Raw genomic sequence first — 144,179 nt, forward strand, 5'->3', positions numbered from 1 at the left:
AATCACTTATTTCCCTAAAATTGTAATTTTTAAAATAAACAATATTTATTATTCTGAAAAGATTATGTTTCTCTTAGAAAACTAAGATTACTACAGTGGGCTGTGATTGCTATTTTCATAGCAGCTCTATCTTAGGTGCTTTTTATGTTTCCTGCAAAGCTTCTGGCACAATTTTAAATAAATGGGAAGACACTTGGGGAGATAGTAAATATTTGGCAAAATAAATGAAGCACATGCCTTTCAATTTTTATGTATAATTCTTAATATATCCTCTTACTGGTTCAAAAAGGAGAAAGAAGTAACAAAGTATATCAAATTCATGAGAGAATTACTGCCTAAATCTCATTAGATGAAATTTCTATTAGATCCGGAATACTCGGTTTTGTTTGTGCTAGCAAGATAACTGACTGCAATTACATGGTTTACACTTAGGCGTCTTCTCTATTACAAGCAAAAATACAAATCTCTCTGCATCATGTTCCCAGGTCCACAGCTCAAGATCACATGCTCTGGTCACACTAGCAGATATCAAGTCCTGTTTTAGTAGCAAATACACTAATGAAAGAGCTCTTATGCATCCACAGCTAAGAAACAAAAGAAGTCTAAACTGTAACAAGGGGGGGCTTCAGATTATTTGACATATATTCATGTATTACATTTATTTCTAATTTCCACATCTGGCATCGAAGTGATATGCAATGTTTCAACAGTTGTTACTTAAAACAGAGATAGTACTTTAAATACAGTAACACAAAAACAAATTAAAGGCTCCTTTTAGTATTAATCTGTTTCATCCTATTTGCCTCTTGTAGGTTGTAAAGCATATCACAGAATAAAAATGTAAACAAACCAGAGAAGAGAAGAAATGGAGTGGAACACAAATTATGTATTTAAGCCAGAAGTGAAAGAGGAAGGAAATTGGAAGGCAATCTGGCAGTATCTATCAAAATTTCAAAAGGCTATTTCCTTTCATACAGCAATCTCACCACCAGGAATTTAGGTGAAGGATATATTTGGAAAAATACCTTGAGATATCAAGTGTGTGTGAGAATAGGTAGGCTTATGCTGTGGTAACAAACAATTCCCCAAATCTTCCGGCTTATCATGTTCATTTTATTTATTATGCAAAGAGCATAGTACCGCAGGTCAGCGGGAGGCTCTACTCCACAAAGTCACTCAGGGATCCAGGCTGACCAAACTTCTATCGTCTTTGAGATGTGCCTTCTAGAGTTTGTGATATCTACAGTCACTACAGCAGGAAAGGAGGAGCACATGAAGATCCAGCACCTGTTCTTTTATGTCACCACATCATTCCAGCTACGGCCCATTGCCCTCAACCTATGTGCAAGTGAGGCTGAGAGAAATAGTGGAGTACCTCAATTATCTGATGAGCCCTCCTGTCTCTCCACAAACCAAAATATATTCATGAAGCAGTATGCAGAACAGCTTAAAAACCATATTTTGCCTGTAGATGATGGACAAAATAAACAAGCATATTATGTGGCTGTTTTTTTTTTTTTAAAGTAGATCTGAACGTGCTGATGAGGAATGGTCTCCAAGACATATTACTTACCAAAAATACATGGCATAAAACAGTATTTGTGATGTGATCTCTATACGGATCATTTAGAAACACTATTTATATGCAAGTGTGTGCATATATCATTTTTCTGAACAGATAGACAAGACTGATTATGCCAGTGCTTACTTTGAGAGGTGGAGGAGGGGATGGGAAAGGAATCATAATTTTTAATCAGATGAAGTTATAGTGTTATTTTTATCCACGTTTTTTTAAAAAGCTAAAAAGATAAATTTAATAGGTTAGATAGTAGATTATATTACGAAATGCTTGTACATTTTCTCAAGACTGATAATGGCATTGCAGTTATACAAGAGGGTTTCATCTTCCGAGATGCTGAAATGTAGGAAGAAAGTGTTGTGAGATCTGAAAATTCTTCAGCCAAAGAATGTGTGTACACAATGTGTACACATCCATATACACACATACACACATACTGATGTACATAGAAACATACAGATTGTGCACATATGTACAAAGTGCTGATTATTGACTCTACATAGAAGACAGCTGGGATTTCATTGTTCTGTCTTTCAACTTTTCTGTATATCTGAAAATTTCCAAAGTAAAATACTAGGAAAAATAAAAAGAACCAAAGGGATAAAAAGCACATCACCTGCAAACAGAAAGCACCACGGATCTTCAGTCTCCCTACCTTAGGGCTCTGCAGAGTTCATAGGTAGACATATTTGAATATCAGAAATCAGATATTGATATCCAAAATCAAGAAGCATCACAGAACACGCGGGTGTCGATGGTCTGCAGCAGAAAAGTTTTCCAAAAGGATTTCTGTTTGCTGCTATAAAAAGCTGGGGTGACCTTATAAAGCATTGCCAGACTCTTTAAACTGCCTAATCACTGTCGTAATCCTAGTACCTGCTTGGCTGGCGGTGCTGGTTAAAAAATTCTATTGCCATATTTCAAACACTTTTCTGGAATCTGTTCTTAAAATTAGCATAATTGAGACTCAAAAACAAAGCAAGGGGATGAAAAGCCATGTGGCTTTAATCCATGTTCTCGTGGTCCCTGAGGTGATGGTGACTCAGGGAGAGAGCATGTCCCACCAGGCCATCTTTAGGAGGTGAGGACTTGGTATGCCACCTTTCCAATGGACAGCTGCCTCTCCCTGTGGTTAACGTCCACAGCACACAAGGCTTTATGGGCCCCACTCATTGTGTTGCACACAAACGTTAATGCCTCCCACTTTTTCAGCAACTGTTTGCAGCAAAAAACCCAGTCCCGGCAGCGTGGCCTCAGTGGGAGCTTCAGAGACCAAACCATCAAGGTATATTTTCCATTGTTTAGCAAAGTACCCGATAGTTTTGGAAATGGAGAATAGTGCTTCCACCATGCCTAAGGAGACATTTTTTTTTTATAAGCCCACGTGTGACTGCTACACAGAATACGAACTTCTGACACAGGCACTCCTGGAAAATGTTTTTCATCTTTTCCTGACACCCAGCCAACAGTGTGGAGGAATAAACTGGTGTAAGTTGAAGTGTAATTAATGCAGTCATTATTTTTATCTGAAATATTTAAGGGAGTTGGTAGGAGACCCTTATCTTTTCCCTCCCCTTTTACAAAGAGGGAAGTTAAGAGGCAGGGACCTGGGTTTATGCAGGAGGAGCCCCGCGTCTGCTCGTCTGAAATGCTTATGCTGCACGTAGCTTGTAGGTCACTTTGGCAAACACCCCAGATACTCAGACTTCCTTTTTTTTTCCTACTGTTTTTGGGTCCAGGGCTAACTACTGTTAGCAGGCATAAAGTTCTCTGCAATTCTTTCCTCAGAACGAGCTACCAGAAAACTACCAATTATAGCCAAGAAACAGTCTTTCAAATACACATACACATTGTAATGTGGGCTGGAAACCAATTGGAAACTTTTTGATTTGCCCTTTAAGGCTGGAGGCAGGCACTTGCGGCAAACTCCTAAGAGGTTCTGAAGAACAGAACAGCGATTCTAAATTTAGCATCCTAACCAGCCAGTCGGCATATGTGTAACGAAAGATTTAAAAGGAAAGAAAATGAACTGGCAGAAACAGCAGATATAGGTGGATGAAAGACAGATACAAATAGACAAACACCTTCCTAAAACAATGCCCAAGGAATTCAGACCTAGAGCGTCTGTAAGCCTTCTTCCTTCCTTTCTCACCTGCATCCAAGATGCCTAATTGCTCTTCATGAGGTTTTAAAATTGCTAACTGGACCATGAGTTCCCTCATAGGAGGAATCCTGTCTTTCATGTTGTAATCTCTAATATTTAGCACACTGCCTGGTAGATAGTAAGTGCTAAATAAATGATGTTATACGAGTGGACAAATTAATGTGTATGTGTGTGTGCATGCATGCATGCACGTGTGTGTGTTCATTATATGAAGCTTCTAGACTTATCAATAAGCAAGAATCTGCTTAGGTTAGCTCATTTTGAGTGTCTCAGGCCCATCTAATAAAAAGGTGCCAGCTGAGGGTGACTGAAACCAGTGCGGGTTCTGCCTCTCCCCCACGGTTCCCTACTAACCTGTGTGTTGTCTGCTGGAAACAGAGGTGAGATTTTTGGATTTGTTGTGTTTTATGAGCTACACTTCAACATTAGATGCATGTAATTGAGCTAAGTCTTAGGAAGTCTCAATGAGTATCCGAGGGAGTCCACATTGCAGATGGCTGGCCTAAGTCAAGAACCTGCTATGTGGTTTGCCTTGGGTCACATGAAGAAACAGAAGTTCCAGACAGAGGTGCCCCAGATTCCACAGGTTCTATGCTTTCTTAGCATGTAAAGGAATCTAAGCTATACTAGGTTATTTATGTAAAACAAAGCAAAAGAAAGTTGGAGTTATGTGTATAGAAACCTCTCTCACATCTTTTTTGTCATCTTGAACATCACGCAGGTCACTCAATTGATGAAGAACTAAGAGATCAAATACTTCTAGACCCACTGGAAGAAAGAGCAAGCTGTGAGCTCTTCCCGGAGCATTTTTTTCCCATTTGATGAATCCTAGAGCTAGAAGTGAATTTCTACTACTTTTTTTCTTCCTTTAATGTTGTGTTAATGAAGCCACTGCACAAAAATGATATACCTGAAGAGGATTCTTGGAGTATTCAGTTTAAGATTCTAGTTAATTTTAAGCAATTTGCTTTGAGGAAATTTATCTCCCCTACTGTTCTTGGACATTTTAAGATAAGAGTCACCATGCCTTTTAAAACACCACACACACACACACACACACACACACATACACACACCCCTGCGATCTCTTTATTAAGCAGGAATGGCACTTAGTTAAGAAATAATAGCTCGATTATCAACTAAAAGATGTTTCTCAATTCTACAGTTCTCTGTCACAGACTACAGAATTAGAGGTGTAAATAATAAAGGAGGGATAAGGATGTGTTCCCGATACCAGCATGAACAATATTCAACAGGAAGTTAAATTAATCTTGAGTCTACAAGGAAGACAAAGTCAAGTTGGGCTAAGTTAACTGGTGGAAGGGGACACCGTGACCACCTGACACATTGCCTGGCTTGTGATGAGTCTTTATCAGACATTCACGTAGAAGGGTGTAGCGAATGTGCTCGGACCCCACCTGCAGTGGCCTGAAAATATTTTTAAACAGAGATAAACGATTCCACTTAACAATTAGAGGGAAGGGCTGGCAACACCAGCTCAATCAGTACGTACACATCACTGGTTCTGAAGTCTTTTTGGATTTTGATTCTAGGGAGGGGTGAAGAGCCGCAGAGTCCTGGACCCCGGGCCCCGGGCAGCGGGTTCTTGTTGGAGGCAGTGGGTGGATGGGCACGTGCAGCTAAAAGACAAGGTGGGGCCGACTGGGCACCACCTCCGCAGACTTCAGAGCTGTGTCTGCAGCACACTAGGACATGGAGAGGCTTGCATGGAGATACTTTTGTACAGCTGAAAATGGTGACGGCTTTTTGCTGCGAATCCTGCAAAAAGCCAAAAGCGACCTTCGGTATCTTAGAATCCATCCGTCTCACTTTACAGGTGAGGCTCTGAGGCACAGAACATAAAAGCATCTGCTGAAGGTCACAGCATGAGTCAGTAGCAGAAATACAGCTAGAAACCAAGTGCCCCTTTCATGATTTAACACCTTTGTTAACTGTCTACAACTGGCCAGAAACCGTGCTGCTATAATTAGTATTATTTTCCTTGTGCCGCATGCCTGTGTACCTGGTGTATACCTGGAGGCTTCTTGAGGGGGTTGGTTGTTTTTAAAAATATGGTTGACTTCATATGAACATTGTTTTAAAGAGATTCCACTAATCAAGTTATCAAAGTATAAAAATCTTAAGCTGCATATATCGTTAGCTTTTGGGACACATCTAAAAATGGATTAACCTACCTGGTTTGCTATATTTTATTACAAATAATGCAATATTTTAGTACCCCTCCCCCCCCCAAAATCACTGATGAATGACTTTCTACCTGGAATAATGAATCGGAGTAGGAAATACTCTTTTCCATGACAACACTGAAAATTTGCCTTCGAGTAAGTGTGTAGTGTAAATATCACAAACATAATTCAAAAATCCATCCAAAGCAAAAACTAAAGCAGTAGCACATCCAGCTAGTGTTCTTGGTGCTGCAGTAGCAACTGCGTCTCCTGAGCCACCTGAGACCTATTTGCTAGGTCCAAAAGTAGGGTAATCGTCCTTTTTTTTTACCTACATTAGGAAAGTGGGCTTTACTACTCTGGAGTTTTCTTTTTCTTTTGCTAATTCTTCTCTGGGTTGGGTTCAGAGACTGACAGTAAGCTGGAGAGCAGTTACCCAGGAAGGAATACTTTACTTTTTCTCATTTCCATTGCGAACCTTTATCCCAGGGTTTGAATGGCCATCTGCTTTGCCAAAAAAGGAGTTGAGGGACGCTTGCCCGTGCAGAGAAGTAATGTGCTCAGAGCAGGCTGGGCTCACCTTTCAGACAGAACAAAGGGCATCTGGTTATACGCCCTCTGCAAGGAGCTTCTGCATGTGGTTCCTTCTTCCCAGGTGAAAAGAACAAGTGGACAAATCTTGTTTCTTAGCTGAGCTTGGCTTACTCAGAAAACGTGGTTTAAAAACAAGGTCCAAGCCATGACATTGTGTATTCGGTAATTTATATTGTAATAGGGACCACAAAGTAAAGGTTGAAAATGCATGATTTCATTTTGGTTCTTTTGCCCAAACTAATCAGAGATGACCTTGGTACATACGGTCGAGGGTTCAGCTTAGTTGCTTGGCCATAAAATTGCATCCATAAACTTGGATCTGCAACTGAAGGCAGGTGGGCAGCAGGATAAAATCCTGGAATAGATGAAACTATGATTCGAGCATCAGCGAAAACCCTGGGCCTCCGGGGATTGTTGTTGTTGCTGATGAAGGGAGGCATTTATTTAACAAACATTTCTCTAGTATGAGTACTATGCTAAGCTGTGTAGATCCCTGTGTCCAAACCAGCCTTTCTTCATGACCTGGGGACTTTTGAAACATATGGTTTGTTCCACTGATTGGGGTGTGGTCTTGGGCAAGTCAGTCAGACCTGGGAACTCTTCTGGCTTGCTTCCTGACTCCAGGGGCCTTTTCCTATTCTCCCTACCTAAAATGTCTCACTCCTATGGCTGAGATTAAGCTGAGATAATGTAAAGATCTTAGCACTCAGATCTCAAGGGTGTGCAGTTCTCTGCTATGGGTGGGGACTCTTGGTTGTTTACAAAGCTACCCAGGAAGTATAATGATCAGTCTTAATACCCAGTACTACAAGAGGCCTGAGAAACAATCACACCCCTCGGGGTACATAGTTACCTTCCCCAGGAAGGTGACCACCGAAAGTGTGTTTTAAACTCACAGCTGGCCTCCGGCTTGCCTTCAACCAGTACCTCAAAATGTGCTTTCATCAATGTTAAGTTTTTACAAAGACATTTGACTTTTTCCTTCTCCCTAGGATTATTCTGTTAAGAAAAATGAAGCGATCGACAGCTGCTTTGCTTCTATGGACACTAGATCGACTTGGAATTAAGTGTAAGGTAAGAGTACATTTCCCTCCTTTTCCTGAGACAGCTAATTTTGTAGGTAACTATTCTGACTGTGCAATTCAGGTGCCACTAGAGAGATTTTCTGTTGAGGATTATTAGGATTTTACACAATTGCATATTATTTTTGAAATGTGAGCTCGTGGTTTTATGGGGAATAATGAGCTCACGGCTCTTAGCAAAATTAATATTTGTGTTACGTGCGCATCCCGATTTGAAAAGTGGGCACACAGTGTCCATGGGCAGAAGTCTCTGGATTACTGTAATTTTGGGGGAAATAGAGTAAAGGAAGGCAAATTAAAATAACAAACAAAAAAGAAAGAAAAACGAAAGAAAAGAAAAGAAGAAAAGTACGTTGAAGGCACTTTTTCCATAGGAAAAAAATATTTTATTTTTTTAAGAACAAATTCAGTTTGAAACAGATGTGGAATGTGACTTCACGGATTTCATTTTCTGGGGCTAACTGCAATGTGAAACTAAAGCAGATTTAAAACCTATGACAGGCTATTAAAATAAAACAAAGAAAGAAAAAATATTTATAACTCAGGCATAATACTGTGTTACTTACAAACTGGACAACGAAATTTTAAATAAATATTCATGGTACATAATTACGGCACAAATATGCAGCAATTTGGCAACCTTTTATACCATTTTTTCCTCATTACAGTGCAAAGGGGAATGACACTGCCGTTAAACAAGCTGTAGCTAAATACATTGCAAAATTCAGATTTTATACAAAACATCTTGCTTAGACTTTATAAAAAACCAACATTGCTCTATGTACACAATCTGGGTAAGAAAAGCCATTTCTTTCTTGTTTTCATGTGTATTTTTATTAAAAAGGTGAATAAGGCTACTGTAACACCCCAAATCCATAGACAGTAAAATCTGAACCTATTTACAGCATCTTCACTTAAACATGATGGTGCAAAAAATTCCACAGTCGGGTGGCCAGGGACGATCATACAAGCAAGGCATTTACAGTCACTTTCCAAAGCGAAACCAACTTCAAATAAAGGGACAGTTGGTGGATTGTCATATTCTGCACCAGACACAAAACAGACGCACAGAACACTTTTCAATTGGTTGCAGGGAACTCTTTTATCAATTCATCTGATTTTTCACAGTTTAGCATAGAACCAAAACATAGCCAACTGATGATACATACATTTGATTTCATTAAAATCAGACTATTTCCCATTTTTCCCCTTCTCGCCCCTCTCCCCCATCCTAAAAGTAACTTCTGATGGCTTACAAGAAACTCTTGCACGAATGCACAGAAAGGAGAGGTTGGGGTGATGGAAAGAATTACATATGTACTGTGGCTGGTTACCACGGCAACCCTCCACAGAAATATGATATAGATATATATAATATATATTGTAGATATATATTATACATATATGTACACATGTATACCACACACCCACTCACACATACACACACGCACTTTGGACCAACATCATTTCCAGGTTCAGGAAATAGGGGATCATAATTTCTGTGACAACTCATTTTTGCAGGTACTCACTGGAGGTCTGAGAACCTTAAAATGCTGTCGCTACATTTTTTTCCCTTCCAATTCAGAAAGCAAAGTGTTACCATAGTAACAGGACTATGTTAAAGATGTCTATTTTGCATAGCACATAAAAAGTAGGTTTCCTGTTTACTCTTCTTGTTTCCCAGAAGGGAGGGGGTGCGGGGGAGGACAGGAGGAGGGAGCCAGAGCTAAATCATCACCTGAAGCCCCCAGTGTGACCTGCTGGATTCTAGAGAACACTTCAGCCCATAAGGCAAGGGAAAACCCAACGCAGAAAATAAATGCCGGAACATCTTGTCATTGTTAAATATATGATGCAGTCACATCGACTTCCTGCTCTGTGGGGCTCGTACTTCCTAGTCTACGGTTCCATGAGATGCCTTCGGAGGACTTGGTTATTTTTGTATTTGCTCTCATTATTGTTCTTTTTGGAATGATGTTGTTTTTCCCAGAAGTAGCTGTCCAATTTGCTTTTTTAAGCGCTGAGCATTGGGACCACTTAATTGCCACCAATGAATTTCACATCTTCTGGTGTGTACTGTGTGCAACCTTAAAATATATATTAGTAAAAATCTTTCATTTTATATCCCTTGTGTTCTATATACCTATTATAAATATGTCCTATCTTCCTTCTCCCCCTGGACATCATAGTTTATTTCCATCTTAAGGACCCTAAGAGGTTTGCCGTATGTGCTTCACCTTGACACAGAGCACCGGGCGCTGCAGCCTCCATCAGTACCGACCCTGCAGCCCTGGCACCCGGACAGCACCGCATAAACCAAAGTGTCATAAGGCTCAATCGGGAGAGGAAGGGGGAACCTGGGGGGAGGGGGATCTGACCTACCTTTTATAGATGAGAATTCTTTAATAACAACAATGATGATGGAATTACAGCCTGTTTGACCTTTGGCTTTTCAACTTTTAGGTCAGATTTGGCTCTCTGCTATTCTCCTAAATGCTTTCCCTGTGTTTAATAAAATGTGATAAGTATAGCAGCTGAGTCTGCTTAAAAAATCATCCAAAGCAGATCGACTCTCCTACAGCTCGGAGCTGTATATCTTATTGCCAGTACCACAACAGTCCTGCCCGAATATATCATCAGCGGCCTACTTTCTCCCTTCCCTCCAAGCCTGTTCCTTTCCCAACAATACCCGTCTTTGTTCCCCGGAATGAAGAGGGGCTTTTCTTCCTGCACATCGCTAGTTGATAACAGCGAGTGCCTCCCCATGCACTGGAATCCACTGTGTGTGCTGTCGTGTCTCCTACTTGCCTCTTAAATCTCAGCAAAACCAAAGTGCTATGCTACCTAATTGCTTTTTTCTTTTTTCCTTTCCAACTTTCTGTTTCAGAGGCAGCAGCAGTGAGCTGCAATTGCAGCCAGCCCTTTCCCCAGCCCCACTCCCTTCTACGAACTCCTAGCCTTCTTCGCAGACAGCCTAGCATCTGGCTAAAGGGCACCTTGTTAGCAAACACAATTTCTATGAACGGATTACCCATGGACTGAAGCTGTTGTTGCCAACGGCTGGAGGAGGGGACTCCAGACATGAGTGTTCCATTAGTGATGCAGATGTGGAGTGGAGGTCTCAGGTGAGGTGCTGCAGAGCCCTGGGTAACAGAACAAGTGAGACAGTAAGGACTAAACTCTAGAGACCTTTGCACACCTTAACTAGCCCGAGGTCCGTGTGACAAGTCCGGTATGCACTGTGGGGGAAATGCACCCCAGGCGGAAGCCGGCCCTTCCAGGCGTGGCGTCCTGGGGCACCTGCCAGGATGCTCACAACCCTCTCGTCCACAAACCACTGTCTTCCCTTGGCTTCTGCAGAGGCCTGAGTGACCGCAGCACATGGCTTCGAGGAGGAGACGTGGGACGCGGCACAGCAGTCCGAATGGGCGTCTTCTGCACAGTCTTCCAGCTTCCAGGGAGCGTGTGTGTTCACCAAGGCCGAATGCTACAAGACTAGGTAAGCTGTCCAGCGCGACGGGCTCTTCCGAGGAGGAGTGTCCCTCTCCCCCGGTGCTGTGCTTCAGTCAGTTCTCCAGCACGCGGGCTCTCAAACCCTCAAGGGAGGCATCGGGACATTAGGTGTCCTCTGGGAAAGCACAGGTACCACCAGGGTCCCTCTCAGACCTTGTAGTAAATGTTCGCTGGGCTCTGCGGAGGCATCTCCTGGACGATGTACACCGGGTGCCCGTAGTCCCCGCTGACCTTCTCGTAGTGAGGGCAGAAGACGCTGTCCGCAGTCCTGAGCGGGATGATAATGTCACTGGGCTCCGAGCCGTTGTTGTTGCCGCTGCGCTTGGGTGTGGCCAGCGTGCTGAGCGACAGCGTGGTCGTGTGCTGCGGCGAGTGCTTCCTGTGTCTCCTCCGGTACTTCAGCAAGAGGACCACCAGCGTGATGATGATGACGATGAAGATGATGCATCCTGAAGCAATCCCTGCGAATAAGGCCACTTCGGAACCGAGGATGTTGTTCCCGGAATGTCCGGCGCTGTTGCCGTCTGTGCTCGAACCTGCAGACGCAGAGACAGAAAAGGTCAGAGATGGTTACTGCTGTCCCGGTGCTGACGGACTGCTTTTATGACCCTTAAAAATGTGAAGAATAAGCCAGGCTTATTACTAACTAGAAGCTGGACTTTGCCTCGCCAATACCTCGTCTAAGAGCTCAGCGCAAATGGAAATGAGAGGCATCTCCGGGAGGGACTTTCCTACCCTCCCAAGCCACAGGGTTTCCTTTGTATCATTATCCAGCAAGAGCACAGACTGTCGGTGACAGCCAGCCCTTGATCTGGCTTCATCTTCTAACCCGCGTTAGCCAGCCTGGGGCAGCGGCAGGGAAGAAAAAGGGAAGTGGCCAATTCTCCAGGTCAGCGGTGAGCGTTTATGTGGTATTGCTCTTCTGCCACCTTTGAGAAAGCGAGTTTCATGCGAACCTTCAAAGGGCCTGCCTTCTAAAGAAGAGCCCTGCCTCCTGGCAGAACAGAACAGCTCGGCAACGTGGAAGGAGTGAGGGGGCCTGGGAAAATGTTCAGCTCGTAACTCGTCTGTATTATTTGATTTACACTTAAAATATATTTGGAAGGCAGCAGAAACTCTCACACCGAACAGACTGCCAGCCCAAATGTTAAGCACTAAAAAATTGCCTGGCATCATTATATTATCCATTTATCAGTTTGTCACAAGAATTTGACACGTCTTGTCATTGAAAGTTAGAAATAACAACTTCCCTCCTTGACTCTTGGAAAGAGACGGAATATTGCTGCAGATGATAAATTCGCGCAACGACCAACCAAGCACACAACAGATCCCTAATACAAAACTGCTGATGTCTGCTCAACAGCTACTCTCTAAAACCTTCATTAGCATGGTGACAAATACAGAACTATTTGTTCCAAGACTGTTAAGAAAACGAAGGTCAACAACGGACAATTTTATCTGGTATTCTACACTTTTGTCAGGGACCTGTTTAATGTTTTCTTTTACATGGAAAATGTGAAACAAAATAACGATAACCACCTGAAAAAATACTATTATGCAATATTTAAAAATGTTACCATTTAAAATTTAGAAGAGGATCAATTAAACCCTCTGTGGATTAGATATAATTAGAGGAGGGATTAGCACATTAATTACATATACATTAACATCAGCTTTAAGCTGGCGTTGACAACCAGCTTGATAAAATGTCAGCCAATGAAACCTTTGGCCTGACAGAGTAGTTCTAATAACTGGCACTTACAGCTCATGAATTCTACTCCTTTGAATGTATGACTTTCATTGGAATGAGTTATTTTGTTCTTATTGAGTGTAATTAATAATGACTCTCTGACAGCAAAGATTCCTAATCACTGTAACTTCCAGCTAATCCTAACTGGTTAGAAGTCCTTAGACTCTGCCCTACCTTTTAAGATACTACTAAGAATGTGGTACCCACAGACTTCCATACACACAGATCATGCTGTTATACCTGGATTTGGTTTTACAAAGGGACTTGTTGTCGAACTTCTTCCATTTGTACCAGCTTCTAGTTCTGGACGTCTTGTTGGATCTTTATTCCTGGTTGATCCAGCAGAACTTGCATCTATATGAAAAACAAATGATTAATTACAGCACAGACATCTGACAATATCTAGCTTTAGGAGCTGCATATATATTTCAACAGGCATGAATAGCAATGAACATAAGAGTCTTTATGCAAAGTACTGTGAAATACAAGAATGTAATTTTTCTTTTAAAACAAAATGGTTATACTAGTTATTTCAGAGGTTTAGATCGTGAGGCCATCTGTGGAAACTATAGGGATTCTTGCATTTGGCAGGCAAAGCATTGCAGATGACATTTCAATTTAACTGAGCAAGTTGATTGACTACTATACCAATTTTTAATTAGAAGAATAATTATTTCTTTCTGCACAATAGGTTATCTATATTGGAAAAGTCACAATGAACAAAACTCTTCTGTAGTCAAGATTCAGAAATGAGCAAAACTGCACAAGCTTTTAGTTTTCATTCTGGATATTTTGATTTTGAACCAAAGTGTTTTGCTTTTTAAAAAGAAATATCTATCTATCTATCTATCTATCTATCTATCTATCTATCTATGGCAACAGACATTCTACCTTGCTGACCGTAACTCTTAGAGCGATCTCCAATGAAAGCTTAGTATATTGACTTGAGGAAATCTGTCAGTGGCTCAAAGTGCAGAAGGGTTTGCTTTGAAAACTAAAGAGAAGAGCGAATGAAGCTGGGCGTCGGCAACATTAGCACCACACTAGCTGGGGGCTACACCAGGTCACAGTGGCGTCATGAAGCAGCAGATGGTCTTTACCTTGTCCAACTTTCATGAGGATCTTCATGGCTCTTGTCTGGCACACCCCTCCCTCCTGGTTATCCAGGCCCTCCAAAGACCCATTTGATGTAGCTGATTAAAAATAAAATGGACAAAACAAAAAAATAAAGAAAAATCAGGAAATCAATAAGCCAAGTTTACATGAACATGAAATGTCTGAAAACAATTTGAAAAATAAGAATTCACTCTTAGTCGCAAGTTTTCTGAAAGTATGGGGATGCCGAAAGCCAAAAAGAAAAAGAAAAAGAAATAAAGAGAAATGGATATCGGAAACACTGCCGCATGTACGCTATCTGACTCCAAATTTATTTAGGCACTTTCTCCTTCCTTCACAAACGACTGATTTAATGTTAGTCTATAAATAAAAGGGATGGCATCTTTCAAAAAGTCTATGGACTCTTTTGGGGCCAAACTCAGAAGAGCAAAATAGTTAATGCAGCCATTTCCAAACGTGGTAATCATCCCCCCACACCTGCTTCCTCCACTGCAGATTTCCTGCTTCAAGAACAATTAGCTTGACGCTCTGTTTGTCAAGCATCCAAGTTCTGTAAACACTAGACCAGGAGCCTCCCACAACCCTTGTCTTCTTTTTTCAGCCTTACACATGCTTAAGAAGTATACCAGAAATCAGGTCTTCAAAATCTCCCCTTTTTCCTCCATCGTTTTGCAAATCAGAAGAACACACGTGTTATTACTGCCAATGTCAACCTTAGTCAACCTCTTCAACCAAACTACCTGTTGCGGGAAATCTCTGGCTGAATAGAGGGTTCACACACGTGCCCACCACTCATTCTGGGTCCTGTGGCAGCCCTGGAGAGAAAGTGGGGACTTTTACCAGCCACTTGCTGGTGTTCACCAATTGAATTCCCTCTCCACCTCAGCAGTGAGGAGTGGAAGGAAGGAGAGAATCGTTTTACCATTTTCAGCATCTTTTTTTTTTTTTTCAACAGCCTGTGCTCTATTTAAACACATCCTTGCTCTGTCTCTTTAGACCAGCGAGGTCTCTGAATAGCTTTGTAACTCAAGCTGTAAAGAGATAGGCTGCCAGGTACTTTAATGAGAAACAGGCTTTGAATTACAGTTCAAGCTCCAGGAGAGAAAAGAAGGTGGAGAGTGCTAGACATTTTCATTCCCCTAAAGTTCAAGGGGCAAGGAACAAAAGTGTTTCATATACATTTCTGCAATTTAAATCCATTTTCTACCTGATTATCAAAGTCTTGTCTTGTAACACTGTACTTTGCAAGGGAGTGAAAAAAGGATTGATTTTCTGGTAAAAATAAATCCCAAAGGCATTCTTCTAATGGGATTGTTTGTTTTCCAAACAGTAGGTCAGCAAACAAGTTCTATATGCATTTATAGTAGAAATATGCATTCCACTGAAATTATATTAACTACAAAAATAAGGCACTTATTTACTTGTCTTTGTGGTCTTGAATTAACTTTTACTTTCACTGTTTTCCTCAAAACAAAGGCTGCCTCTTCTGTGCATACGTATCACTGTGCTTCTCTGAGTGCTTGCTTAAACTTTGCAGTCTCACAATCACATCTCATTCTTCTGTAACTGTGGATAAATTTTTCCGGGAAACTGAGCAATAATTGCCATAATAAAAATCGTCTTGGAAGGGCAGTAAGAAGCAGACAGTATCTGTTTGTAGATACAAACATTGTAGACCATTAAGAAACTGTTCAGCAGACAGCTTAAAAAAAATACCGGAAAATTTTGTACACTTCTGTGAATCTAAAAAAAGTCTTTTTTTAAAATTATTTAATGGGGCTATTAAAAAAATTTTTTTATTATACTTTAAGTTCTAGGGTACATGTGCACAACGTGCAGGTTTGTTACATATGTATCCATGTGCCATGTTGGTGTGCTGCACCTGTTAACTCGTCATTTACATTAGGTATATCTCCTAATGCTATCCCTCCCGCCTCCCCCCACCCCACGACAGGCCCCGGTGTGTGATTTTTTTCAGTTCTTCATTCTGCTCTTTCCCTTTTCCCTCCTCCAAATATGTGCCTAAATTTTAAAGTATCCTTTCCTCCCAAAGGCTTCAAACTATGAGTTTCTGTGAGCAGACTCTATTTCTGGACCATTTCAGAGCAGTGCTATAATCTTCAATTAATTGTTGAGAATTTTCCTATTTGATTTTTCTAAAAAATTAGGATATGTCTGCATACAGAAAGAAGTGAAAAGCTGATGTCTCTATTTGGCTGATAGTTTAAAATGTTTGGTTTACTTCATTCAAGTGGAATCTCAATGTTTTTAAATTCACATGCACATAAATGAACCTACATGCAAAAGTGCACTCAAACTCAGAGTTAAATGACTTACTTTTTGTTGCTAAAAGTTTCAACACTAAGCTGAAAAATGACAAAATGAGATCTGAAGGGCAGTGCACAGAAAGAAAGGGGAGGAATATACATTTATTTATTTTAATCTTGAGGGGGAAAAGACAATCAAAGATTCAGATCCAAAAGAAAAACAATTAAATGAATATCAGCAAGAGAAAGACAGGCACAGCAGAGCAGAGTTACTTGTAAATAGAATTGAGAACTGCGTCTGCAGGGGAGAAACTACTGATGACTTCTACTTTGTCAAATTGGAAGCACAAGAGGTGCACATTATTGCACTTGTTTTCTTTTAATTTGTAGGTCAGTGCCTTTTCTGAATATCAATGCTTTTGTGCGGAGCTCCCTAGGTTTACCAAAATGGTGTCTTGACAACCACAAATGTAAAATCTCTAGAGTATTAAAATTCGATTGGAATCTATAATTTAACATCCACAGACTATAAGACAGTAAGAGGAAGGCTGTGTTGCATAAGAATGAAACTGCTTTGCACCTTTAAGAGGGAAAACTTTTTATTTCTTGGTTTAAAAAAAAAGTGTGGGGGGAAGAGGGAAACTTTCAAGTCTTAGAGTTGAATAAGGAAAAATCTACGGATGCTGCCTTTGTAGGTTCTTCTGGGGCCACAGGGTACTGCTTGTTTGGGGGAGTGTGCTTGCCGGGTGGTGAGCAAAAGTGGGCTGAACAGTCTGAGCGCAGACAGTTTTTCTGCTATATTCAGGATTTTGCTTCTTTTCCTTTTAAGTCAACCTGTGACTTGCAAAGGTTACTGGAAGATACTGAAAAATTCGCTCCTAATATTAAAATAACATCCCAAATACTTGTTTGCTTATAAAGGGGCATTTAAAATACAGTTACACGTTCCACCAGGAAAGATTTTTGCCATGAGTTAGAAATGATCTAAGGTGCCATGAATAACCCTGTTTTAACCCAGTTAGTACGCTGGTACTAACTGAAACTCCAGGAGATAAACTTTACAAGTATAACATAATTCAAAATGACTTCAGTCTATTTTATACTTGATGTAAGTATAGCTTCCCATAGTGAAAATCACCTTTCTTCTCCCCTGCTACATCCTCATCACGGAGTATAATTCTTATGCTGAGGTTCCAAACCCCCCTCCTTGAACAGTGACACAGCTAAAAAAAAAAAAAAAAAAAAAAAAAAGTCTCCTATCCCAATTATACCTCCTTCCTGGCAGCAAACTCTGAAATAAAACCACAAGATTAATATTCTGATTTTTCCTGCAAGTCACCAAGAAGCTTTGAAAGGCTTAGTGGCTGATTTTGAAAAATAACAAGAAATTGCTAATGCTTGGAAAAAAAAATCTATTTCCATTTCAGGAGACAATTTTGCAATTATTTTCATTGTTCATTTGAATGTACTGGGAATTTTTAACTTAGAGAAAGAGTGAAAATCAATTGGTAGTTCATTATACTTAGTTTTTCTTTGTATCTTTCTATCAGCGTGATCTAATGCAGCCACAATCATAGTATTGCTAAATAGATGAAATCACATTTAATCATTCAGAGATAGAAAAAATAACATTGTTATAACTAAGCTTTTAGTGCCCAGATATTTTTTTCCCTTGGCTCAGGAAAAAGATAGACTTTACAAATTTAAAAATTACCAGAAAAATTTCTCTATCCAGTTGGAAAATAGGTTTCATAAAGATACATGGGCATTTTACAGCCTGCTTTTAAAAGCTTTTGCTTCAGGGGTCTAACTGCATGTAGTAAGCATATAGAAGTCACTACATTGCTCCCCCCAGGGCCTAATTTCCAGTGGGTAGAGATTACTGCTCAGCAAAAAAGTTCCTTAAGTTCACATCGTCTAAAAGTTCTCCAGCACATCTGAAACCACACAGCTGCCATCTGCGGTTTGCCATCTATTTGCACCTATACTTATCTGCAGTTCTTAGTCACTGGGAAGAGTATACTGGTTATCTGAGTAGGAAAAAAAAGAGAACCAGTGAGTAACTGTAAAGCAGACTGGAAGGGCAAGAATATTTCTGGCTGTGCTTTTTAGCCCATCCCCGCGAAGAGGAAGTAGTACTCCATTTTCACATGTCTTCATCTGATGTTCACCGCTCTGCTCCCAGGAGGCTAAGCTCCAGCCCCACATCTTGGCTGTGTTTAGTCCACCACATTGCTAAGCGTGTGCTAATCAGATGGACAATCAAACTTCTGGATTTATACCGATATATGGGTCTCACTGGCACAGAGATTTGAAACGGGGAAGCACAAAAAAATCCTACAGAATAATGATATCACAGTCCTTATGGAAAGAATGAAGCACCAGGAAATATAAATACTATGGAGGGTATTTCAAATTATTTAAAAATGTAGCATATTTGCATGGGGCCAGGATGGAGGAGAGGGCAGATGGACACTTGAAAGCAAGTATTTGTATCAACTCTGTTGAAGAAGTCCACCAGAGAGGCATAGTAAGCATCCAGGGTCATGAAAACCAGAGTCGTCGGAATAAAAACGTTGCCCTTACATACAGCGGCACTGGACACAACTCGCTCTCACGTAACCATGAAACAAGTAGCATTTTATGAACATTCCCTGTCAATATCTATGGGAACTATTCTTTTCCAGCATATTCTCACATGCTAGCCTTGCTAATTTGGACTTCTTAGGCGAGTCTTCCTACACATCAGTTTCCTTAAGCTCGATACAGACTTCTGAATATCGGAAGACTGTTATCTTGGCAAACTGAGGAACTAAAAAAGGCATAATCCAGTAACAACATGGAAAGCAAAGCCGTGACTTTAAAATAAACACAAAGACAACAACATACCAAACTATATTACTGTTTTCTTCTACCACAGGGCTATCAAATCTGAGTGTCAAAAAAAAAAAAAAGAAGAAGAAGAAGGTAAGTTGAAAAATAAGAAGGCTGATAAAAAAATAATTAATGTGAATATACAACCTAGGAAACTAAGATTTATCTATTTAACACCCTGACATCAATTCAAACTATGTACTCTAGAAACAAGAATTCAATTTCTGAAACTCAAATTAACGTAGTTGAATGCCTTGAGTTTCACAGTTATCTTTTAAGATGCTAACTTAGAATAAAAGTTCTAAACATGGAAATGATAATGTTCACTGAATGCCAAAAATAAATGACTGTTTCTTTAAAGTTAATAAAATCTTCTGAAACAGAAACATCTATTTAATTTGCCAAAAGGTAAAAGAGAATTTCATTCATTTTTTTTTCCAGCTTCTTCCTTTTATGTGTTTTTCACTGTGGCTTTAAAATGAGAAAAATGAGAAATATAATCATGACTTTCCAAGGGCCTCATTATTCTTGTTTATCTTAATATATTTTAAAAATTCAGCATTACTTCAAATCACATAGTACTTCATCCTATAATACCAAATTTGCCTTATCTTAGAGCAAAAGTGTTATGGTATACTTCCCCTAAATGGCCTCACTTGAAGAAAGAAAAATACAGAAGAATTTATTTTCTTTTTTTTTTTTTTTTTTTGAGACAAGAGTCTCGCTCTGTCACCCAGGCTGGACTGCAGTGGTGTGATCTTGGCTCACTGCAAGCTCCACCTCCCGGGTTCACGCCATTCTCCTGCCTCAGCCTCCCGAGTAGCTGGGACTACAGGAGCCCGCCACCACGCCTGGCTCATTTTTTGTATTTTTAGTAGAGACGGGGTTTCACAGTGTTAGTCAGTTTGGTCTCGATCTCCTGACCTCGTGATCCGCCTGCCTCGGCCTCCCAAAGTGCTGGGATTACAGGCGTGCCTGGCCCAGAAGAATTTAGTTTCAAGAAGAAATTTATACTTAGCAAAGTTAATTTAAACAAAACAAGCCCTCTACTTGATGAGACGGTTCTCACTGACATTTGATTAACTCTTATTTTGCATACAGGAAGCCACAGCTAAAACACTGTATAAACTATCAGTGATGTAGGATGTGTGAGTTTTTCACCCGTGAAAATATTGTTCAATATGATAGGAAGAATCACTTGAATTAATACCACATTGCTATGGTTGTGTTTTGAAAATTTAAAGCAGTAAATCATGCATTAAGAAGTAATAACTGGCTTAGCTTCAGTGACTTTTCTATCCAACACAATTAATTAGTTTTCTGCACTAAACAGAGTAATTTGGAAAAAGTAGATTCTAAAATTGAGTCACACTTTAGACCTCCCCTCCTGTTTGCCAGCATTGAAATATGACTGAAGTTGTTATCAAGTACAAATGGATGCTTTTAAAGAAAATGGTACAGTTTTATTTCCTTAATTTCAAATATTCATGATGAACAATAATAGGACATTCTACCCAGAGCTCAGAAATAAGATTGTTAAAAATGGAACAACTTTGAAGCAGTTTGGGAAGTTGCTTTTGTTTGTATGTGCACTTAAAAGGTTTTGATGACATATATTACTTAATTACTTCTACTTGGGAAGAGAAAGGACACCAGGATACAGAACCGAGTTTACAGGTGCCATCATGCTATGTGAGGCTTGGACACTGAGGGAGAAGGTCAATCTACTGAGAGAACAGTCACAAAATAAAGCAATAAACACCACATCTAGAACAGAAGAAATTCTATCACAGCTTTCACATAAAGCCTTTTAATCATTAAAAACCGTATGAATGTCAAATAGCAATCAGTGAAGACATTCAGGGCCATAGTTATCTCTGACAATACAGACCTGGAAAGCTACTGGCTACAGACACTCAAGAGTGAAAAGACGGAAGAGCAGAAAGCAGTGATGGCAGGTGCACATGTGTGCGTGTCTACATGTGTGTGCGTGCAAGCACATGTACACATAGGGGGTAAAGATCAAGAAAACATACCATCCAGGCTCAGTGATATACACTGATGCTTTTCTGAGAAAGACCAGACAGTACTGGCAATAAACTTCACCTCCCCCAACCCCCGACTTTTTTGTTTGTTTGTTTTGCTAGAGACATGTTTAACCACGTAAGATTATTTATGGAGTTGTTTATTTTATTTCCCCTCAAAATATTGTTTGGAACACCTTGGTGTCTTGATTTTTAATAAATTCTGTTGAGGACAAACATCACTTTCTAAGTCTAAGATCTTATTGTTAAAAGTTATCACGATTTATGCAGGTGGAATCTCTCAGTTAAGAAAAAAAATTTAATTTCAAAATAAAAAACAAAACAAAAAAAAGGCCTTTCTTCTAGTATAATTTAAGGGACTGTTTCTTATTGCCACAGTAATTCAGAAAAACTTAGTCTAGTGGGAATATGAGAGTCAATGGTAACAGAATAAGTAACTTCACATAGAAGAGCCAGCCTTAGACACACCTGAATATGGGTTCTGAGCTAGGGAATCCGGGAGTGGCTAACGTGGAGAGTCATTCCTCGTCTATGAGGAACAGCTGAGCCCTCGGCCCATCCTGTGGAACATGAGCCGTACAGAGACTCGAGGTCCTAAGTTCTGGAGTAAATGAAGGTTGCCAGGTGGAAGTCATTAGCTGGATGGTGTTAGGTGAAAACGCTATAGATAAATTACATGCCGTTTGCAAGCAGTTGCAGTTTTCCTGCCCGCCTCACTGCCACAGGGCCATGCGGGTATCTTGTCCAGCCCAGTGCCACTGGACTCTCTCTCTCCTGTATATAAGCCCCCAATAAAAACCCCATGTCTTGAAAAAAAAAAAAGTCAGTCTTAATATGCTTAATATGGGCCAAAATCTACTAAGATAGAGGAATTGTGTTTTAAAAATAGGTGGCCAGATGAGCACTTCAATAGTAATGACTAAGCTCATATTTTTAAAGAAAAGAATCATGTAAGATAAGAGTTCTAAAGATAAAACATAATTCCCTATTGTCTATATTAGCTATACTTAAGCATCAGATTTTTTAAAATGAAACTTCCCAGGGAAGGGAGAGTGATAATATCTAATGAAAATATTCTGAACCATGAAGAAGCATGTGTTTGAGTGAATTATTTCCAGCACATAATCCAGTGCCTGCTCTCAAGATTTTGACAGTCTCAATCATTAAACTATCATTGCCAAGATGCGAAAAGGTCTAGCTGGGAAAGGGTCAGAGTAAAAAGTTCATGGTGGGGAGGGTGCACATCCCACAACCCTCTAGCTCTTTCTACTGTCACTAATTGCATGCAATGATATTAATGACCCAGTAATTGCAAGACGAGTGGCACTGAAGTGGAAAACATCCATCGGAGGCAGAGTTCATCTCTAGGCGGTGGGACTTCACCAGCGACCGAATTAATGTCTGCTGACAGTTTAGAATATAACACTGCAGAGGAGAAAACGCGCCCCTCTCATGGCATCACAGCTTAGATGGACGTGTTGTCTGCTTTGACCATTTAGAGACCAGTAGTAACCCCAATAAGGTGCCCCTATCTAAATTTGCCCTACACATCAACCTTATTCCATCCAGGGGACATGTTCTGTCCTCTAAGAATCCAGAGCAATTTCCCACGTTTGTGCCAATAAAAGAATAACTTCATCTCCTGTTTAACATCAGGAACAACAAAACGGGCTACTTCACCAATGCAAAAAGCCACTTGCAAAGCAGAACTGTCACCCAGCCTGGCTCCCCTGTAATGAGATCAATTACACTCCAGCTTGAGGGTCTGCCAATCCATCAGTCCGTCTATCCAGCCAGCCAGCTAACAAAACTGTTGCACTTGTACTTGGCTAAGGAAATTTGAAGTCTCATACCACCTCTACTTGTATGTTTGAGAGATTTTTATTTTTAATAACTATATTATGTAGCAACTTTCTACTGAGGGGCTCAAAGTACTTGCTAACACAAAAACACAAAATAGTATAAACTTATTGAAAAAATGGAATTAAGAGTATGTCTAAAAAGAAAAAGAAAATTCATAAGAGCTAACAAATTGCCATTATAACCACCTTTTCCCAGTGGCTTTCCTTTCGTAGTACCCTGTAGGATTTTCTTAGTTCAACTTTGGGGGCAGATGATTGCAAGCTGGTTATATGTTACACAATATATGACGAAGCGTCAGTACCAAAATGTCTGATACAAACATACAGTCCATCCTTTACAGTTCATGAGCTTCTCTGCTGTTGCTATGTATGCAACATGTGTATACGTATACGCTGCTGTCTCTACATATGTGTTATGTATGCATGCATACTATCTTTACTATTGCTACATGTGCACTTAGATGTTGGACCCAGGAGGCACTGTTGTAAACTAACAATGCCGGCCTAAGGGTCCAGCGGCCCTGGATTGAGTTTTGTTTCTGACATTTGATGGCCAACTGAATTGTACTAAGCTACTCACACTCTCTAAGTTTCAGCTTTCTCACAGTGATAAAAGTTGCTCTAAGACCTGTGTTTCTAGACTTCAAAGTGAGACAAGAGTATGTGAAGGCCACAATACTTCCCTAAGTGATCCGACACCCAGCCTGAGATTTTGAAACTTCAGGAACAAATGTGACTCTTAAGAACTATACAAATAAGTTAAAGTAATATTTGTTTATCTGGTCTGTGTGTCTTGGCTATTTTCATGTGTTTTATTTTGCTTTAAAGTTTTATCTTCTTGGTGAATGTTTGAAGGTTATTAAGAAAGAAGCCTGTCCTCTTTCATTCTTATACGAGGTCTCTAGCACTGTCCAATTATTTATAAACCCCAGTGAACCTTTACAAAGCCATAAATAAGGTGCTAAAGATACCAAGATACATTTTATGAAATAATGAAGGCAGTTTTGTTCTGAGCAATTCCTAAATAATTCTTGCTGTCATGATGGCTTAGGTGATGTCATTTAATGTGAACAGAGTCTCCGTCCACAACAGCTTTTTCTTCTTACACACTGAGCCATATGGGACAGACATCCCCATGGTCATGACTCCCATCATACCTGAGAGCCAGAAGTTTCTCAGTGCAATCTCAAGTTAAGCAGAAGCTGAGACTTTAATCCTTAAGTGTAAAGAATTTATCTGTATTCATATTAAATTCAGTAAGGAGTCTCACTGACACACACTGGGAAAACCTTTAATACAGCCAGAAAAGGAGTTCACATGATGTTAAGAAATAACAGAAACAATGCTTCTAATTATCAGACTAATGGACTGATCTACTTTCCCAGCTAGCATCAGTGATAACGCAACCCTGACACATTTTCTTCTCTGGAAGACGATTTATACCACATTAGGATGCTACTAAAATTATCAATAAAGATACACTTTTCATTGTGTAACAGGGAACTGAGAAAAAGTCCTGGCAAGGCTGGTGACATGGAAACTGGGAAAAATGATTATACGTATCTGAAGACTCCTCCCCTGTCTGTCTCTTTTGGGTCTTACAAAGGATCTGCTAACAAGCTTGGGCAATTCCATGAACAAAAAGATACATAAATGCATGTTTCTTGGTAAAGGAAGCTCAAGGACAAAAGAGCTTTTATAACACTCGAAGAAGACAAAGAGAGAAGATCTTATAATTAAGTTATGCAGTATTACTGAAACATGTAAACTCTCTGGAGTTCCATTTTATAGATGGACCAAATCAGCCAAGCTTTTGGGGCCCATCCTCTCCAGCCTGCAGCCGAGCACAGGTCTGCCTCCAGCCTGGAGCCTCATACTTCCTCCCCTGCTCCAGTTAACTCTTAGTTGTATGTATTTGGTGTCAAAGGTGGAAGTAATAAGCATTTTATATATCCCACCGCATCTGGATTCCCATCAACCCTGTGAAGCAGGTGCTGTCATTATCCCCACTTTACAGAAGAAGAGACTGAGGCAGAGAGGGGTTAAGTTACTTGTCAAAGGACACTCAGGAACTCAGGTCTTCTAGACCCCAGACTCTCAACCTAAGATGTTGATCTGTTTCTCTTGGACGGGGGGAGGGTGGTGGTGGTGCTGTATCCCCCAATATCCCAAACGCACAGTATCTGGCAAGATTCTGATGAATATCGTATTACAAAGATGACAGCTGTAGGTTAAAAATAAAAATGAGTTTAAATGCTTGAACTCAGCCATTATGTGCAAGGTATCAAACATAAATCCTCACCCCTCAATCAGAGGACCCAAATGACAGGCTGATGTTGCTGTATCACCAAATGGGATTACATTTAATGATGGAAATGTGGCTTTTGCTACATTTATCGTACATAAATAATTCATCAAATAAAGCACATAATCGCTTTATACAGCCCACACATTATTCTATATTCTAAAAGAAATCTATATGTTAAAAGGACATTTGAAAGCTCCGTTAACTATCTTGCTAAAGAACAGTGCATTCAGTACGTTTCAGTGCTACTTGCCAAACCTACATCCCAGAAATAAGTAAAGCAAAGGCAGAGAAGAAAACAAATATATGCTCAACAACATAAGCAATAGACTCTAAAGTTCTTCTGTTTTGATTCTTTAAGAATATTGCTTCATTATATTTGTGTAAGCATTTTACTTTATTTTGTGATTTTGCTTAGAAGTGGAGTACATGTCTAAAAAATAGCAAAGCTGTTTGTGAAGCTTTCCAATTTTACATGCTATTAAAAAAAAAAAGCTATAGACAACTGGACCAATGAGGGCCCTAAGAAATGGCAGCTTCTCCAGACTCGTTCAGTGTTTCTTAAGGAAGACTTTGCCACGGTATGGAGAGTGAGGGAGGCCTCCAAGAGGATGCCATGAACACCACAGGGTGGATCTCACAGAACAATCTTTGATCAAACAGTCCTTAGAAAAGATGACTTATGGACTATGCTACAAGATGTGTCTTAGCTATGGATTTGCAGCAAAATAATGCAAAAGCCATATGAAGCTAAATTGGGAGGTGCTTCATTAATACGGTTTTCTTTGTCTAACAGCTCTGCTATAGCTACTGTTCACTTGAAAAGTATGAACACAATGGCATTCATTTTTCATCCATCTCTGACTCACATGATTTTGGTAGTGTGACGAAAACCTCTTTGTGGGTTATTTTGCAAGGTTTTATGCGAAGGTAGAATAACCAGCCCACAGAACCTTCATAAGGACAGCTGTTGCAAAGGGCCAACACACCAAACCTGCTGACTCATTCAGCTCTGGGTGTCGCCTCTGAAAAGAGGCGCAGAAAGTGCTGCAAAGAAAACTCTATGGATAAAGGCTACGAACACAAGAAGGCTTTCCCAGTATCAACTGGAGCATTTAGTAAGTCTAAGACACAGCTTCCCTTGAAAATGGGCAATTTCAGAACAGTTATTTTATGAACATTAAAAAAAACTTTAAAGACAATAATAAACTAACTATAGGTTAGGTAAATTAGCTACTCTGTTTTTAAGGCAATTAAAGATCGGAGCATAATAAAGGAAAGGTCTCCTCAGATCACATGGTCATAATATCTCCATCTTTGCATCACTTGAAGATTAGGAGATCTCATTATGCAAATTAGGCCCAGGGCTAATTACTGAAATAGGTCACTTGAAAAAGTCAATTCTGAACAAGAATAAAAACCCATACACAAATGCTCCTTGACTTAGGTGGGGCTATGTCTTGATACTTGATAAGCACAAGGTAAGCTGAAAATATCATTAAATTGAAAATACATTTAATACTCCAATAAACCCATCAGAAAGTTGAAAAATTTAAGTGGAACTATTGTAAGTAGGTGATCATTCGTATATAATTTTGCCACAAGTTAAAAAGCAAATAAGCATCTATGAGAAGAACGCATGAGGACGCATATCAGTTTGCCACATATCTCCTAAGGGCATTTAGTGAATACTTAGTGTTGTTTAAAAATACAGTTCAAATTAAAAATTCATATTCACGTCTGAAACTCACAAGTGTGATGACTATATTTTAAAGCAGGTAACACCACAGATCAAATTACATGTTTTTAAAGAATTTACAGAGGATCCTGTCCATTTGAAACCACACTAACAAGTGACCCTATATTGGATTTGTATGCCCAGCCCTAAGGTGGCTTGAAACTGGAGGAGACCGCCATCATTAGCCAGAACAATGACAATACTAAAAGTGTTTTTTAGAGAAATAAATTAAAGTTTAAAGAAAGAAAACTGACTTTCTCATTAAGCTTAGGAAGCAGGACTAGCAAGTAGGACTCTAGGTTCCTGGATTAATTCTTCTGAAATGCTGTTCACGTAGGGTACTCCCCAATGCAAGTCAGTCCCTCTGGACTGCTCCTCACTGGGGGAAAGTCAAGCACTCCTCCAAAGCATCAGATCTCTTTTTCCTCTCCATGGAAAGAAACCAGCACACAATAACATATCTATTATAACACTGCTCGTTCTGAAGGCGCTTACCAACTAGACACTCAGATTTGGGGTTAAACCCATGTAGAATTTATTAAAGCTGAACTCAAATGCCAATATTATTTACTGTCTCAAAGTGAACCAACAATTTGAAGTGTTAAAAATATACATGTAAATTTTAATACTTTCTGTCGTGCTACCTAGCACTATTTATAAATGTACTGATATAAAAATTACTAACTTCAAACACTTTCCTTCTCAAAAAAGCCAGTACAGAGCTTGACTGTGTGTGTGTGTGTGTGTGTGTGTGCATTTGTCTGATATGCGAAGTAGTGACTTTTTAAAATTCATTCATTGTTTTGGTGTCTTGGAACTTATGCAGAAGCAATACAAAGTCAATATTAATTTCTAAAACTATTTTAACATTTGTTCTCTGCATTTCCCATTTCCTTTCTAGGGAAACTTGTAGATCAATGGGCTTTGCTGTAGGGTGGGTGAGAAATTGGCTTCTAAATTTTCCCAAGTATCTGAAACGCCTTCCTCTGCCTACGCCATCGTGGAAGTCTTTCAACTCTGCTGAAAGTCTCAACTGGACTTCCTGGCAAACTTCTGAGCCCTGCGTCCTTCACCCAGCCCTTGTGACAGTCCCGCAAAGCAACATTCAAATAGCCTCTCGTAGTTTCAAACTTGAGACCCTCAATTCTATATTCAGAAAGATTCATTTATCCCAGGCTACCACATGCTTTTGCATGGTAAATCATAACTCTAAGGAGAGCTCTGATGGCCACAGTAGCTCAGTAACTGCAATGAACCTGTTAGTGTGGTAGGAAGAGTTTCCAAAAAAAGAAAATAATAGATGACATTATTGTGTAGATTAATATTATAATTATAAATTAAACTGCTTCTAAATACAAATCTCTCATGTATTAATAAAAAGCAATTATTAAATGCTCACTACATTAAGCAAAGAGATGTTGGTAAACATTTCTTTATTTGCATATCTTGCATATTATTTCACACCAAAGGTTAAACTCTTAATGTTTACTAAAATTCCACTTGCGCCCAGTGGGAACTTAGAATTTGCAAAGCATGCTTCAAGAAGTCATAAGCTAAAGTAAGAAGAGAGACTCCGGGTCTGCTGGCATATCAGTGGACTTGGGCTCCATCCACGCACTAGGGACATGCGTTCACTGCCCTAGGGCATCTCATCTCCAGTGCGTCCACTCTTCCCGTACCACTACCTTCTTTCTCCCACCCCACCCAGGGGCATTAACCTTCTTAATAAATGCATCTGATCAGTTTCAGTTCCCTGTAAATGTCATGCTTAACAGAAGCTTTCGCTGAAAAAGTCTTACTTTCAAAGTCTTTACTAAGGCCAGGCGCGGTGGCTTATGCCTGGAATCCCAGTACTTTGGGAGGCCAAGGCGGGAGGATCACGAGGTCAAGAGATCCAGACGATCCTGGCCAACATGGTGAAACCCCATCTTGCCTAAAAATACAAAAATTAGCACACGCCTATAGTCCCAGCTACTTGGGAGGCTGAGGCAGGAGAATCACTTGAACCCAGGAGGCGGAGGCTGCAGTGAGCCGAGATCATGCCACTGCACTCCAGCCTACGAAAGAGAGAGACTCCGTCTCAAAAAAAAAAAAATAATAATAATAATAATAAAGTCTTTACTAATATAAATACATTGTTAGGCTTCCAAAAGCTTAAAGTTTCCATTTATTTTACCTGGTAACTATTTTACATTTTCAAAGATTTCCCTATTATTCTGCATACTTGGCCACCCCATCTACCTGTTTCATTTCAGAATGCTTTTATTTCATAATAATTATTCCTTACTAAGTACATACTCTACCACTTTATTTTTTCTTGTTGTTGTTGTCACTAATTCTTGGTAAGCTACTCTATGTATCAAGTTTTATTTAAAAATAGGTTTTCATTCTGTGCTTTAAAGTGTAGCTCTTGAGCTGGGTGCAGTGGCACATGCCTGTAGTCCCAGCTACTTGGAGGCTGAGGTGGGAACATCACTTGAGCCCTGGAGTTCAAGGCTACGGTAAGCTGTGATCACGCCACTGCACGCCAGCCTCGGCAACAAAGCTAGATCCTGTCTCTAAAAAAATAAAATAACAGTAAAGTGCAGCTCATAGGTTGAGATGCAAGAGTTTCAGTTTGATCACCAAGAGTCTCCTACCTAAAGTTTTAGAGTCCACCTTGGGGCAAATAACAAACCAGTGGTAGACAGCAGTTCCCTAATAAAGTGAAGTCTGTAGTAACCAAGCCACTGGAAAATTCAACCCAATTATAATTTTAAACCAAAGAAATTAAGAAAAAAGACTTCATTGCTTGAATGTGAACAGCTGTCTGAGTCACCTAGGCTTTAACAACACCTGGGGCCCTGGGAATGAGGCTGACGAGAGATCTGCACATAGTAGGCGTGGGCTCCAAATGTGCCCATCAGCTGACTTCACGCCCTCACGAGTTAGCCTCAGATATGACCCAAAGGATATGTGCCATCTCTTCCTGAAACAGGGTGTCAAATTATATATATGTATGCAAAAAAGAGTAATTCACTGAGCAAACCAAGTTTTGTCTTTTTCTTCTGAATCTGGTTTTAATGTAACCTGTCATCCCCGTTTTTCTGATTTATGAGCTCCATCTTCTCTAGATTGATAACTTCTTGAGGAAAACATGCTATTTTACCACCTTTCACTGCTGAATCCCTAGCCCTTAAGCACAGTCTCTGGCACAGAATAAATACGAAATGAATGAGTGAATGAATGGATGGATGGGTGAAGAGAAAAGGCAATGCACAAGATTTACCTAGCAAAATCCACCAATGGTCCTTAAAAATGGTTTTGTCAGTAGAGATGCTGAATATATTCATATAATACATTTATTTCAATACTATTAAGAATTCTAGTGTTTTTTTCTCTTTGGGTATGTATACTTAATGAATACTGGTAGCACAGGGTCCCAAATTCAATGAAGTTTTCTTTGAAAAAAAAAGGGGGGGGGGACAATTTTTCAGCAAAGATTCTCATCAAATTATTTGCCACAATAATTTTAAGGAAACAAAAAATTGATACAAACCTATATAGCTTATCTTAATTTCTATAAAATAAATGAATAAAATTATACTTACATATAATGTAATAATCTTTGTTCTTCTGAAATTCTAGACCCCAGAGGTTAGGGCTGAATTCTTGGAACTTGATGGTGAATTTGATATCTTGGTCTGGTTTGGCACAGTTGAGGAGAGGGGTATTTTCCTTCTTAATAGTGCATCTGTCTGCTTGGTCTTTATCAACCATATAAACTTTATAATATTCATACTGGCCAACAGTTTTAGAGTCCACTTTGGGGCAAATAATATCCAATTTGTCTCCTATCTGTGGGTATAGTACCAGTCCTTGTCCAGGTAGAAATCTAAAAGCATAAGAAAAAAAAGCCATTGAGTTGATAAAAATTAACAGTATTAATGATAGTTACAAGATAGCCAGGCAATGCCGATAATCCCAAACTATACATTTTCAGATTCATGCTTTTATTTATCAAAAGTCTCTTACTTCAGATCAATATGGGATGAATGTACTTTGGAATTAAGCTTTAAAAGAAAAAGGAAAGACAGAGAGAAACCACTTCCCTTACTCTAAGCCATAGGATCAGGCTACCTGCTGACATTTCTTTACCACCCCCTTGCTCGTAATATTTCAATACTCCTTTGTGTAACTTTACAGTAACTTTTCCTCCACGGTGAGTCAGATCTCCCACATGTTTGTTATTTTTTAACCATTGGCAGCTTTAGTTTATTGGGCATGCCACAGAGAGAGCTCATCAATTGGAGGGAACAGTGGATCCACTAATACTTTGTTGTCTTGTTAGTTTCCATGTGCTGTTGATGTTAATTAACAGACAAGTTTCATCAAGACTGTTTCAAATTACTTATCATAATTAGCCAGTCACTGATCAAACAATGGGTTTTTTATTACACTGAACAAAAGAAATGTCTTACAAACGCATAAAAGATAACCAGAAATAATTAGTTGTGGTATTGATTCAGCTGCAAAATGAAGAGTCCTCTACTTGCAAGGACAACAACTACTGTCCCTGCTCTACAAATCTTTTTTTCCTTCCCTTAAGATGTATTTGCTCCAATTAATTCTCAGAAGCAAATCTTTAGAACTAAGACTACTGATACAATATCCCCTTAATGCTTATAGCTAAAAGCCTCCCTCCTCCCTTTCCTCTTTCTTGGGAGCCATGTTCCTGAATGATCTTTAATGGGGAGTTTCTCTGAAAAACTGAAACAAGAACTTCCTAATGAACATCCTTCTACAAGTGCTAACACTAACAACACACTTAGAAATCCCAGCTCGTTCGTAAGCAGCCAAGCCTGCAGGCTCATTAAAATATTAAAGCCTGAGAACAAAGAACCGCCTCTGAATCCTTCCAATCCAACCCTTTCTTTAACCAGAGACGCCCACCAGCCATGATGACTACAGGGTCATAATTCACTAAGAGATAAAGCAAGGATGATAGGGCACCCCCAATTTCAAACCCATACCAAGGGAATAGTTTATGATTTATGCTAATGAATGGTATTAATTTTCTGAAAAGTGCCTGAGTGTGGTTACAAAGCAGCACAAAACATAACAGAAATCATATTTTGGATTCATATTAAAAACCCGTACTCTTTATTGGCAGGAAAAATGTATGTGGCTGTTACCTCTTTCTTGGGAATGTGGTACTGTACAACCCCCAAAAGGAAGGATGGTCCCCTTTTTTTTAACTGAACTCCTTTAGCAAGGACATATGACATTCATTCATTCAAAAAAACTTTCTGTGAAACAGAACTCAAAATGAATTTTTATAACAATGATATATTGAAAACAACCATGTGTGTACTGTTGAAGAATTCTCTAGAACTTTTGACAAATGCAGATCACAGTGGAAGCCTCTCTGTGGTATCCCCTCAACCCTGTGAATGGCAATGTATTCTCTCTAGACAATTTCATCTTCTTTATGGACAAAACACAATTCAGTTTCTCAAGTAACAGACTGAATCAGAATGTTTGTGGATGAGGCTAATTTCTTTATCTCCCCCAGCCCCTCCAACACACACACAGTAATTCTGATGTGCTGCTGAGGTTAAAAACCTCAGGCAAGATGCCGGGCTGCAAGTACAAACTAAATTTCATAAACATTAAATTGATCATCTTCCTGACATTTCCTTTTTCTGCCGTTTTATTCCTTGACCTTTTTAGGACATCTTTAAGGTTTACAAACACCAAGAGTCAATTCCTGCCTAGGGTTTCTCATACCACTCCAAACCTTTTCTATCCTTAATCTGCTCCTTTTGTAGCCTGCACAGACAGCACTATATAAGAGTTAGCTACTATTAGGGGAAGTATTCCTGAATTACAAGCCCTGGGGGCTTCCCAGGCTTCAGAGATTAGGATCCTTAACCAAGCCAGATGTACCCATTTCCTCAACCATTCATTCAGCTCTTTTAAGAAAATGCATTACACCTCCTCCCAAGCTGTACATCTCTGCAAATCTTAAAACTCTCCCACATTACACCCTATGTCTCAAGTTTGGCTCACTATGCTCTTTCTTCATTCAAAATGCTCCCAAGATCCTGTTTCCTTCACAAGGATTTTTTTTTCCCTGCTTAACTAAAGATTCACAGGAGGTTTCCTCCCAGGCCATGCAAGTCACCCCTCTTGACTCTCATCACTCACCGTCTCAGCGACAGCTCTTGCTGGTGCTGATGCGGTGAGGTCAAGAACATGGGACGCAGGGGTCGGTGTGGCTTCGGGGATCTCTGTGTTTGAGGGCATATTTTCAGAAGGCATAAGTCACACAAATCATTTAATAAGCCTTTTAATTCATTTTACAAACACGCCAGGCCTTCCTTGATGTGAAGTTTTCATTCAGTGTGTACTGTCCAACTTTGTTAAAAATCTATAATGGTCAGGGATGGCAATCCAGGGGGATACTTATCAAAACGGAAGTGTGGCGGGGAGGCTCACATTTCAATATGCATATTTGATGTGCTTGTAAAAAGTAAATCGTGACAAAACTCACTATTCCTGATGATTCCAAAAGCATTAATTCACCTTTCAGAACACATTGCGGCAAAACGTGAGGCAAGAATTTGATCCTCGGCTCTTCAAAAGTAATTGTTTCTAGAGCTCATTAAAACAATGATTATTCCTTTAATTAAATCAATACAAAAGGCCTCAATCCTTGAGTGCTTTAGCAGCTTTTACTTTTTAAGCGTATACATAAACAGCCATAGCACACAGTCACTTTAATTGAAGAAATTATGGCTTCTCAGTGGACAGAGTGCAGTTGAGCTGAGAGCCTGAACTACAGCTCTCCTGGCCATGTTTTCACCACGTGCAGTTGCAGTCTGCGTTATTGACTCTGCCTCCCGGGAACTCGCACACTTCCTAAAGCACCATGGCAGCAAACAACAGTACTGTGAGTGTCACAACTCAAGTAACCTATTTTGTGCCAGACGTTATGAGTGACAGAAAAGTGGAGTTCGCTGATCATTAGGAATTTATAGTCTAGCTCCCTGAGGGCAGGCAAGTCCCACAGGTGACTAATTCAATATTAAATGCCCAAGGGGCTGACACAGAGTAGATGCTCAATAAATAATGTATTAGTTGAATAAAAAATAGGAATGAACAAATAGAAGCTAACATTTATACAAATTGAAGTCGAATTAAGTACCGCTCTTTGCAGATCACAGACACGATAGGAATTCTGAAGACAGAACCACTGAGTCGGGACAGGACATACTGAGGAGGAGAGACTGGATTTCCGCAGATGCCCTCCCAGGCACACTGGCGTTTCTGGAGATCAAGGAGCCCTGCAGATGCAGTTTCTGACCCTTTCTCTCTGGAAAAAGTTGTTGAGTACTGGCAGTCTTCTACGATCCCTCTCTACTTAAAATGCAAGGCAATCAGCCACCTCCAGAACCACTAATAATACAAACACAGCTGCTTTTGAGCACTTGCTTTTGGCTCAGCACTGTCCAAAGCCCCACACATCCCATGTTCTTCATTTCAGCATGACACAAGGACCTAACACACAAAACAGGTGAAGACACACTGGTGCCCCATGAGCATGACAGGAAAAGCCCCCTTTCTCTGCGCACTTTTCAGTTTTGACTGCAGCACATTCAATTATAACTCCGGCGTTGCAAAACACATTTTTTTCCCCCAAATCAAGCTGTCCATGAAGTTAAGGGAAATCAAGACACGCACATGTGAGCGTCACATGGAGAGCCAGGGAAAGTCTACCTCCACACCAAGCACACATCAGTGGTGTCTGAAGGGAAGGGGCTTCTTCCGAGGCAGTCATCTGAGACCACGGCTCAGATGTGCAACCCTTCCCCAGGAGGCCAGGAACCAAAAGGTGAGGAAGAAACAGACCAGCTACATGGCACTTGTGTTTTACATTTAATATTACATATGGGCTCCAGACAATTATGCAAATAGCAGAATATATATGAAAAGCAAATGGGGTGAGTTTCCTAATACTATCATTTTTTAATGGAAAACAATTGAGTTCCATATGTTATAATCAAGTCAGTAAACAGAGTTCCTATTTTTGAAGTGATGGGGTTTATATTTGAATTCTGTTACTTTGATTACTTAGACACATTAATAAATCAAACTACACAGCACATCTATCTGTGCCCTAAATATTTTGTAATATTCAACAATACACTTCTCCTATGCTGACTTTGAAAGTGTTAAAAAGAATTATGATGATGATAACTGGCTAATTTTAAATTACTAAACTGACTTTCCATTATGGATGCCAAATACAGATTTCTTTCTGTGTGTTCAGATAATGTTCATCTTGTAACCAAAAACAGCAGAGGGAAACTGCCACAGTTACAACCCATACCACATGGGGGGAGGCTGTTCTTGTTAAACTTTGCCCAGACAGCGAGTGGTTAGATCAGGTGTCATTTAATAAAGTCTGCTGATTTTAAGCCCAAATAAAAAGCAAAGACCACCAAGAGTGATTCATGTCCCACGTAGGAGAGAGAACTGAGCCAGACCAGTTCCATCTCTGAGCAAAGTCAGAGCAGGCTCTCTCTACTGTCTTCCTGGGAGGGGAAGGCTGCCTCTTCCTTTCCATCAAGAGAATCTCCAGGTTCAGGACTGCTTCCCAGGCCATGGCGTGTGGCTTGGTGCATTCTCACTGGAGGGCCTCCCTGGAAACCATGGGAAGCTGCTCTAAGAGTGAGGCATACTGAGTGGAAATAGGCAACTCCAGTGGTTTTTCCCAGTGAATCAGTCCTAAGCAAGACAATAGGTGCCCTGCCTTTGAATCAAATATAGAGACAATATAATGTGGAAAAAAACTGGAAACACTCAAGTAGGGCTTCCAAACTTAAAATGCCTATGGTGAAATGATCTGATATTGGAACCTACTTTTACTCTTGGATTACCTATTGAACTTCATCCAAGCTTTTTCCAAGTTTTTCACCAATCTAGACTCTAATACTTCTACATGGAAGTATTAGACTTTGGCTAAGTCTAAGAATCTCAATTAGACATAAATATTTAGTAATCTAAACTGGATCTCTAATAATTTAGACATTTCAACTTCACAGTCATAATTGTAAAAACTTTAAAAAATAGTCATTATGTTGCCAGGCGTGGTGGCTCACGCCTATAATCCCAGCACTTTGGGAGGCTGAGGCAGGTGGATCACGAGGTCAGGAGTTCAAGACCAGCCTGGCCAAGATGGTAAAACCCCGTCTCTATTACAAATACAAAACTTAGCTGGGCATGGTGGCAGGCACCTGTAATCCTAGCTACTCGGAGGCTGAGACAGAGACTTGCTTGAATCTGGGAGGCGGAGGTTGCAGTGAGCCGAGATCGCACTACTGCACTCCAGCCTGGGCGACAGAGCGAGACTCTGTCTCCAAAAAAAAAAAGTCATTATGCAACACAATATTCTTTAATATTAATAGACTGGAACATAGCATAATTAATGAAGACAACAGAAAGTTTTAACCTACACTACGAGCACACGCTTGTTTAAAACACAGGCCTAATACACTGAAAACATAAACCAGCCACTTGGAGTTCAGAAGTCATCTCATGTGATTTTCATTCACAGACCAGACCATGGCACGTTGGGATGTCAAGCCTGGACTTTTCTGCTGACCTGTACTGCATTATCAGGTCTCACAGGGTGCCTGGGAAATGGACGAAAGCAGTGGTCGCCTGATCTATTTCTGCACTTTGCCCAGTGTAATAGGAGGATCCGTGGGAAGCCAGCAGTGGAGAAGTTTATGGAGAGCTGTGTCGTGAACCCGAAATTGCACTCCCTGCTTCCCCTCCCACCCATGGCTACTCCATTTTCCCTGCTTCTTTCTTCCTCTGACCATACTACATGCACCTTAGCACAAACATCTGATGGCTTCTTACAAGTTTTCTCAAGGTTGGCCAAAGAGTGTAGATTAACCGAGAAGAAAATCCAAATCGCTGGGGGGCCGCTTGATGCTGGTGCAGTCTCTGAAAATACACACGAAATGTGTGACAATATGCCTGGTGGCTCTCCTGAGGGACGCAATAGATCCACAGAGGGAAACCATGGAAGGATATGCCAAAGTTTCCAAACAAGGATGTGTTAATATGTTAGTAACTGACTGCAAGAATATTTAGCTGACACAGAATAAAGAGATCAGAACACAAAAGATACAAACAGGAACTACCAGTTTCTATGTCCAGACAGACAACTAGGCCAGGTAAATCCCAAATCGAGACAGACACGATGACAGTGCTTGGAAATGCTGTGGGAAAGCTTCTATTTAAAAAGCATCAGATTCGATCCAGAGCCACTTCTACCTAGTATTACACACGTAAAGATCCATTTAAATATTTATGTGTAATTATGGCAGTTATCATGCACTTGAGACGCAGGGCCATGTTACTCATGTAACAGGACAAGGTGAGTCCTGACATGGATGCTGGTGCACGTGCGAGCGGAATAAATGTGTGTGGGGGGAGGAGGCCCACACATAAAGCTCTTCTACCTCTGGGGCAAACTGCCAAGCAGGGCGAGATTCATAATCAATTTGCATTACTCTCTACAAAGAATTATTTTTCTTTTCATTTCAAAATTATATTAGTGTATATGATCATTGTAAGCAGATGGCTAATTTCAGTTGAAAATATACACATCAATAATACATGGCATGTTGTTCTGTTTATTTTGCTGACTGCACGGAGACAACCATAAACAAATGGTCACACACACACCGCCTTTACCTGAGGCCACTTTGGGCTACTGAATGGTGGACTTAGAATGATTTTTAGCTTTCTGTGTTTTCTTTGCAATAAATAGTCAATGCTTTTGTGATAAGATTAAAACATTATTTTTTTAATGTAGTTTCAGAAAAACTTTGTGCTATCTTTCATAACTGACTTTAAAAATAAGCATTTAAAATATTTAATGCCTACAGACTTAAACTTTTGATGCAATTCCCTAGCAAGCAGATAAATAAAATTATCCTAGTTGAAGGTGTGGCCTATTTAATACATAAATCTGAGTCCACAGAAGCTGTAGTAACAAACTTGTTTACTCAAATAAGTGAAAAATAGGGAATATATACAATTTATGCTTAATCATTGAACTGTACAAACATTTCAAAGATTCTAAATCCCAGCTTTACAAAGAGGCTCAGGCCTAGCAGTTGCAAACCAAAACTCATGTAATATTACTGGTTTATTCCCAAGCCAGTGTTCTGTATTAAGTATACTTCGAATTTACCCCATTTTGGAAAACATCTACTTCTTCCATAAAAGGCTTTAATTTTTAATTAAATGCCAAAGCCTACAGTGAAGAAGAGAAGTCACAGTGCAAACTGGTTCGTCTGCAATTCCGAATGCGGATGAGCAGTCTGCAGTTCTGCTGTAATTGGCTGGTGTTTCCAGTCACCTCCTGACAAAGGATGCACGCTGCTCTGGATAAGCCCAAACCCTTGACCCTTCACCCCACCATGTACTTCGGGCCTGCCACGTCTATACGGAGCTAGAAGAGCATTAACACCAAAGACCAAGGCTCCTTTCCGAAGTGCTCTGTGCACTTGGGAATACAAATACTCCCAAAGAAGGACTTTGCATCATGAGCATGTGAATTTGATGGCACACTTCATAAACAGGCAGGATCTTCAGTCTTGCATGTCTTCCATTTAATGCTAGATTGCTGCAACAGCTTAATAAGATATTCTCTCAATGCCCCAAACATAAGAGTTTTGTTATAAAATGAATAAATAAAGGCAGGGCCTACGAAAGACACAGGCAGTAATAAGAAATACTTGGAAAATGTTTTTTCCTTTTTTGTGGATAGCACTTTACTGCCCCCTTTTGCACTTTAACATCAGAACAAGTTTCTATGCAGACTTATTCTGAAATCAGAGAAATACTGGGGTGTAGTTATAGGGTGTCAGGTTTATACGGAATTAGGTTACCAGATACCACTGCTTAGAGTAAAAAGTAATTACCTTAAAACTTCCAGCGAGTGCGCCACTATCTTCTCAGCGGCTTTAAACCTCCAAGAAATAAGGTAGTAATTGGAGGCTTTAATTGACATTTTCTGCTTTAATTTGAATGTATATGTGTGTTGGAACAATTGCCTGTTTTCACAGGTGCCCCTTCTTTCACACTTTCCTAAAACAAATATCATCTGCAACATGAACCTGATTTATTCAAGGAAAAGAAAAGGGGTCTAAGAGCAATGGAACCATTAAAGTGTTATAAATCTGAGAGCAAAGACTAGATGGGTGGGGGTGGGGGGTACAATTCACACCAATGACAAGCAAAATCTTTTCAAGAAAAGGAAAGATGAGAAGCACAGAAATTCAAACACATGGGGAGCTGATAGGCACACAAACCAGTTCGGCAACTCTTCAAGGTGAGGTGTATTTGTGCCTCTTCATCATGCATACCTTTGAAAAAAAGTAATTAAACTACAGTCTAAAGGAAAGTTTTATTTGTCAAACTTGAATCTGCAATAACAGAGCTAGAGGGCTCCCAGTTCCTGGCCCAAAGACCTCAACTTGTATTTGACAGAGCTGCGTGTGATGCTGTGTATCCTTTTATTTAAACACAATCCATTTTCCTCTGTCAGTTTACAATTAGCATATGAGTCAAAATAATATTAAATTTCACAGCCCACAGTGCTGCACAATTGAATGAAAACTGACTCCTTTTGATGTGAATCTAGTTTTTCATTTGTGATGTAATGCTCGAAATCCTGCTGGCTAAAGTTAATTTTATTTTTAAATGCTCCAAGACAGTATTCTCATAGTTTAAGCTTTTTTTTTTCTTCAGGAAAATAACAGAAGTATTTATTTAATTTTTATCTGTGCCATGATTTTCACTGTCATAAAAGCCTCCAATTCACAGAGGGGCATACCTATAACTGGCTGAGGCTAAAAAATCATCTACTTTGGTATTAATCATCTAGAAGTCTAACTTTAAGTGGGTGATCCCCAAATATCATTGTTGTCTTTTCAAAAGTTGAGACTAGTTAAATCTCTGCCATGAAATTAAAGACAAAACTCAACCACCTATCTCAAAATAAAAATGCAGGTCTTTATTTGCCAAAAAAAAAAAAAAAACCCACACAAACCCCCCAAAAAAATCAGCCTATGAATTTCGTAGCTGGATAAGAAAAAATGTGGAGATTTGAAGAGTAAGGCTGGGATGCTACGTACGGTGGGCAAGTGAGAAGGGGTGTGATCTCACAAATGCCAAATTTCATCCTGCTGGCTTGATCACGCTGGCTCCATTACTAAAAGGAGGATTTCATAACCCTCAGAGACAAGATGCACTGCAGGCTTCTTTCCCAACTGTAATTTGTGTGCACCTGTACAGTCTTGTTCCAAACCACGCTTTTAGCAAGAGTCTATAAAGGAAGGTGGAACTCTTGTTATTTATAGGTGAGGCACCAGAAAGAAAAATGGTTTTCATAGAGAAAGAAATTCAAAGGGCATTTCCAGCTGGTTCTCTCTTGTTTTAGATATGAGTGTTCAAATCCATTTGCTCATTTACCTGAGTGGGAAAAATCGTGGAGATGAAAGGCTCACGTAAATCATACAGGGAATGCCTTGGCATTGAAAAAACTCAAAGAAATGGAATTAAGCTACAGTGACAAGCATAACAATACTGCAATCTAGAGTTAGCGAGAGCATATCTTTTGTTTTAACCCTCTGCCCATCCCTTTCCTTCCTACCATCACATTTTTTTTTTAACTACAAAGAATTTTGCCTATTGACAAAAATGATTCACCCATGTATTATTAAAGTGAAACCTTTCCCTTTTGGTGGGGCCAACAGCCCAGCAAGGGGCTGCCATTCCTGCTCCTCCAGGACTGAGTCTGTCTTGTTTACCATGGGACCCTCCCTCTGACCCCCGACCAGGTACCTTGCATAAATAGGGTGCTCAATAGGTGTCTGTGTAATTAAAGAATGAACAAATTAATAAGGCATAAGATGAGATAAAACTCTCCAAGTTCTCTCTTGGCTATAAGAGATTCACCTTGCCAGTCAAGCATAATCAGCCTAGTAACACAGTTTACAAGGCTGTGTGCAATTGCTTTACAAGCAGGCTGCTTCACAGATACCTCCTTCCTGGGCTTCAGAGGAGGGTCAGGGCCAGGTCTGCTGTGGGCGTATGACAGGAGACATTTTCCTGCACGTCTCAGGGCTTTGCCACAGCCCATAGAGTTAGGGAAGAAAGGGAAGAAAAACAAAGCAGGCTACAAAACAGCCAGGTCTGTACTGCTAACATCAAAAGGGAGCAAAATCAGACTGGGTTCCTGACTTCCATAGGGATCACCCCCACAGCTGTGTACCTTAGGAAAATAGAAACAGTGCTCCACTGTAACTTCGTGGACGACCCATATATTTCCTGCTTAGTCACCACATCCAGCCTGGAATTACCTTGACCAAAACCCAAAAACACCCCAGAAGTTAAATACTATAAGTGGCTCAAACAAGCAGCTACTGAGAACTGCATGAAAGTAATTGGACAAGGAGGAGGAAGGAGGATGTGCTGGGGACCCTGAGTTCTAAAAGGCATGAAGATTTGGTTGTTGGAGACCTCTGGCCGGCGGCTGCATGGTCTCCAGGTAAGCAGATGCTAAGCATGGTGAAAATGCAAACCAAGGGGCACCACTTGGAGTCAAGAGAACCCCAGGCCCACCAATATTCACCGCCTGGCTTCCTTAAACAAATGGCTCCAAACTTGCAGAACATCAAAAGCCAGATGGGCTGTACTGAATGAATCCACAGGCAAGAAGCCAGAATCCCAGTTTGCTGTAGAAATAAGCCTGGACTTGATTTGAGTCTTCTCAGCTCTGACAAGCTGGAAGCTGGCACCGATCCCAAAATCGAAAATAAAATGGCATTTAATTGTGACTAGACTCTAAAAAAGATGTCATACTATCTCCTTAGCTTGACACACACTCAGCATCTCACCAAATGGATCTCCCCTCAAAAATCTGACCTCTTTTTCTCCCAACAAGAAACAATCAAATGTTTCAATTTTTAAAAGGAAAATGTTACCAGTCAAAGGAATAATACTCCATATATGCATGACTATTATATATTGTAATAACTCTCCAGTCATCCTTTAAATGGGCTGATCATTATTCTGTTTCCATTGGGTATAACCTTATTATACCCGAGATTTGACATAACCTTATTATATCAAAGATTCAAAGGTTCCATTTAAAACTACATGACCATCATAAGAAAGTGACTATAAATCAAAATGGATAATGACAGAATTAAACCAATTATACCACAAACTTTTTGATCCATCATGTATGCACTGCTTTAAGCAAATGCATGCTTAATTTAGTTATATGATAAAGACTACTCCATGCAACAGCATAAGCAGGAGGCAGAGGATTAAAAGAGGGATCCTGGCCCCAGACGAGCTGGGTTTAAATCCACTTATTAGTTCAATATGACTTTGGCTAAGTTAATTAACCAATTTGGCCACAGTCTCCCCATTGGTATTATGGATATATTAAAAGTACTTCCCTCATATGGTTACCATGAAGGTTTCAGGAGTATTTGTCAGGCAGTTAGAATAGCAGCTGGCACATAGTGAGTGCTATACACAAAATGCTGTTAATAAAACAATGTCCACCAGTTAAGCAGTTTTCTAAACATCATGTAATATCAATGTAAAAAATGCAATACTGCCCATCCCTCCAGGTTGAATTAATGTATCCATTCAACAACCCAACTGCTCACAGTACTCTCTACTAGAATATACAAAATGAATTCAAAGAGCCTCCTCTCAGTCCACAGTTGCACAGATGAATGAGAAAGTCCACGGTTAAAAGTGTTATTAGAAAGCACCAAAAGCAGGAAAGTAGAGGAGAGAGAACTTAATTTAATAGGACAAAAGAAATACAAAGGGTGTTTCGTGTAGCAGAAAGTCATAAGGAATGAGTAGAAGTTTGGCAGGTAAACAAAATAAATTAACATCAAGGAGTTTAAGGTGAAAGTATTATGCTATAGTCTTTATTAACAGAGTATTTTAATTTTTTCCTTGTATGCAAAGGCAAATTGAACCCGGCCGGGCACACAGTACATATTCAACTGACTTTTATTAATAACAACTGGTGTTTTATTGATTGGTTCATTGTGCGAATCACGGAGCTTAGTTCTTTAAATACAGTAAACGTTGACCAAAATTTTGTTACTCTTTTATTCAGCACTATTATGTTATTGTCCCTATTACAGAGATGGGACAACTGAGAGACACTAAGGCTACTGCTCCTAAAGCTACACAGCTAATAAATGGCTCAACTGGGATTGGACTCACATAGCCAAACTCTAAAGCCTGTGCCCTTAACTAAACTACAATGGCACTTGCCCTGCTGTCTCTGCGAAACCGAATTGCCTCACCTATCCAGGATCACACTCATTTTGAAGAGCAGTAGGTACTGATAATTCTCACATGGAAGTAGCTGAAATCAGTGACTCAGCTGTTCCTGTGAGGGGTCTGTCTTGAGCAATGGCCTGATGTAGGGAATCCTGGGGCGTGTTCACAGGTGGACGTGATAGACACACGCTGCCCTTGGCGGAAATACTGTTTCTTTGGCTTGCTTACTATTTTCTTTATTTCGGTCTACTGTGACTTTGCTTAGAGATGCCCACAGTATTTCAAGACTCAAGCTCCTCCTCCCTTGGGCTGTTTCCGGACCCCTCCAGGGGCAAATGCCATTCCCTTCTTCTGTGTCCCCACCTTGCACCAGGCACCTACCTCTAAATGTGCTTGCTCCCACCTGGGCTTCTCTCTACTGGACTTACACTTTAAATCTCGAGGGTACAGGTCACTCTGCCTTGTATTGTTAGAGCCGAGTAACGGGCCTAACACTTAATAGTTGCTTGCTGAATTAACAACAAATACTCCACCATCAATGGTTAGATCCCTGATGCTCCCCCAACAAGGCAAGGACCACAGATTTCTTCAGAGATCCCCAAACAGCTTTAATGTTGAGTTGTTTTCCCAGAAAGGTTGGTGTAGGGCGAGGGTTCTCAGTGTGGCCCTGAGGCAGCAGTTGCGAGCGTCACCTGGGAGCTTGTTAAACATGTGCATCTTCAAGCCCCATCCCAGACCTCAGGAATCAGGAACTCTGGGAGTGGGGTCCGGAAACTCCTGTTTTCTCAAGCCCTACAGGGGATTCTGGTGCCCTAAAGTTCAAGTGCCAGGGACCTCTGAGCAGTCCCATTGTCTCAGGTCTCATCCATGTCTAGTAGCAGAAGGATGACAGTTAAGACAGGCTAAACTGCCATCAACACAAATCTGGGTTGTCTGTCCATTCCACTAATACTTACTGGATGCCAATGCTGGACAGAAGTAGGGACTGATGAAATGAAGAAGGTGTGTCCCTGACTTTTAGGACAGGTAGAGTGGTGAAGACTTGCATATCAATCATGACGTACCGTGTATATGGTTCTTTCTAAGTACATCTAAGTACAAAGTGCTGTGGGATTATGAAGAAAAGACTTGAAGAGATCACTCTTGATCTGTGTCAGAAAGACAGAGAACATGTCTGGGAGAAATCAAGAACTTTACTGGACAGTCCATTATAATAATGATCCATTTTCCCATAGAAAGGGGGGATTCGAGGCCTACGAGAACTTGCATTTTTTAAAAATCTAAAATGTACCTCGAATATAGTTCTGATAGATAAGTAAAAGATGACATTTTCGAACTTCTTCTGCAGCTAGGTACATTCTCAGCTGGTCTGGAACACGATTTGCCCTGCCCCACTCACTCATTAGACAATTCTGATTCTGGGCAAATGTTTTAGGGCCATGGTAAGCCCAGGTAAAGGTGTGGAAAGAGCAAGGATTATAATTCATCAGCTATAACCCTAGGCTGGAAGAGATCGATTGAGAAACACTTCTGGCTCTGAAGGTCGGAAATTCTTTGCTATGCACACAGGTTAGGTGCCCCGCAGGGAATGTGGATTGGGAACAACAGTAGAATAGGCAGACAATAAGGGGTTTTTGCACCCACCCCACTTAAACACACATCCACCCCTGCCAAAAATGCTAAAGCATCACTGGCTTTCCTCAAAGACAAACATGTTGTCTCTACTGGTTTCAAAAGTCTGGGTAGCACTCATAATTACTCTAGGGTGATACGAGAGTGGTGTACACGGAAAACATGGATAAGGCCGCAGTGGCAATGGGGATGTGGGTAGCAAGTATGGGAAGACAGATACAAATACTGCAATTAAAATTGGATGCAACAGGATTTAAATTGAGAAAATAAACTGGTAATATAAATAAATAATTATAATAATATATAAAAACAACAATAAAATAATAAAAATAATAACATAAATAAATTAAGTATGGCAGAACGGCGGTGGTTCATTCGCAGCGCTCTAAATGTATGCCCACCACAGAGTAGTGTGAACGCTTACCTACTCATGCTTTAGAGAATGAAAAGAGCACACTATTAATACTCCACTACTGCCCACTTTTTCTTCCTATTTTGTTTAGAGAATTATAAGGGCAGAAACAACTTGTTTAATGGAGCTTTCCCTTCCATGTTTTCTTATTTGAAATCAGCAAGTATGTACTTACCAGCCACAGAATGCTTTAGACTAGAATTACATATTTGAATTTATACATGAAAGGAAAATATGTTAATAGTCTAGAGGCACTGCTGGTTCTCTGCTGGAATAACAGAAATAGGTTCGCCTGGCATTCAATGTGCATGGAAAGCATTTTATAACTGGTCACCTGCTCTTTTCACTGGTTTGCATTAGATCCTCCTTCCTTATCTCTAATACTTCTGAAATATCTTCTCACAGGTAGACTGCAAAGCTAAATGTTGGATGAAGGTTAGTAAACAAATGGCAGGGCTTTCTTGAATGACTGCTTTAATCACTTTAACCCTGTTTCTGATAGAAAGCTGGAGGCCAGGGCAATTCAGCTTTTTCTTTTGTCATTTGCCTGCCATAAATATGCACCAGTCTGCGTTTGAAAAGCTGAAGGAGGCGGCAAGCTTGCTGGACATTTATCATGCTCTGTTCCCTGTTAACAAGCAAATACTTTAGTTGAATGGGCCATTAGCAATCATTGTCGAGTGTAGAATGCAAGGTGCTTCGATGTGACCAGCTTGTAAATTAGGGGGTAGCCCCTCTCTGATGAAGCTAGACAAATGAAATGGATCTATTAATACAGATTGCTGAATTAAGTTAGAAAAAGAAGGTAAAGTAACAGGCACTGGATATGGCCAGCCTATATGCAATACTTTAAAAATGTTTTTAGTCTATGAAAGCTACATAGTAATGGCTACAGTAACTCCCATAGTAACAAGAAAAACAGGCAACAAGGGGCAATGTATCTACAGCCCCAAACAGATGCTCAAGTCAGTTGAGAATTCGGAATAAAATCAGTGAAATGGGTCTAAACTATAATATTTATGATTTAATGACCATTTTTGTCAGACACAGAATCCAAGAGTCTAGAAGGGCCCTATGTTGCTGTCAAAAAAAAAAAAAAAAAAAAAAAAAAAAAAAAAAAACCAGCACTGAATTCCCCTTTGTAAAACACACCAAGATGCACTCCATCAAGAAAGACACTTAGGGTGTTTGCAGCCTTTGGCATTTCCAACGTCTTGAGAGTTCAGACTCTTCCAAAGTGCTGAGACTTTCCTGTAATGCCAAATAGGGGGCAATCGAGCAAGTATTTCCTTCTGGCTTGACCCAATTGCGTATGTCACTCTGCATGGAACCCAATCGTGGTTTCAATGGCTTATTTTGTTTAATGGCTGAAATGGAAAGTATGGAAGGCAAAAACAAAAGTCTAGCTTACTTACAAGGTTGTTCAGGACAGAGGGCGGTAAGATTCAACAGCACACAGATTTTTTTGTTTTTGACTTTAAGGCTGGGCAGCACTAGCATTTTTATAATCCTGTAATTTATACTACCTCTAACAGCCTACCCCATTCAACTCAAAGTTTTAAGACTCACATTTACGAGTAAAATTACATCTAGGTAGAGCCCACTGCTTTTAGCATATTGGATTACTACTCATTTGAATTAAAACTAAATTCCTCCCTCCCCTTTTAAAAATTGTATTATATCTTTTTTTCCAGGGTGGGAAAGACAAAACTCACAGAAGAGCTCTGTGGCTGAGGGAGAGGGACAATGTGTCCTGTTTACCTTTGCTTCTACCATGCAGTGGGAGAGGGAGCTGGTCTGAAAAGATGGCTGAAATCAAAAGGTCTCTGTTTTCTTTTCAGATAACCCCAGCCCTACCTATCCCCTCTGGTCTCTGTTCCTTCCCAGCATGTCCCTGCCTGAAGCCCAAATAGATTAAGGCAACGACCGCGAAGTGCAGTTAATCCTACAGAACGGCTGCCGCTGTTAGGCCAGGAGTTAAAAAGGAAAATCTCCCAGGCCCTAACAACTGCAGTGATCTGAAGTTTTAATCAGCCCCAATCTCAATCTATAAAAAAGGCAGTCAATGAAATCTACCTTTGCCATATTATCCACCACCAATGAGCAAGAACTGAGCAGCTTTTCTTTACCGCCTCAGCCATCCCAGACCACAAGTAGAGCTTTCATGCTTCCTAATCCCAGTTTCCAAGTCTGTGCGGTTCTCACATAATGCCCAACAGCCTGGAGGCAAGGGCCTTCCTCCCGTGCCCTTTTCAGAGACGTGTCATTTCTAACATCAAGCTAATCTATATGTTGCCATGGCTTCACCCTTTATCTGCCTTTACATCTTATGAACTGCATGGATTTACCACATTATTTTTATCTGAAAGACAGAAAATGGTGGTTTTATTGCCATACAATCAGATTACTGCTGCTAGTTTCTCTATGCCTTTTTACCATACTTCAATCAAAAGGGATCAGTTTCTTTATACTCTGCCCTTGATTTACATCACATCTGTAAAGACCTAGTCTGAGTTGTAATCCCCTTATTAACTATGACCAGGGTTGATTTGCCTAAAAATAAAAGCAAATTGTGTCAGACCCTTTCACTTTGTTTTTGATTCGGAACTACAAAATGGATTACTAAAGAAATCTTCAGAGTTCACACGGCTAGTATCGTGCTGAATTTAAAATGAGAATTAAACAAGTTAAACAGGGGAGGCATGTCAACGGTTTACATCTTCCATCATGGGAGAAGGGCTGAATTGCTGATGTCTTTGTATTCTTTGGCTTTATAGAGACAATGAAGCCACAGGAGTTTTTCCAAGCTGTTCGGAACATGTCCCATTTGCTATCCTTCCTTCTTTGCTGTTCTTATATTCCTCCCCCAGCCTCCTTCTAATTCCCCCCTTAAAAAGAAGGGGGGAGCTCTTCCCTGAAAGAGCTAATTCCTGACGAGAAGCTTATAGTTCTATGGGTTCTGCATATTTTAATCAAAATATTTTAAACAGTTGAGCACTCCTCTTTAAGGCTCTACTCCGCTACACAAAGGGTGAGCTCATAAGCAAATCTATGTAGATGTATATTAAGTGACCTGAAAAACAGGTTCTTTATGTCAGCAGCAAAGGCAGGCAGAGATTAGGCTGATAGGAGGACCAGTTTAATCACCTTCCTTAGAAGAGCACTTCTATTTGTCTAGTTTGCAATTAAGTATTTTAAGAATGAAGTTTTCATAAAACGTTAAAGAAATATCTTTCCTAAAAATTTTTGTATTAGGGTCTACAATCTGTATTTCCTTTTTCCCTGCCACTCCCATTCCTATGACGCACTACTGCAGTCGCGGTGGGATCTCGAAGTTTCCCATTAGGTGAACGCACTCTAAAACGTCGCCCGAAGTTTGGTGTCATACTGAAGCTCTCGGGAGCTACCTGGAAGATTTCAGAGGAAGGAAAGACAGCAAGGATTTAGTTGCTCCAGTTGCAATGTCCAACTGAAGGCAATTATCTCACTGATCCACCAACCGAAGGATGCACCTCAGTAAGTTTACAGACAAGAGGTTTTAAGATAAATCTACCAATTGTTCTTCAGCTGACTCTATGGAAAAACCACTCAAACACATAGTTTTTAGCTGGTCTCCAGGCCAATGGCTAATTCACCTGTCCACATGCTTTAGCTTAAGTCAGAAGCCTTTGGAAATGCTGGAGTCATTTGCATTTCTTTGCATCGGTAGAACAAGTGTCAACAGCTTATGCTTTGTAAAAGATTTAGAACCAAGTGCTTAACAAATCATCTTAACCTCTAGCTCCTGTTTCTGGGGCTTGAAGCTGTAATTGCTGAGGTTAAGATGTGCAGTCCCTAGACACGTGATTCTCAAATAAATTCTCATCTGAAAACAAGGCTACCAAGCACGTTGTGAGGTATCCCTTTAGCTTGGTCTTTGTGCTCTGCCTGGCTCACTTGTCCTGTAGAACAACGACAGTCCATTACCTACAGTTTATCATCCTGACAAAATGTGAGGAATGTGGATGTGAAAGCACTAACAATTCCACCCCTGGTGCTTTGAGCTTTTTTCTCTCTATATTAAAACCGACAAGATTAACCCAAACGCAAACTGTGGAGCATAGTTCAAGGGGCTATTCAATCAGTGCTGAATGTGCATTTGTTTACCTACAAAAATAAGAATTTCAGACACAATGGAAGGCAGGCTGGCTTATATATGTTATTGAATGGACTGTTTAAACAGCACCGTCCATTGTAGTTTATTTTATCAATCTCTAACAGGTCTGTATTTATTCAGAGCCTGATTGTGGTGAAGCCCACGTATTATACGTTATCTGGATATTATCCAGCCATTCTTTTGTATCAAGTCAATTAGTATCAGGAATCCAGTACTATATAGGGAAAAAATTACATGGGAAAAGCAAAACGCTATGTTAACTAACTAGTATGTGATGCATAGGGAATGGTAACCCCAGACATAAGGCATTAGTACTCGAAATTTTCAACAAAGTCAGTGTAATGCATTGCAGAACACCATACCAATACAGATTTGCTCACATTAAAGTAAAATTAATTGTTTTAAAAAAAGAGCCCGCTACTTTACTTAGGCCAAAATATCCCTCTTGGGAAAAAATGTTCTACTGAAGTGTTAGTTAAAAACGGAAGCTAGGCATTGCTGTTCTCTGCTGAATTAAAAAAAAAAAAACAAAAAAAAACTTTAAACAACCAAAATGGCTACAACGGACCCAACTCTACCAGAACATATCAAAGCAATGTGAATAACCTAACAGGGCAGCTACCGTTTCAGCACGCAGGACATCTTTCCATTATTACATACAGTCAGGGACGGGCGAGCCGACAATGTGATTAAAGTCGTTACGGAGACGCTGAATTTACAAAGGGTTTTCTGGACCCTGTATCCAAACAGCTGCTGCATGCTCCCTGTGTCGACCACCTGCTAAAAAAGCTGACCCCTGAATGAAACAAATCTAATTACTGATGGCGGCTTCATTACAAATGAATTGTTCCACAGTTCATAGGAACTGATGTGAAACTTCAATGCATTTGATTACCTTCCTGCCACATCATATTTACCAACTGAAACTTTCCCCTGGAAATAAATATAAAACTTGCCCAAGGAAAGCGACCCCCTGGCGTCAGGGGGTTGTATGCATTCTCAAAAACTTAGAGAGGGCTCTTTCCTATGGCTCCTACAGGGAGAAATCTTTCTGATCTCTGGAGCTAGCATTCAGCTGCAAAGGAGACCTTTTCCAGGGACACACGATCCAGTCATCCAGGCAAGCCGTTATCAGGAGAATTTTAAAAGAAATGCTGCTGGAGGACAAGACAGCAGCAGCAACCTCAACCGCGCAAACGGCAGGCTTCCGGAAACGCAGGGCCCTCGCAGGTCTGGACATAGCTGGAAAGACAGACTCATCTTCATCATCAGAAGGCGGGGGGGCGGTAAATACCTGTCACCTCCCCCCGGGACCCCCCACCTCGACACATTACAGAAAGAAGTTATTAATGTCTAAACCTTAGGTTGAAATAACTATTGTTCTACCTTTCTTTTTCTCCCAACTAGATATTTCTAATTCTCCTACCGGATACACACAAACTCATAGTTAATAACGCAAAGATAAAGGTACACACACACCGAACTAAACGCTGAAGAGGCTAACGGAATTTCTTTCAACTAGATTTAAACAGAAATATTAAATCCTCATAAGAAAAAAAAAAATCAGCCTCAAAGAGAGCCGGTCAGTGAAAGTGCAGAGTGGCTGGAGAAGGCGGCCTGGGGGAGGGGCGAGGCCTGGCGCCGCGCGATTCCGCATGGAAGAGTGACCTCTGGAGGCACCGGGCGGGCAGCGGCGCCGCGGGCTCCCCCCGACCGCCTCGCCCGCCCGCCCGCCTCTCCCGGACTCAGGGGCCTGCTGCAGCGCGAGGTCCTAGCCCGGCTCCCTCCGGCACCACCTGGCGCCTCCCAAGCCGGCATCGATGCAAAGATGCCGCCGCCAGTACTTCATCAGCAAATACAATAATTTACATTAAAAATATAATCCATGCAAGAGCAGACTACATGGAAGGACGCTGAGCTAAGTAACTTCTCCGTATGAGCGGTGTTGAAAGTGCCTTCTAGCATCATACAAACATTTGTTTAAACCGATTTGTAACCGACGTTTTTGCCCATTTCATGAAGGGATTCTTGGTTAACATGTTAGTGAATTTGAAATTTGACACTTTTAAGAGAATGGACACTCCTTTAATTAAGACGTGATTTCTAAATCAATCCCCCATTTCTTTTCTCCTAAAACCAGGCCCAACTTGCTCAACTTCAATTAGGCCATTGATTTTGCTTCTGATCTCAAACGTTTTCTCCAGAAACCAGCTAATGTCTGCATACTTCTCCAAGTTTCCCGAGACTACAATTCCATGATTCTGTAAAACATGTTTTGGCTGTGATTCGAAATAAGGGGATATACAGTACTGAATGCCCAGATGACTAGAGTTATGACCACACAGATTTAGGGATGGATGGGATTTTCTAAATTCTGAATGCACTCTGGTGGCCCAAACTGAAAGTTACTCTCCACAAGGCCTGGCTCGCTCCCGGCTATAGCGTCCGGTAAGAGCAAATCTGATCTTAAGGACCCCATTCCTACCAGGGTACCGAGGGAGAAGGCTTCAGGAGCAGTGTCGACTGGGCAGGGCCTTAAGCTTTTATAGGAAGTACATTACAATCAGGTCGGCCATCGAGACCGCATACTCCGGGGCTACCGGCTTAGGAACGAAGCGGGAGGCCGAGGTGCGGCGGGCCCTCAGGGAGAAGCCTAAGGTCCGTCTCCCCCGCGCGGAGGAAAGGGCTCGACGCCCGAGTTCTCCTGCGAAGCAGGCGAGCTCCCCGCGCACCCTCGGGCTGGCGGCGCGGTGCCAAGGCGCCCCGGCTCCAGGGCTCTGCGGGCCGCGTAGCGACTCCAGGCTCCCCTCTCCAGGACGCGCTCCGCTGCTCGCGTCCTGCCACCCGGTCGCCCGCCCGCCCGCGGGCCCCGGACCACGCCGCCCGCGCTCCCCGCGAATGCAGCATCTCCGCCTCTCTCCAGAGCCCACCAGTCCCCGCGTGCCGGCCAGCCTAGATTGTGGCCATGTCCTTCGTCCTCGAAAACAGGAGAGGGTCAGGTATCGCCACCGGACACCTTTCCGGACGTGACACCCGAGCCGATAGTAGCTTTTAGCGCCCGGGAGCGCTCGGGAGAGGAAAGGCAGGGAGACCGTCCCTTCCAGCGGTGCTCGGGTTGGAAAACCGAAAGAGGAGTCTTCATCTAGTGAAATGGGGTGGGGTTGGGGGTGGGGGACGTGGAATCGAGGTTCCAGAAACAGGCTCCGAGGCCCCGCGGACTGACCCCTCCTCCCGCCCGGACGGCGCAGCGGACCCCGGGGCAGGGACATAGGGGGATCGCGGACGCCACTTACTTGGAGTTCGAGGAATTCCAATAGATAGGCTCTAAAACTATCGATTTGGAAATCGCAGTTCTGCATAAAACCATCAAAACTCCCCAGCAGTACTTCCACACGGAGTCCCTCCTCACAGCCATGGCGAAGCCACTCCCAGCTCCGCGCACTCCGGGCCGAGAAGGGACTGACGGGACGCAGGCTGGGACCCCCAATCCTCCAGGGCAGACTGGCGGGGAAGACGGCGTGCGCCCGCAGGCAGCTCCGGGGCGCGCTGCGCAGCTCCAGCGGTCGCCGGGCCAGATGCGCTCGCTCTCCGGGGCCCTCAGGGCGCGGGGCGGGAGCGCACGCGCGGGGCGCGGCGGCGCGGCGGACTCGGGGTTCCGGGGCGCCGCGCCGGACGCAGCTCGGACGGCCGACTCCCGTGCGGCTCCAGGGTGCCGGGCCGGCCGCGGCTGGCGGGTGGGCGCGGGGCGGCGGGGCGGGTGCGGGCTGGGACACAAAGACCCGGAGCGGAGACGACCGGCGCGGGCGGCGGGCGCTGCGCCCCGAGCGGGGCCGCCTGTGACTATAGATCCAGTGCAGCGGGCAGCGGCCCGAGCGCGCGGGCGCCGCGTCGGCGCGGTTCCATGTCCCGGAGCACGGAGCGGAGTAGGGCGCCTCCGGGCACACAGGAGCCTTCTCAGTCCGCGCGGCTCCCGGCCCCCAGGGCAGGCAAGAGGGAGCTCGGTCCCCGCCGCGGGCTCCGGACGCGCGCGGGCCTTTGTGTGCGGGGAGGGCGCCGGGACCCGCTGCGTGCGCAGCTCCTCGCTCCGGCCGGCGCCGCGGTCCCCGCCGAGGAGAGTCAGCGCGGCCGGCGCGCTGTCACAGAGCTATAAACGCGGGGCCCCGCCCCACCGCGCGAAGCCCATTGGCCCGCGGCTCAGCAGCCGCGCGCTGGTTGGGCGGTCGGTCCGTCCGTCCGCCATCCCCGCCCGACATTGGGCGCCGCGAGGCGGGGCTCGGGCTGACAGGTGAGCCCCGCCCCCGGCTCCCGCGGGCGGTAGGAGCGGAGCAGACGCCGGGCAGGAGAAGTGATCAGCGCGTGCACAGGGCGCCCCCGGGGCGGCGAGAGGCCTTCTGGGCGCGGTGCAGACGTGGAAACAGCGACGGCCGAGTAGCGGGCCACCTGTCTCCGCGCCCGGGGGCGCCTTCCCTCTCGGCGGAATCAGAGGGCGCGGCTTTCCCTCGCGCGGTGCGGAAGGCAACGGGCTCCGCTCGGCATCCCCCCTCCGCAGATGCGGCGCTGCCCCGCGTGCAGGACTTGCACTCCGCGCGCACCCTTAGAGCTCCCGGCTTCTGCGCGCTTCTGCCGACGCCGCTCGGCGAGGGCTTCTCACTTGATTTTGGTACCAATCGCCTACGGCTCAGCTTCAGTCAGTGGGGCCAGGAATTGCAAGACGATTCCCGCGACGCGGCGCCGGAATTTGCAGCTCTAATTAGGGCCTGAGCGTCGTCGCCTCCCGCCTTCTCCTCGGGCGTCTCCCTTCCCTCCTGTCCTCCCGGGAAGGTGGCGCCCATGGAGCTTTCCCCGCGTGTCGCCGGCACAGGCACGACCGCGGGGACCGTCTCACTAGCCTCTAGGAGACACGCGCGCTTCCCAAAGTGACCAGAGATTTAGAGGGTGTGAGATGGAAAAGTCAAGGCATGTGCTTCTCACTCGGCGCCTGCAAGACCCCAGAGCAGAGCTGGCAGGAACTCCTCGCTACTTTCCCGGTCGAGCGCCGGTGCTGACGCTCGTCCGTGACTTCCACGGAGCCACAGCGCCCACTAGCGGCCAGCTTTGCTTCTCCGCATCTCGAGAGCTCCGCGGTCCACCGACCCGGATCCAGCATCCTGCAGCATCTAATCAAGTCACAGTTCCAAGGAAAATCTTTTTATATGTCCAACAGTAGGAAGAACACGGTAGAAATAAGGCATAGTGCAAATGTACGATTCAGTATGAAAAATTAAAATATACTGTATGCCCAATTTTTTTTTAAATTTAATGTCGTCCACCCCAGGATTTATGTTTCAAACACAAACTGGGCAGTAATTCTATAAATGATGTATTTTTAAAACAAATTATCCACTACGCTAAATTTAAAACCGAAAATGCATATGGTAAAACACCTTGTTTTCTTTCACTCTTCTTTGTAACAATTTCTGAAGATTTTTATGGTACGTTGCTTTTAAGTATCCGTTTTTGAAACATTAGTCTTTTAACGTGTACATCTCAATTGGAGTGGTAAAAGCTTGTGAAAACTAGTTTAAGATCGAAAACACATTAAGGCATACAAAGTACTGCATACACTTACTCTTCCAAACAAATCTTTGAGAGCAGAAAACTTTCGTAATTTATTTTCATTTTAAATAAGCCTTCAAACTATCTATCTATATATAAAGTTTATTTTAAAAAGGCTCCACCACGGTATGACGATTTGAACAGCGGATTCCCAGGAAGCACCAACAACCCAGGAAGGCGCAGGCACTATGACTCCTAACTTGACAAGGGTGAGAAAGGGCTAGTTTTTAATATGCTAAAATATCATTTAAAGAACTCATTGAAATTGAATATAAAGTTAGCTTAATGATCTTTTAAAAGAACACTGGGTACTCAGTACCTTTTGACGAACTTATATTGTGAAATTTAAATTGTGACCTCTTAGCTCACTACGTCCTTCTCTCCAAGTAAACTAGAGGAAATACAGGAAATTTGCATTGTCTGAAAATAAGCCAGCTTCCAAAAATAACATTTTCAGTAAATCAGATAGTCTCACATCCAAAGCGTTTTACCTTGGGACAAATGTAAATATACATTTTTAAATCGCTTCCTTTTCAAAACAAAGTGCATATTTGACTGAAAAGGAATCCTACACACACAAAAAAATCTATAGTATAAAGTGTGAGAATATACAGCTTAGTTTCCAGTCAACAGAGATTCTATGTAGACAATGTGAAAACCATCAGCAGTAGCAGCTCACTTCGAAGATGTCAACATTCTACTATTTAACGGTAGTTTTGGTAATTAAAAGCATCACCTCAAAGCCATTTATATCTACTATTGTATAACATGCCAGGCAAAAAGTATGTCATACTGGCATGCACAAGACAAAGTAGAATTTCCAAAGCATGCCAAACCAAGAACCAATCACATCAGTGTCGTATCTCTTGGTATTTGGACTTCATTTTACAATTATTGGGAAAACTTGGTTAATTTTTTTCTTTACCACACTTTGAATCATCATCAATGTATTTCGAGAAATCTATACTTTTAGCAGATGTATTTAAACCCTCATCAAATGAGATTTTATTTCAGCAGAGGAAGTTACTTCACTGTGTTCTAGAGTTAAGAAGTTTTGAAGGCCGGGCGAGGTGGCTCACGCCTGTAATCCCATCACTTTGAGAGGCCGAGGAGGGCGGATCACGAGGTCAGGAGATCGAGACCATCCTGGCTAACACGGTGAAACCCCGTCTCCACTAAAAGTATAACAAATTATCCGGGCGTGTGTCGGGCGCCTGTAGTCCCAGCTACTCCGGAGGCTGAGACAGAATGGCGTGAACCCAGGAGGCGGAGCTTGCAGTGAAGCCGAGCTCGCGCCACTGCACCTCCAGCCTAGGCGACAGTGAAGACTCCGTCTCAAAAAAAAAAAAAGTTTTGGTAAGTCAAATAAGTAAGGATTTGGGAATTTCAAAGAATAGCATAGTGAGTTATAAAAGTTAACACAAAGCTGAATAAATGTAACATGAGATGACAGAAAATCGCAGCTTAAAGAGTGGAACCCCCACCTCCAACCAAAAAAATGCATCTAAGTAGTTATGTTCCTACCCCTTTGAATTCCTAGACATGTTTTGGTCTTTAGAACTTACGATTGTTTCTTACAGTATTCCATCACTTCTAGGACCTATTTCAAAAGATATATGTAACAGAACTTCTACAAAAACAAAAGCTTATCTAAATAACATTACAGAAAAATAAATTTGATATGTGTTGACTAAGTGTTGTCCAAGCCATACATTTTCTATGTAGCTTGTAAGCCTCTCGCAAAATCATACCCTTTGTTTCCTGGCATTGTATGCTGTTTATTTCATACAAGTCACTGACGTTTTCAGCACTCTCTAGCAAATCATATTTTCCCCCATTTATCCTTGAGGGGAAGATGTGACAGGAGAAAATAAAACCCTTTCTTAAAATCAACTTTGCTAAACACCCTTCTCCCATCTGCTTCTGAAATTCAGATTGTTAAAACACTGAAACATTTTATATTAGTCTGTTTGTTTGGCAGGAAAAATATTACATTAGGCTCTTGGTCAAAAGAGAATCATTCTTCTCTCTAGGAAATTTAGAGAAAACTCATACCTTATAGACTGTCACATATTCCTTACGGAAGAAAAATACTGTATTTTCCACTAGTATCCATTTTAATCTGAAGCTCAACCTCTCATTTCTTTTACAGCATTATTAATGTAAAAACAGCACACATGGAAATACGAATGGCTCCAACAAGCATGCACACCTGGCATGAAACTTCATCTCTTTATTTGCAAACCAAGTGTGGAGGATCAAACTCCACTCATCATTCCAAGCTGGATTAAGAGGTGTGGTGGATATAAAGGAGCAGATAATGGCTAGCTAGCTGTGCACTCTCTTGATTGCATGATTAATTCTAATATTTAACTTCTCTAAACAGGATGTTTTTTCAGACTGACTTGATACAGACATAGATGAAAATTTAAAAGTTAAATACTACTCTTATAAACATAAGGAAAACTTCTGACAATCATAACAGATCTCGTCTTTTGGGTCCATAAAATCATTTTTTGCCTCCTCTTTATACTACTCAACAATAACAGCTTCAACAGCACTTAAAACCAGCTGCAATAATGTATTATTTTGTTAACTCCTTATTCTACTTGGCACTTCTTTAATCCAAAGTGAAAACCTAGAAAATGAGAATCATCCAAATGGTAAACAAATCCATTTTATTCTAACCCTAATAAGCCCAGGTTTGCTAATCAACAGTTGCAGCAATCTTAGAAAACACACAATATTAAAAACATACGCCTTTGGCCGGGCATGGTGGCTCACACCTGTAATCCCAGCACTTTGCGAGACCGAGGTGAGTGCATCACGAGGTCAGGAGATTGAGACCATCTTGGCCAACATAGTGAAACCCTGTCTCCACTAAAAATATAAAAATTAGCCAGGCGTACTAGCGGGTGCCTGTAATCCCAGCTACTCAGGAGGCTGAGGCAGGAGAATCGCTTGAACCCGGAGGTGGGAGGTTGCACTGAGCCAAGATGGTTTCTTGCACCACTGCACTCCAGCCTGGGCAACAGAGCAAGAGACCATGCGGGGGGAGGCAAAAAACAAACAAAACAAATACACTTTTATAGCATTGATACAAAAACAGTGATGAGAGAAACAGCTGGATCACTGGAGTTACTATTCTCTAATGTACTGGCTCTTCAGAGATAGAGCAAAAAATAAAAATAGAAAAATAGAACTGTCCCAACATCCTGTGATCAACCACTGGAGGCTCAGAAAAAGATAAATCTTCAACTATGACTTCCAATTAAATTTTAATTTCTAAACCCAATGATGACTTAGGTATAAAAGCACTTATCATTCAATATGTGGAACACTTACATAGATGTAAAAGCAACCATTCTGATTTGTATTGCTTTGTAAAATCAGAAGAAAGTTCCAAAGAAATACTTAATGGAGTAAGAAGCTAGTTATTTCTCTCTCACACACAAACCCCTTAATTAGGTCTTCTGTATCCCCCACTTCCGCTGTTTGCCAGCACTGAATCAGTTACTCTAGAACCAATACTGGATGGATGGATAGATTAGGTAATACAATCCACTCATCTTAAGTATATCTACAAAGTGAACAGTGTAGTTCATCAGCAAATGCACATCTTCTAGATTACTGCATCACATTTTCCATCATCACGGGCAACTGAATGTTAAAAGCCAAAAACAAAGCAAGAGTAAACAAAAAACGTTACAGACAACAAAGATAGTGAAAGAATCAAGACCACTATTAAATGGCAATTCAACAAATCAAAAAAGTAGGGCCTATGGCTTGGGCTTCCACACTCCTTCTAGACTTCTAGGTTGAGGCCTTTTTTTACCTTCAGCAGTCCCTTGAGGTCGTCTGATTAATAACACTGGTACTTGTTCAACAAGGCTCCCCTGGAGGGGGAGGAGAGCCTCAAAAATTAAGATAGCCTGTCTTCAGTATTTCTCATGGCCATTAATACAAAACAGATGAATGGTTTTGGGTGTAAAGATGCAGAAAATTGAGACAACTGGAAACAGACGCTCTAATGGATAGAAATAGCTTTGGAGAAATGTCAGTGAAGTAACAGGCTCCTCATTCTAAAATGAGGCAGCAGAAATGATACATAGAGTTCAACAAGCCAGGATTCTATGCTTACTATACTTAGAAAATTGAAAAAAATACAAACCACTGAAAATTCTTAAGATACTGCTAAATCCAGGATAGGTGGTGATACAAAAAAAAAGCTATGGACACATACTAGCACAGTAAATGAATACGGAGATAACTTAGGGTAGAATAGTCTGATTCGCTGCATCTTCCTAAGGGAAACTGAAGTAGGTAAAATCTCATACTACAAACCCCTTCCCCAATTTAAAGCATTAAAGAGTCCTCACACCAAGCTAATTTAAAGGTTTAGTTTATACAATTGATAATTCTGCAAACCACAATATGTCAATAACTACATACTGTAATAAAAATAAACAAAGTCATAGTTAATTCTATAATGCATTAAGAATAACCTAAAAAACAAATTGTGAATAAAGGCATATTTAATAAATTAGGGAACATCTTAACTTCTAATAGATTGGGGGAAATTTTTAAGTTTTCTATGTACACAAAGGCAGTGGGAACAAATGAAAAAAACAAATTACTACATTGTTGCAGCACATTAAAGACTGGATGGTGTATATTATTCACAATTACATCCTCTTTCCCATAGCCTGGCAGAGGAAAGTAGTTACCAAGCACAGGAACAATTTCAACATCTCACTGGAATCTCCAGCAGCAAGCAGATACTGCAGGATGTCATTAAGCAGCTTACTGTCACTTCACACCATATGTGGCAGTAAGAAACTTAAAAAAAAATTAAAAGGCACGCATAAGCTGATTTCAGATATTTTAAGTCCAGGCTACTCTCTTTAGATACAATGTTTTGAACACTTGTATATAACAGTTTTTAAATAAACATTTCCAAAAACTTGAATACAGAACTTAGGAACCATGAATCTGCACCAAAAAAAGTTACACTGAAAAAACAAACAAACAAACAAAAAAACAGAATCATGAAATAATTACAGCTAACCTATACTTAGAGATAAAATATTTTTTGGCAACCTATATCTTTAGGAAAATAAAATGTTTGATTTTAGAGTAGGTAGCATGTTTACTAAAACTTCTCACTATATTTCATGCCTATTTAAAATTCTACCTTTAAAGATCTTTAAACTGATTTTATATTGTTCCTTACCACAATTAGACTCATTGAAGAGCTCAAAACTAAAGCATTTTTCTTAGCATGCACACACAAAATAATCTACCATTTAGTCATCTCATTAACTTATGTTTTCAATTTTTAAGAATAATCAAACTGTCTAAAAAATATTGGGCAAAAATAAAAATATTTTCTCTACTTGATGACATGTTTATGCATCTCAGGTAGCATTTTAGATCAATATCCTTTTCTTGAATGTTTTAATACCAGTATACTTAAACATATGTAAGAGTAAATGAGGCAGATTCTAGTGTATAATATGAAAGCCATCCATAAGATTCCACATGCAAAAAAAAAAAAAAAACTTCATAAAGTTCTAATGTGTTTGTCCTAAAAATAAACGTGCAAGTACACTACACAATGAAACTTGACTTGACCATCTTAGCCTTTTTTTTGACAGTATAAAGCTAAGTTCTTTCTGATGGCCCACTCTGAAAATGATCTCAGATTCCATAATTTAAAAGCATTTTTCTAGCCTTTATTAAGTATAACTTGTGATAATACTTATATCCTAAAACAGAGGCACAGGTTTGAGAATTTAAATCTTCCGGGTTTTGTTAGTCTTTCTTAAAGGTAACACTGATGCCATTTGCTCTATCAGCATAAAGTTGATATTTGTAAAAATAGCCATAAAATACTAATTCACAAGTATATTTAATGTACATATAAACCCTATGATAAAAGTATAAACAAGAGGAAATATAGTTCTAAGACTTCTAAATGGTTGACCATCAAAAAGTGAACCACCCTCTTTAAGACTTAACATAACATTAAAAAAAATTGCTTCAACATATGAATTTAAGACTTTACTTTATTCAGCAAAATCATTTATTTACACAATGGGGAATGCTGGTTTGATTTTGTCAATGAAATAAAAACAAAATGAACAGAGACAATACTGAACTGTATATGTACTTTGTATCAGGGTTGACCAACTGTTTCCTTACCTGTATCAGGAACATCAAGAGCAACAGTATCACAAGGACACTGGTTTAACAATACACCACATAGGTCCAGTAATACCCTGGGAATTTCCCAGTGCAATCACCAACTTTTTCTTTTTTTATAAATATATAAAAAAACAAAAAGTCAGCAAAACCAGCATTATGATGTAGCAAACAGAGTATAACTCTGAAGTCAGTGGGGTCAGTAAAAGCCTTATCAGACCATCCATAGTTTTACAATGTGATCTGCTCTTCCTCAGACCACTAATATAGAATCCAAACAGGTGAAAAATACGTCACTCCTTAGAAGACAACAATGATCTGATAAGGATTTGACTTAGTGGAAGGAAAAAAAAAAAAAAAAAAAAGGGAATTGCAGAGCATAGCCCCTATTAGAACAAGCTAACTTTCCAGATTTTACAAATTAAAAAAAACGAAAACAAAAACAAAAAACCACTTCAACATGAAGCTACCATACAAAGTTTTTCCATTTTTCTTTGTAAAAAGTTCAGAGTTTGCAATTTAATCCTGGGTTTTTAATGAGAAGGACAGTTTTGGCCTGGACTTCCCCTTGCCCAGGATAATTTTTTGTTCTTCTTTTTGTTGACGTTGTCGTTCTTGTTCTAGTTTCATCCTTTCCTCATGAATCTTTCTTTGTTCTTCAACAATTCTCAACTGTTCTTCGGCCTGAAAGTTAAAAGTAAAAATTAATAATAGAAATGTATTAAAAATTATCATATGTACCCCTGCAACAGGTGTATCTATTATGTATCTACAAAAAAATTTTTAATGCAAATGCAAAAAAGGGGGAAGGACTTTCTATGAATTACATGCCTTCACAATATTTTAGTTACGAGGTGACAACTTACACACAATAGCATGGGTCATAAAATTTGACTAAGGTCATGCAGTTTAAGTGGTAGAGAAAAAAGAATTAAGAAAATTAAAAGAGAACCCTTTATTAATTGTATCTACATTTTCTGTCTTTCATTTTTAATGAAAATAAATGAACAAATTATGGAAAAGCACTTACACATTTTGGAAATGGAAATTAATTTCCACAAATCACATGTTGAGATCATGACAGATTTTGTTCTATACCTATTTTTATCTCTAACTTCATTGTACCAGATTAACAGACTGTTAATTATAAACCAAGGCACAGATTTACTCAAAGAGCAGGTTATCTACCAATTACCATATTTATAGTTGAAGGGCATACATACACACACACACACACACACACACCAAAAACGTAGGAAAAAATCTCCACTGGGGCTTTTTGTTTGTGTGGTCAAATCACGCTGAAAAAAAGGGACTATATTATAGTATCAGTAGACAACCAAGAAACACCACAGACCCAATTACCTGAAGAAAAATATCAGAAAACCTTCTGACCTGACTAACTATAAAGTGCTATCTAATTTCAAAAGGACACTGGTGTAACTGATTCCACTCCTGCAGTGCCTTCAACTCCTTCCATGTCAAGCAATTTCTTTCCTGCACTCTTCTACAGATTTCCCCCTCTTTATCAAAGTCAGGCCCTTCTCATGCTTCGTAGAGATACCATACACACATCTTCAATTCTCAACCAAGTACAATTTTAATCCCTTCCCCAAGGGGACATTAGGCAATGCATGGAGATGATTCTGGCTGCCACAACTGGGAATGGCTCCTGGCATCTAGTGGGTAGGAGACTGGGACAATGCTACACATCCTATAATGCGGAAGACAGCTCCCACAACAAAGAATGATCCAATCAGTGCCAAAATTGAGAAGCCCTGCTCTAACCCTTTTTTAATATCAGTTGTCACGATTTATCCTTTTTCCCCCTCTATCTGACTGTGATCTTAAAACATTCACTGCATCCTTTGAGCTGCCTACCTATTCCCATTCAAAGTCAAATTTTAGGTCATTGATTCCATCTCCATTATTCTACTAAAATTATCTTCTGTATGGTCAAAATCTATCAAATTCAGTGATTTTTCTCTTTATTCAAATAAATTCTTCTGTTCACTTAAGTCTCTTAAAAATGTTCTCTCTTCTGATACATTCTCTAATGCCATACACTAATTACTTCTTTTGTCTCCATTGATATATATATATATATCAAATATATATATATTTAAATAAAGTGTAATGTGACTGGTTTATAGGCTTTATGGCAGAGGAAGATGGAAAAGGAAACAGGACTCTGGTATGCAATACAAAATGTTTAAATTTTATCTTAAGTAGCAAAAAAAGGGAAGAACACAAAGAAGTTTAGACAGCAATGTGACGTAGACTAAAAGATAGGTGTTGGAACAAATCAATGGCAGCCAAGTAAGGCCAGAGATAACGAAGATCAGAATTACAAGCAGTGAGAGAATCCGGCAGGTGAGCATGGTGGAAAATCCAACAGAGAGCTAAAAGATATCTTTAAGATACAGCTCTCTAAAACCTTTTTCCTATGCTACATTTAGACCTGGCTACTGGACACATCCACCTGGGAGACCTAGGACTTGCTTCAAAATTCAACGTTTTAAGATTTAAATTCTTCCACTTTATCCTTAAAATAAATCTGCCCTTTACACTTTCCCTTCTGCCACTCAAATTCTATAGCTTTATTTCATCTCTTCTTCAGTCAAGTTTGTTAATTCTTGTTTTATATTCTCTGCCTAGAGTTTATTTTCACTTCTTTTGCCAGCATACCAGTTTAGGGTCACATATCTTTTGTACATCTAAAATGGTGCCCCTGTTTCCAGTGTGTCCTTCAATCCATCCTACATGATACTGCCAGACTCACCTTTCTTGACCATTGCTCACTCTTTCTTGTTCTCAAATTTCCAATGATATCCACTGTCCATGGCATACAGCTTAACTTCCTAAAGTATAATGTATCTCTAAGACAAGATTTTCTATAAGCTGGCTCCAGCTTGGTTTCGACTCCTCTTCTAAATTCTCCTTTCTATCTTGTTCCCCCGTCTTTTGCTCATGCCATTCTTTCCTTCTATGGAAATCCTACCTGTACATCAGAATCTATTTCAAATAGCCACTCTCTTCCTTAGGCTTTCACTGATATTACAACAAAAAGAATTACCTGCTACCAGTCTTCATTAGTGAATTCATATGCCAATTACTTTATCCAGTTTTAATAAATCATCACAAATTTGGGGTAAGAGCTTAGCGTGTGCAACTGAATCAAGATGTAGTAAGGGTTCTTTGGATGTGTGCGTGTGCCTAAGAAACATTTTATCAAAATAAATACTCAGATTCACTTTCTTCTAAGGTTCTAACTCAAGCCTAGGAAAGCATACTAGAGCCCTGGAGAGTGAGGGTACATAAAGCAGAACATCACCACCCTAATCCATAAGAGAAATCTAATGAACATTACAAATATACCATTTTTTTACCCTGTAAGACAGAAATTCAAAGTGTGACAGCACATTGCTGTGATTTCAATATGTCCGCCAAAGGTCACTGTTAGAATTAACTGGCATTGTTAACAGTATTAAGATGGGGGGATTTAGGCAGTGATTAGGCCATGAGGGGTTCATCCTCATGAACGGATTAATTCTGTTATCACCCAAGTGGGATGTGGGTTGGTTACCATGGGAATGGGCTCCTGATAAAAACATGAGTTTGGCCACCACTTTTCTCTCCCTCTAGGGCCCTCTCTGTCTAGCTTGCTCACCATGTGATGCCTTCCACTATGAGGAGACCTCATGGGATGCCTGTGCCATGTTCTTAGGCTTCCCAGCTTCCAGAACCCTAAGCCAAATATTTTTATGAATTACCCTATCTCTGTTATAGCAGCAAAAAAATGGACTAACACACATATGCTATCATATAAAGAGCACTCTCACACTATCAAAATTACATCTTCGTAATACTTTATGCCAGCAAGTACACTTTCTGGAATTTACATTATATACTTGTACAGCAATGTGCAAGTTTTGCACCCATGCGAATTTGATATATTTACAGGGTTACATATTACAACAGTTTATAGAAAGAAAAGAATGTGAAAAAAACCCAAATATCCACCAATATGGGGTACACTAAATAAATTACTGAAGATATATAAAGCAGAATATTGTATAGCTGTTAAAAACAAATTAAGAAAGAGGAAAAAAGGAGGCCCCTATGTTCCCCAATGGAAAAATCTCCAAGTTACACCGTTAAATGAAAAAAATAAAGTTCCATGTATACATGCTACTTTTGTGCAATAAATGGAGAATTAAAATATTATGCATTTGTATCTGCCTGAATATGCTTTTACAGACATTCTGTAAAGATTTTAAAAACACGTAACTGAGTACACTTTTGGAGATGGGGTTGGGATTGGGGATTGGGTTGGGGGGAAGGTAAAGGGACTTCACTTTCTCTTCCTAAAAAAACAAAATTTGAACCATGTGATCATTTTGCCTAATTAAAATCCAGATTTTTAAAGTAAAGCAACTTCCTTCAGATAAAATACTAATTCTGCACTTTAGATTGGGTAAAGAATCAAGTTTCTTCATTTAGGTCTACAAATAGAGAAGGTAAAAGTGTGTGTGAATGTATGTACAGAAGAGTTGATTTTCTCTGGGACTACGGCTCAACAATGTTAATCACCAATGCTAGGCATACAGTGCCTACTAGAAGTATTTAATGCAATGATTTAAAAATTAGTTGAATATACTGTCTATATACAAATATTGGTATTTTGTTCTACTATGGCTTTAAACTAAGCATCAATCTTAATTACACTTTGACAAAAATAAGATTATTCAAACACTAACCACAGTCATCTCTCATTTTAATATAGTCTCTCAAGTGATAAAAGCTGGTTTCCTGTTCATCCACCATCTGTAAGTGTGGTATGACCCTAACACCTTATTTGCTAGGTATTTTCCTAAATCCTACCCTCTCTCTGTAGTAACTTTTTCTTTCCTGATGACTTGACTTGCCAGAGAATACAACCATTGTTCCTTTCCCTGCTTGTTTCACATTTATGCACAAGAAAGCAGTATTTGCATTGGGGGGTTGGGGATGCATATATGTATTTATACAGATGAAAAATACTAAGTAACTCACTCACAAGGATTATGTGGTGGACAGCTTGGAGGCCAAGGAGAAAGCTAACATCGACAATACCAGAACCATTACACGGGGGCAGACCCTCCTAGCCATTATGCCCATAACCCTGTTCAATCTCACAAAGGTGGCTTTCAACCTTGTACCCCAAGCTAAAGAGTGACTGGTGATAAGAAATACACACACACAAAATGTTCCATTATAGTTAAAAGGCCTACTTACCCCTCCCAGTAATCTCTGCCCTATTTTATTTATTTATTTATTTTTAGACAGAGTCTTGCTCTTGTTGCCCAGGCTGGAGTGCAATAACACGATCTCGGCTCACTGCAACCTCCGCCTCCCAGGTTCATGCGATTCTCCTGCCTCAGCCTCCCGAGTAGCTGCGACTACAGGCGCATGCCATAACGCCCGGCTAATTTTTTTGTAGTATTTTAATAGAGAGGAGTTTCATCTTGTTAGCCAGGATGGTCTAGATCTCCTGACCTTGTGATCCGCCCGCCTTGGCCTCCCAAAGTGCTGGGATTACAGGCGTGAGCCACTGCGCCCAGCCTCTGCCCTACTGTCTTTACCCAGAGGATCTACTGATTTTATAGATTACTTTTCTAAGCATTCTCCTTCTTAAACTGTCTATAAATTTAATCAAGGTAGTCTTTAGCAACAGTCCCTTTAGCAGAGATACTGACATCTATTCTCTATTTGAAATATATGTAACTTTATAAAATTTTAAAAATCCACAGAAATATTTCTTTTCAAGAGTGATTATAGAAATGGATGAAAATCAGCACAATTAGAAACTATGCCACTATTCAGAAATGTGATTTCTACATTTTAAACCTTCCAAGATAGCCTGATCCACTCTGCCATTTATAATTTTAATTCCTTTATTCATCTTCCCTTCCATAACTTTTTAAATGTATATCCCACTTTAGATAACCAATGACTTAAAAAATGAAAAAATACATTTGATACGATTAGTTCTGACACTTAGTAAACTATGTCAGTAAATTTTTCTGAAGTATTCCATGTACAACGTTAAATAACAGAAGGGTAAAACACAAGGATCCCCTTCATCCCTGTGACAACATATTTATTCTCACACTTACGTCCTTAGGGTTTCTAATATGCCAAACCATCATTACGGGATATCATTAGCTACCATCTAAATTCCTGTCACCACCTACTCCCTTTACCCCCTTTTATTCTTAATTCCCCTCTTGTGACATTTATATATAACCTTAAATCATTTTTGAAACTTCAACCTCAGATAATATCTCCATGGATTCCATGTTACCTGAAGTGAAGACAACTGTTTCAAAAGGAGGAAGTGACAGATTGAGCTTGGTATGCAATATTATGTACAAAAAGCACTGCCTGAGCACTCTGGAGAGACTGCTCTGTAATTCTGCCAAGGAAAATCTGATGCCTTCGGGGTTTTCTTTATACTTTCTGTTCTAAAATTTCACAAACAAAGGTATTATCTAGATGTGGCTCTTTTAATCTTCTGTATCCTACATTCTCTCTTTTTACAGTTCTTCTGTCTTGGTCATTCACTATTTTGTGCACTACGTTTTCCTTAAATGCCTGGGGATACCTGGAATGAGTTTATTAGGAATGATTACATCAGGAGGGTCTTTTCTGGTTCCTACAACAGACTTCCCCCTGCGTCCCGGCTTTTTCATACCTCTTCACTTACCAAGTTTATTAGTTCTCCCTTACAGTTTTTAAGAACTGCTACTTCGGTGATTCGGGGCCCCATCTTTTGACTGGCCTTCAGTGGCTTCGTGTTTCCAGTTTGTGTCCTACAAACCCATCCTTCACAATGTCAATATACTCACTCATGTCCAGAAATTTATTTTTTAAATTACTGTCCCAAATACATTAACATAAGGTCTTCAACCAGCTTTTTATCTTAACAATCAGGAAAAAGCCTCTCGCTCTCTGAAAATCCTTACCTGACTTACTCAAAACTTCATTTCAAATTAAAATATTTGACATTTACATTTGTTGCCTTATTTTTCCTAAGTATTGTGCCATTTCAACTTATAGAAATGCTCACTCTAAGATACTCTGTTCTTTTTCCAACTGTGTTCATTTCCTGTGGCCACTGTAACAAACTGCAACTGGATGAAATTTATTATGGAGGCCAGAAGTCCAAAATCAGTATCGCTGGAACAAAAATCGAAAGTGTTGGCAGGGACACACTTCCTCCAGAGGTTCTAGGGGAGAATCTGTTCCTTGCCTCTTGCAGCTTCTGGTGGCTGCCAAGGTTTCTTGGTGTGTGGACACTTCACTCCAAGGTCAATATCCTCAAATCTCTGTTTGTCTTCACATCACCTTTCCTATGTGTGTGGATTCTGTCAGGAGTCTGAACACCTTCCTTCATCGTGTCATGTGTCTTTTTCAGTCCCAGTTGGCAGTTTCTGCTGACACAACATTCTCAGAAACTTTGGAGGTCCCCTACATGTCACATCATTAAACATCGTTCTCCACAGATATTTCCTGGATAATCTCATCTATTTCTGGGTTTTACTGAGACAGTCCGGGAACCTATGAGTTACATGCATAGTTTCTTCCACACAAACAAAAGGCTGTCTAGCAATACCCCTGGCCTTCTTTCCAGAGCCAGTTTTTCTAACCGTGAACATCTTTTGCCATCTGAATAGCCTGAGATTTTCCCAACATCAAGTGCTGGTGGTTCTTTCTATACTTATCAGTTCATTCTTCAATTTAGCTCTTCTTGCCACTTTACTATAAACAGGAAGAAACCAGGCTACAACTTCAACACTTACTTAGAATGCTCAGCTAAATATGAAAAAGTTTTAAGTTCTGCCTTACATACAACTGTAGGACACAATTCAGCCAAGCTTTCTATCACTATATAGAAAGGATCTCTTCCCCTCCAGTTTATAATATGTTCCTAATTTGCTTCTGAGCCGTAACCAGAAGCACCTTTAAAATCTGTATTTTTGCCAACAGTATTTAAAGGCAACGTATGCATTTTCTACCATGTGACTCAAAATTGGAGCCTCTACCCACTGTCCAATTCCAAAACCACTTCCACATTTTTAGGTAACATATTACCACAAACTAAACAGCTCAAAATAAATTTATTCTGGAGGCCAGCAGTCTGAAATCAGTATCACTGGGCTGAAAGCAAGGTGTCAGCAGGGTGTCCATTCTCCATCCTTTTGGAGTCTTTAGCAGAGAGTCTGCTCCTTGTCTCTTACAGCTTCTGGTGGCTGCCAGGATTCCTTGGCTTCAGCCTACATCACTTCAATCTTCAAAGCCAACATTTTCAAATCTCTCTCCTCTGTCTTTACCTAGCTTCCTTCTCCTGTCTGTGCTATATGCTAAAATTTCCCTCTGCCTAAGAATACATGTGATGGCATTTAAGGCCCACCACATAATCCAGAATAAACTCCCCATTGCAAGATACTTAATCACATCTGCAAAAGCCCCGCCCTCCTTGTCATATATGGGCACATTCAAATTCCAGGTATTAGAATACAGATTATTTTTCATGGAGACAGGACAGAAGGGATTTTTCAGCCTACCATACAAACTCATTTAAAAGAAAGCCATCTCTCCATTGCAAAGCAAACTCTGGTTTATTTTAAACTTATGTATGTGGTACACATTTGATATATAAGCAACTTTCAAACATGGCACTATCTTTTTTTCTCTCAAACTGCTGAGATAACAAACTGGTGAGATACGAAGTGGTATAACACGATGAACTTGGCAGGGGGTGAGAAGAAAACTATTTCATTAATAAAGAGATCTGTAAATCTAGAATTTATAACTTGCATATACTTTAAAACCCCAAACACCCCTGTCTCCCATCAGAAGTAATTTGTCCTTCCTTTGACCAGTATGTTACCTAAAATTTTATTAGAAACTATCAATGTATTATTATAGTTGAGGTGTTTACACCAGATTCACTAACCAGGTTGTATGGTTTGTATTTACAATCTTGACAAGGGTACAGATTGAGAGTTTCTTCCTCCTGCTGACACAATCTTCTGGAAGAGTATTTTACTCTATAGCAAAATCTAGCCCCAACTTTTAAGTCTGTTTCCCTCTCGAAAAAAGTAAAACTCATATACATTTCGGAACAGTATCTGAGATTTTCCCAGGCACATCATAAAAACACCATGAAGAAGACTTCAAAAAATTTTAAGCACTATTTTTAACAAAAGAAAATTAAAATTTTCCATTGTATTAACCCTTCAAATACCTAAAGATAGTTATGTGCCACCAACACTAACTCAAGAACAAAGAACAATCTGCCAAAAAGCCAAGTTAAGTCATATTTGGATGCTTTTACTTTGTAAATAAAGTACGTTTGTTGGTTAATACTTCTGTCTCTGTTGACAAACCAAGTATCTTGGTACACAATGTGGAACTGAAAAAAACAGTAACTACCCATGGACTAGAGCACTTAACAATGATTTTCACATATGAGTGAGCTCGTGTGGCTCGGCTAATACATTCCTTATTAGTCATTACGGGATTCAATCTGTGAACTTGTGTCACAAAAGGCTACTTAAAAGTCAAAAGTATGACTTTAACTTCTTTACTATTATTTGTATGTGATCAAAAAAGTGATATACATTACTTGTAGCACGTAGAAACTGAAGAAAAGTATAAAGTTACACATAAGACTACCAATTAAGGATAACTCTTTTTAGCATTTTGGCTTTTCTGTCTCTTAAAATGTGCAAGTATATGTTTCTCAAAATAAAAGGATCATATTGGATATATAAATTTTGTATTTATCTACCTCCTATTTTGTATTTCCCCTGAATTATCAAATACTTTTTGGCTACAGAAAAACCCACTGCATAATAATAATGAATCCAACAACTTGGACATTTCTATTTTAAATAATTTGAGATTATCTTTGTACGTAAATTCATTTGTAAATGATTCTATCTCATGAGATAAATTCTTAGACACAGAATTAAAGTTTTTTATATTTACTGATTTACTGTTAATTGTCTTCAGAAACTGTTATACCCATTTAAATTCTCATGATCATCAGGTAAAGAGGTATCTGTATCATAATCTGCCAACACAGGACACTGTGAAAAACAATGGCTTTAGGGGATTTCTATTAAGGAAAAAGAAAAGAGGGGGACATTTCTTTGCTTCTCTACTGAGGTTGAGATATATTTTCAGAAATTTATTGTAGTTGCTTCTTGTCCTACTTGTGTACAAATCTCCTTTTTAATTAGGAAGTTAGTCTTCTTTACTGATCTGTAACATCATTGTATTATTTTTTTCAGTTAAAATGTTTAAGAAATCTCCCTCCCCACTTCCACGGTACTTTCATTATCAACTTGACTTTTCTATAATCCGCTTTCCACACAAACTTCTTAGCACACATAAGGTTGGATGGCTGCTCATTTACTACAGCTACTTCTCCCAATATCCCAAGTTTCCATGCCCTTGCCTTTGTTTTATTCTACTACCTCAAAGGCCTTTGCCCTGTTTCATTTCCTCGCACTCTTGTCCGCCTCCTAATAGAATTTCCACCTATCCATCAGGGCCCAGCTCAAGGGACTACCTCTTCTAGGAAGGTTTCCCAGGCCACCCAGGGCAACTATGTCATTATCTTACATTACCTATACCACTTACCAAATATTTCCATGGTATTAGTAACTTTTTTTGGAGTTGTCTTTGTTTCCAAAATATGTTAAATTATTTAAAAGCACTTAATGGCTTGTCTACTTTTTCATCAAGTTGCTTTTCTCAATACAGATTATAGCAAACAGTTACCTTTGATCATCCCTCATCATTCATCACTTTCTAGAGGCCAGAATGCTTCTCACTCTTCTTGCATTATATGGTATCAAGTACTTTTAATAGGAGTTTGAATGTATTTTACATGTTTCCCAATAAACATACACAAAGATTAAAGAATAGTGTTCAAAATTGAGAGGAAGGGGAAGGAAAAAGGCAATAAAAGTGGAAGTGGGCCTCAATGTGTACCTTGCCATCTTTATACATTTTTTGTCTCCTCATACACAAAGCATACCCTACTTTTCCTGCCAGCATATGACTACCAACAGAATCAAATAAAAAACTTTTCTTGGCCGGGCGCGGTAGCTCATGCCTGTAATCCCAGCACTCTGGGAGGATGGTGCGGGCGGATCACAAGGTCAAGAGTTTGAGACCAGCCTGGCCAACATACTGAAACCCCGTCTCTAGTAAAAACACAAAAATTAGCCGGGTGTGGTGGTGGGCACCTGTAGTCCCAGCTACTCAGGAGGCTGAGGCAGGAGAACTGCTTGAATCCAGAAGGCGGAGGTTGCAGTGAGCCGAGACTGCGCCACTGCACTCCAGCCTAGGCAACATAGAGAGACTCCATCAAAAAAAAAAAAAAAAAAAAAAAAAAAATTCTCCAGTATCAATTTACTATGCTTCCAACTTTATTGAACACTGTAAGCAGCCATGTTAAATATGTTCAAATTCTTACTTGACTTTCTCAAATCCAAGCCTCTTTTTCCCTAAGATATGTTTTTTACTGAAGTTTATCACAAGCATGCCATCAGAATAGTGTCACTCTAGGCCAGGAGCAGTGGCTCACACCTGTAATCCCAGCACTTTGGGAGGCCAAGGCAGGTGGATCACCCGAGGTCAGGAGTTCAACACCAGCCTGATCAACATGGTAAAACCCCATCTCTACTAAAATAGAAAAATTAGCCGGGCATGGTGGCGGGCGCCTGTAATCTCAGCTACTCGGGAGGCTGAGGCAGGAGAACAGCCTGAACCCACCCAGGAGGTGGAGGCTGCAATGACCCAAGACTGTGCCACTGCACTTCAGCCTGGGCAACAAGAGCAAAACTCCGTCTCAAAAACAAAACAAAGCAAGAATAGTGTCACTCCGATCAAATCTAAATCTGTGTGATCTAGAAAAGTGCTAATGTTAAGCATGGCCCACAGACCACTTATAATCTACGAACTAATCAATCCCCAACAAGGACAAATCAATACAAGGGTTTTAGAAGTTTTTACAGCAGTATGACCTCATTTTTCTAGTAATTCATCTTAATTGTATTTTGCAAAAGTAGAGGTCTGAGACAAACTGGGATTAAAAAACAAAAACTGAACTTTTACTACCATTTGAGAAGTATAAGGTTATGCCTACCAATATTTTTTCCAGTGATCACAGACTGAAAATCTTATTTTCGTTTTTCATGTGGGCAAACAATAGAGGACTGTAAGAATAATGCAAGGAGGCCAAGCCGTCCCTAGCTACCACAGGGTCAGAAGGGATCAAGATCTTGGCAGGGCACACCATGCTTCCAGGCCACCCACATAATGAACCCACCACAGCTATCCAATCTCTTTAACGTGTCCTAAAAGGAGGTCCAGTTCCACCTGCTCAGTAATTTTGCTTCAATGATTTACCTGTCAACCATATTTTTTTCCTCTTTTCTGAAACATCTATGCCTCACAAACCAGAGTGTATTTTATTTACCCTTCAAAGCTCACTCAACCTTCTAACCTCAAATTCAGATTGAACACTTTCCCTCTTCTTCCTATCTGCACTGAGGTTCTCTCCTTATATGGAATCCTGGAATCACTAAAAAAAAAAAGTTATCACATACTTATTCATAAGCATGCAGCAATATAACTTAGAATGACTCATCCATTTCACATTCCTATTGCTTTTTCTACCTTAGCAGATTTTAAGATTTTCTTTGGGAAAGCGGATTATGGCTTTCCAATAGATTCCATTACGGCCTTCACAAATACCAGGTGATATTTACCAAGAATCCATTGTGCCATGCTCACTAAGTTATCTGGAATATTTCTAGCATTCTCTCTTATCCAGAGTACACTATTTTTCAGAAGATGATGTTCTAGAAACAACTGCCCCATATTAACTTTTTACATTCTTATTAAGGTTATTTATGGTCTTCCTTCATCCCTACTCTCAATGGGATCCACTGTTATCTACTTAGACCCACTTGGATATTTTTCTGTACATTGATAACCACAAAATTTCTTTATACCATGTAACTGGAGCTTACAACTTGCTTTCCCCCACCCCCATCTTTCTATATTATATAATTACCGAAGACTCTGTATTTCTTAAGATTATAAACTAGGAATAGGAAATTACTGTGGTGCACTTACTATCAAATAAATACTATCTACTCCTGGTAACAAGCCAACTAATACAAAGTAAAATGCTGCATATTATAGTTGGTTTAAATATACCCCCAAGCTTTTGTTGTTGCTATTAGTTTTTTAGGCATAGGAGAAATGTGAATGAGGTTAGGAAAGAAAAAATTGGGGATAGAGAACAAAACAATTTCCCCAGAAAACTTGTTTTTTAAAATCACTGCAAATTTTGAAGTTCTGTCCAGATTGGAAGTAAAAATCTCAATTGTTCCTATCCTTGCCTCAAAAAGCCTTTAAAGTTAGTCCAGAGAATCCCCCCAAAATAAGTCAAATTATAGGGCACAAAAATCAATCCACAAAATCTGAAAAAGGGAAATAAAGCAAAATACAAAACACTTTTCACGTATGCTTTACACTTACCAGTTTGGCTTGTGCTTCTGCAATTTTTCGGTTATTCTCTTCCAGTATTCGCTCTAGCTCCTCACGTTTTGCACGTTCTTCCTCCTAAAGGGGAGGATATGTTAAGATATTAGAAAAACAAAATGTTTATTTTTATTGATAAATATTTACTAATCTTCCTCTGAACTTTTTTGATATGACTTACAGGGTAGCTTTATAGCTACCTTCTGTCTGACAAATGATAAACTGTGCAGTCACTAAAATTGGTTTCTAGCACTAAATTTAAATCATCCCTCCCAGTCCAAACAGTAACCAACTAAACCCTCCCTAATGATAGTTTCCTGGCAATTATTACTAATACTTTAATATCACACAAATCAACAAGGACAACTACAAAACTGGATAGTATTTACCAAATTAAAAAAATAATATATAAAATATAAATAAAGTGAATATTTGTCTCACCAATTATGTATACCTACGTATTCTTTACCTATACTCCTTTAATCAGCATTAAAAGTTGAATATTTACTGTCTTGTCCAGTGTCCTGCAGAGTGTGCTCCTCGGCTGCCATACGCGCCAGCTTCCTCTTTAAAATGATTTGTACTGTTAGCTTGGCAATACCTGCATCAGCAGCTCAACCATTTATAAAGAAACAACATACAAGGAAGGCTGAGCTGAGGAATGCAGATGTTTATGGTAAGAAGGAACAAAAAATGTAATTCATCATTCCTAAGGCAAACAATTAATAAGAAAAATACATTTACTGTTAGTGAAAAATACAAATGGTAATCCATACTTCATGGAACTACGGGCTTCTTCCATGGGGAAAATGGACTTAACATTCAGATGTTGACAATTTCGGAAGGCAGCTTATATTGTCATCTACAATCTGAACTGAAACTCAGAAATCCAGGGGATGCATGGTCAGGAAATAAAACTCTTCAACTTATTTTTTCTTGGAGAATTTAATGAGATTTTATAATGCAAACTGTATGAAGACTGCTTGATGGGCTTGAGCAGTGTTCAGATCACAGCATACATATTCAAATGATTTTAATATTTGGAAAGACTGTCAGAGGGTTGTGTCCGTGTAAAAAAAAAATTGTTAATATGAAACAAAAAAAGCAAATGAAGAGAAAAAAATCTTACTATGATTAATAACTCGCTACAAGACAGCACCATTACTCCAAAAATATCTTCATTATTAAAAGCACTGATACAAATAAAAATTTCATACATTCAATTTTATAGTCTGTGAAACCCACTATAAATATAAGCATGTATATCTAGTTAAAGACAGGACAAGGGAAAATGCATTTTAAAAGCTAAGCTTACCAGAAAGCAAGGAGATTTAATATGTCAACTTGTCCACAATAATGCCAAGATGAAAAATGACAATAAGTCTTAATTATTTTGAGTCAAATATTTTAGTTCAAGAAAATACAACTACAGGATTTCCTACATCACACACCAATGGGATTCATATTCATTATGCAAACTATGGTGACAGACACTCAGGGCTGTAAAGTAATTTGCCTTGAGTGTTTCAGTGGCTTTCACCAAGTTTTTGGATCCTGGAGTAATCAGTGCAAACAAGCTATAAAGCTTCAGTAGCAAATTACTGTCTCACAGAAAGACATTTTCAACTTCTGCTCCAGCTGCTGATAAAACAAATCATGTGTTTAGCTTGACTCCAGACAAGGACAACCTGTTCCTTCATAACTCTCTAGAGAAAAAAAGGAGTTGTTAGTAGATACTAAAAAAAGTGGATGAATAATCTGGATATTTTTCCTAAAAAGATTCCTTGAAACACATTAGGAAAATGGAGGGCCTTATGATCAGAATGCTAGAATTAGTCCACTGTGCTGAAGCAGGGTTTAGGGGAAGGAGTGAGGGATAAAAGAAGGAAAAAAAGAAGAGTGAGAAAACCTATTTATCAAAGCAGGTGCTATCACTCAATGTTAGGCCCTGCTCTTTTTAATCTGACTGAAGGCAAAAGCCTCTCACAGTCTAGGTAACAGAGTGACAGAATAGAAGAATATACAACCACAGGTGGATTTTTAACCTTTTCCCTTTACCACTCCCTGTCTCCCCACCGTCCTCCCAAAAAAGAATGTAAGTCCTGCAGCCATGGCAAAAGTTTCAAACACTTCTCAAATAGCCAGTTCCATTAAATCAAAAAGTATCCTTGAATATGTTTTATAAAAGCTTCCAACTTTTAAGTTATCAGTCAGCACTTCTGAATAGGCTAAAAAATTAACTTTCGCAGCAATGTTAAGTTTAGACGAGAAAGGAATTAGATAGTCTGTATTCCATCTCTTTCTGAACTGAGCAGGAGGCAGAACCCAACACTGAAAGTTTTGCCATGGACTGTCTCTACTTTCCAAACGACCGAGCGTTACCTCTCTAGCTTTTTGTGCTGCAAGCTCAGCTTGTCTCTGTCGCTCGAGTTCTTCGAGCAACTGCTTTTCCATGATGCGTTTGGCTTCCTCCACCCTTCGGAGAACTTCTCGTTCAATTTCATCCTTCCTTTTCTCCAGTTCTTCCTCCACCCTTTTTGCCACCAATTCTTCCACTCTTCGTGCTGTTTCTTCCTCGATGAGTTTTTCTTCTATTTCTTGCTGTCGACTAGCAAACAAAGTGAAAAAAACGAGTTAGATATTTATTTTTAAAACTATAAATTTAAACAAAACTAGTTTTAAGTCTATCAAGCCATTGAGCCTGGTATTATTCAGTGATTTTTTCAGAATTCATTTTCATGTCACATTTAAGGAAATGACAGATACCAAGATGTTAACTGATACAGAAATACAAATGAATATAAAATCTTTTTTTCCTTTATCATATTCTAAATACGAGAACAGGTATATACAAAGAGCCTAATTCATTAGTTCTAATTTAGGAACAATAAATCTGAAACAGAAAATCTACTTCTGTTATCGACTTTATAATCAGAGGACAAGTTGTTAAAAAATATGGATTTGCTCATTTGCCAATCCCTTCGTGTGGGGCTGAGCTACAGAGAAGTAACGAGAAATTATGTAGCAGGCAACTCAGATTGGCTGAATTCATTTCCCGCTAAGCAAAGAAAGAATAAACACAGATTGAAGAGATTCAGACTGCTGGAGTAATAGTGTATAGTTTTTACTGAAAATATGACCAACTTAAGTTTTGAACTGAAGTTCTTTAGCTTTATAGTTCCTTACTATGTCTTTTCTTCCTTTTGTTAATTGATTTTCAATTAAAAGCTCCTCTAGAAATGGGAAAGTGGGTAAAAATATATTTTTATTACCAGAAAAAGTTCAATAAAGCATGATACTACAGTTTTAATTACTCCAATCCCATTTTGATATTATAAACCAATTTACTCAAAATAAAATTCTGTGCTGAAATTACTGACATTCATCAAGGCACCACTGTGGAAATCCTGCACATTTCATACCAATGATATTCAGTGATAGCCACTAGTCATATGTGTCTGGTCCGAACTGAAATTTAGTATGAAGAAAAAGAATATAAATGATCTCCTATTTTTATTTGATTGCATGTTAAAAATGATATTTTGGATAAAAATATACACTAAAATTAATTTCATCCATTTCTTAACGTTACTAAAAAATTTTATATTGCATATATTGTTCATACTATTTCTAGTTAATAGCACTCTGAGGCAATAAATTTGTGCTGAATGAATAAATTCTGAGGCTCTTGCAGTAAATCTAAATCCTAAGAGGACGATTCATGTTCCAACTTTCTCACAACCCTCAAAATTAAATAAAACCTGCAACCTTTATCTTTTGATGACTCATTTGACATACATATATATGAGAATCATTCAATTTATCTGTTTAGTAAAGACTTTATAGTTTCTAAGTGACCTTTAAATACCCCAATCCACTTCAACTCAACTCTATTCTTAAGGAGGATTCAATTCTCACCCAAGGGCTCTCATTTTCAACTCCCGTTACTTACTCACAGTGATAACACACTAATACCAATGTGTCTTAAACAATCTGATTCATCTCAGTTTCTACATTTATCCTCTACATTCTTCTGTCAAGGAGACAGTAGGTACTAGAGAAAGCATATTTTCCTTTAAGGGCCTAGATGTTTGCCCAACACTCATTCTCGGGACTCTGTTGTTTTAAGTCTTTATCTACAGCAGCTCAGTAAGACAGCAGGTATCTTCCCCAATACTAAAAATAATCGATCACTGGGAGCATATAAAAGGAAACCAGACAGAAACTTCAGTAGAAATTAAATCACATTTCCATATAAAATGTTGTTTCTCTACTTCACCCAAAAGGAAAGAAAACTAATCAATGAAACAAGGCTGACAACTGTTGAATCTGGATAATGAGTACCCAAGAATAAAGATAATAATCTGCCTTTGTGTATATGTAAATTTCTCATAATAAAGTGTACACACACACACACTTTTGCTAGTTCGTTCTTCTGAAATTAGTAAATGTAGAGAAGCCTAAGAAGAAACTTAATATTTAAAATTTCAAAACCAGTACAATGTGACTTTTAATTAATATTAAGTGAATCATAGTACTGACTATTAAAAAAAGGATAATGTAACACAGTTTCAATTAAAACTTCACACAAAGTAGAAAGAAGGCCCTAGGAGTAAAAAGTTGCCATCTTAAGAATTTGGTGAAGGTGGAAGAGACATGATACACACTCAAGGTTATTTTTGGCAGTCAAGCCATCCCTCAGCAAAAGCGCAGTGGCTAACAGGGCCTCATTTCCATAGCTTTGGTCAGTAAGGAGAAAATGAGCCAAATAAATTTACTTACAGCAAAAGCCAAATCAGAATGTCTGTTCCCTGCTTCTATTTCCACTGATGACATCAAACCAGAGGGCCCATGTAACAGGCAGTACAGGCAGGCCGTGGACTGCTCTGCTGCTAAGGAGTCAATTCTAACTACAGCTCAGCGACTTTATAGCCCAAAGGGAGGGCAACTGGAAAGTCCCATGCTCAACTGAAACACTGGAGAATGAGAAATGACCCAGTGCAGTTTCTCACAAAGCTGCTTATCTCCCTTTGTTCCTGGAGGAACTGCAAGGCATCCCAACATGAAAATTAAGCTTTGCAACAGGCCGGGTTCAGGGTACCACAGCAAAACTGTTTGCCTACAAGTGTTAGCAAGAATATAATTTCTGCTGTTTTTCTTGGTAAAATTAAAAATGCTACTTCAGTAATCAGAAAAAAATTTTAAATCAAATTTTAGAAACAGTGCTGAAGGAAAGCTCAATTTTATCCCCTCGCCATATACTGAATTCAGCAAACCAATGAGCACATATACAACTGAACTAGGCATGAGTTCATCTTTACTGATGGCAAATTTATCATCATAATCAATGATAAAACCACTATTATGCCTACTCCCGTAAGAGGCACTGAACTTTCTTGAGTGGGTCATTGGTGTCTTGCAAAATAGGTATCAGCTAACAGCCTATTCACTCCTCAAAACCCTTGCCATAGTAGTTGTTACCCTCATGATGTTCTTTTCTCTAATGTCGTCCTTACACTCCTCTGCTGAATATCCATTCCCCTGCCAATAATGTGTTATACTGATGAAAGCATTAAATCAAGATCTTCAAGGTTTTCAAAGGAAACGGTATAATACTAGGTCCTATTTTCTCTGTGCTCTAATGCATTTTAAAAACACTGGTCAGGCTGGGCACAGTGGCTCATGCCTGTAATCCCAGCACTTTGGGAGGCCGAGGCAGGCGGATCACGAGGTCAGGAGATCGAGACCATCCTGGCTAACACGGTGAAACCCCATCTCTACTAAAAATAAAAAAATAAAAAATAAAAATTAGCTGGGTGTGGTGGCGGGCGCCTGTAGTCCCAGCTACTCGGGAGGCTGAGGCAGGAGAATGGCGTGAACCTGGGAGGCGGAGCCTGCAGTGAGCTGAAATTGCGCCACTGCACCACTGCACTCCAGCCTGGGTGACAGAGCAGGACTCTGTCTCAAAAAACAAAAACAACAACAACAACAACAACAAAAAAAAAAAAACACCACTAGTCACAATGAACTTTAAAATGCTAACTATTAAAAACAAAACATAAGGCTACAGCACTTCAGCACTGTTATAGAGTAACTGGCACCATTATTTTAAAACATCTTTAAAATGTGGGAACTCAATCCTAGGGGCTTACTTCTAGGACTCGCTCAATTATTATTAGCAAACAGCATTTACTTATTACTTAATAGGTAACATATAATATTGTGCCAAAAGCTTTATATACCATGTCATCATCTAAATCATATAATTATTCCTATGCAGTGGGTATGTATCCACTTTTACCGAGGAAACTAAGAACAAGGAGCTGAAGTTTCTGGACTCGAGCACACTGGATGTTGCTGAGCTGTTTCTCTGAACCTACGCAGATGCCAAAGCTAATGATCTCAAGCAAGCACTATACTACCACCCTACATCGGTTTCTGCAAGACAAATGAGAGGGGCAAAGACAAGCACACAGATTTAACTACCAAAAAAAAAGAAAGAAAAAAGTATAAGCCAGGCATGGTGGCTCACACTTGTAATTCCAGCACTTTGGGAGGCTGAGGTAGAAGGATTACTTGAGGCCAGGAGTTCAAGATCAGCCTGGGAAACACAGTGAAACTCTGTCTCTACAAAAATTATAAATAAATAAATGAATACATATTCTTAACATCAGCTAGGTCTTATGCCTTAACGTTCTGTCAGAGCCTTAACCTCCAAAAATATGCGGTTCCATATAATCAATTTCCTCCTAAAAGCTCTTCTTTGCTCTCACAACGGACTGCCCAAGTATTTTAAGAATCACTTATATAGATCCCAGTTCACTGTAGATACTCTAATTTAGAAGGCTCTTAATCCGTCATCCAGTTGAACACCAAGGATATTCTAACCTAGACATCACACGCTAGAGTAAGTTACTATGCCATTAACATTTTCCTGATTTGCTGCAAGTTATTTTCAGTTGTCTATTTTTTCAACAGTTGATACAACATGGATGCAGCATCTCAAAAGAGCATTTAAGAAAATGGTGCTACTGGTGTGGGGACGGGGTGAGAAGAACCACACTGAATGGCTGGGACACTAGGATGAGAGGAAGATCTTTTGAACTGAATTTTGAACCATGTGAATTGCCTATTCAAAATTGAGGGTAAAAGTCTTTAAAAATGTAAAGGCCTACCTTTTAAGCATTAAGATTACAACTCATAAGATCACTTCTTAAATTCATCAGGCTTGGTCTGGCTCCATGTAAGTTAGTTACATTAAATAACATTACTTATTGAGAACTATTATATGCCAAGTATCACCTACTTTAAATACATTATCTCCAATTTTCACAACAAGCAAGACAGATTATCTCCATTTCACAGATTTAAAAACAAGGTTAGAAGTAGGTGATTTAGGTTGGGCGCGGTGGCTCACGCTTGTAATCCCAGCACTTTGGGAGGCTGAGGTGGGTGGATCACGAGGTCAGGAGATCGAGGCCACGGTGAAACCCCGTCTCTACTAAAAATACAAAAAATTAGCCGGGCGTGGTGGCGGGCGCCTGTAGTCCCAGCTACTCGGAGAGGCTGAGGCAGGAGAATGGCGTGAACCCGGGAGGCGGAGCTTGCAGTGAGCCGAGATTGCGCCACTGCACTCCAGCCTGGGTGAGAGAGCGAGACTCCGTCTCAAAAAAAAAAAAAAAAAAAGAAGTAGGTGATTTATTCAACAACTCAGAATTGTAAGTGGTAAACTAATAAGGTTTCCAATCTTACCAAAGAATTCCTAATTAGTTAAACCCAATGGTTGATTCTTATTTTACGGTCTCTTTCCATCTAACTAGATTTCTTCTAAGGGCACTTGACACTTTGCATTTTTACCATATTCCTTTCTGCTTCCACCATAGGCTTTTCTCCCTCTTCCTAATTGCAAATACAGGCATGTCCTAAGGTTCTTTCAGTTCCTTGAATGAACCGCTCTCCTCTCTCCACACTCTCCCTGGGTCATTCCATATACTCTCAAGGTTTCACTGACATTCAGTGAAGCCCCTCTCAGCTAGGCTTCAGTCTCACATGATCAACTCTGGATAAACTCAGTAGAGTATATCCAAAACTAGTGCTCACAGTGAAGGCACCATTCTCTTATCCCCTTTCCCTCTCCCTTATCCACTATTTACAGAGTTTCTGACATTTTTACCAGTACCTGCCACATGGTTGTTACTGAAACATTTGGTAGATGAGTTGCAATAGCCACACTATAAACATGAGAACCACCATTCTTTTTCTGAAGTCCCACATTCCATTTAATATACTCTAAATGTTTCTTCAATCTGTCCCTCTTTTCCATTCCAACAACTATCCTCGCTACTCCTGTGTAAACTTCTGTACCCACCTCTTAGTTTCCATCCTATACAACAATCAAAACAAAAAAGGCACCATGTCATTTACCTGCTTAAAATCCTTCCCATTTCTAGGATGAAATCCAAGCTCTAACATGACATACAATAACCCTAACATGATTCCCAGCCTCTATTTACCTCTCCAGTCACTCCATGACTTAAATATTTATAGAACTTCGCGTTCTAAGTCAACAGTCACCTGATTATTCCACTTTTAAGACCATTTCCTCTATTTTGGCAGGAGTCGGGGGAGGAGGCTCTTTTCCGTGCTCCACATATGTCCTATACCTTGCCTGACATTGTCATATTCTTATATCATCCACCCACACAGGATACTTCCTTTATACAGTTTATATTACTGTCACTAAATTTACTACACTGTATTATTGCCTATTTAATGATCTGTCTTTGAGCTAGATCAAACTCTTGGAGAAGGGCCAATCATCTTTATATTAACAGCACCTAGCACAGTGCCTGACACTTATTAAACGCTCAATAAACATCAGTTAAATGAATAAAATAACCAACAGGATATGTAGACTGAAAACTGTTTCCTTACATTCCCAAAGCTCCAACACTTAAGTCTTTCCATTGTTTCTTCTGCATTGCTTCCAAGGCATTAGAATATATTAAGTAATGCCTATTGCACGGCACCCAGGAATTTAGAGTATAGGTAGCTGCCAGCCCTGGTCCCTTCTCCCTCCTAAATACTATTGGCAGTTTGTGTCTTCTCTCAAACCAGAGAACCATATAGCTCCTCTATTTGCCATATTTCATTCCTGAATTTCTTCTCTGCTATCCATGTGAAACCTGCTAAATGCTTCTATTTATTCTTTGCAAACCAAGTTTCTTTTCATTTTTCCTACATATCTTAGCTTTCTAGTGAAAGGCAAGTTATTACTCTTTGGAGGTCTCCTTTGTTTTCACATGAAGAAATTATCTCAGCAATGTCTTAGGTAACTTTTCATACATCCATCTATTGAGAGCTATTTGAGATCTTTATAGCTAAGGGCCTTGTTGCAGACCCAAAAGTTGTATTCTACAAAATCAAGGTTTAATTTGAAACAATTACTTGAACTTTGTTTTCATACATATCATTGACAGTTCTAAGTACAGGAAAAATGAGTGTTGCATGTGTTTCAAAGGAGTGTTGGAAGCAAAACAGCTCCAGGTACAACTTCCTCTGTAATATTAGTGCTCCAGTCCTACCTTTTAGTAACTTTGGTTTTAGAAACAAGCTGTGTGTGTGCTGGAAAATCTACCTAACACAAACCCCACTACAGAAAACTACAAACCCTGCAGTCAATTCAGTACACATAAACTCACCTCGAGAAAATCATAAATTCAGTTACGTTCTTGCTTCATGAGCACTTTCTAAATATTCACTGAAGAACTGACCAAGTATGGCTGGTTGAATAGGGAGTTAGTAGGACTGTTCAAATCTACTTTTCAATGTGGTTTTTGGAAACTGAATACCCAGAGCATCAAAGTACGACGATCATAAAGCAAAACACACAATAAATCCCTAAATTTTAAAACCCCAAAATTCCTTTAGTTTGGTATTATTTATCCACACCTACTTTCATAACCAGAAATACTTGGGAGCTGACATTTTCGGAAACACACTCTAACTCTAGATTTCACTAATATCCTTCATGTGAGCAACGCCAAAATAAAAGCAACTATTCAAGTGTCTTCTGAAGAAGCACAGTGTAAGGGAAACAACAAAACTGCACGTGTTTGCTAGAGGAATAGAAAGCAAGTTAAAAAAAGGGTAGGCTTTGGGATGGTGATTACACAGGTGAATTCAGAGGTCAAAAAACTCATCGCACTGTACACTTAGGGTGTATCTTTTTTTTTTTTAACATCTCAAAGAAGGGGTGAGGGTGTAGGCTCAAGGGGAAAAAAGCAATCCCAACACCTTAACAATAGGAATACACTAGAGGGAAAATGCATTTTTCTGGCGGACCACCTAAAGTGTATGATTCCCGACAGTAGTTAGGTCCTGTCCCAAATTTGAGCTTCAATAGAAGAATGCTTCTGGCCAGCTGTGATTCGCATCTCAAAGGTTAATTCCCTTCTCTCTCCTTCTCAAGCTGACCAGCATACGCTCACCACCCTCCACATGTGCAGGCCGGCTCGCTCCGGGCCTCACAAAACGACGCAGCTCTCCGACCTCACTCCGAACTCCACCCCTACTTCCGGGACACCACTCCTCTCTCGCGCCAAAATCGCCTTCTCTTATTTAAGCCCTTTCTGCTCAAGCCCTCGAATTTTCCATCCCAAACAACTCGTGGGTCTGTCCCACCCCAAGCTTTCCAAACGCCAAGCCTGCCCGCCCCGCCGCCGCCTCTCCGGCCCGTTCCCGCGCCGGGTCCCCAGCCCCGGACCGTCCCCGCCATTCTCCCGGCCCGCGCCGTCCCGCCCCGGCCCCACGCCCTCGGCCCGCGCCCCGCTCTCCGCACGCCCCGGGCCCTCCCCCCGTGGGCACTCACATTTTTCGCTGCCGCTCGAACTCCGCTTTCTTCTCCTCCTCCTCTCGCTTCTGCTTCTCGTCCAGGCTGCTGCGCTTGCTCACCGTGCGCCCGAAGATGTCGATGCGGTCGGGCGGGGACGAGGCGCGCTCCCGGTCCCGCTCGCGCCGGGACACGGCAGTGTTGGTGGAGCGCGAGCGGGACCGCGACTCCCGCCGCCGGTTCCGTTTACTTTCCCGAGATTTGGAACGCTTCCGCACGCGCTCCTTGTCCCGGGATCGCGACCGGGACCGGCTGCGCTTCTTGTTGTGCTTGCTGCTCTTGGTGTGCTTGGAGCGGGACGAGCTCCGGCTCCGAGACCGGCCCATCCTTCCGGGCGACGCTCTAACCGCTCGCCTCAGGCCCCTCACGCGGCCAGTTCCCCTCGCCTCCGCCTTCGGACGCGGGCTGGCGGTTCTACCGAGGCCGGAGGAAAGAAAGGTGTCGGCCAACGGACTTTATGCCTTTTCCCGACGTCTACAGCTGCCACGAAGGCCACCTCCAACGAGAAAGCCGCAGCGCAAGGCGCCCCTAAGATGGCAGCTGTGGCTGCACCGGCCGCCCTTCCCACAATGCCGTGCGAGGAACGTGCCGAAACGTGGACCCCGCCTCCTGACGATTTTTGCCGAAGGCAGGCGAGCGCTTCCGAGCGGACTCGTTTTTTTCGCCCATCTTGGCGGAAGTCTGAGACGCAATAAATGGAGACTCTCCTTTTCGCCTTGGCGTACTCTTGTTTTTTTTTTCCTCCCTGGTAAGATGCCAACGCCATGTTGAATGAATTAAGCACGTTTTAATGAGATTTAAGTCCCGCCTCTCAGAAGTTGATTGATTGCATTACTTTCTAGGAGCTGGTCTTGTGGGGCAGCCCTAAAATGTATCTCCAAGTGACCCTGCACTCATCACTTGCTGCCTTGAGCTTAGTTTCCTCATTCGTAGAATGGAGACACCACACTTTCTGAAGTGCTTATGAGACTTGCAGGAGGTAAGTATGCAGCAGGTTTTGATGAATGTAACCTAATGCTTACTACAGGGCTTAATGTGCCTTCTAAATGCTTTAATGTATTAACAAGTGCTTAATTCTTACAATTTTGAATTAAGTGCTACTATTATCCACGTTTCAGAGATGAGGACCCTGAGGTCCACAGAGGTTAAATAAAGGTCACACAACTAGTAGGTGACAGAGCAGGGACGTGAACCTAGGTCATATTGTGCAAAGCCCTTGCACATAACCAGCAAGCCCTCCTCAACCCTAGCCACGAAAAGCTTCGTCCCTATGTAGTACAACAAACTGTGTCATTGTTGAGCCCTAAAAGGAAAAGGCAATGTTAATATTTGCAGATAACAGGAACCCTTGAAAATCTAGGCGCCTCAATTTTAAAATTGAGTGCAATAATAAAGCTTAACTAAGTAGAAGAAAAATTAGAATTATTTGAATAAGCAAAAACGTATTAAAAATGAAATAATATTTCCTCCACCATGGCAACAGAAACCATAAAATACTTAGGAATAAACTTTAACAAGTTACACCATCTTTATTATAAACCTTTACTGAAAAGGCAGTAATAAGGCCCTAGTAAATGTAAAACATGCTGTATTCTTAGATGAGTAGTCAGTATCAAAAATATTGTCAATTCTTCCCAAGTCAAATTACAAAATTAGTGCAATTCTCATGAGAGTCCCAAATTCTCTTGGGGATATGTGTTTTAGAACTAATTAATTTTAAGTTTTATATGGAAGATCACATAATTATCCATAAAACTTGGAAACAAAGAAGAGTAGTGTATTAGTCTGTGTCGACTGCTCTAACAAAATACCATAAACTAGGCAGCTTATGGACAACAAATTTATTTCTCACAGTTCTGAAAGTTGGAAATCCAAGATCCAGGTGCTAGCTGATCTGGTCGCTGGTGAGGACCCAGAGATTCACAGGTGACTCACAGAAGGCACCTACTCACAGTGCCCTCACATGATGGAAGGGGCAAGCTAGCTCTCTGAGCTCTCTTTTAGTGGCACCTCTAGGGTCTGAAAGTTTGTGTTCCCTCAAATTCATATGTTGAAACCTAATCACCAGTGCAATAGTATTAAAAGGTGGGGCTTTGGGATATTGATTAGGTCATGAGGGCTCTAACCTCATAACTGGAATTAGTGCCTATCTCAGTCCATTCCCCCTGCTGCAACAGAATACTTTAGACTGAGTGATTGATAAATAATAGACATTATTTCTCAGAGTTCTGAAGGCTAGGAAGTCCAAGATAAAGGTACCAGCAGATTCAGTGTCTGATAAGGGCTTGCTATCTGCTTCCAAGACAGTGCCTTGTTGCTGGGTCCACAGAAAGGGACGAACACTGTGTTCTCACATGAGGGAAGCGATGGAGGCAAAAGGGCAAAAAAAAGGTGGGGGAACTAGGACACTCCTGTCAACCTCTTTTATAAGGATACTAATCCCATTCAAGAGGGTGGAGCCTCATTTCTTAATCACTTTCAAAACGGCTTCAGCTCTTAATGTTATTATAGTGGATTTTAGGCTCCAACACAGGAATTCTAGAGAGACACGTACATTTAAGCCATAGCAATGCCCTTATAAATGGGGCCCAAGGAAGCTCGTTCACCCCTTCTTTACCATGTGAAGACATAGAAAGAAGGTGTCATCTATGAAGCAGAGAGTGAGGCCTCACCAGACACTGAATCTGCCGGTGCCTTAATCTTAGACTCCCAGCCTCCAGAACTCTGAGTGATAAATTTCTGCTGTTTATAAATGACCCAGTCTGAGGTAGTCTTATAGTAGGCTGAATGGACTAAGATAGGAACTAATCCAATTCATGAGGGCAGAGCCAGCAACCCCACCTCCTAATACCATCATCTCCCAGCAGCCCCCACCTCCTAATACTATCGTCTCCCAGCAGCCCCACCTCCTAATACCATCACATTGGTGATTAGATTTCAACATCTGGGTTTGGGAGGGCACACAAACATTTAGACTGTAGCAAATAGTACGTGTTTGCGCTACACAAAACTAAATAAACTGAACGACAAGATTTTAGGACAGAAATAGGAAAACGATACAATAGAAGGATAGATCTATTCTTTTACTTCAGATACATTCAAGTAAAATCACATTTAATATAGAATGTATAGAATTACCCCCATTATAGTAGAAATATTTCTGTCAGTCTAACCATCTGTCTGTACATATCTGTACCTATCCAGTGGGAATGATATATATCGTTTCTATATCCATATATGGTGTGAATATATGATATGATATATAGATACATCTGGAATTTTGTTTATATATATGTATATTATATATATAATCCAGAATGATGTCTATTTAATGATAAAGATAGTTATTTCCAATGAGTTAGTGTATAAATTTTCTAGAGCTGCCCCAACAAATTACCACAGACTGATGTCTTAAATGAACAGAAATTTATTCACTTACAGTTCTGGAGTCCAGCAGTCCAAAATCAAATGTCAGCAAAGTTGGTTCCTTTGGAGGCTCTGGAAAAGAATCTGTTCACTGCCGCTCACTTAGCTCCTGGTGCTTGCTGGCATTCCTTGGCCTTTAGTCCCTGTCTCCATCTTTACTGTACGTCTGTCCTCTTCTTACAAGACCACTAGAGATTGGATGTAGATGTAGAGGGGATTATGGAGCTTTTAAAAGAGGATGATATTGGGCCGGGCGTGGTGGCTCATGCCTGTAATCCCAGCACTTTGGGAGGCCGGGGCAGGTGGATCACAAAGTCAGGAGTTCAAGACCAGCCTGGTCAAGATGGTGAAACCCCGTCTCTACTAAAAATACAAAAATTAGCCAGGCGTGGTGGTGGGTGCCTGTAATCCCAGCTACTCGGGAGGCTGAGGCAGAGAATTGCTTGAACCCAGGAGGCAGAGGTTGCAGTGAGCTGAGATCGGGCCACTGCACTCCAGCCTGCGTGACAGAGCGAGACTCTGTCTAAAAAAAAAAAAAAAAAAAGATGATATTTATCCTGCTCAGGCTCTGGCCATGTCTTTTGGCTGCCCCCAGAAAAAAAAAAAAAAAAAGGAAAAAGTGCATGAAAGCCCTTAATTTACCAGGGATCATCTCTGAGGATGCATTGAAGGAATGAGGAACACACACATTTTATGCCTGCATTTTGTAGTATAATTATCAAAATCTTGACATTTCACACTCCCCGAACTCACCTTATTTTCTCATGTATTTCTTTATTGACTATTTTTTTGCCACCAGAATCCAAATTCTTGGCATCTTGACTGTTTTGTGTCCACTGACGCCCTATGGGTTAGCTAACCTCGATAAATATATGCCGAATACACCTTGAAAGAAAAGAGTTGCGTGGTTTTTTATCCTGAGTATAAGTTTGGCTTCATTTGTTTTGTTTTGTTTTGTTTTCAGACTCTTAAAATTTTTAGTTGCCTCCCTTCCTCCATTCCCTTCTCCAATAAAAGCATTTCCTCAGTTCATGTTTGAATAATTAGGATAGCCAAATATAAATAACACATCATTCAAATCCAGATCATTCCAAAGAACAATTTAATGTAAAAAATAGGAGATGCATGAATGTATCTTTCTTCCTTAATATGGTTTGGCTGTTTTCCCACCTGAAATCTCATTTTGAATTGTAATCCCCATAAACCCCATGTGTCAAGGGAGAGACCAGGTGGAGGTAATTGAATCATGGGGGTGATTTCCCCATGCTGTTCTCGTGATAGTGAGTGAGTTCTCATGAGATCTGATGGTTTTATAAGTGGTAGTTCCTCCTGGGTTCATTTCTTCTTCCTGCCGCCTTGTAAAGAAGGTGCCTTGCTTTCCCTTCACCTTGGGCCATGATTGTAAGTCTCCTGAGGCCTCCTCAGCCATGCTGAAATGCGAGTCAATTAAACCTCTTTCCTATATAAATTACCCAGTCTCGGGCAGTTCTTTATAGTAGTATGAAAATGGACTAATATACTCCTAATTCTTAAATTACTGATCCTCAGTTGTTTTTGCCAGCTTTTCAAAATTTGAGATGTATTTTGCAACATGCCCATGAAGCGTCATAAGTATTGATTGCCTTGTTAATGGAAAATACCATCTTAGTTGCTCAGAGAGTTATGTTTACACTTACAGTGTAGGTGGAGTCCTTGGGCACCATGGTCCTGTTCTCTCTATAGTGTTGTTTCTTAGAATCTCACCTACCTAACTTTTCCTGAGCTGTTTGACACCCAGTTTATGCCCATTTCTCCCTATCCCACTGACTCCCAGTCCCTTGGCAGGTTGTCTCCTTGGCAGCGCTTTATTTGTAAGTTTTAAAAATGACATATAAATGTGTTCAATAATTTAAAGGTAAACGTCAACACAATGAAAGTAAATTTAAAAAAAAAATAAACATGTTCATTAATTATTTAATATTCATCTCTCTAGCTAAAAAGTGAGCTCCTTTGGCTCGGGGGTTGGCGGGGCAGGGGGTTGGGGGAGTCGGCGTCCATGTCTAAGATTGGGGTCATCAATCTCAGGCCTAGGACCTAGGAGCACATGATGGGAGGCGTTCAACAAAACATTCAGAATGAGCAAATCAATATGGAATGTGTTGTCTGGCTTTTCTTAGCAGCATGGGTTCTTTGAAGAGTTTTAAAGAGAATTCACAATTACAGAATATTACATAATTTGAAGATGAGTAAACTGCTTTCATCACTGCTTTGGCAATAAAATCTGGAAATCTGGAGAACTCTAGCTTCTAAAAACTATCTTATGATTCAATTCAGAATGTGTAGTTCTGCACACATCGTACATTTTTTTTTCCTAAGCCAAATGATCATCAATTCATCTAAAACCATTGTCAGGAGTCCCTATGCTATGCAAGACTAATTGTGAGTGTGACTGTATGCAAAAACAAACAAACAAACAAGGGAAAAAAAGCTTGTTAAAAAGGGAAGTCTTTACTCAAGAGGCAGGAAAAAAATACCTCCTGACTAGGGAAAGCACATATTGATAGTTCCAGCAGCAACAAACCTGGAGATCTCTGTCATTTCTGTTCAAGTGCATGAAAAGCAAGGCAGCAAAAGCTCTTGGTGCTGTGAGCATAGAAGGCTAAGGACATACTTCCCAGCAACTTGCTCGGACTGGACAGTGACTGGAGCTGATTCCCGAGATGGGAGTGTGAGCTTGGCAGGCTCTGACATGGAGCCAGGCCAAAGTGGGAGGCCAAATTTACAGTGTCAAATAAACCACGACTTAGGAGAGATTTTGTTCAAAAGTATCATTGGAAGCGGTTGGATGGTGGTGGGGTGCGGGGAGACTGTTGTAATAAATAGAACACTCTACACATGAGATCTGCAGGCATCTCAAGAGTTAGGCAAAAAGGGGTTTTCTTTTATAGGAGGAATAAACAAGTTTAAAAGAACTGGATGTGAGGAAGTAGATGAAGGGGTCCCAAAAGTGGGTAGTGGATCAGGGAACATTCTTCTGGAGGCCAGCCTGTTCTTAGGAGTGGGTGAAGACCCACTCAGGCTGATGGTGGGCCAAGGTTCTGGGACCTGGGGAAAGGAGATAAACTTAACCAAAGTTCAATAAACGAGCATTTTGTTTCCATTAATTTCAGGGGAAAAAATAGTTCAGCTAATTTATGAGGCAAAGAATAGGAATTTGGAAGGCCCATGTCTGGCCCGTCGTAAGTAAATGGGGGCGGGGGTGGGGTGATATGGTTAGGCTTTGTGTCCCCATCCAAATCTCACCTTGAATTGTAATCCCCATAATCCCCACTTGTCAAGGGAGAGACCAGGTGGAGGAAATTGAATCATGGATGTGGTTTCTCCCATGCTGGTCTTGTGATAATGAGTGAGTTATCATGAGATCTGATGGTTTTATAAGGGGCTCTTCTCCCTTCATTCAGCACTTCTCCTTCCTGCTGCCTTGTGAAGAAGACACCTTGCTTCCCCATGGCCTTACGCCATGATTGTAAGTTCCCTGAGGCCTCCCTAGTCATGCTGAACTGTGATTCAATTAAATCTCTTTCCTTTATATTAGGGTGGTGCAAAAGTAATTGTGGTTTTTGCCATCGAAAGTAATAAATTACCCAGCCTTCAGCAGCTCTTATAGCAGTATGAAAACAGACTAATACAGGGGACTTCCATGAATCTAATTTAAGTCATACAGGGTAGAGGGATCTTGAAGTTAAGTCATTTCCTTTAACACAAAGGATGGGAGATTTCTTAGCCTCCTCTGTTTTCTAAGAACACAGGTAAAATTCAACACTGTCAGCCGTAAGGGCTTCTAAGGACAACTTAAGATTTTTCTTTTATTCCTTCCCCAACTCTCTTCCTTTCTTTAGGTAGAGAACAGTTCCTGACCTATATCTTTTTCCTTCCCTCTGAAGAACTTCTTTCAACATTTCTTGCAAGGCAGATTTACTGGTGACAAATTCCCTCAGTTTTGTTGATTTGGGTCTTAATTTCTCCATCACCTTTGAAGGATAATTTTGCAGGATACAAAATTTTACATGAGTTTTTTATTCTTTTAAATCTTTGAATCTTTTACTCCACTCTCTCACTTGCCTGGTTACGGACTAGAAGTCTAATGGAATGCCCATCTTTGTTCCTCTCTGGGTGGGTGTCCTCCACCATGCCACCCCCACCCCATGCTTTTTTCGAGATTTTTCTCTAGGTCTTTGTTTTTCTGTAGTCTGAGTATGATATGCTGAGGTGTTGACTTGGGGATATTAATTGTGCTTGATGTTCTCTGAGCTTCTTTAATCTATGGTTTGATTTTTGTTAATAATTTTAGAAAATTCTCAGTCATTATTATAATCTTTAAATATTTCTTCTGCTCCTTCACTTTCTTTGTTCTCCTTTTGGTATTCATTAGTGTGTGTTATGCCTTTTATGTCTCACCATTCTTGCATATTCTATTTCTTTTAAAATATTTTTTTTTCTTCTCCTTGCATTTGAGTTTGGGAAGTTTCTATTGATGTCTCTTCAAGCTCACTGATTCTTTCTTTGGCTGTGTCCAGTCTACTCATGAGCCCATCAGGGTGCATGCTTCATTTTTGTTACAGAAGTGGTTTTGGTTTCTAAGATTTCTTTGCTTCTTTCTTATAATCTTCATCTCTCTGCTTATATTACCCATCTGTTCTTGCATGTTGTCCAATTTTTTCATTAACATTTTAACCACAGTTACTTAGAATTCCTGATATAATGATTTTGAAGTCTCTGCCATATCTGAGTCTGACTGTGATGCTTGCTTTATCTTTTCAGATGGTTTTTTTTCCATGCCTTCTGTCATGTCTTGTAATTTCTTGTGAAAAGCCAGACATGATGATGTACTGGGTTATGAGAACTCAAGCAGACAGGCCTTTGGTGAGAAGTTTGATGTTTTTCTGGCTAAAAGTTAGTCTTTGCTTACTGTCCCCTGTAGCTGTACGTGTCAGAAGCTTATTTGTCCTTGGTCCTGGTTTTTGGCTCTCCTGTTGTTTGTGGGTTTCTCAGGAACTTTTTCTTAGGAGTCTGGTCCTTGAAGTTTTATTGTGCTGCACCCCCCTGCTATTATATGGGAGCCCTGTTGATGTGGGATAAGATGTGGGATGGGGAACCAGTTCATGATCCTATGACCAGGTCTCAGTGTTTCAGTGAACCTGTGACCCCAGGCTGTGACCTTCACCAGTGTTTCTCTGATGGTTTTTCTCTTCTCATGCCAGAAAAGGCAGGCTAGAGGGGACTGCAATTGGGTCATTTCCTTTCCCCCAAATTGGATAAAGCTCTGGCTTGTTGGTGTTTGTTGTGAAGAATGATCTGGGCGTATTTCAAAATGGTTACTCTTCCCTTCTCTCTGGCCATGCATGGGATATATTCACCATGAGAACCTGGTGGGGTTCCTGGAGGAAAAAAAAATATGTCACACAACCCTGCTCTAGGGTCCCCAGGAGTTTTTAACTCTCATGTTAGTCCACCCTCAGCCCCTGGCGATTTGTCAGCTGCACCCTTCAAGTGTTCTCACCAGCTCCAGTGGCCTGTGCCTCCGGCTAGCTGATCTGCACTCTCCCTACCCACCCATCTCTTCCGTTTTCAGGGTGCTGATTTATCCTCCACCTCAGTTCTGTGATGGATCTAAGAAAAGTGATTGATTTTCAGCTTGTTTTTGTTGTTGTTCGGAGAGGGGTAGAGATGACTTCCAAGCATTTTTATTTCGTTGGTTGTTGTTTTTAGATTTTAATGTGCATATATATTTAAATTCTCATTAGAATTATACACTAATGATCTCTAAACTCCTGTGTTTGTTTGTTTTTTTCAGTTAACATGACCTTTCAAAAAAATGTATCGGAGCTACCTCCTCTCTCTGAACGGCTTTTTCCCACTTGAGCCTAGCAATCTTTCCTTAAGTAAAAAAAGAAAGCTGAGATATTCAAAAGAGTCCCCATAGTTAGTGTCTCACACAGCCTGTTGTTTGTTAGCCAGTTTCCTTCTGGAGGAGGAAGTTAATTTAAACACGGCCTACTTTCCTCCCTTCTCCCTTTCATTGCAGTCCATAGTTATTAAATTAAATGTAAACTCAGCTGTTTTATTGAAGTGTTTTTGTGCTGTTTATGAATAGAAGGGAATAGCACTTATTGGCAAATCATTATACCCCAAGAACTGTGTTAGGTAGTCCTCAAGCTTTAATGTGCACAGAATCATCGAGAGATCTGGTAACATGCAAGCTCTGGCTCAGCTGGCTGGGGTGCAGCCTGGGTGTCAGCATTTTGCAGGAGGATGTGCTCGCAGGGCCTGCCCAGGGCCACTGGTCTCAGTCAGCCCCCACTCACAGGTAAGAACTCTGAGACTGGTGAGGGAAGTCACTTTTGCACAGCTTCACAGCCAGTCGGTATTTACAGCCAGGGTCTTCGGGCCACCTGCAAAGCAGCAGCAGGGGTGCCCCGGATTAATCCTCATCTCCTCCTGCTACCACAGCTGTTTATTTAGATTTTTTGTTTAGGACACTGCTGTGGGTTGAACCGTGTCTCCCTAAAAGCTAGGTTGATGTCTTAACCCCTGGTACTTGTGAACATGACCTTATTTGGAAATAGGGTCTTTTCAGATATAATCGAGTGAAGATGAGGCCGTACTTGAGTACGGGGGCCCTTAATCCAACATGACAGGTATCCTATAAGAAGAGGAAAGGAGACATGGACACACACACAGAGGAGAACACCGCGTAGCAGAGATGGGAGCGGTGTGGCTCCAAGTCATGTCAAGCATTGCCAGCCACTACCAGAGGCCAGAAAGGCCAGGAAGGCGCCGCCCCTGGAACCTGCAGAGAGACCATGACCCTCTCGGCACCTTAATTGAGGATTTCTAGCCTCCATAACCGTGAGATAATACATCTCTGTTGTTTTAAGCTTCCATGTTTGAGGTGATTTGTGATAGCAGCCCTAGGAAATGAATAAAAATACTGAGTATACTGCCTTGGTTTTCCGTGTTGCTGACTGTGTCTGTCTGCCCTCTAGACTTTCATCAGGCAAACTCAGTGACTGCCAAAAGCCCATCTGACCCACACAAGCCCTCAGCCCACCTTGCTGTTTACTTGGCTTTCAGCATTAGGAGAAAAAATGATATTTACATTATAAAAGTAAATCAGCTGTATTGTACTTTAGAGCAGAGAAACCCTTTGTTACTCATATTTTCAAATACTTTTTAAGAGATGTTTAAAGCCTGGAAAGTATTTTTAGCATTTAAAGTATTTGCATTTTTAATGAAAAAATTTCTCCACAGAAAAATTGTTGTATATGTGTGATTAATGAATTGCCTGATATTTGCTTGGGAGCTATACTGCCAAGCAAACGTTTATCATCTGAAAAATCTCGTGACATTTAAAAAAGAAAAACCTCTTGGGGTTGCCTTCTATTTGTTCCTCAAAGAATCTGTGCTGCAGAAAGTAAAAATGCAGAGCCCAGTTTTATTTCTCTTTTCAAACCAAATACAGTATTTTGGCTTTAGTTGGCCTTGAGTGAAAGTAAAATAGACTAGGAATGAATTTTTCTTTTTTGCTTCCCATCCAAAAGTCTGTAGTAGAACAAAAATACTGCTCCTGTTTCAACTGCTGGTTAACAAATCACCCTAAAACACAGTGGCAAAAAAGTCGTCCATTTTATTATGCTCAAAAATTCTGTGGGTAAGCAATTCAGAGAAGGACACAGTGAGAATGGCTTGTCTGTGTTCCACAATGTCTCGGGGCTGAGCTGAGAAGAGTCAAAGGCAGAATGGGGAGCATGACTCAATTTGGCAGTTGATGCTGGCTGTTGCCTGGAACTTCACCTGAGGCTATCAGCTGTTTCACCTTCATGTGGCCTCTTCATATGGCCTGGGCTTCCTTACAACATGGTGGTCTTGTGGCAGTTCAGTGATCCAAATGCAGGTGACCCAAGAGAATTAGACAGAAGCAACAGAGGCTTTTCTCATAGCTTCAAAAGCTGTGCTATATTCTACTGGTTACCAGTGAAGTCCCTACAATTGGCCCAAATTTAATGGGAGGAGAACTAAGCTCAACTTCTGGATGGAAAGAATTAAAAGAATGTGCAGGTGTGTTTTAAAATCATCATAATGCTTTTAATAGATACATGTTTCACATAACATGCAATGAAAATGGCATCAACTTCTAGTTGAAAGATACTGATGGATTTCTGTTTAATTTTGAGTAAGATGTTGCACCTCTCTAGTCCTTACTTTCCTTAACTGCAAAATGAAAGGTCGCACTGAGTGGACTCCACAGGTCCTTAGCAGAGCTATGATTTGGCTTCTTCCTGTAATTGTGCCAATCGAATTGTTAGAGATTCAAGACTGAATTTTATAGCCAACATTTATCTGAGAGGACATTATTTTGCCACATTTAGCTGTCTATGGCAGAATGAGGTAGAAACACATCTAATCTCAATGTTTCAATTCTAGCTCTTCCTATTATTATTCATAGCAGGTATAGCTACCATGTATTGCCTAGTGCTGAAAGCCATTTCTTTGCCTCATTTGCTCTCCATACCCACAACAGTGCTAGCCTTGGTATTTCTTGTAGACATTTTTTGAAGGCTCTGCATGGGCCCACCCCATTCACTGTAAAGGTGTCCTTCTTTGCCTCCTTTAGGAATTGTCCAGGATCCCAGACTTTTTTTTTTTTTTGAGACAGAGTCTCGCTCTGTTGCCCAGGCTGGAGTGCAGTGGCACGATCTTGGCCCACTGCAACCTCCACCTCCTGGGCTCAAGCGATTCTTCTGCCTCAGCCTCCCAAGTAACTGGGACTACAGGTTCACGCCACCACACCAGGCTAATTTTTGTATTTTTAGTAGAGATGGGGTTTCGCCATATTGGCCAGGCTGGTCTTGAACTCCTGACCTCGTGATCCACCTGCCTTGGCCCCCAAAAGTGTTGGGATTACAGGCGTGAGCCACTGTGCCTGGCCCCAAGACTATTAATCATCAGAAGCAAAGCTGCTGTGTTCATGAAAATAGAAGGCAGTCAGGAGGTGGGAGGAGGTGGAGGATAGAGGTGGTGTTTCTGGCTTGGCTAAAGTGAAGTCCCATGGGAAGGAAATTGCCAGAAAACTCCTGTCAGGCATATTGGCACCCATGAATGACTCAGAATGCAGAAGCTCCTGTGTTCAGATGAAAGGCACCTCTCAGGTGGCCAATAACAATACCAATTTCCCATGTGGCAGATACAAAGCTCAGCATTTTCCATGGATCCTTACAAGAAATGAGAGAGAGATAACTAACATATTTGTTTTCCTCCATTTGACAGAAGAAGAAAATGAATCTGGTTGGACTTAAATCACTTGTCTAGGAAGGTAACAGGCAGCTATTAAATAGCACTGTATTTGAATCCAGGCACTCTAACTCTGAGCCCACACCTGTCTTCTGTCTTCTCTCCATAAACATGTTGAGTTTTGTCAGATTTCCCCATCATCCACCATTGAAACTTTAGCACCATCTTGATTCATCACGCTTTTCCCCTCCACTAGGTACTCATTCCTATCCAGGACTGGCTGCATAATTTGAAAAACCTACTGCAAATGAAAACATGGGGACTTTTTCTTCAAAAAGCAGGAAAAAGAGTGTTGTTAAAGATACTAAACTATAAAGCTTTTTCATTTCTTCAGTGGTTTCTTTCTCGAGCTGTAATGATAATTTTTGTTTGTTTTTCTTGTAATTTAATGTCTGGTTTTCTCCTAAAAAAGGAAAGGGTCCACAGGCAAATGCAGACCCTCAAAAGCATCCTGCTGCCACCCTCGCACCCCCTGCCCACCAACTTGGGATTCATGTCCTAGCTGAGAGTGAGGGAACTGAGGCAGGCAGGCACACCTCCTTTCCAAAGGCAATGCCCAATCCATGGCCAATGCGTGATCTCCACATTGGGTCAAGCTAACATCTGGGTGGGGGCTCATTCTGTCATTGGCCTTAGATGTGGTGCTGCTGGCTTGGGCAGGGGAGGTGGTGAAGGTGGGTTTCATGTGAGCCAAGGCTGCAAGGTCCCCCACTCCACAGCATGCTTCATTTCTCATCAAACTTTACATAGAAAACACACTCAAAGATAAGATTAAGAATCTCAAGAGGGGAGTAGCAGAGCATTAAGCTAGGTGCCAGCCTTTGTGAGCTCAGGGTGCTGTGTGACTACAGGTCACCTGGCCCTGGATCTGGCCCTGGTCCTATTCATCCTTTCTCCAAAATGATTTTCCCTTTTATCTTTCTCTCTCTGCTCTTAGTCTCCATCCAAGCCCAGGACTTTGTTCCTCATTTCTGAAGCTGTCAATGGCATGTAAGCGCCTGTCACTTGAATCCAAGCTTCTCAACCTACCTTTCAGTGGCATCTATACTCTGGATCCCTGTACCTCTCCAGACTGCCCCATCCCGTCCAGATTGTCTTCCCCAGTGCTCATCAGTACACACCCTCTTCCCTTCATCCTGGTGCATGGTGTTGTTCTCCATGCATACCTGGCACCAGGCTCTCACTTAACTTACTTCCCCTTGTGCCAGCCCCTGACTCCTTAGGTGCAATGCCTCCCAGCTAAGTTCCACACTGTTCCCCAGCTTCCCCTGCAGGATTAGGGTGCAGCTGCCCACAGCGGCAGTGGCTTGATGATTTACTGTTACTGGCTGCTTCGTCTTCTCTCTCTCACTGCTCTGCTCCTCTACCAGGTTTCTCCAGATCATGAACAGTTGAATCTGTGTCTTAGGGCTCTGTTTTGCTGTGGGCAAAGTGAGGAACCAGTGGTTTCAAACCAGATCCAATAGCATCTGGTTTGAGATGAATTTGTCCCAAAACAAATGTTGCTATGGTTTGAACATTTGTCCCCTCCTAAACTCATGTTGAAATTTAGTCCCCAAAGTGACAGTGTTAAGAGGTAGGTCCTACCCTCATGACTGGACTAATCCATTCATAAATTAAGGACTAATGGGTTACTGGATTAATGAGTTCTATGGGTGTGCAACTAGTGGCTTTATAAGAAGAGAAAGAGAGACTTAAGCCAGCATGCTCCATCCTTTCACCATGTTGTATCCTGCATTGCCTCGGGACTCTGCAGAGAGTCCCCACCAGCAAGAAGGCCCTCACCAGGATGGCCTTTTGACCTTGGACTTCCCAACCTCCATAACTGTAAGAAATAAATTCCTTTTCTTTATAAATTACCCACTTTCCGATATTCTGTTATAAGCAACAGAACAGGGACTGAGGCAGGTATACCCTACACTGCAGAAGAGGGATGCATTGGACAGTCATAATATAGATGCACCTTACAGCTAGTCTGTGGGTTACTAAGCCCTGATCATTGCTGCCAGATAAATAAGGCACATCAGTTGCATTTTGGCTTTGCATTGTGAATATGCATCAACAGCATGACTGATTTCCAAATCTGGAAGGAAATATTTAATAACATATATATTATGTGGAACTGATAATACACAAGGATTATTAGGACAAGGCTTGCTGCAATGCAATTGACTGCCTAACCACCAGCCTCCCTCCATACTTCGCTGCCACAAATAACCTACATTATTCAGGTGTCATGAGGCCATGTTGTTTTGGTCCGTCCATAGCCCCTGTGGGGGTAAATATTAATGTATTGAAGACAATCACTGCTGCTCTGTTCCCTTTGGCTGTGAGTGGTTTAGGAGTGAGTGTGTAACACAATCTGGCAAACAAAATATTAGGAAAATTCTGCTGGGAGGCTTCTGAGAAAGTTTGTCTCATTCTATAAAAGGGACTCTTGAAGGAATGTTCTGATTTTTCTAAACCTATGGGATTAAGATGCTTGAAAGTGCTGCAGTTCTCTTGCAACTTCCATAGGATAAGCATGAGGATGGAAGCTAGCATGATGCAGATGGCAGAGAAGAAAGGCAGAGAAAGCCTGTGACCTTGATTTTATTGTTGAGCCACTGGCTTAACCACTGAATTGCCAGCTGTGGCCTTGCCCTCCCTTCTGATTTCTTGTTTCATAGGATAACAAATTCCTGTATTGTATGAAGCATTTTGATTTGGGTCTCTGGTTACTTGTAGCCAAAATCTGGAATCAGACTGGTCAACAATCAATGTGAAACAAAAAAACAAACAAACAGCCAAGGTGTTGAAAGGAGGCTGACTTTCCTAGATAAGATAATTAAATGCAATGCGTGTCCCTGTTGAATCAATCAAAGTTTAAACAAACCACCTGTAAAGGACACCTTGAGGACAATAAAGGAAACTTGGGTATTGAATGATGTTGAGGAATTTTTGTTAATTTTTTATGTGACCATGATAATTATGATTATGTAAGAAAATGCCCTAAGACTTTAATAGTATATTTTAAAATGTTTAGGAATAAAATTTCATGATATGTGTATTACAGACAGTGACAAAAATATGAGCAGCAAATACAGCAAAATGTTAACAATAATTACGTCTAAGCAAAGGTTATATGGGTCATTATACCACTCTCTTCACTGAGCGTATCTTCATGACTTCACACAATTAAAAAATGAAAGAAAAACAAAACAACATTTCTAGATTGTACATCTGATAAAAAATTAATATGGTTTCATGGGGCCCAGCTGTATAGAAAAAGGCAGGGTTCTTTTTGAGAAAAATTAATACAGAGAAACACATGAAAATAGCTTTAAACACTCTGGCCGTAGGAACAGTGCTACCTGTTGTAGAAATCCAGTTTATTTACTACCCATTTGCTAAAGGCAGTACTCCTGTTCGAGGGAGAAACTATGACCTCAAGGAGACATACCATCGCATAAGCTATAATGCAGGTAAGAAAGGGCAGGCTTACCCGCTTTCCTTTTGGAATGGCCACTGTAAAGATGTGCCCACAATTTCACAGAGGTGGACCTCATAGTCTTCTGTAAAGTAAATATCCACCAGTGTCCCCAGAGCAACAGCCATCCACAGTGAGCAAAAGATGCTCCTGAAGACTATGGATTGTGGGGGCAGAACCTTGGTTACCGATGATCCAAGATGGTAGTAGGTGACAAGGCTCCTTGGGTATCAGGTAGGAGTGGACAGCAGTTGAGAGGACTTCAAAGTCTCTCTTAAAACCAGTGACACTTTTACAGACTGCAAAGCTTCACTTGAAACCAATGACTTGAAACATTATCAGCAAAGTGATGGAGATATTAGGAGTTTGAATAAAAATGGTCATATGGTTTGGTTGTATCCCTACCTAAATCTCATCTTGAATTGTACTTCTAATAATCCCCATAATCCCCACATGTCAAGGAAAAACCAGCTGGAGGTAACTGAATCATGAGGGCCATTTCCCCCATTCTGTTCTAGTGATAGTGAGTGAGTTCTCATAAGAGCTGATGGTTTTATACGTGTTTGACAGTTCCTCCTTCACACACTCACACCCTCTCCTGCTGCCTTGTGAAGAGGGTACTTGCTTCCCCTTTTGCCATGATTGTAAGTTTCCTGGGGCCTCCCCAGTCATACGGAACTGAGTAAATTAAACCTCTTTTGTTTATAAATTACCCAGTCTTGGCTGGTATCTTTGTAGCAGTGTGAGAACAGACTAATACAGTAAATTGGTACTGCAGAGAGTGAGGTACTGCTATAAAAATACTTGAAAATGTGGAAGTGACTTTGGAACTGGGTAATGGGCAGAAGTTGGAACAGTTTGGAGGGTTCAGAAGAAGACAGGAAGATGTGGGAAAGTTTGGAGCTTCCTAGAGATTTGTTGAATGGTTTCTGCCAAAATGCTGATAGTGATGTGAACAATGAAGTCCAGGCTGAGATGGTCTCAGATGGAGATGATGAACTTATTGGTAACTGGAGTAAAGGGGACTCATGCTATGGTTTAGCAAAGAGACTGACTGAATTTTTGCCCCTGCCCTAGAGATCTGTGGAACTTTGAACTTGAGAGACATGATTTAGGGTATCTGATGGAAAAAATTTCTAAGCAGCGAAACATTCAAGATGTGACCAGTATTATTCTGAAAGTGTTCAGTTTTATGTGTTCACAAAAAGATGGTTTGGAATTAAAGCTTATGTTTAAAAGGGAAGTAGAGCATAAAAGTTTGGAAAATTTGCTGCCTGATGATGTGATAGAAAAGAAAGAACCATTTTCTGGGGAGAAATTGAAGCTGTCTGTAGAAGCTTGCATAAGTAGTGAGGAGCCAAATACTAATCACCAAGACAATGGGGAAAACATCTCTAGGGCATGTCAGAGATCTTGGTGGCAGCCCCTTCTGTCACAGGCCCAGAGGCCTAGGAAGAAAAATGGTTTCATGGGTTAGGCCCAGGGCCTGCCTAATCCCCCAGCCACTTCAGCTCCAGCTGTTGCTAAAAGAGGCCAAGGTACAGCTTGGACCATTGCTTCAGAGGGTGCAAGCCTCTAGCCTTGGCTGTTTCCATGTGGTGTTGGGTTTGCAGGTACCTGTAAGTCAAGAATTTGAGGTTTGGAAATGTCTGCCTAGATTTCAGAGGATGTATGGAAATGCCTGGGTTTCCAGGCAGAAGTCTGCTGCAGGGGTGGAGCCCTCATGGAGACCTTCTACTAGAGAAGTACAGAAGGGAAATGTGGGGTTGGAGCCCCCACACAGAGTCCCCATTGGGGCACTGCCTAGTGGATCTGTGAGAAGAGGGCCACTGTCTTCCAGATCCCAGAACGGTCGATTCACTGACAGATTGTACCATGTGTCTGGAAAAGCTGTGGGCACTCAATGCCAGCCCATGAAGGATCTGCCCAAGTCTGTGGGAACCTACTCCTTGTATCAGCATGCCCTGGATCTGAGACATGGAGTCAAAGGAGATTGTTTTGGAAATTTAAGATTTAATGACTGCCCTGCTGGATTTTGGACTAGTGTGGCACCTGTAGCCACCTTGTTTTGGTCAATTTCTTTCATTTGGAATGGGAGCATTTATCCAACTCCTGTACCCCCATTGTATGTTGGAAGTAATGAGACTTGCTTTTGATTTTACAGACTCCTAGATGGAAGGGACTTGCCTTGTCTCAGATGAGACTGTAGACTTGGACTTTTGGGCTAATCCTGGAATAAGCTGAGACTCTGGGGGACTGTTGGGAAGGCATGATTGTCTTCTGAAATGTGAGGACATGATTTGGGAGGGGCTAGGGGCAGAATGATATGGTTTGGCTGTCTCTACCCACCAAAATCTCATCTTGAATTGTAATCCCCATAATCCCAACATGTTATGTATGGGAGGGATGTGGTGGGAAGTGATTGGATCATGGGGGTGGTTCACCCCATGCTGTTCTCATGATAGTGAGTGAGTTCTCATGAGATCTGATGGTTTTATAAGTGTTTGACAGTTCCTCCTTCACATACTCACCCTGTCTCCTGCCACATTGTGCAGAAAGTGCCTGCTTCCCCTCCCACCATATGTTTGTAAGTTTCCTGAGGCCTCTCAGCCATGCAGAACTGTAAGTCAATTAAACCTCCTTTGTTTATAAATTATCCGGTCTATGGTAGTATTTTTATAGCAGTGTGAGAATGGAATAATACAAATTGGATGTTCTTTATGAATAATGGTCAGAAGAAAGCAAGAGGTGTGGCCCTTCCTGGAAAAGTGAGAACCCTGATTAAAATGAAGTCATCTTAGTGCAGGGAAAAGAATAAGCCTGCTTTTTTAAGGCTGCGTGTGTGTGTGTGTGTGTGTGTGTGTGTGTGTGTGTTGACAAAGATTCTCTCCTCAAGCAAGCAAAATCTCGTTAGGCTTTTCTGAACTCTCGTCTCAACTGGGTCCTTAATTTTGGGCTTCTGTGTTTTCTGCATGGTCCCAAATCCTGCTAAGTCAATTTAGCCAGAACCCTCCACCCTCTATATCTGATCACTATCAGTGTCTTATCAGGTTCCTCATCCTCCACCATCTCCCAGGTGATTGATCACTTTAGCCCGCCTTCAGTGAGAATCCTATTAGGTCAGTTTACCCAGAATCCCCCTTCACCCCTAATGTTTCCTCTTAGTAATTTGTACCCAATGACCTCCGGCCTGTTTCTTGGCTGTAAATCTCTACTTTTCCTTACTGTATTGCAAGTTGAGCCTGCCCTCTCTCTCCTGCTGCAAAACCATATTGCAGTGCTCCCTACTCCTAGGGTGATGGCCCTGAATAAAATCTGCCTTACTGCACTTTAACAAGGGAATTAGTAATTTTTTTTCCTTAAAAATATGGGTATATCATTTTTAAAAACACAACACAGAGAATATAGCTTTTTTTCACTTGCAGCTCCAAACAGTGCACATCTCAGGGGTGAGTTTGTTTTACATTTTGCACAAACAGACATTCAGAGAGAACTTTTTGGAAACCACCACTACTAACCACTGAAATAGCTACTATATCAGACCCCTCATCACTGGATTTAAAAACAAAATAAAACAAAACCATCCTGCTCTTCCTGGTTCCGTGGAAACTGTGGGAAAAGCATTTGTGGATCTTGATACAGAAGGATGATCAATTACCCTGCAGAAGGTATTTTTTTTCCATTCGATCTGTGAGTGAGGATCTCATTGGCCAGAACAATGACTGTGACTGTTGCAGGGTTTCATTGAGTCAGACCTCAATGACAGTGAAACTACCTTAGCTACAGTATTTACAGAAGGTGGAGACATGTGTGATAAACAATTTACAGAGACACACCTAATAACAGGAAGAAAGACCAGGGGAGGAAAAGGCACTTTGCTTTGTGAATTGTTCTCAAAGAAGTGCTGGGAGCTGGAGGCTTGACTTTCTAGGCCCTTTGTAGTGATGTGTTTTACAAAAAATAAATGTAGTTACTAAATGATTGAGCTCTCAAAATCAAGCTTTAAGTATCAAGAATGCCTTTTGCTTGATGACTTCTTGGCCATTTATACATTTAACTATGTATAGAGTTGCAAGATAAAATATGGGACATCCAGTCAATTTGAATTGGATTAAATAACAACAATCATTTTTTAGAATAGGCATGCCACAAATATTGCATTGAACATACTCAATGCTTGGGACACACTTATTCTAAAAGAAAGTGTTGTTTATCTGAAATTCAAATTTAACTGGACAACCTGTATTTTCATTTGCTAAATCTCACAATGTTAACTGCATATCGTTTTCATTTTTCTTTCTGTCAAGGAAGTTCTTGCTGCACCCTGTGGGCTGCTGGAACTTGCTGATTGCACTTCATAGACAACTCCCCAAAGCCTGCATTTGCAAAGTTGGCCTTTTCCATTTGGAACATTCCTACCAGCTACCAGTGCCACCCTCCCCACAGCCTCTCTGGCAGAGTATGCTGGAGAACTTGGGGATTTTGCTAAGCTGATTAGTTAGATATTGTGCATCTCAGTGTAGTTTCAATTACTATTTTTCATATTATGAGTGAGGTTGTGCATTCTTTCATATGTTTAAGGGTTATTCACACTGGTTTTTCTATGAGCAGTCTATATCTTTTGCCTGCTTCTTTTTCTAAGTTTCTTGTTTTTCTCATCAATTTTGGGGAGCTCTTTTATATTAGGAAATCCATCCTTTGTCTTGAATATAACTGAACATATTTTTCCTTAGTGTTTATATTGAAATCACTGTTTCTTTTGACAATTGATACTTGCCTTTTCTTTGTCCTGTGAATTTGTCATATGCTGAGAGATGAATTAAAGTCTCTTTCTACGCTGGGTTGTGTCTGTTTCTCCTTGTGTCTCATGGAATCTCTTGGTAATACTGCTGGTGGGGTATTTAGTGCATTAAAAACCACCCTTCATGTCACATTTAATGGTTTGGGGCCCGGATTTTACCCAGTCTGATCTTTATATTGAGACCACAGCTTTCTTCTTGTTTGCATGTGCTTGGTTGTACTTGGCCCATCTTTTAATTTTCAGTGGAATGGAATTGCTTTTGTGCTGCATGTCTCTTGTGCATAGCATAGGGTTGGATTTTGCTTTGTGTTCATATCTGAAGACCCTTTCCTTTTAATAGGTGAGTTAATCCTGTTTTCACTTAGTGATTAACAGAAATGTTTGATATTAGCTCTTTCACATTATTTTGTGCTGTATTTCAGTTTTTAGGGTAGTTCTAAAAAGTCTTTCATTATGTAATCTGCCCTCTTTGCTTTTTGTGTAGAGTCCTTATATTTAAAGTAGGTATTTGGTTTTATTGGCTACTTTGATAAATGTAATATTGCACATACTTTACTCCTTTACTTTTTTAAAATAGCAATGATGATATTCGAATCTTTCCCCTCCCTTTATTCTATAAGCTGCTTTTAGTCAATGATGCTGTATTTCTGTTTTTACATCTGAGTCGTGTAATCTGCTTAACACCTCTAGTACTTGATGTATCATCTTTAAAGTGCATCGTCCACTCCCAGCAACTGGTGTGGATTGACTCTACCTCCCTCTCTCTTCCCCTCCTTAAGTTTGTCAGTTGTGTCATCTCTACATCGTCAGCACATATGACATTTATGTTCTTCTCTTTAACCTTAATCACCACATTAGAGTTAGTAATTCTGTTGTAATTTTAGTCAGCTGACGTTCTTGCTCTGACAGTTCCTCAAGAGCATGTCATGGGAGGTCATCAATTTCAAATCTATGAACCTTTGTATTTGAAGACAGCTTGCTTGGATATAAAATCCTTGAATCATAGGTTTTCTGTTCTTGCTGTTTGTTTTTTGAATCTTAGGGTCACTGCTCCATTGTCTTCTGGTTTTGATTTTCGCTGTGAAGAAATCAGAAGCCAGAATAATCCTTTTACCTACCTGCCCAACACAGTCTTTCTTTATTTTTGTGGTCAGATAACTTTACTAGGATATGTATCTGTGTTGATGATTCTAATCAGTTTCCTGGACATAGTGGGAGACTTTTTTTTCCCTTAAATTACATCTTCTTTTATGTGAGGAAAGTTTTTAAATTTATTAATATGTTCTATTCTATTATTGTTATTATTGGTTATTATATGTGGGAAGATTCTAACTGAGTACACTGGTTTTCTTTTCAGTCTTTCATCTCTCTTGAATCCTATTAAACTTTTAATTTCCATTTCAATTGCATGTTTTTCTCATTTCTATCTTCTATTTTTCTTACTATGTTCTCAACAGTATCTCTTATCCCTTGCTTGTCTTCCTATTTATCTTCATTTCTGTATAATTTTTCCTTTAATTTTTGTTTTGCTTTATTTTGTTTTGTCTTGCCATTTCTTTTTTTCTTTGAGACAGAGTCTCGCTCTGTCGCGAGGCTGGAGTGCAGTGGCACGATCTCGGCTCACGGCAACCTCTGACTCCCTGATTCAAGCGATTCTCCTGCCTCAGCCTCCCGAGTAGCTGGGATTGCAGGCACGCAACACCACGCCCAGCTAATTTTTGTATGTTTAGTAGAGACGGGGTTTTACCATGTTGGCCAGGATGGTCTTGATCTCCTGACCTTGTGATCCACCTGCCTTGGCCTCCCAAAGTGCTGGGATTACAGGCGTGAGCCACTGCACCCAGTCTGTCTTGCCATTTCTTACTCGAGTTTTTGTGTTTCTCTTATGTGGCCTTACTTCATAGAGGATTTTTTTTTTTAATCAGATTGTCTTTTGAAAGAATGAGAATGCTCATTAGTTACTGATATTTTAAAATCTTTGATATATTTTAAGTGAAAAAAGCAACAGACAGAGCTGTATGTCACTAGTTGTGCAAAAAGGAGAAAGAGAACAAAATGCCAATATTTGTTTATATATGCATAAAATAATTCTGGAAGAATTTTCAAGAAATGGTGACAATATTGGCATCCAGGAGGGAAAAACGTGTTTGGGAAGCACTAGTAAAGGAGAGATTTTTATTGTATGTTATTTGTAACTTTTGAATTTTGAACCATATGAATGTATTGTCACTTCAATTAATAAAGTAGCTGAAATTAATTTTATACTAAAAATTTAAGATCATCTGGAAAAATTGTGCAAAATACTCTACAGTAAATTTTTAAAATAGGGATTAAATATAACATTATCAAAATGTCTATTGTTTTATCAGACATTAAAATGTTCCATAGATTTCTAGAGTTAGGTTGTTGTGGATTTAGCCCAAGGTTAGAGAGACAGATGAAGGGATTAGAATAGAAATGGAAGAATTGTCCCTGCCCTAAACAAAGTTCAACCCTTGAATTGGGTCCAGATTTTTTTTTTTTTACAGAAAATTATTTAATGATATACCAAAGAGAATGTAAAATATGTGTTTAATATATGTTTAAAACAGTTTACAATGTAGTTAAAAAGAAAGCACTTATTTTATCTCAACCTCATTAATCAATAGATCACTGTTCTTTTTTTTTTACTTTTATTTTATTTCATTATTATTATACTTTAAGTTTTAGGGTACATGTGCACAATGTGCAGGTTTGTTACATATGTATACATGTGCCATGTTGGTGTGCTGCACCCATTAACTCGTCATTTAGCATTAGGGGTATCTCCTAATGCTGTCCCTCTCCCCTCCCCTCACCCCACAACAGTCCCTGGAGTGTGATGTTCCCCTTCCTGTGTCCATGTGTTCTCACTGTTCAATTCCCACCTATGTGTGAGAACATGCGGTGTTTGGTTTTTTGTCCTTGCGATAGTTTGCTGAGAATGATGATTTCCAGTTTCATCCATGTCCCTACAAAGGACATGAACTCATCATTTTTTATGGCTGCATAGTATTCCATGGTGTATATGGGCCACATTTTCTTAATCCAGTCTATCGTGGTTGGACATTTGGGTTGGTTCCAAGTTTTTGCTATTGTGAATAGTGCCGCAATAAACATACATGTGCATGTGTCTTTATAGCAGCATGATTTATAATCCTTTGGGTATATACCCAGTAATGGGATGGCTGGGTCAAATGGTATTTCTAGTTCTAGATCCCTGAGGAATCGCCACACTGACTTCCACAATGGTTAAACTAGTTTACAGTCCCACCAACAGTGTAAAAGTGTTCCTATTTCTCCACATCCTCTCCAGCACCTGTTGTTTCCTGACTTTTTAATGATCGCCATTCTAACTGGTGTGAGATGGTATCTCATTGTGGTTTTGATGTGCATTTCTCTGATGGCCAATGATGATGAGCATTTTTGCATGTGTTTTTTGGCTGCATAAATGTCTTCTTTTGAGAAGTGTCTGTTCATGTCCTTTGCCCACTTTTTGATGGGGTTTTTTTTTTTTTTTGTAAATTTGTTGGAGTTCATTGTAGATTCTGGATATTAGCCCATTGTCAGATGAGTAGGTTGCAAAAATTTTCTCCCATTTTGTAGGTTGCCTGTTCACTCTGACGGTAGTTTCTTTTGCCATGCAGAAGCTCTTTAGTTTAATTAGATCCCATTTGTCAATTTTGGCTTTTGTTGCCATTGCTTTTGGTGTTTTAGACATGAAGTCCTTGCCCATGCCTATGTCCTGAATGGTAGTGCCTAGGTTTTCTTCTAGGGTTTTTATGGTTTTAGGTCTAACATGTAAGTCTTTAATCCATCAGCAGCACATCAAAAAGCTTATCCACCATGATCAAGTGGGCTTCATCCCTGGGATGCAAGGCTGGTTCAACATACTCAAATCAATAAATGTAATCCAGCATATAAACAGAACCAAAGACAAAAACCACATGATTATCTCAATAGATGCAGAAAAAGCCTTTGACAAAATTCAACAACCCTTCATGCTAAAAACTCTCAATAAATTAGGTATTGATGGGACATATCTCAAAATAATAAGAGCTATCTATGACAAACCCACAGCCAATATCATACTGAATGGGCAAAAATTGGAAGCATTCCCTTTGAAAACTGGCACAAGACAGGGATGCCCTCTCTCACCACTCCTATTCAACATAGTGTTGGAAGTTCTGGCCAGGGCAATCAGGCAGGAGAAGGAAATAAAGGGTATTCAATTAGGAAAAAAGGAAGTCAAATTGTCCCTGTTTGCAGATGACATGATTGTATATCTAGATAACCCCATTTTCTCAGCCTAAAATCTCCTTAAGCTGATAAGCAACTTCAGCAAAGTCTCAGGATACAAAATCAATGTACAAAAATCACAAGCATTCTTGTACACCAATCACAGACAAACAGAGAGCCAAATCATGAGTGAACTCCCATTCACAATTGCTTCAAAGAGAATAAAATACCTAGGAATCCAACTTACAAGGGACGCGAAGGACCTCTTCAAGGAGAACTACAAACCACTGCTCAATGAAATAAAAGGATACAAACAAATGGAAGAACATTCCATGCTCATGGGTTGGAAGAATCGATATCGTGAAAATGGCCATACTGCCCAAGGTAATTTATAGATTCAATGCCATCCCCATCAAGCTACCAATGACTTTCTTCACAGAATTGGAAAAAACTACTTTAAAGTTCATATGGAACCAAAAAAGAGCCTGCATCGCCAAGTCAATCCTAAGCCAAAAGAACAAAGCTGGAGGCATCACGCTACCTGACTTCAAACTATACTACAAGGCTACAGTAACCAAAACAGCATGGTACTGGTACCAAAACAGAGACATAGATCAATGGAACAGAACAGAGCCCTCAGAAATAATGCCACATATCTACAACTATCTGATCTTTGACAAACTTGACAAAAACAAGCAATGGGGAAAGGATTCCCTATTTAATAAATGGTGCTGGGAAAACTGGCTAGCCATATGTACAAAGCTGAAACTGGATCCCTTCCTTACACCTTATACAAAAATTAATTCAAGATGGATTAAAGAATTGGGGCCAGATCTTAATCACTTCTTTTCCTTGCCTTTATCCCGTCTGATCAGCATGGGTCACTTTATCTTTCACCTGGGGTTTATCAGCATACAAACATGCTAAATTAGCTCCCATTAAAAACAAACAAGCAGAAAACCTCCCTGGTTACATATTTTTCCAAGCAGTTCTCCATATACCTATCTCTGTTTTCACTGTTTCTTAGTCTTTTCCCCATTCTCCTTCAACTCCTCTCCCTGCTGGGAGCCCTACTCTTATGTGAGAGCAGCTCTTGTCAGCATGGCCGGTGACCTTCAGCTCACCAAGTCCAGGGGACCATGTGCAGCCCCAATTTCACTCACCCCTCAGCTGCTTCGACAGGGCGTCTCCTTATTGCTTTCTCAAAGTATTTTCTTCTACTGGTTCCAGCCACTCCCCACTCCCCACTCACTGGTCATTCCTCTGCCTTTTCCCGTGGGCCTCCTCTCATCTCTATATACTCTTTCTCCAAGGGGTTCCTCGAGGCCCTGCACACTACCTGAATGCTGGAGACCGCCATCCCGCTTTCCAAACTTGTATTTCCAGCCCTGAACATTCCCCTGAGTCTGGATTTGTAGAGTTGACCCTTAAATAACATGGGCTTAAAATGTGTGGATCCACTTCCATTTGAATTTATTTCCAATAAAAGTTCCATCGAGAGTGCCTGCTTCTCCTGCCTCTCCTTCCACCTACTTCACCTCTTTGGCCTCTGCTACCCCTGAGACAGCAAGAATGGCCCCTCCTCCTCTCCCTCTTCCTCCTTGGCCTACTCAATGTGACAACGATGAGGAAGAAGACCTTTGTGATGATCCACCTCCATTTAGTGAATAGTAGATAAATTTTCTCTTCCTTATGATTTCCTTAATACCATTTTCTTTTCTCCAGCTTAACTTATTGTAAGAATAGAGTATATAATACATATAACATACAAAATACTTGTTAATGGGCTATTTATGTTATCACTAAGGCTTCTGGTCGATAGTAGACTATTAGTAAAGTTTCTGGGGAGTCCAAAGTTAGATTTTTCACTGCATGGAGGGTTGGTGGCACCCCTAACCTTTGCGGTGTCCAAGGATCAACTGTATATCCAATCACCTGCTTAACATTGCCCCTTGGATAGATAGGAAGACTTTCAACCTTGGCATGTTCCAAACAAAATTTGGTGTTCTTAACTGGAACTTCCCATACCCCCAGTTTTTCCACCTAAGTGAATGGCACGACCATTCACCCCATTATTCAAACCATCTCCAAATTTCCTTCCATTGCCAAATTTCTTCCTTATGTTCAATACATTAGCTGGTTTGGAAAGCTCTCAGTTAACTATACGCTAGAGCTGATCCCATCTCACCATCTTTGTAACCCCAGCCTAGTCTCCTACACCCGTCAAAGTGCTTCTCACCTAGCCTTTCTCATCCTGTCCCTGCCCCACGAATGCCAGTTCTTTGCACATAGCAACAAAAGTGCTTGTTTAATCAATGTGAACCAGACTACACTCCCTAGCAAACAAGTCTTCCTTAGCTTCCCACCAAATATAAAGTAGAATTCAAATACCATTCCATGGCCCCCAAAGACCCCAACCTAAACCTCTAAACTTTTCCTCGTCTATTTCAGTCCAGCCACAGTGGCCTTTTTGCTCTTCCCCCGGATACCAACCTGTCCCTGCCCCAGGCTCTCTGTGCTTCCTGTTCCTTCACCCCCATACTTTTGTGGGGTTGACTTCCTTACTCCATCTCAGAACTCCCTGCATTATTCCTATTCCCTCTGCTTTTTTCAGGTGTCTGCCCAAAGACCACCCCTCACAGTGGCCGTCCTGACCATGCTTGCTCACATGGCTCCCAGCCTTCTCCCACACAGTCACCCTTGTGGCTTGCTGTGGCTTGCTCTTCCTCATTTTCGGGAATCACTGTTCATGGTCTGTGCCTACTGCTTAAACAAAAGCTACAAAAGGCAGCGGTCTTGCCCATCGTATTCAGTGCTATATTCCTTGTGCCTAAAACAGTGCCTGGAACATAGTATTTGCTCGATAAAAATGGTTGAATGAATGAATGAAAATTCAAAAACAAACACAAGTTCACATAAACTTTTAATACATAATGAATATGACATACACTAGTGGATAAATAATTGATATTTATTTATTGATATTGACATAATTTGCTAACTAACCATTTGGGGAAAAATAAATTTCATTTCCCACCTGTTTGCCTATAGACAAATAAGCAAATAAATTCCAGGTGAAATGGTTTTAAACTTACGTTTTTATGTATTGCGCATCCTGGTACAAATTTGCTTTTTGATTTATAGTTTAAGTATTTGTTTTTTTTTTCATATTTTAAATAGTTAAATGTAAAAATAAAACTATGCTTGTGGTTTGATATTTTTACGTTTCCATATGTATTGACTAATTGTTTAAAGATGACACTGAAGAAAAAACAAGAGAAAGTATTACTAAATTTTAAGAAATAATAACCTAAAGCTTCTTATGGTAAAAATTTTTAGAAATAATGTTTAAAGTAAAATGACCCAGCTGGGGGCAGTAGCTCATGCCTATAATCCCAGCACTTTGGGAGGCTGAGGTGTGCAAATCATTTGAGGTTAGGAGTTCAAGACCAACCTGGCCAACAAGGTGAAACTCTGTCTCTATTAAAAAACACAAAAATTAGATGGATGTGGTGGCTCATGCCTGTAGTCCCAGCTACTTGGGAGGCTGAGGCAGGAGTATTGCGTGAACCCGGGAGGCAGAGGTTGCAGTGAGCCGAGATTGCGTCACTGCATTCCAGCCTGGGCAACAGAGCCAGACTCAGTCTCAAAACAAAACAAAACAACAACAACAAAACAAAAAAACAAAAAACAAACAAACAAAAAAAGTAAAATGACCTGGTACATGTGCAGGGTTTTTATTGAACTGTTTTCCTTTAGTAATACTATTTATTCATCTAACAAAAATGTATGTGCTTTGCACTGTGCTAGATCCTCCAGATGACGCAATGATGAAGGATAAGATGCCTGCCCTCACAAGATTTTATATTTGTGGAGTTCTGTTTTTGGGTTAGAGTTGGAGGATCTCAAAGTCCTTGTTCAAGTTCACCCTGTTTTCAAAAAAACAAAAGAAAGATTACAATATTTTGTCTCCAACTTCCTGGAGGCTATCTCTGCTACATCCCTTCTCACGCCAATCCTATCAGCAGCACCCCTAAAACAAATGCCACGGATTCATCAATGCTTTCTAATGTTGCAGAATGGGGTGGGGGTTTGCAGACGTCCTGGAGGCTGGGGACTGGTGGCCAGGGAAGCGCACAAAGCCTCTGAGCAGGAGTGGTAGGGGCAGCAGCCTCTGAAACCTTTAGAGGACAGTCTTGTCCTTTAAAGCCTGGCTTGTGGTAGGGAGTACGGCTTTAAAGATTCAGCTGGGGGATTGACGTCTGAAGGTTGGAGCAAAACCAGATACTATCCAGAAATTTAAGTCCGCAATTTTCTTATTTGTTTAGATGACTAGGGACTCCAGCTTATTTTAAATAACCAGCTTCCATTGCTTAAGTTTGTTTCATAAAAGTTGCTTCCACTCGATAATGACAGGATTAAGATGCAAAGTCATGCATGCTTAGAGCACATTTATATCTATGGCGAAAGCTATGATGATTTTTATCTAAACAGGCTGTATATCGTGCTGAGCACTCCTATTGCCAAAAATCTGAGATCACTTTATTTCAAATGTAGTGCTCCTTGGTTGGTCTCTGAATCTCTGCAGTGTGTGTGGGTGGGTGTGAACGAGGACATAGATGAGCTTGTGCATGCTTTTGTGTGCATTTATTTGGAAAAACCTAGGGGTTGGATGAAAGCAAAACTTTTTCTCAGATGAGAAGGAATTCAGTTTAATTGCTGGATTACCCAGGCTCTTTTCCCATTTTTCCACAATTAAAATGTACTATAGAGACTTTTGTTTAAACGCAGCGCATTGAACATATGTGATTTACAATTTCCATACCTTCTCTAATCTTCAACAGAAATAACAGAAAAGTAATTTTAATAAAAGAGTATAAACAATAAACATAAAAACACAAAGAATATGAGGAAGGACAATGTCAGATGAATGACAAATTCAGAGCATTTTTAGACGGTGGAAAGTAGAAGCAAAATGGCAACTAGCTGAGTTGGGAGAGTGGGAGATCTAGAATCGAAGTCTTTCTAGAAGGGGACAGCAAGAAGAAGTGAGAAAGTAAAGCATCGAGGGTGGAGGAAGCAGGACAGGATGGTCTGGAAGGAGGAGGAACCCTGGCATCTGTGCACAGAGCAGTCACATTGCTGGCCTGCCCTTTGACACCCAGGAGCAGGCGGCCAGGCCTCCAGATGTCTGCAGGAGCCTGGCTCCATTCTCCAGGCCAGGAGGAGCTGGGCTCCTGGGCACCAGGCCCAGTGGAAGGAGTGAGGGAGGAAACAGGAAAGATGGAACAAATATCTTACCATGGAAATATGAATAAATTGTTATATTACAACCAAATGTAGTTTTTTCCGTATTTAATGTTTTTAGATCAAGGAATGAGGTGTTTACTTTCATTTTATGCAAAGGATGTGTGATGTGTGGTGTCTGTGTGTGTGTGTGTGTGATGTGATTGGTGTGTGTGTGTTGTGTGCATTGTATGGGTTGTATGTGTATGATGTGTGTGTATGGCGTGCTGCGTGTGTTGTGCTGTGTGTGTGGTGTGATAGGTGCGTGCATTATGCTGCATGTTGTGCGTGATGTGTGTGTCGTACTGTGTGTTGTGTGTGTTTGGTGTGTGCAGTGTGTGTAGCATCTAAACCTTGCCACACTATCTCTCACAGGCCTTCCACAAGGCCTTCTTTTCACTTCAGTTGGTCTAATTTTTCCTAAATACCCTGCCCACCATCTCACTTTCTCACCGTGGTTCTCAGCTGTGATGCACTCTCCACTCCCCCCCTTCCAACACACCTGTCAGGGAGCCAGACTCACACCTACTCCCTCCACTGAGTCTTCTGGCACCTCAGCCCTCCTGTATCTTCTGGACCTTAGCCTGGACTTCTCTGGCATGCAGCATACACTCCCTTGAGAGTTGCTTTAGTTTAAGTAAATGTATTTTCTGTCCAAGTCGAACTTGCGTTCTACTTTTTATTTTTGTTGTATTTAAACTCACTTTTCTATCAGAAGGTGAGGCAAGCTGGTTCTATCTAACTGTGCAGCGAGTGGGCTGAGGAAGAGGCTGGGAGGCAGTGCCTTCTGTCTGCAAACGGCCTGGCTGACTCCACATGGTGGGTGCCGCAGTTTTGTCTCCATCCTCCCTGGTATGGACTCAGTATTTACTCCTGCACGTTTGGCGCTGGTCTAAGATTTTGCTTCATGGAGCCCATATGCTTTTTTAGCCAACAGGCGCCTTCAACAGATGAGTTATTTTTTCCTTTGTGGTTTTATTTTGAAATGATTTTAGGCGTACGGAAGAGTTGTGAGGATACTACATAGAATTCCTTCATGGCTTCACCCAGCTTCCCCGAAAGCTAACATCTCACAGGACTCCATTGTATGCATCAAAACTCATCTCAACACTGGCACAGTACTGGTAACTAAAACACAAACCTTATTTAGATTTTTTTTTTTTTGCTAATTTCTCCTGTTTTTCTACTAATGTTCTTTATCTGTTTTAGGATCCCACAAGTCTCCTTATATCTCCTTCAATTAGTGGCATTTTCTCGGCCTTTCCTTGTCTCTCATGACCTTGCCACTTGACAAGTCCTCATTTCCTGACTTCTCCTTCCCCAGTACTTGGTCTTGTCAGCCATGTTTGTGGCCGTGCTGAGGATGAAGCACACGCAGTGGAGGCAGCTGTGTGGCCACAGAGGCAGAGGAGGGAGTGAAGCCACCTCAGCCAGGGAACGCCCGGAGCCACTGGAAGCTGGAAGAGGCAGGAAGGGTTTTCCCCAGAGCCTTCAGAGGCAATGTAGCCCAACTCAAGCCTGATTGCAGACTTCTGGCCTCAAGAAATCTGGTTTTTTTTTTGTGGTTTGAAGCATGGCTCACTGCAGCCTTGAATTCTTAGATTCAAGCAATTTCTCTCACATCAGCCTCCCAAGTTGCTGGGACTACAGGCACATGCCACCACACCTGGCATTTTTTTTTTTTTTTTTTTTTTTGTAGAGACAGAATCTCTCTATGTTGCCCAGGATGGTCTTGAACTCCTGGCCTCAAGCAATCCTCTTGCCTCAGCCTCCTAAAGTGTTGGGACTATAGGCATAGATACCTGTTTCCTGAAGCCATCCCATTTGTGGTAACCATTACAACAGCCACAGGAAACTCATACAGGATCCCATAGGAAATATGTAACTTTCCCAGTCACTCTGAGCACCTGGTTTTTCAAGAGTCCATTCAACACATTCTTTGTGGAGATCCAAATGCCCCTCCAGGCCATCCTCCTGGTTGGGAGTACCATGGCTCCAAGTCAACTCTCCCCCTGCACAACCCAGCTCTGGCTACAAGGATGTTTATCCTGCCAAACTCTGAACCAGCCCTGCAGGAGTTCTCCTTCACTCCACTGCTGAAGAGCTGGGAGTCCAGATTTGTACTTGCAATTTTCCAGGCAGGGGTAAACGTGAGTCCACTGTGTCACTACTAGGTAATCTCCAGTTGCCTCTCTCTTTGACCGGGAAGGCTGGCCATGGGGATGCGTCATACAGGCTCCTTTGCCCTCTAGCTGCCTGCAGGGTCCAGCCAAGGGGAAGGCCCCACAGGAGGAGAGTGGCTGGGTGCTTATGCCTCATGTTCCCTGTTCGGCAGTGTCTGTGTTTCTCAATGGCAGGCCCTGGCCCCATCAGGTGCCTTCACCAGCAGATCCAGCAGCGCTGATCTCTGCTAACCACTTCCTCTCCTCACCCCTGCAGAGTAAAATGGTGCTGTGCTTGGCTCTTCATTACCTCTTATTGCTTTCTCTTAACTCCGATCTCACCTTTTGGTCTCCTTAGACTCTCGACAATCACCCATTTTATTTGTGCTGTCTCTTTCCTGCCAGGACCCTGAGCAACTCAACACCCCTCTAATTATAAGGGGCACCCTCTGGCTCTCTACTGGCACTGTTGAACGTTCACAGATTTCAACTTGGGGGGGTAGTTTTAAAAACATTTATAGCATGTGTTATGAGCTAAATTGTGCCTCTCCAAGATTCGCATGTTAAAGTTCTAACCCACCATGGCCTGAGTGTGACTGTATTTGAAGACAAGACCTTTAAAGAGGTAAGGAAGGTAAAATAAGGTCATGTGGGTGAGCCCTCATCTGATATGACTGGTGTCCTTATAAGAAGAGGAGACCACGACACATATATACACAGAGAGAAGACCATGTGAAGACACAGAGAAAGCAGCTGGCCATCGGTAAGCCAAGGAGGGAGGCTTCAGAAGAAACCAAACCTGCCGACACCTTGACCTTGGACTTCTAGTCCCTAGAACTGTGAGAAAATAAACGCCTGTTGTGTAAGACCCCCCAGGCAGTGGTACATTGTTAAGGCAGCCTTAGCAAACTAATACAGCATATCAACAGCTTTTTTTCCCAAGGCAATTTTCCCCAGAAGATGGTATGATACAATAGAATTGAAAGAAACATATCTAATTCCAACATTCCACCTCTTTCTTACCAGCAGTGCAAGGTAAGTCACACGAGAGCTGTTTAACTGAGTTCTGTCCAGTTCCTTTTGCTTAAGAGTTTTTGTTTATTAGCACTTCCTTTGGATTGTAGCATCTGTTTAACAGGATCTCCTATTAGATCTGTAAAATAGGACCTCCTAAGGGATCCTATTTTCTCTTTGTTTTCTAAGTTTTCCTTAGCTGCTTTATTGTTTTCTCACTTAATAAATGATAAGATAAATTATTTTTAAAAAATGGAATAAATAACGAATACTGCATTACGCTGTTTTCATGCTGTTAATAAAGATATACCTGAGACTGGGCAATTTACTAAAGAAAGAGGTTTAATTGGACTTACAGTTCCATATGGCTGGGGAGGCCTCACAATCATGGTGGAAGGCAAGGGGGAGCACGTCACATCTCACGTGACAGGCAAAGAGGGAGCTTGTGCAAGGAAACTCCCCCTTGTAATAACCATCAGATCTCGTGAGACTTACTATCACGACAATACCACGGGAAGGACCTGCCCCCATGATTCAATACCTCCCATCGGGTCCCTCCCACAACACGTGGGAATTCATGATGAGATTTAGGTGGGGACACAGCCAAACCATATCAAATACAAATTAGTGAAATGAAATTAGGCTATTGACTGATAGCTTGTCTTTTTCCCACTTTTACGCCCTCTCCTTAGGTCTTTGTCACTTATCTTAGTACAAAGTAAAGGAAGTTAATATATAAAGTTTAGTAAAGTTTTAAAGCATTGCAACACTTTTTTCTTTTCGCCATTGAAGTTGATCTACATTAGCCAAAACTAATAGAATAAGTCAAACAGAAAGCCAATTTAAGTGTAATTTCTACTTTAGGGCTGATTACTCAGTCTCATTTACCTGGTAGTGTCTGAGAGTTGAATGGTTTTGAAGTGAATGACTCTCTTGCCTTCTCTTTCTCCTTCCACCCTGCTCTATTTATTGATCAGTCAGCCCTCTGCTTCCCCACTGCTTTGCTCCTTTTTGATGACATCATCCAAAACTACAATCTTTACTAGACTTGTGTGTTAATGATTCTTAAGTCCCACAAGCAGCCGCAAACTCCTGAGTTACAGCATCTGCGTATCACACTGCCCACTGAACATCTTCATTCACGTGTCCTCCAAGCCCCTCAAACTCACCCTGGCCCAAAGGAGAATCTTCATTTTCAATGTCTCCCCAAACCTGTGCATGCAGTTTTCTATTATTGCTCTTGATCTCAGCTACCAGAACCCTAATCTCCCCAAGCCTGTGAAGGTCATCCTGTGCTTCTCCCCACATTCAACATTTGATTACTTATCAAGGCTTATACATGTCACTTATTTAACATCTGATACTAAGTTATTGAACGTTAAAAAAGTGTCACTCTCATTAGCAATCACATACAAATCAACCAAAAAAGAAAGAACATTTGTCAGCTGGTTAGAAAACATGTAAAAGATAATACCCAATGTGGTTAAGAGTCAAAGGAAATGAACATTTTTATATGCAGCTAGTGGGAAGGAAAAACTTTTGCTGGGCAATCTGCCAAAGTGCACTAGACGTCTTTAAAAATGCATTCCCTTTAACTCAGTAACTTCACTTCAAGAAACTTACCCCTAGGAAATAAACTAGCAAATATATAGCTATTTAACTACACTTCAGCTTCACTTTTTTTTTTTTTCTGAGATGGAGTCTAGCTCTGCTGCCCAGGTTGGAGTGCAGTGGCGTGATCTTGGCTCATTGCAACCTCCGCCTCCTGGGTTCAAGTGATTCTCCTGTCTCACCCCCTCCCCCGACCAAGTAGCTGGAATTACAGTTGCCCGCCACCATGCCTGACTCATGTTTGTATTTTTAGTAGAGACGGTTTCACCATGTTGGCCAGGCAGGTCTCAAACCCTTCATCACCTTGACCTCAAGTGATCTGCCCGCCTGGGCCTTACTACATTTTTAAATAGTAAAAAGTTAAAAATATTATAATACCTAAATAGCCTAAATAAGAGATCAGTTAAATAAATTATCTCATTTTTGTAATTTCTTTTCAGCCATTAAGAATGAATATGTGTGTGTGTGTACTTATCGACCTAAATGATACCCACATGTATTTTTAAATATAAACAAAATTGCAAAACATATATATAATAAATATATAACATATACAGAGTTTCCATTTTAGATTGAAATATATATGTGTGCACCTAAACAGAAAAAGATGCCTGGAAAAGTGTTCTTCAAATATTGATGGTGGTTATTTTGGGAAGCGATTTTGTAGAAAACAAATTTTCATTTTAAACATTTTCTGTAGTTGCTGTTTTTTCTTCAAGAAGCAAGACTTTCTTTTATAATAAAAGAGCCAATATTTTTATTTTTAAAACTCTGGGTGATTTTGTGTCTAGGATGAAGCTAAGCATAACCCATTAAATAAGGACATAGAATCGTGCAATTAATGTGCCGTGCAACCCCATGTTAAACTTAACAACCCTTAGAACCATATCCTTATCCCTAAAAGAGAAGCAGCATCTGCTGAATGAATAATGCCCGCATAAATCAACCATTTCTAGAGTTCATGATCCTTGCTTAATAGAAGCAGTGCAATATTCCTAAAATCTCTGACTAGGTGTGGCAAAAGTGTGAAAGAGTACAAAAGCCACAAGCCTGCAGTCATGTCTAGATTTCAGAATTGCCAGATGCTAATTATTTTCTTGTGCTTGAAGGCCTTTACATGGAAAAACTAAGATCATCTCTTCACCAATGCTGACATTTTGGATTTACGAGAAATAGAAACCTGCTCCTAGGAGGTTTCATGCTCTCTGCGGACTTAATTTCTTTTTTGCCACAATTTCTCAGTGATCTTTCACAGAGGAACTCACTCAAGTGCTCACCCTCGTGTACAAATGTGAACAGATGTCTCCGCATTCTTTCTAGGTGAACCACTGTTTGTCTTTTCGAAACCTGATGCTTCCAGGTTAGGGTCTTGAGATGACAATCAGTTGCTTCGTGGGAATGAGCTCTGGCACCGACCCTGTGCCATGAGCCTAGACTAACACAAGAGGCATCCAACCAACAATTTTCATGAAAACAGTTTTGGATCTCTTGCCTGATTCCCACCTGCCCCTCTGAGCATGCATTTCATTCTTTGTTTACTCAGTTCTGCCCCTTGGCTTCCCTCCTGTTTCTGTTCCCCGTGCCTGGACATGACTGTTGTGAACCTCAGCAGGGCTCGGTATTTACTCTTCCACTCCCTCTGCTCTCAAAGCTCCAGATAACTGCCCTACAAATCCATCTGGAGCTCCGGAGGTGCACCTGATGACTTTGCCAATTTGGCAGCCCTCCTGTCGAGCCTCTTTGGCCTCCCTGGGGCTGTTTAGACAAATAATCCCTAAGGATGCTTTCTCACAGGGTGGCCATGAGGACCTCTTGACCTCTTCCTAGCAATGTGCAAAGTAGGCAACAGTCTGCAATTGGTTCATTCATTCACGTGTTGCATGGACCATCTCTATTTCCTTCAGCTCATTTGCTCTTATCTCCTTCCACCATTCTTTAATTACACAAGAACCCCAGTTCTTTGAGTTTACCACTTCCTTACCCATTACTGTCTCAAATTCTTTCCTCCCTTACTAACATTCTCAATTCTCTGATTGCTTTCCTTCTATAGTAGTTCATGACAAATTACTGATTACATTCATCCTCCAACCTGGTGAACCCAACTACCCAACCCAAGTATCCAGCTCCTCTGCACTTTCATCCATTAGAAGTTAAAATTTCCCTGGGCCAGTTGTAGTGGCTCACACCTGTAATCCCAGCACTTTGGGAGGCCAAGGCAGGTGGATCACCTGAGGTTAGGAGTTCAAGACCAGCCTGGCCAACATGGTGAAACCCCGTCTCTACTAAAAATACCAAAAATTAGCCAAGCGTAGTGGCAGGTGCCTGTAATCCCAGCTACTCAGGAGGCTGAGACAGGAGAATCACTTGAACCCAGGAGGCGGAGGTTGCAGTGAGCCGAGATCAGGCCACTGCACTCCAGCTTAGGCAACAAGAATGAAACTCTGTCTCAAAAAAAAAAAAAAAAGAAAACAAAAGATAAAAGAAATTCCCTGGGAACATTGTACACCAGGTGGAAGGTTTCACTGAAATTTCATGACCACAGACCCATGTGAGCACTCGACACTCCCTCGTGGTTCTACCATATTTTCCAAGATCTTTGTTACTTTTCAACTCTTCCTGAAACCCTATACCTGGCCCCCTCTACTTCCCTCTCTTAGCCACTGCCCTTGACTTGCAAACAATTAGATGGGAAATCCCTCATCTTTCCGCTACCAAATCAACACACCTATCTGCATCTACATCCAGATTCTGCCCTCTCTCTCCTGTCACCGGAGTGAGACACCGGTGCTGTTTTTGAGAGGCAAATGCCTTCTTTCATGATCTGCACTGCCTTTCCTCACTCACCTGCACCAGGTCTTTATTTTGGGAGTTACCCTGCCTCTCTGCTCTGCACCATCCATTTCTCCCTCTTTGCTGGCTCAGTCCCGTGGGCACTCAAGCAAGCTGTATTGTTTCACTTCTTTAAAAGGATCTTTTATTGACCTTCATTCTAAAGGATCTTTTATTGACCTTTATTCTCTTCTAGCCACAGCACCATTCTCGGCTCTGTTTTCACAGTAAGATGTCTGGAAAAAGTTGTCTACATTTATTGCTGTCTCTCACATACTCTTTACTTTTCACAATGTGAGATGTATTGTGAAATATGTCATGCATTCGAGGGCATATAAAACATATATAAATATATATTTCTTTATATATTATATATATAAATGTATAGAGGTATTCAAAAATCTATGTCTAAAATAGTAACATAAAATGTTGCCAGCCCCTAGGAGTCCCCCAAGTGACACTTCTAAATCATATACTGTGGCCTGCCCCCACAGATATAAACACTTTCGCAAACTTTGTGATAATCATCCCAATACTTTCTACTTTCCTTCCTTCTCTCTGTCTCTGTCTCTCTCTCTCTCTCTCTCTTTTTTGATCCTAGAGTTTAATAAAAATAATGAGCTTTAACAGAGCAAGGGCACCCAGGCCAGTCAGAAAAGGGAAGTTGAGTTGTAGTTTCATTCAAGGAGGAGAAAGGGAGAGAAAAAGAGGTGGGGAGAAAGGAATTGAGTGAGTGAGTGTGAGAGAGGATGTGAGAGGAGAGAACAAAAAAAAGGGAGAAAAGGGAAAGACAGAGAAAGAAAAAGGAGAAGGAGGAGGAGGAGGGAAAGAAAGGAGGAGAAAGAAGGAAAGAGGGAGGGAGAGCCTCAGGCTTTCTTTATAGTTTTCCCAAATTTGTATGTCCCCCTAAACTACACGTATTTTTTGTCTGTTTGGTAAAACATATTATTGTGCCCATTATAAGATTAGATTTGTGTTTCGTTTTTGAGTTTTGCTTTTTTTGCTCAACATTATGGGATTGGGATTCTAACATGTTGATATGTGTATCTTAATTATGTTCAGTGTATAGTATGACATTATATGAATATATCCTGATTATTTATCTTTCCTATAGTTGAAGGATATTTGGGTTGTTTCCAGCTTTTTCCTTTTTATTTATTAATATAAATAATGCTTCTATGAATGTTATTGTATATATCATATGTGTAAGAGATTATCTAGAAATGGAATTGCTGCCTTATAAGATTGTACATTTTCAGTCTAACTATAATTGCCAATTTTTTCTTTAAGAAAGTTACACTATTTTACACTGTTAAAATGTTCTATGAGCATTTCCATTACTTGACATGCTTGATAACCTTAGTATAATCAGATTTTTAATTTTTTCAACTTTTGGACATGAAAAGCTGGTTCATCGTGGTTCTAATGAGAGTTTCCTATATTGTTATTAAGGCTAAATATCTTTCATATGTTTATTGATCATTTGAGTTTCCTCTTCTGTAAAATTCCACCTTACATCTTTTTGATTGTTTTTCTTATTGAGGGATGGTGTCAGAGGCATGCGAACCAGAGCAACTCCATCTTGAATAGGAGCTAGGTAATAAAAGGCTGAGACCTACTGGGCTGCATTCCCAGATGGTTAAGACATTCTAACTTACAGGATGAGATAGGAGGTCAGCACAAAATCCAGGTCATAAAGACCTTGCTGATAAAACAGCTTGCAGTAAAGAAGATGGCCAAACCCCAACAAAACCAAGATGGCAACCAGAGTGACCTCTGGTGGTCCTCACTGCTACACTCCCACCAATGCCATGACAGTTTACAAATGCCATAGCAACATCAGGAAGTTACCCTATATGGTCTAAAAGGGAGAGGCATGAATAATCTACCCCTTGTTTAGCATATAATCAATAAACAACCATAAAAATGGGCAAGCAGCAGCCCATTTATATACTCCCAATATATTCCAATTTATCAATCTTATCTTTTTATGATAAATGGTTTAGCGTCATTTTAGAAAATTCTTTGCTACCTCAAGGTCATAAGTATCTTCCATATTTCTCTTAATGTTTCAAAATTTTGCCTTTCACATCTAAGCTTTATCAATTAACTATAAATGTTCCAGTTAAAAATATAAAGATTGGAATTTTAGACATCTAATTATCTGCTGAAACTATCAACGTCTAAAATTAATCAATATCTTTGTTCTCCACCTGGAAAATTTAAGGATGTAGAAAACTCAGTCATTCTTTAAGTTCTCTTTCCAGCTGTCATGAGTATTTTTGACTTATATCGCCAATTTCCTACTCACTTACTACTCTTTAGCTCTTTACTTATTCTTTTATCTCAGACATTCCATCTGAATCACTCTTTCTTCCGCCTTTAGGCTTTTCTATCGTGAGGATCTGAGAATGGAAAATCCTTAATCTTTGTCTGAAAATGTTTTTATTTTACCCTTGTTCTTAAAAGACATTTTTACTGGTCTACAGTTTTAGGTTGACAGTATCTTTCTTCAATCCTGGTCTCCATTATTGCCATTAAGAAATCGTCTGGAAATCCAATAGCCACTCTATTAAAGACAATCTGTCTTTTTTCACATCATGATTTTATATATAAAAAACCATAAAGACTCCACCAAAAAACTGTTAGAACTAATGAATGAATTCAGTAAAGTTGCAGGATACAAGTCAACATACAGAAATCAGCAGTGTTTCCATATTCTAACAACGAATTATCTCATATGACTTGGCTCTGTGTCCCCACCCAAATCTCATGTCGAATTGTAATCCCCACATGTCAGGGGAGGGACCTGGTGGGAGGGGATGAGATCATGGATGTGGTTTCCCCCATGCTGTTTTCATGATAGTGAGTGAGTTCTCATGAGATCTGGTTGTTTGAAAGTGCATGGCACTTCCCCCTCTCGTTCTCTCTCTCCTTCCCTGGCCGTGTAAGATGTGTGTGCTTCCTCTTAGCCTTCCACCATAATTGTAAGTTTTCCTGAGGCCTCCCAGCCATGCTTCTGTACAACCTGTAGTACTGTGAGTCCACAAAACCTCTTTTCTTCATAAGCTACCCAGACTCAGGTAATTCTTTACAGTACTGTGAAAATGGACTAATATACTATTTTAAAAAGTAATAAAGAAGACAATCTCATTCATAATAGCAACCAAAAAAAAAGAGGCCAATTTAGGATAAATTTAACCAAGAGGTGAAAGACCTGTACATTGAAAACTATAAAACATTGGTGAAAAAAATTGAAGACACAAATAAATTTAAGATATCCCATATTCACAGATTGGAATAATTAATATTGTTAAAATATCCATACTAATCCAAAGTGATGTACAAATTCAGTGCAATCCCTACCAAAATTCCAGTGAAATTTTTCACAGAAATAGGAAAAGCAACCTAAAATTTGTGTGGAACCACAAAATAGCCAAAGCAATCTTGAGCAAATGAACAAAGCTGGAGGCCACACTACCTGATTCAAAGTATATTTCAAAGCTATAGTAATCAATACAGCAAGATACTGGCATGAAAACAGACACATAGGCCAGTGGATCAGAATGGAGAGTGCAGAAATAAATCTATCCATTTACGGTGAGCTAATTTTCAACCAAAGCTCCAAGAAGACATAATGGCGAAAAGACAGTCTTGTCAACAAATGGTATTGGGAAAACCAGATATCCACATGCAGAAGAATGAAATTGGACCCTTATCTGACACTGTATAGAAAATAATCTCAAATGAATTAAAGACTTAAATGTATGACCTGAAATCTTAAAGCAATGAGAAAAAAGTATAAAGAAAAAACTTTTTGATATTGGGCTAGGCAATGATTTTTTTGATATGACCCGAAAAGCACAGACAACAGAAGCAAAAATAGACAAATGGGGCTGCATCAAACTAAAAAGTTTCTGCATAGCAAAGGAGACAGTCAACAGAGTGCAGAGATCACTTACAGGAGAGGAGAAAATCTTTGCAAAGCATCTGTCTGATAAGGGATTAGTATCCAAAACATACATGGAATACAAACAATTCAATAGCAAAAAAACAAATAACCCAATTACAAAAATGGGCAAAGGACCCGAATAGACATTTCTCAAAAGAAGACATACAAATGGCCAACAGACGTATGAAATGGTGCTCAACATCAGAATCACTAGGGAAATGCACATCAAAACCACGGTGAAATATCGCCTCATATCTATTAGAATGGCTATTATAAAAAAGACAAAAAACAGCAAGTGTTAGTGAGGATGCAAAGAAAAGAGACCCTTTGTACACCATTGGTGGGAATGTAAGTTAGCACAGCCATTACCAATTAAGAGTGTGTGGTTACCTGGAGAACAGTATGGCGGTTCCTAAAAAGTTAAAAGGAGAACTGCCATGTGATTCAGCAATCCTCAATACTTGATATGTGCCCAAAGAAAATAAAATCAGTATATTGAAGAGGTATTTCATTCCCATGTTCATTGCAGCATTATTCTCAACAGTCAAGATATAGAATAGTCCCAAGTGTCAATTGACAGATGAAGAAATAAAGGAAATGTAACATATATAATGTATAGTATAGTACATACTAAATGGAATGCTATTCAGTCTTAAAAAAAAAGAAGGAAATTCTGCCATTTGTGACAACATGGATTAACCTGGAGGACATTATGTTAAATGAAATAAGCCAGGCCCAGAAGGACAAAGAAAGTGCATGGTCTCACTCATATGTGGAATATAAAAGACTCTAACTCACAGAGGCAGAGGTAGAATGGTGCTTGCCAGAGGCTGGAGAATGGGGAAAATGGGGAGATGTTGGTCAAAGGGTATAAACTTTCAAATAAGGCAGGATGAATAAGCTCTAAAGAGCTAACATACTGCTTGGAGATTATTGTTAATACTGTATTGTATACTTGAAATTTGCTAAGAGAGTAGATCTTAAATGTTACCCATCCCCCCGCCCACACACAATAACTATGTGAGGTGATGGATATATTAACTAGTTGATTTGTGGTGATCGTTTCACCATGCACATATATATGAAAGCATCGCTTCGTACTCTGCAATATAAACAATTTTTATTTGTCAATTATGCTTCAACAAAGCTAGAAAAAATAATGTATTTTTATTCTGGTTCCTCTTAAAAAATTGTTTTCTTATTGTCATTGGCATTTTTCAGCTTCACTGTGATGTGCCTGGGTTTTTTGTCTGTGATGTGGGTAGATTTTTTTTGTTGTCCTGTTTGGCATTTATTGAGTACTTGAGTATATGTACTGATGACTTTATGGAAAATTCTTGGTATCTCTTCAAATATTGCTTGTTCTTCAGGTTCTCTCTTCACTACAAACACCAATTATGCATATATTAATATTAATTTTCTCAATGTGTTTTCCATTTCTCTTTACTTGTCTTTCATATTTTACAAGAAATGATTGACGAAGAGGTACTCTGAGCTAAGTTGAGAAGGGCTAAGGGTGTTTCAGAAGGAAGACTGTGTGGTTTCCTGGGAAAACTGAGAAGGAAAACCACACAGGCTGCTGCTCAGGGATTGATCGGGAGAGGTATGATGTAAGGATGGTGACATGGGCAGGGAGAAGATTGTGTAGCATCTTCAGCCAACAGGCAGCGGGAAACCATTGCAGAGTTTAGGGTGAAGGCGAAGGAATCAGACGTGTGTATTAAAAAAATCACCTGGGCCCCCGTGTAGAGAATGGTTGGAAGAGGGCCAAACACGATGTCAGGAGACTAATTAAGAGGCTGTTGTAGTGTCCAGGCTTGTGCTGACATGATGGTAGCCAAGAGAGAGAAGCAGATGGAATGAAAGATACTTAGGAGACAAAAATCAACAGAACGTCGTGTTGAGGAATTATGGCTTCTAAAATCAGAATGAAATAGAAATAAAGGACATGCTGTGATACAGAAAGAATAAGAGACATCATTGTTTTCAGACTGTATACCTAGGGAATCTCGAATCATCAACTGAAAAGCTAGAGTTAGTAAAATTATTTATTTAATGACTGTCACTTTCCCTATTCCATTTATTTTCTCACTCTCTTTTCTCTCCTCAAACCTCCCACGTCTTTTCTCACTTTCTCAATGTCCCAGCATCTCACTCTCCACCAGGGATGTGCTTTTAATTTCAGAGAAAAGCTAAAAGCAATTAGAAGAGACTCCTCACATGCTCCCACCACGGGACCCGCCCCCATTTATGTGCACGTATTTCCCTGTGCTCCATCTTTTCTCATGTTGCTAGAAGTAAGCTGTCCTCACTAAGGCCAAGCTCCCCGTGTGTGAACTGGCTTCTACTCCTTCTACTGCTCAATTCTCTGTCTCCCTCAGCCTCACCACTTTTCTACTCTATTAGTTGATCTATATCAACACAGGAACATGACCTAATTATTTCCTTTTTACAAAGACTCACTTGACCCCATGTATGTATCCAATTACACTTCCCCATTTCCCTGCTTCCATTTGCAGCATCACTCATTCATATGGTTTGGCTCTGTGTCCCCACCCAAATCTCATCTTGAATTGTAATCCCCTCAGCATGTCGAGAGGGGGAGGTGCTTGGATCATGGGGACAGTTCCCCCATGCTGTTATTGTGATAGTAAGTGAGTTCTTACTAGATCTGATGGATTTTAAGCATCTCACATTTCCCCGGTTGCACTTCTGTCTCCTGCTGCCATGTAAAGAAGGTTCTTGCTTCCCATTGGCCTTCTGCCATGACTGTAAGTTTCTTGAGGCCTCCTCAGCTTTGTTGAGCTATGAGCCAAATAAAACTCTTTCCTTTATAAATTACCTAGTCTCTGGTAGTATTGTTAGAGCAGTGTGAGAATGGACTAATACACTGCTCAAAAGACTTGTCTACGCTCACTGTCTACAATTTCTCCCTTCCCACTGTCTCTTAGACACACTCAATAGGTACATTCCCACCTCATCACTGAACCTGATTTGATGAAGGTCATAAGTGACAAGCAGTTGCTAAATCCATGTGGGTGAAAGTCAATGACTGAGTGACACAAGGGTGTAAACATTGCCCCCTCGCAACAAGGTGCAGTGAGCCTCCCTGCAGGTTCAGACTGAAGCTCATCTCCAGTTGAAATCATGCACATTCTTACTGAGCTTTGCCTCCTGCCCTATCCTGCTGCCTGCACATCCCTGATGACTCTCAATGAATCACTTACAAACATCCTCTCTCAGGCTCTACTTCTAGGCAGCCAACTCAACACAATTGCTCTGTGCCTCATCAATGGGTGTTCAGAGAAAAACTTTTCATATCTGTGTCCAAATTTAAACCATCTTAACTTAGCAATGAACCTCTATCAAGATCCCAGTCTATCAAATCTGGAATTTTTGGAGGTAGTTAAGAAGTTCTACTTAGGTCTTTCTGTGTCCCTGACCTAGTTAGGAACGTAATTTCACTTAGATGAGGATATCTTGCTTAGAATTATAATCAACCCCTCACACAGTTTCGAATAATTAACACAGAACTGGCACATGGAAGGTATTCAAGAAATGCTTTTGAATGAAGGAATCATTGCATTTAGCCCTCTCTCAGACTTTGGCCATTTGCCTTGTGTTGTTGCTTTCAGTGTCTTTTGCCCTGTAGAATCTGAAGCTTGGAGAAGATGTTGACTTCTGCTTCCATACAAGCAGTACATACATGAAAAAGGCAAAGCTTCTCTTCTAAAACAAACAAACAAAAAATCTTATTGAGAATGGACAAATGATCTAGCTCAGATGTCTTCACAAAACAGTCTCTTAGGAAAAATCAGTTCATGAAGTCAGAGAACCTCATGGTGGAAGGAATTGTGATGGGATTTATTCCAGTCAGTTCTTGTTCTAATGCTCCCATCATGTGATGAGGTAGCATAAGTAAGAACACAACGCGGGCATGCAATTAGGTTTGTTAAACCCATTTCCTGGGAATTCTTGTTTATCTTGGACAGTAAAAGATTCTGAGGGGTAAACATGTTTTCTTTCCTATTCATGTATCATTATGCCTTCTAATTTCCATTCATTAGTCTAAATTCTATCAACTGGGGCAACATTGAGCAAATATAAATTTCTTTCACAGGATGATATGATGGTTAATATTAAGTGTCAACTTGATTGGATTGAAGGATGCAAAGTATTGTTCTAGGTGTGTCTGTGAGGGTGTCACCAAAGGAGATTAACATTTGAGTCAGTGGACTGGGAGAGGGAGACCCACCCTCAATGTGGGCAGGCACAATTTAATCAACTGCCAGCACAGCTAGAATAAAGCAGGCAGAAGGTGGGAGAAGATGACTTGCTGAGTCTTCTGGCCTCCATCTTTCTCTCGTGTTGGATGCTTCCTGTCCTCGAACATCAGAATCCAAGTTCTTCAGCTTTTGGACTCTTGGACTTACACCAGTGGTTTGCCGGGGCTCTCAGGCCTTCAGCCACAGACTGAAGGCTGCACTGTCGGCTTCCCTACTTTTGGGATTTGGGGACTTGGACTGGCTTCCTTGCTCCTCAGCTTGCCAATTGTGGGACTTCACCTTGTGTTTGTGTGAGTCAATACTCCTTAACAGACTCTCCTTTACATATTCATCAATTATATTAGTTCTGTCCCTCTGGAGAATCGGTCTAATGTGGATGGCCTTTCAAATATTTGAAAATAATTATCCTACTCCCTCTGAGTTTCTTTAATATGTATTTTTGTTTTTATCAAAATCTAACCCCTCTAATGTGCTCAGGTTCCCACCTCTTCTAGCTTCTCAAGGAGTTCTCTTTCCTGTCTCTACCTCATTTTGTCAATCTCTCTCTGTCTCGAATACATTATCCTATTAGAACTATCCATCATCTAGGATAGTATTCTACAACTCTGTCAGATGCAACATCCCCCTTTTTAAAACAAATATTTTTGCTCCTTTTTTTCCCTCCAAAATGAAATTCATTGACATTATAACTTACTGGCACACCTGGTAAAAATATGAATAAAATGCCTTAGCCATAATAAAATGGAGAAATAAAAGGTATGCAATATAAAATAGGATAATGTGTTTTAATACATAAATGCTTGGAACATGAGGTTAGTAGTTTCTGAAATGGCTCCCAGTTATCCCTTTGTGCCATTCCCTGCCTTTGAGTGTGGGTTAGACCTAACTTGCTTCTGATCAAGAGGGTACAGCAAAAGAGATGGCATGTCCCTTCCTTGATTGCATTATAAAAGTTGTGACTTCCATCCTTCTCTCTCTCTACTCCCCCCCACACACCCCATTTTCTCTCAGCTCTTCTTGCTTATTCTGATAGGGGAAGCTGCCAGACAGAGAGGCTTATGTTGAAACAAACTCTGTGCAACCTCGGGCGCATTGCCAGGGAGGATCTGAGGCCTTCAGTCTCAAAGTCTGCAAGAAACGGAATCCTGCCAACAGCCACATGTGTGAGCTTAGACATGGATCCATCCCCAGTTGATTGCACCTTTTATCAGAGCCCCTGAGCCAGAGAAACTAGCTGAGCAGTACCTGAAGTCCTGACCTACAGAAACTGAGATAATAAATTTTGTTGTTTTAAACCACCAAATTTTAAGATAATTTGTTACTCAGCAATAGATAACTAATATAATCCACAATGAAGTTGTGAGATGCTTGCATCTACTCTTAGAGAATTATTTGGATATTAGAGGCGTAAGATCAGAAATCATTCTCAACAGAAAGTTCAGGGCAGAGAAAGAGCAGAGAGCCAAGTAGACCCTGGATTAAAAGCCAAGGTTAGGTTAAAACTAGTTGTAGGATAACCAGAGTTATTCCAATATTTATTTTGAAAAATCATCCCTTCTACAGCCAAGCAATCTTCATGGCATTTATTCTAAGTTAAAAATCTTAACTAAGAATAAGATCCTTGATGCTTTAGTTCCCTGGATGAACACTGTGATTTGTTTATAGAACCTACATGTCTTCCTTGACAAATGCTATGATATTAAAAAATGTATATCCTCAATGCCCTTTTAAACAGCATTTCCACCTTCAAATGTGTGAAGTTCTGATGATAACTCCACTCTTTCCTTCTCTGCTCAGCCTCAGGATGTTCCATCTGCCCTACTTGAATGCCTGAAGCCATTCTTTCTCCAATGACCCTGAGGAAAATCTTTGGAGGGGTTTCTTAGTCTGTGGATTTTTTCTCCACAAGGGTATAAAATAAGAGGATGAGGGAAATAACCTGAACTGAATACACGATGATATGGTTTGTCTGTGTCTCCACCCAAGTCTCATCTGGAATTGTAGCTCTCATAATTGGGAGATAATTGAATCATGGGGGCAGGTTTCCCCACACTGTTCTCATGGTAGTGAATAAGTCTCATGAGGTCTGATGATTTCATAAGGGTTTCCCCTTTCACTTGGCTCTCATTCTCTCTTGCCACCACCATGTAAGACGTGCCTTTCACTTTCCGCCATGATTGTGAGCCTCTCCAGCCACGTGGAATTCTGAGTCCATTAACCTCTTTTTCTTTATAAATTACCCAGTCTCGGGTATGTCTTTATCAGCTGCATGAAAATGGATGAATACACATGAATAGCACGTCAAGACAAATGTTACAGACTGAATGTTTTGTTCGGACCTAAATTCCTGTGCCAAAGCCCTAACAGCCAATGTGACAGTAGTTGGAGTTGGGGACCATAAGGAGGGAATTGGGGTTAAAAATGGTCAAGATCCATTAGGCTTTGAGAGACTAGAGAGCTCTCCCTCATCTCCCAACCCAGGTGCACAAAAGCAAGAGGTCATATAAGCACGCAGTGAAATGGCTGCACCTACAAGCCAAGAAAAGAGGTCTTAGAATAAAACCTAATTTACTGGCACCTTGATCTTGGACTTCCAGCCTCAACAACTGCAGGAAATACATTTCTTTTGTTTAAGTCACCCAGTCTGTGATTTTTTTTTTAATAGCAATTTGAGCAGACTAAGACAATAGTTTACAGACTCAGGCCATTAAAGTGTCAAAAATGAGGAAGTATGGTAATCTTATAAATAAGTGCAACCTTATTATTTGTAAATATAGATAAAAAGAATTTTTCGTTATGATGTGGGTCAGAGTGGTATGGAGTATCATAGAAAACACATTTCTTTGCAACTCTACCTGATTGTAGACCATCCATACATTCAGTCCTAATTTTGGATGAGATTTACAAATTTGTGTAGGACAAAGGGTTATTTCACCTTTGCACATTGGCATGATATCTGGCATCTCTGGCTCCTGACTACACAAATCCAGCCATTCCCCTTTAATGATTTGACAATCAGAAATAATCCCATAAATTTTCAAAACTCCCTTCTGAGTGGTGACACCCCTATTGAAAATCATTCCTCTATTATTTCTTTAAAATTCATCATCAACTGCTGTCAACTCTACGTCAAAACAAGTCCTGCCATTCATACATGATTAGCTCATGTCCGTGAGCAAGAATCCGCCCTCAGTTCAGCGAAGGAGCATAAGATCTAGTCCTAAATCAATCAGTGCACTGTATTCATCTGGTGACAATAGCTAGACATGACCCAATCAGAGCCAATGACACATAATGGAGCTTTTGATTAATAGCTTGGGAAAGAGACTCTGGTCCTCCCAGCCACCTCGAATGACAGAGGCTGTAGGTATGGAGCTGCTTAACCATGTAGCATGTTGCAGAGCCTCCAGTAAAAACCAGTCCAGTGGAATGTATGGTTGGGTTTGGGTTCTCTTTGTGTGATACTTTCCATGCATTAAGTCGTGCAAGATTTGAAGAGGAGGAAACTATATTCCTGCTTTATAGTCAGATTGGGGGGTACCTAACAGCATGGTGCAGGAAGAGCTTATATATGGAATCTGTGACCCTAGTACTTTCATATAATATTTTCTGCACTTTATCGATCACTGAACCAGTTATATGCTCCAAAGGTTACATCTTGTACCCTGAAGGGAGGAAAGAAGAAAAAGCAAGTTTACACACAGGTGCACAAAATACCTTCCCAGTTCTAATTATTTTGTTTATTGTCTGTCTCTCTTCACTTGAAGGTAATATTCATAAGGCCAAGATTTGCTACCTGTTTTGTTTATTGCTGTACTCCTGGTGCTGAAGATGGTGCCACTGAGATGAGGGAAAGGTAAGCCTTGGCGTCCTGATTTTCTATTTGCCATCTAAACAGTATTTATCAATATCCACTCCCTTTCTGCTTTTTAACTTTTTGTTATGAAAAGCTTCCAATATATACAAGGTAGAGAAAATATAAGTGAACTTCTTTGTACCCATTACTCAACTTCACAATTATCATGGCCAATTCATTTTCACTTATATCCACCACAACTCTCCCTCTTTGCCTCTCTAACTAGATTATATTAAAGCAAATCTCAAAAAGCTTCTACAAACTTCTTTTATGGGTACATAGTAGGTATATATATTTACGGGGTACATGAGATATTTTGATACAGACATGCAATATGAAATAATCACATCATGAAAAGTGGGGTATCCATATCCTCAAGCATTTATCCTTTATGTTACAAACAATCCAATTATACCATTGTAGTTATTTTTAAATGTATTTGTACACTTTAAATATATTTTAAATGTGGTTGTATTAATTTACATTCCCACTAAGTGTGTGAGAGGGTCCCCTTTTCTCTACATCCTCTCCAGCATTTGTTATTGCCTACGTTTTGTATAAAAGCCATTTTAACTGGGGTGAAATTATATCTCATTGTAGTTTTGACTTGCATTTCTCTGATGGTCAATGATGTTAAGCACATTTTCATATGTGTGTTTGCCATCTGTACATCTTCTTTTAAGAAACATCTACTTAAATTTTTTGCACATTTTTTAATTGTATTGCTAGATTTTTTTTTTTTTTTTCCTTTACAGTCGTTTGAGCTCCTTATATTCTGGCTACTAATCCTTTGTCAAATGGGTAGTTTGCAAATATTTTCTCCCATTCTGTGGGTTGTCTCTTCACTTTGTTGATTGTTTACCTCACTATGCAAAGCTTTTTAACTTGATGTAATCCCATTGGTCCATTTTTGCTTTCTTTGCCTCCGTTCACAGGGTATTACTCAAGAAATTTTTACTCAGACCAATGTCCTGGAGAGTTTTCCCAAAGTTTTCTTGTAGTAGTTTTATAGTTAGAGGTCTTAGATTTGCGTCTTTAGTCCATTTTGATTTGATCTTTCTATATGGCGGGAGATAGGATTCAAGTTTCATTTTTGTGCATATGGTATCCAGTTTTCCCGGTATCATTTATTGAAGAAACTGTCCTTTCTCCAATGTATATTCTTGGCACCTTTGTCAAAAATGAGTTCACCATAGGTGTATGGATTTGTTTCTTGGTGCTCTATTCTTTTCCATTGGTCTACTTGTCTGTTTTTATGCCAGTACTATGCTGTTTTGGTTACTGTAGCTCTGTAGTATAATTTGAAGCCAGATAATGTGATTCTTCTAGTTTTGTTGGCTTTGCTTAGGATAGCTTTATCTCTTTTGGGTCTTTTGTGGTTTTATATAAACTTTATATTGTTTTTTCTATTTCTGTGAAGAATGTCATTGGTATTTTGTAGCGATTGCATTGAATCTGTAGATTGCTTTGTGTAGTATGGACATTTTAACAACATTGATTCTTCCAATCCATGAGCATGGAATAGCTTTGCTTTTTTAATGTCCTGTTCAATTTTGTTAATCAGTGTTTTATTGTTTTCATTGTTGACATCTTTCACTTTTTTGGTTAATTTCTAGGTATTTAATTTATTTGTGGCTATTGTAAATGGGATGACTTTTTAGATTCTTTTTTCAGATTGTTCACTGTTGGCATATAGAAATGCTGCTGATTCTTGTATGTTGATCTTGTATCCTGCAACTTTACTGAATTTGTTTACCATTTCTAATATTTTTCTGGTGAAGTCTAGGTTTCTCCAAATATCAGATCATATTAGCTGCAAACAAGGTTAATATGACTTTTTGCTTTCCAATTTTGATGCCCTTTATTTCCTTGTTTTCTGGTTGCTCCAGTTACAACTTGCAGTACTGTATTGAATAACAGTGGTGAAAGTGAGCATCGTTGTCATGTTCCAGATCTTAGAGGAAAGGCTTTCAGTTTTTCCCCATTTAGTATGATACTTGCTGTGGGTCTGTCACAGATGGCTTTTATGTGATTATTTCTGATTGTCAAATCATTAAAGGGGAATGACTGGAATTGAGTAGTCAGGAGCCAGAGATGCCAGATATCATGCCAATGTGCAAAGGTGAAATAACCCTTTGTCCTACACAACTTTTGTAAATCTCATCCAAAATTAGGACTGAATGTATGGATGGTCTACAATCAGGTAGAGTTGCAAAGAAATGTGTTTTCTGTGATACTCCATACCACTCTGACCCACATCATAATGAAAAATTCTTTTTATCTATATTTACAAATAATAAGGTTGCACTTATTTATAAGATTACCATACTTCCTCATTTTTGACAATTTAATGGCTTAAGTCTGTAACCTATTGTCTTAGTCTGCCTAAATTGCTATTAAAAAAATCACAGACTGGGTGACTTAAACAAAAGAAATATATTTCCCACAGTTGTTGAGGCTGGAAGTCCAAGATCAAGGTGCCAGTAAATTAGGTTTATTCTATGCCCAGTTTTTTGAGGGTTTTTATTACGAAGGATGTTTAATTTTATCAAATGCTTTTTCAGCATCAATTGAAATAATCATATGGTTTTTGTCTTTTATTCTGTTCATATGATGTATCACATTGATAATTTGCATATGTTGAATCATCCCTTGAATAAATCCCACTTTGTCATGACCATTATCTTTTACATATATTGTTGAATTCAGTTTGCTAGTATTTTGTCGAAGATTTTTATATCAATATTCATTGATATAAAAATGATATTGGCCTGAGATATTGGCCTGAGACATTGGCCTGCAGTTTTCATTTTTTGATATGTCTTTGGTTTTGGTATCAGGATAATACTGTCCTTGTAGTATAAGTTTGGAAGTATCCTGTCCTCCATTTTTCAGAATAGTTTGAATATAATTGGTATTAGTTCTTTTTTAAACATTTGGTAGAATTCAGCAGTGAATCCATCAGGTTCCAGGCTTTTCGTTACTGTGAGACTTTTATTACAGCTTCAATCTTGTTACTTGTTATCAGTTTGTTTATGTTTAGAATTTCTTTCTGGTTCAATCTTGGTAGGTTGTATGTGTCTGGAATTTATCCATTTCCTTTAGATTTTCCAATTTATTGACATACAGTTGCTCATAGTAGCCACTAATGGTCCTTTGAATTTCTGCAGTATCAGTTGTAATGTCTCCTTTTCATCTCTGATTTTATTTAGTTAGGTCTTCTCCCTTCTTTTCTGCATTAGTCTGGCTAAAAGTTTGTCAGTTTTGTTTATCTTTTCAAAAAACCAATATTTTGCTTTGTTGATCTTTTGTATTTTTTTTTTCATTTCAAACTCATTTATTTCTGCTCTGGTTTTTATTATTTCTTTTCTTCTATTAATTTGGGGTGTGATTTGCTCTTGCTTTTCTAGCTCTTTAAAATGCATCATTAAGTTATTTACTTGAAGTTTTTCTTCTTTTTTGATGTAGGTGCTTATAGCTATACATTTCCCTCCTAGTACTGCTTTCATTGTGTCCCATAGGCTTTGGCATGTTGTGTAGCCATTTTCATTTGTTTCAAGAAATTGTTCAATGTCCTTCTTAGTTTTTTCATTGACCCACTGGTCATTCAGGAGCATACTGTTTAATTTCCATGTGTTTGCATAGTTTCCAAAATTCCTTTTGTTGTTGATTTTTAGTTTTATTCCATTGTGGTCCGGGAAGATGAATGATATTATTTCAATTGTTTGAACGTTTCAAGACTTGTTTTGTGACCTAATATATGGTGTATTCTTGAGAATGATCCATATGCTGAGGAGAAGAATGTGTATTCCTTTGGATGAAATGTTCTGCAAATGTCTGTTAGGCTCATTTGTTCTTCTTTTAGCAACTCGTCTCTAGTTTCTGGGACACTGCCTCCTTATTTGTTATCTCTTTTCTTTCTAGCCACTCTTCCTTAGTCTCTGAGCTTCTGGGGAGCTCTGGAGTAGGGATGGTCCTTTGGAGTTGTCCTGCCCTGAGATGGGGGGCATGGGTCTTTATTTTCATTGGTCAGTCATTGAGTCGGAGCTGCTTTCTGGGAGGGGATGAAAACTTGGGTGGAGCTGTCTTCAACAGTTGTAGAGTGAATTTGAGTAGCTCACCACAGCATCCACTACAATCTTCCCCTTATGCTATCATATCCATTACTTTCATGTAATAAATTTTGGGTACAGCTTCCATAAGTCTTTGCTTGGTCTGTTTAGTGTTGCTTTAAAAGAATACCTGAGGCTGGATAATTTATAAAGAAAAGAGGTTTATTTGTCTCACAATTGTGGTGGCTGGAAAGCCCCAGAGCCTGGCACCAGCATCTGCTTATCTTCTGCTGAGTGCCTCCTGCTGCATCACGACATGGTGATGAAGTAGAAGAGGAAGCAGGCATGTGCAAAGGGGACCAAACATGAGAGATGACTTCACTTTTTAACAGCCCATTCTCATGGGAACTAATTTATTTCTAGGAGAATTAGCCCAGTTTCAAAGAAAGACATTAATCCATCTTAATGACCTAATCACCTTTTAAAGGCAGCATCTCCCAACACCAACATATTGGGAATTAAGGTTCCACCATGAGTTGTGGCTGGGCCACTCAAACCATAGCAGTCTCTTTTCTTAGTATGTTATGAGATTATTAGGATGAACCACAAACTCTGCAGGTGATCTCAAGACTGCAACTGACAGTCATGGTCTTCCTCCTGTACTACCAATTCTAGAGTCCCTTTGCCACCAGTTACCACCTTTGCTGATATAGGTAGCTGGTGAAGTGATCCTAATTTCTGAGAGGGGCAAGATCCTGATCACAATGCTCTTCTTAGGTTATGGAGGTTGCATTTATCCATTTACTTTTAATATTGATCATAAAAACAAGAGGCAAGCCAGTGGGTTACCTACATACCAAACACCTTCTTCTTTGTGTAAAAGCAGGTATATCTCCTCTTGATGATTAGGCTCAACTCTCCTGCCAGGATGACCACTCCTTTTATTGACTGATGGATACTTATGTCATGAAGAGATTGAAGTGTTCAGGCAGATGCCATTGCTTAAAATTTATGTGTCTCTTACTGTGACCCCTTACTGTGTCCTCTTCAGAGAACTAGGCCTTCTGTGTCTGCAGAGCCCAGTGTGATGGGGATGGAAAGCATGAATTCTCTAATGGGCTCAATTTGCAATAGTGATAAGAGGGGCCACTAGTTCTACTTCTCGGTTCGTAGGTATAGGTATCTATTGACTCTTAGTGTATACTGCATCCTAGAGAATGGCACCCCTTACTTAGAGAGTATATTCTCCATGCTGGAATCTCAGCAGCATTTCCAAAAGGTCTTTCCAACAGACTTTCAGCTTCTGGTTATGTGATGGAGCCAGTAGATCCCATGGCCATATGCCCATTGCCACACCTTCTTTCGTGTGACATAGTTTTCTTGGTATGATGCAATGTTTTATGAGAATTCAATGTCAGTGGATCAACCACTATGTTAGCCCTTGGATATTGGTAGTGGCTAAGGAAAAAAGGCAAACCTATACCAAGAGTATGTCAATTCAAGCTATGATGTGTCACTGTTTCTTATGGGGTGTGTATGTGGCAGGGGTACAGTGTAGTCAACTTGCCACCAAAAGACAAATTGATCTCCTTGAGCATGGTGCAATACTGAGAGCTGAGGGTTGTCTCTGGTGCTGATGACTTGGACATTCAGCAGCAGGAGTTATATCAGCATTGGAGAGTGGAAACACATGCTTTGAACCCATGTGTAGTCTCTATCCTTGCACCGTGGCTGCCCTGGTCATGTTCAATTACAGCTGAACTGGAGTAGCCAAAGACAGAGGATGGCTGATGTCAGCTGGCTGAGCCATTCCACTTACCAGGTTGTTAAGTGCCTGTTCTGCAGTGGAGGCTCTCGAGTAGGTATCCAAATGTAACATGGAGATCTTCACACTTTGAACTCACTCCCTTGTATCCAGCCACATGTTTTTCCCCAGACATATTTGCCTCCGAGTTTTCAACCTTTCTCCTTCCAGGTCCTTGACACACCAGTCAAGTCACGCACCACTGCCCATTTATCTATACATATTCTTACCATGGACCACCTCTCTCACCAAGAAACCAAAACGGAAGAAGAGATGTACCATTGTGCCCATTGGGAGCATTCTCCTTAATGCTCTATTTAATGTCACACCTGAGAGGACCTCTGTTCAGCAGCAGTTTATTTTAGTTTGCACTCCCAGACCAAATGACACATTCGTAAACCAAACTTGGCTTTTCTTTTCCTCTGTCAGATGATTATAAGGGACCTCTCTCCATGCAGCCATTATAAAGATTTGAGGAGAGATACAAGTGCAACAGTGGTGATAACATGCAGGCCAGGATCATCTGGTTTTGTAGGTTATTTGTATCCTTTAAACAAATGCCCTTTAAACACAAATAAGCTATAAAACTTATTGTTATTATTATTATTTTTTTGGTTCATGACTACCCTAAATGTACTGCTTCCATCTTACAGTGGATTATGTTGGGGCTACTTGGCCTTATGACTTGTTGAATTTGAACTCAATTCACAAAGGGCAATTCCAATTGCATGGTACATGAAGTACCACGGTCAGGTGCTCTACCCCTGGCAGATCCTAATAGCACACCAAAAGCTAGTTTCTAAATGGATTATAATTCTCACTGCAGCTGACATAGTCTTCTTTCACAATCCTGAGGGTATACACTGGAGTCTACTGAGGCTTGTCATAAATTCCTAAGACCATCTTTTTCCATTACAGAGACTTCAAACACATAGGGCCTGCCAGGTCATATGATGGAAACCACAGACCCTGTTATATATCACATCCCAGACCTGGTCCAGAGCCATTTCCTGATCTGAGCTATGCTCCAAGCTGACAGGCTTTTGTGTCATCCAGTAAGTGAATTGGAGCAGTATTTTCCAAATTTGGACTATGGTGTCCTCAGAAACTGAAGAGGCTGTCATTGTGTTTCCTTATTGCTTCCTGAACTACATAGTGTGATAGAGGAAGCAATCATTTGTCCTTTAATTTAAGAAAAAATGCCCCAGCTTCTCTAGGCCACTAATTTCCCCCCCAAAAAACTTCACTAATATGGCAGATCTTCTGTTCGCAGATTTTATTACGAATGCTCTGAAGTGCATGCGCCCTTGTGAGGCCTCCAGCATACTTGCCACTTCTTGTTCATCCAGTCTAATGAACGTGATATAATAATATAGTGGACCAATATGATGCTCTGTGGAGGGTTGGGATGCTGCAGGCCCCTCTGTATCATATTACGATGGCAGGCAGGACATATTTCTGTATGTTCCAAGTAAATGTGAACTTTTTCTGACCCTCCTTATTCTGCTCCGATTAAAGATGTCATGCCTGACCAACATGGTGAAACCCCATCTCTACTAAATGCAAAAAATTAGCCAGGTGTAGTGGCGCACGCCTGTAATCCCAGTTACTTTGGAGGCTGAGGCAGGAGAATCACTTGAACCTGGGAGGTGGAGGTTGCAGTGAGCTGAGATCACCCCATGCACTCCAGCCTGGGCAACAAGAGCAAAACTCCATCTCAAAAAAAAAAAAAAAAAAAAAAAAAGATACCACATCTAGTACAACATCAGCAATGGGACTTACTACTTGATTGAGTTTGGTGTTGTCTACTGTCACTCTCCAGGGTCTGGGTGGTATATTAAATGGGACATGATGGGGCCCACCAACCCCAAATAGTTTAGGTGTTGAAGAATAGCACCAAGCCTTTTCCCCAGGTGTGTAATATTGTTTATTGACTATCTTGGCCGGGGGAGCAATAGCAGAGCTTTTCACTTCGCCTTCCCCAATAAGATAGCTCTTCTCCCAAAGGCCAAGGAACTCATGTGGGTGTTTTGCCAACTTCCAAGTATATCAACTCCAATTGCACATTTGGGA

At 40.4% G+C, this 144,179-nt stretch overlaps 2 protein-coding genes across 4 annotated transcripts; both read right to left on the bottom strand.

The window, feature by feature from the left end:
• Positions 1 to 7,968: 7,968 nt before the first annotated feature.
• Positions 7,969 to 53,808, bottom strand: EFNB2 (ephrin B2). 3 transcript variants are annotated; one of them, XM_030813673.1, is made up of 5 exons: positions 52,961 to 53,808; positions 30,666 to 30,949; positions 13,969 to 14,061; positions 13,109 to 13,222; positions 7,969 to 11,654 (listed from the first exon to the last, which is right to left on the bottom strand). In XM_030813673.1, the coding sequence occupies exons 1-5, from the start codon at positions 53,080 to 53,082 to the stop codon at positions 11,266 to 11,268; spliced, it is 1,002 nt and encodes a 333-aa protein (XP_030669533.1). In that variant the 5' UTR covers positions 53,083 to 53,808; the 3' UTR covers positions 7,969 to 11,265. The 3 variants fall into 3 exon arrangements, with proteins under 3 accessions (XP_030669533.1, XP_030669534.1, XP_030669535.1); XM_030813674.1 differs by lacking the exon at positions 13,969 to 14,061; XM_030813675.1 differs by lacking the exons at positions 7,969 to 11,654; positions 13,109 to 13,222; positions 13,969 to 14,061 and adding an exon at positions 24,247 to 25,256.
• A 5,840-nt stretch (positions 53,809 to 59,648) lies between these two features.
• Positions 59,649 to 86,540, bottom strand: ARGLU1 (arginine and glutamate rich 1). Its single transcript, XM_030813676.1, has 4 exons — positions 85,951 to 86,540; positions 77,463 to 77,688; positions 75,078 to 75,161; positions 59,649 to 62,150 (listed from the first exon to the last, which is right to left on the bottom strand). The coding sequence occupies exons 1-4, from the start codon at positions 86,295 to 86,297 to the stop codon at positions 61,986 to 61,988; spliced, it is 822 nt and encodes a 273-aa protein (XP_030669536.1). The 5' UTR covers positions 86,298 to 86,540; the 3' UTR covers positions 59,649 to 61,985.
• Positions 86,541 to 144,179: the final 57,639 nt, after the last annotated feature.

This window comes from Nomascus leucogenys, chromosome 5 (assembly GCF_006542625.1).
Source record: "Nomascus leucogenys isolate Asia chromosome 5, Asia_NLE_v1, whole genome shotgun sequence".
Taxonomy (NCBI): Eukaryota; Metazoa; Chordata; class Mammalia; order Primates; family Hylobatidae; genus Nomascus; species Nomascus leucogenys.

Bases quoted from the DNA above. Each gene is read 5' to 3' on its own strand.
- EFNB2 (XM_030813673.1), bottom strand. From the start codon at position 53,082: ATGGCTGTGAGGAGGGACTCCGTGTGGAAGTACTGCTGGGGAGTTTTG. The intron at 30,950-52,960 runs GTAAGTGGCGTC...TTATGCTTTTAG, and splicing joins TGGAATTCCTCGAACTCCAA to ATTTCTACCTGGACAAGGAC. The intron at 11,655-13,108 runs GTATAACAGCAT...CTGCGTCTGCAG, and splicing joins CTTTGTAAAACCAAATCCAG to GTTCGAGCACAGACGGCAAC.
- ARGLU1 (XM_030813676.1), bottom strand. From the start codon at position 86,297: ATGGGCCGGTCTCGGAGCCGGAGCTCGTCCCGCTCCAAGCACACCAAG. The intron at 77,689-85,950 runs GTGAGTGCCCAC...TTTGTTTGCTAG, and splicing joins TTCGAGCGGCAGCGAAAAAT to TCGACAGCAAGAAATAGAAG. The intron at 62,151-75,077 runs GTAAGTGTAAAG...TTTAACTTTCAG, and splicing joins CAGAAGCACAAGCCAAACTG to GCCGAAGAACAGTTGAGAAT.